The following is a 108,442-nucleotide window of genomic DNA, read 5'->3' as shown; positions in this document are numbered from 1 at the left end:
TGTTGGTTTAGCCTTAGAGACATATCCACAGGTTGGACACACCCTTAGAGAATCTAAACCTTATACATGCAATTTTATTTACTCTGGGACTTTTTTTTTGTTGGCTTGAAGTGTTAAACATAGATCTAAAGAAATCAATATTTTTGATTTGTTGCCTTTTTAAATATGAAGAAGGTGGTGTGTGCTTGAGGTGTATGCATGAATATACTTATAAATGAAAAGATTACCTCAATGAAGAGGGATTACTTTCTTCCTCCCTAGCCATTAAAATAAGGAAACTAAACTAAAAGAACTTGAAAGTAAAGTGCTAGAAGCATAAAAAAAACTTAAAATAAATTGCATTAACATTGAATAATATTAGAATTTATTGGAGACTTAATAGGGGAAGATGACTTCTAAAAGAGAAGACTTACTTTCTTCAACCCTATGCCCTTAAAGGAAAGCAAGAAGAGTACCTTGCAAAGAACTTAAACAAAATAACAAAGAAGGATTATGTGAGAAAGAGAGAAGCAAATGGATTTAGATAGATAAAAAAATTCGGCACTTAGATCTCTCGCCCCACCTTAGTTTCTTATTTCTTTCTAACTTCTTCTTCTTCTTTTAGCTCTAAGGGTTCAAAAGCGGCGAGTAAAATTTGGACAAAATTTTCTTACTCTAAAATTCTCCCTCCTATTTGTCTTGAGAAGCCCTTTATTTATAAGAGATCTTTTGGGGGTAAAAATGTCCAACTCTAAGGAATTTAAGAAATGACTAAAGAAAGGTATCGGAAACCCTTTGAATTTTCTATTTTCTTGAGGGTAAAAAGTGAAATTTGACATAAGACCTCTTAGATAAAATCATTTGACCAAGCCATGTGAACTAGGCCATGTGACACAAATTTGGTGGTTATGGAATGTTAAGTGAAAATCGAATTTGGGAGAACACATGAGGGAAGGTTACGTGGAAAGGTGGGTGATTGGGTTTCATGTAATTATCCTCAAAAGTAAAGACAAAAGGTAAGAGACAAAAATGATTTTGGGGGGATTAATAGGAGACTGTCATGAGTAAAGTTGAACTTAAGGCTTTTTATAAATATCTTATAAAGTAAAGTTAGATTCATATTTTTTAAATGGGTCAATGGGAAAGTTCCATGTATACACTTGAAACTTCTACCTTTTAAGGGTAGAGTTGGAACTTCTACCTTTTGATGGTAGAGTTGGAACTTCTATTAGCTTTAAAGATTTTTACCAAAGATCAAAGCACATTTTTAGTTTGACCTTACTTTTTGAAAGGGTCATTCTTGGGATTTCTTAAAAAAGTTGACTCTCCAATGAGATTGGAGTATTGGCCAACCAGTGAGGATCGTTTTTGGGTATTGGAGTTTATGGGAGACCTCCACGTGTTCTTTTTTGGGGAGAGATGTAAGGCCATGGATTTTAAGTGTTGGCATGGGTCTAACATTGGATTGAGTCATGGGTTTGGGTTATGGGCTTGGATTTTGAAATAGGTTTTGAGGGAGTTTTGGACTTGGGTTTAAGAATTGGACTTGAACTTCTTGTGATTGTTCATTTGGACTGGATTCTTCTTCCAAATGCTTTTTTTATTTCTCGGGTTTGATGAAGGCAAAATGGGGTGTCTACATTTCTTATTCACAATTCACACGTCAAACATTAGTTAATCATCATCATCATTTTTGTAAGTTACGTATTTTTTTATATGTCACTTTATGTTCAAGGTTGGGTTGGGCATGTGTTGGTGTTTGTCAAGTATGGGTTGGGCATGAGTTGAGCCCTAACCCGCTTGAGTTGCAATCCTATATAAACATCCCATCGAGTTATTTTTGTGAGGTCTATTTTATCATCTTTACTCTTCATCTCTTTTAACTTACTATATTTCCTCTTTTACTCCTTTAATCTATTTTATAATTTTTCATATTTTACCCTCTTAACCTCAATTTTTTAATATTACCCTCCAACTTAATTTTTTTCTACTTTTAACCCTTTAACCCCAAAGAGGATACTCATGTCATAGGCACAAGAGAACTCTAGTCTATATAATATAACAAAATGGTGGATCTCACAATTACTACAATTATGGGGGATAAACCACCCCATCCAACTGTAGTTTTTGTGGGGTGCTCACTTTATTACCTTTCCTCTTCAACTTCTCTAACTTTATTATTTTTCATCTCCTCTCCCTCCATTTTTTTTTAAATAATACCATTCCAATTTTATTATTTTTTCTTTTTTAGCTCCTTAACCCTTAAAGAAGATGTATATGCCATTGGCATGGGGGAACTCTAGTATAATAATAATTCAGAACAATAGACATCGACTTTGTACAGCAATCCTAAAGATATATAGTTTTAACTTTTCGCGCCACTGACACATAGGGTTTATTTTATTTTTTATTAGTTTTTTTTTTTTAGTGAATTCAATAACTTAGTATTGACAAGATTTGAACTTAGGTCTCTAGTATCATTACCCAAAGACTTTACCAACTAAACTACTTGACATGTACAACACTTAGGATTTGTTAATGGGATATATTTTCATTTTCTATGTAAGTTGAAATCCATGGGAAAATGAGTAAAGTGGATAGAAGCAAATAAGATATGTTAGTTGATGGAGATGGAAAGGGAAATGGGATGAAGAAGAAGGGTAGGGTGGATTTCACTATCGCATAATGTAAAATAGGAAAATGAAATCCAATCTTGACTGAATTTTTAATTAAGGGTGGAAATTCATTTTCCGGGAAAAACCAATCATACACATGAAAGATTTGATTTTTCATGAAAATGAAATTTTCTATGCACAATAAAAAACAACCAATACTTCTCGTGTTGATCCTTAATACCCAAGAACCACATGGAGAAGCAATCCACTTGCATATCTTAGAACTTTATTGCTTATATTGTTGGGATTAGGCTTTGATGATTATGACGAGCTCCCTCCCTACAACCGATGAGGATCTCTACGAAGTTGGTAATTTTAAAATATGACACATAACAAAATAATATTTGACACAAGTAGGCGTATACTTGTGACTCATTATTGAGGGTGTGTTCGATTTGGATTATACAGCATAATTCTCAAATCTGATTATGGATTATCAAAATCAAGTTGTAGAAATCGATTTTTAGAATCCAAAATCTCATTTGTTTATACTATTTTCAGGAATTGATTTTACAAATCTAAAATCATAATATCAATGTTCCTGAAAACTAATCTTGTTGAAAATTTTATCTAATTAATATTCAAGAAAACTTCACAATCAATAGTTTGTTTACAGATGAATATTATTAGAGAGCTGCTATTGCCACACCAACTTTTGCTAATGCCATCTCAAGATGTGTGGTGGTTTACATATGAATTAGGGTGACATTAACAAAGGTTGGTGTGGCAATAGAATCTCTCAATCATCAAACTTTTGTACACGATGGATACAGCAAACTCCCGCTGCAGGATTCTTTCGGGATAACGAAGGATAAAACTTTCAGAACTCGGAAGATAAAGTTGTTAAACCCAGAGACACAGTGCTCTCGGGCGTCATGGAAGCGATTTCTTACTCGACCGTTACTTGCCGCCATTTCTCTTCTACTTCTCTTTCACCCTCAACAAATAGGAGCTTCTCCAATCCAAGAAAATTGACGAAATTCTGCTCTTCTTTCACTGGTTCGAGCCTCTCGATCGGGCATTCTTCGAGAAATCTTTTCACAGTAAGTTGAAGATTTCACTTCCGTTCTTGATATTTTCAAATTCTTGGAGAGTTTGCTTTTAATCTGAAAATGGTGTTTTTTTTTGTTTGGTTCTTAAAATCAGAGAGAGATATGGGGTTGGGTTAATTCGAAAAGACAGATTATTAGAAGAGAAATGCACGGTGTTGTAAGAGCAGAAATGTTTGGGCAACTGACAAGCGGTCTTGAATCCGCTTGGAACAAACTGAAAGGGGAAGGTTAGCGTTTCTGTTTCTTCTCTTAGATATTTAGATTTGCTTGCTTCATTGTAATTTATTTGAATTAGTTCAAATTTGAACTAAATTTAGTTGGTTAGCTAAGTAAATTATATCAGGGGACATTGAAGGCAATGTAGGCTAGAGTCTTTAAAGCTTTAAGTAGTTCTGGTTTTAGAGATTTGGCAATGAAATTGTTGAAGGGTCTGAAAAATTATTGATTATTTCAATCTATTAACAACTTGATTCTGCTCATACTACTGTCTACTGTATTATAATTTATTTTTTATTTAAATTTAATTGGATGCGTCGATTGCATTACTTGAGAAGAAAACCCTCAATTTAACTATCCAAATCTATTTTATGGGTTAAGCTCTCCATCCTTATGTTTAATAGAACCAACATTATAAAAATGGATGCTTTTGGGTATTTCTTGACTGTCATTTTTTCCTGGACATTACTCTCTATGTGGGTGTCATTACTAAAGTTGCGCTCGACATACTTGATCTTGGTTCTACTTTTATCAAAGCCCTCTTGGACTCTAGAGAAGTATTCTGGAGTTCGTTCTAGTTTTATATAGAGTCCCTCTTCGATCTCATCAACTAACACTATGTCATTTGCAAATAACATAGACCAAGAGACCTGATTTGAGTAGTTACTTTATCTATAATTAGAACAAACAAATACGGAATTAAAACCAATTCTTGATGTAAATCAATTGTAATTGGGGCCACATTTATCTTCTTACTATTGGTTGTGATACTAATTAATTATGTCAATGTATCCATTTGGGACTCCTTTCCAATTATTTAGATACTTCATTATATGCTTTATCTAATTCAACAGAAACATACATGGAGATTCTTCCTCTTTTATCTAAATTACTCCATCATTTGTCTGAGTAAAAAGGAGTGCCTCTATAGCTGAACTACATGGCATAAAATCACTTTTCCCTTAATTTCATAGTTTTGTTCATGAGTTTAATGCCCAAATGGTTAATAGCATTTTGTATGTCTTCTTTCTTCTCATATATAGGTCCTATAATATCTTTTCACTATTCATCTGATATCTTTTAAGTCTTCAAAATATAATTGAACAACTTCATTAGCTAGGACAACCCGATACAATGTTAGACTTGAGCGGAAATTCATGTCTCATCCAATACCGATACATTTGTTATTCAAAAACAACTATGTAAATTGGGTTGTTGAATCAGTAGTTGCACAAACACCTTCAGAAGTTCAAAGAACCCATTTCTTGTATTTGATGATCGAGAAAAATTGAATCCATCAGATCGTCCATCAGTATGCACCATCACATCTTGAAGATAAACAAGTCACTGCATTACCTAATGAACTGGTGAAAGTTTAAAATCTTCATTCGCTAAAGATGGGCTGATACGATTCAAGGAGGATATGATATGACTGAACCCACGATTGATAAAAGGAGACCAGAATAATAACCCAACCATTAATTGATGGTGAAGAGTTCATTGTACGACCTCTACTAAAGCAACGAATCTGAAAGTCTTCCTTGATTACAGATATGTGCCATCAAAAAGCCAATAGCCATCAAGTAGCGTTAGTTAACTCCATAAAAAATCAACATGCATTTTCATGATTTATCAGAGTTTCCAATACACAAGTAAAGTGCTGCATTGGAAAATCACCTTTGGTTACAGATATGTGCCATCAAATTCAATGGCCATCAAGTTGCATTAGTTAACTCCATAACACATTGACATGCCTTTGTATGACGACAAATTCACATTCATGATCTAATTGAAAATCTGAAGATTCTAGCTGTTTAGTTGCGTGATTCAATATGTGGTTGAGCATTCTTTAAACCTGGTCTTAAGAACTGTTTTTTTTTTCCCATTGAATTTGTTTTCTGAGTGCAATTTGCAATATTGGTCTCCTTATTATTATTATTGTGTTATTTTCTTTTTTAATTGTTTTGATGGAAATTCAATGTTGAGTCCATTGAATTAGTTTTCTGATTAGAATTGGAAAAAACATATTTCCAACCTTAAACGAGTGTTTGCAATGTTGAAGCTCTTATTGTTGTGTTCTTTTCCCATTGAATTGTTCTATTGATTGCAACTCACATTGACAAGTTGCTTTTTCATGTAATCTGTTATGTTTTAGAGGTTTTGACCAAGGAGAATATTGTTGAACCTATGCGAGATATTAGGAGAGCTTTGTTAGAAGCAGATGTGAGTGTATTTGTATTGTAATATTTGAATCATACTTAATAATAATTACTACTACCATCAGAAGAAATGTTTGATTCTTATTCTATCGATAGGTAAGCTTGCCTGTTGTGAGAAGGTTTGTCCAGGCTGTAAGTGAACAGGCGGTTGGTGTGGGTTTGATTCGAGGGGTGAAACCAGATCAGCAATTAGTTAAGGTATGTGGACCTATCTACTGGATTTTTATTTTTTTTGCAAGAAAACATACTAATGCCTATATAAAATAAAAAATTCAATTCAACTCAGAGATTAATTAAAGCAGATTGAATTAAGTTATACTTTTCAAGCTTCCTAATAAAACTAGTGCTTGATGGGGATTTGCTTATTTTCCTCGAGGCTTATCTGTGCAACAAAGACATGGACACTTGTGTTGATGTCCACTCATGACTTGTTTCACAGTTTATTCCTTGAGAAATATATTGTCAAAAACTCTCGTTGGCATTAAGTATATGATGAAGAAAATTTTATTTAAATAAACTTTTACTGTTTTACATACACGTACTCTAAAAGAATGTAAAACCAATTTTTAAATAATATTTGGAAATGAAATATTTGAATAAATTTAGGTTTGCTTGAGAAAGTTGTTGGCTTGTGTCCAATACAGAAAATTCTTTGAAAATGAAGTGTTCTTGTTACATAGGAAGTTATGGTTCATTTCTTGAAATAATGGGATCGTGAGATCACTCCTAACTTATGCTACATAAAATAATGATAAATTCTCACTGTTCAGATTAAGTTATGATTTATTTCTTGAAATAATGGGAGTCGCTCCTGACTTACTTGTATAAAATAATGATAAAAGCTTACTATTCAAATGAACTTATTATGTAATTTTTATTCTGATAATTTATGTATAATTTCATTGAAGGAAGTACGTAGGTTTTAAGCATGTTTATTTGGTGATCAATGACAGATTGTACATGAGGAGCTCGTGAAATTGATGGGTGGAGAGGTATCTGAATTGGTTTTTGCAAAATCTGGCCCCACGGTGATATTGTTGGCAGGTCTACAAGGTGTTGGGAAGACAACTGTTTGTGCAAAGTTAGCCTTTTATCTTAAGAAACAGGTCTGAAGTCCCCCCCCCCCCCCCCCACTCACACACACGCACACAAAACTTTATTGAAACTGGTTATGAGGTAAGAGTTGTATGATGTGTCCTTGTTTAACCTTATTGCAACTGATTGCAGGGAAAGAGTTGCATGCTAGTTGCTGCAGATGTGTACCGGCCCGCTGCAATTGATCAACTAGTTATTTTGGGTGAACAGGTGAATCTAACTTTCATTGTAGATGCAGATGATTGATACTCTTAACATTCAAAGCAGCATATCAGTCAATCATATTTGCATTCATGAATCATTTTCCTATTTCTGTCCATCGGATTAATATGTGAAAACAATTATGTGGAGGTGTCGAGGGTAGTGTTTATATTGGCAAAAGGCCAGGGCACCTTTGGGTTTAACGTTTACAAAAGCACAAGATGCTTAAGCTTGACTATACCTAATATGGAAAACAATTGTCATGATTAACTTACCTCATAAGCAACAAAACATCAAACTGATGAACTATATATATGGGTGGCGTTTGTCAGTCAACATTGTCCTATATGGCTTAAAATTTTCGAATTGAGCTGATTTTTTGTGAGGATGATCTCTATGGTCAGGAGGTCATCATCCTCACAAAAAATCAACCTAATCTGTAACTTCTAAGTCTATCAGAAGTGGTTTACAAAATTTCAGTAAAAAATCGACAGTACACAATTTCTAAACCATTTTTGATGGGGTTAGAAGTTTCAGATTGGGCTGATTTTTTGTGAGGATGATCTTCTCACCATAGAAACTTTTAAGCCATATAGGACAAACGTGTTGACTCCATGTTGGCTCCCTAACATTGGCTGCCGAACCTGACCCTATGTAATCATTGATGTTTTGGAATTTTTTCGTTCGTTTTTGCTTTTCTTTGAGGACTACCTCAGCCTTCTCTTCTTGTTTTTTGTTCCTCTCCTTTCTTCAATATATCTTATACTTATCAAAACAAATATATATATGGGGCAGGATCAAGATCCAACGTCTTATCCAACATGTTTTGTAAACTAGGGTTAGAAGTTTCGGAATGGGCTGATTTTTGCTGAGGATGATGTCTACATCATAGAGATCATCCTCTCTAAAAATCAGCCAATTCCAAAGCTTTTAACCCTGGTTTACAAAACACTGGATAAAATGTTGGGTAAAACGTTGGATCATCCAAGACCTCATGAGAACGTTAGCATTCTCCACAACATTCAATTTCCAATGATACCCTTATCAATTTTGTCTTTTAGTGAATAGATAAGGGTATGTTTGTCTTTTACATAATCAATACATTTATTATTTCCTTAATAAATGCATTTGTTATGTTGGGATTGATTGTCGAAGCATTTATTGCAAACAAGGCATTTAAATCCAAAAATCACAATGCCATTAGCATTTATTATGTAAAAGACCAACATATCATTGTCTTTTTTACTAAAAGACAAAATAGGCAGGGGTATTATTGGAAAGTGAATTCATTCCCCATATATATAAGAAGGTTAACATAAGACAAGACAGTATAACCAAGAAATAAATAAGACATTAGGATAACCTAATAGCTATATAGACTTGTATCTTATTACGGAGTGGGTTTAATAATACATGTAAAGAAGACAATTAATTTAGGATGATTGAAAATATTGCTTAGGACATCGTGGAACAAGGTTTACAACAACATAGGAGCACATTTGCGTGCTCTCCTGTCCAGGCAACACTACGAGACTGGTACATGTCCAACTTTGGGTGATTGATCTAATAAACAAACTCTTGGGAATTTTTCCCTTGTAAAATTATTTTTTCATTTTGCTTCAATAAGAACACCTTGATTATTGATAAAATCAACATCAAAGCCTTATCCTAAAGATTTGGGGTTGGCTAAACAAATCATGTTCCTTTATTCAAATCTGTCCAGAGCCATACTCATTAATAAAATAAAACATGTAAATAAATATGCAAATTGGATTGTAGAATAGTGTCTTAAGTTTTATTCAATGAGAGACTGATATACACTTCAAAGCCTAAGCTGATAGTTGAGTCATTCTTAGTTTGGCTCTCAGTTTTTTTACCTTTCAAATGAAAGATTTGGACTCACAATGATTTAATTCTTTCTCATATTCAATTTATAAGCTTGTGACAGGTGGATGTGCCTGTTTATACGGCAGGAACTGAGGTAAAGCCTTCACAAATAGCTAGGCAAGGTCTGGAAGAGGCCAAAAAGAAGAAAACAGATGTGGTCATAGTGGATACTGCTGGAAGACTTCAGGTTCTGTGAGAGATTCATGATAATATTACTGAAATTTCTCATATGATGGCTTTATATTTTTTGATGAAAATATATCTTGAAAGTCTGATGTGAACTGAAATGTCATTCTCTTAATCAGATAGACAAGGCAATGATGGATGAGTTGAAAGAAGTGAAGCGAGCCTTGAGCCCCACCGAAGTTTTGCTTGTGGTGGATGCAATGACTGGCCAAGAAGCTGCAGGTATTTGAACCCATTAACGTTTTTTCTTTTGTAAATAAGTTTATATTTGAAGCAATGAGGAACTTAGAGATAGAGTATATGGTGATGTGGGTTGAAATAGCTAAATATATTAAAAGAGTAGCGAAAGGGGTTCTTGGGGAAGGTAGAGGCAAAAGTCACAACAACAACAAAAAAGAAACTTGGTAGTGGAATGATGAGGTTCAGAAGGTCACAGAAGAAAAAATCTATTACAAATTTGGCAAATGGCTAAAAACGAAGAAAACTTAGAAAAATGTAAACTTGCTAAAGAGGGAGCAAAGAAAGTGGTAAGTGAAGTTAAACACAAAATATACGGCGATATATCTAATAGATTAGAGATGGTTATAAAGATACCTTTAAGCTAGTGGGTTGTACATAGAAATTATTAAATTCGGACTACTCATGAGGCTTTAGACTTAGAAAAGATGCATGGGAGACCAGAGAATGCATATACTTTCGTAAAATTAGATTATCAGAAGAGAAAACTGATCTAGCAAAGATGAAAGCAAACGGGACTTTAGGACCAAAAGTATTCTAACAGAAGTATGGAACTGCATGGGAAGTATTAGATAGTCTTGGTGCCGATCAAAAAAATGTATTGGATTGACTTGGTTAACTAAGTTTAACTATATTTTGAAAACAAAAAGAAGTCAGATGAATGGAAAAATGTTTTGTAGTACCAATGAATAAACATAAAGGAAGTATACAGAGTTGTACCAAGTGTCATCACAATTAACTTGTCATAATATGGAATTTTGGGGAAGAGTTAATATGAAAAACGAAGATATCAGGCAACCAACTTGGTTTTATGTGAGGGAGGTCAACCATTATGGTGATTTTCCTACTAAGATGTATGATAGAGAAGTTTGGAGAGAGAGGATCTCCAAATGGTTTTCATTGGCTTAGAGAAAGCATATGTTCTGCCCCATGAATCAATTTGGTGCGTATTGAGGAAAATGGAGTCTCAATTAGATTTATTTACATAATTAAAGACATGTATGAGGGAGCTATGACTAGTGGAAGAACAAACGGTGATGGGACTAGTGAGTTTCAAGTTTCAGTTGGTTTATATCAGGGACCAACTCTAAGTTCATATATGTTTACACTAGTTATAGATAAAATAAATGCTCATATTGATGCATGGATCCCTGGGTGAGCGCTATTTGCAGGTGACATATTGTTGGTTAATGAGACTAGAGAAGATTCAACGGAAAATGAGAATTTTTTATGGTCGTGTTGGAGTCCAAGGCTATAGAATAAGCAGAATTAAGATAGGCTTTGTAGAGTGCAACTTCAATTAGGAAATATGGGGAGAGGAAAGACCAACATAAATTGATGGCCATGAAATACTCCAACACGGCAAGTTTTGTATTATATTTCTATCTTCCATAATATGGAGAGATATGAGAAGGATGTTTCCTAATGAATTAAAGTTGAATGTTTAAGCTGGAGTTATGTTTTTGGTGTGCAATGTGAGTGACATATCTCAATCAAATTAAAAGAAAAAATTTATAAGATTGCAGTAAGACTGCCTATGTTTCATGGAGCTGAATGTTGAGCAATCAATAAACAACGTGATTATGGATAGAGCATAGTAGAGATAAGGATTTTGAGTTGTATAAGAGGAAAGATGAAGAGATATAAAATTAATAATGGATGTATTTTTGAGAATGTTGGAGTTTCCCTAATAGATGATAAACTCAGGGAAATTCAATTGAGAGAATTTGGTTGTGTGCAACAAAGAAATATGACAGCCTCAATTAGAAGGAACGTGCAAGTTAAAGGTTTTAAAAAAACTAACGGAAGGCCAGAAATGATGTGAGGCGAGCTAGTGAGAGAAGATCTAAAGACACTTAATTTGATTGAAGACATGGATTTAAATAAATTAGATGGATGAAACAGGTTCATTCAACTCCCAGACTTGGGAAAATTACCAAAGCAACATTGCTTTTGTTATTTATTACCTAAAAGATAAAGTTTTTTCAAAAATTACCAAAAGTGATTTAAAACACTGGACTGTCCAACATTTTGACTTCCTACCTTTGTTATTTATTACCTATAGAAATCTTTGGACCGTCCAGTGTTTTTTACGAAATTGCTGGACAGTCAAACCGTTTATGTAGAGAGTTGTAAAAACGGGAAACTAAAATACAGGACAGTCCAGCAACTTCAGAAAACATTGGACAGTCCAGCTTTTTAAATTGCTTTTGGTAATTTTTGAAAACTTGCTATCAGTAAACATTAAAATCAACAATGTTTTGGTAATTTCCCCTTTTTTATGGAAATTCCTATTATTTATCGTTTTTTATAATCCTTATCAAACTAAATTAGTTTCATGTAACTTTATAATTGCCTGCATTCTTAATATTGTTCATAAGATTGTGTTCCAATCTTTTTAGTGTACATGTGTACATATTTATAGTACGTTGAACCTAGCCGCCAGGGCCTGATCTTGCCATTTACTTCCATAAAAATCTATAATGTGGTTATCAGTTTAATCAAAGTTGATACATATCAGGTTTCTCTCTATCTGATAATAAATGAACAAGTACAAGTGTACAACTGCACTAGTAGTACAGTTATATCCGAATCTAAATATATAAAAGAAGAGCTATATCTGATGCTCCTTTAATTAATTCACAATGAGCATCTTGGATTGTGGAAAGTCATAATATTTATGATAAACAAATTACTATGTTTTGCTTATACCTAAGATGGTAGATGAAAGATCGACTTAATCCATCAGTGGGTTCTTTTGTATACCTATTATAGTTATTATCGTCAATTTTTTCATTTTGATAGTTTCTGTGATTACATGGATTATACCTATTTGCACAAATCCCTCGACGATTCCCGATCGTTAATACATAGAGTCCCATAAGCATATCTTGAGTTGGTACGGAAATGGGATCTCCAATAGCTGGAGACAAGAGATTCATATGAGAAAACATAAGTAAACGCGCCTCTGCTTGAGCCTCCAAAGATAAAGGTACATGAACTTGAAATATCATTCAACATGTATCTCTTGTATTATGTATTATGTATTATTATTTCCTTAAAAATAGAAAGAGACATTTTGTCAAATCTGTAACCGAATACCTATCATGTTACAATGTTGGAACCATTTCATAAAACAGTCTTTATACGGACCATTATCTTCTTTGTATACTTTGCATCCATGTCAAATGGTGGTGTACCATAGCAAATTCTTTTGGAAAGTAAGTTGGGATTGTAACTCCTAGCACCATAACTATTGATCCCATGTCATACATCTTGTCCTAGAAGTTGTAGTTTAGAAGAACAAGAAAGAAGAAGATAGGAGAAAATAGATAGAAGAAAATGGGTGAGATTAGGGTTAATCGACCTTTCTCTTTACCTTTTATATTTGATTAATAATAATTACAAATAACCCCCTCAAACATCTAAATATTATGACTTAATCCCTACTACATAAATAACTTATTTATTCCTACACTCCCCCTCAAGTGGGGCATAGATATTAATCATGCCCAACTTGCTTAGAACATCATCTAGTTTCTTCTTGGTAATTCCTTTAGTTAGGATATCAGCTAACTGGTTCTCTAACTCCACCTATGGTAAACACATTACTTGAGATTCAACCTTTTCTCAAATGAAGTGTCTATCTATATCTATGTGCTTAGTCCTGTCATGTTAAACATGATTAAGAGCAATATTAATAACAGCTTTGTTGTTGCAATAGAGTCTCATAGGCTTCTTTGCTATAACACCAAGTTCACCCAATAAGATACCTAGCCAGAGAACATATGTAGCACCACGAGACATTGGTCGATACTCTGCGTCTACACTAAATAGGGCAACAACAGTTTGTTTTTTACTTCTTCATGTAACAAGGTTTCCCCCAACAAACGTGTAGTAACCAGTTGTGGATCTACGATCATCCTTAGCCCCAGCCCAATCTACATCAGTAAAGGCTTCTATCTTAAGATGACCATGATTAACAACTAGAATCCCTTTCCCAGGTGTTGCCTTTAGGTAACACAAAACCCAATCTGCAACTTCACAATGAGGGATTCTAGGAGAATGCATATATTGGCTTATGACACTCACAACATAAGCAATATCAGGTCGAGTTAAGGACAAATATAAGAAACACCCAACAAGTCTCTGAAACTGGCCAACTACGATCAAGTTTATGATTAGGGTCAATAGGAGTGTCTGTCGGCTTGGCTTCAAATTTTCATGTGTCTTGTAATAGATCTAACACATACTTACATTGAGAGTGTGATCAGCATGACATCGAGAGTATCCCACTCGCTTAACTGCTTTGTTGAAACAGTTAAACCATGCTCTGGGAAACTGTTTCAACCCATGTATAGATTTCCTCAATCTACAAACTTTTCCCTCACTCTAAGAAACACATATCCTGGAGGAGGATCCATATACGCTTCCTCTTCTAATTCTCCATTCAAGAAAGCATTCTTTACATCTAATTGATGAAGAGGCTAGGATAGCTTTGCTGCCAATGATAACAAGACTCAAATAGTATTCATCTTGGCAATTGGAACAAATGTTTCAATGTAATTGACACCATGGGTTTGAGTATTTCCCTTTGCTACTAATCTCGCATTGTACCTTTCACTTGTGCCATCAGCTCGGTTTTTTACAGTAAATACCCTTTTACATCCCACTAGTTTTTTTTCTCTTGGCAAAGTCGCCATTTCCCAAGTGTTATTTTTTTCTAGAGCGATTTCCTCTTGAATTGTTGTTTTCCATTCTGGTATCTTCAAGGCTTATGCAACACACTTAGGAATAGGAACAAAAGAAATAAAAGTCACAAATATGATAAATAATTAGAAATAGGATGTGATGTGCAAGTATGTGTTCCTTTGCCTAAGGCAATAAGAACATTAATATCAAATGCATTAGAAACATTAGGAATTGAAACAACACAAGTACCTGGCTCCTCGGATTCCAACTGGTTAGTCTGATCAGCAAGAGCCTCTTGTTGGACTTTCTTCCGTTACCGAGGGTAAATCTTAAGCTCTTTACCTTCATCAATTTCGTCTCCCGATGGAACCAAAGAAGAGGGAGAAGACACAACAGAACTTGGAACAGAAACTGGAATTGGAGACGATAAAGACACAGAAGAAGACCAACTCTCTTCCACATTTTGCTCCCCCTGAAGAGAGGAGGGAGAACTAAAAAAAGGCATATTAAAAAAAAGTAACATCGACCATGACGTATCTTTTTTGGTACAAGGGTCAAGACATCGATACCCTTTTTGTGTTAAGGAGTATCCTAAGAAAACACTCTGAATGGCTTTTGCGTCCAAATTTTTCTATTAGAACCAAGAATATGGATGAAACAAAGACACCCAAAAACACGTAGAGGCAATTGAAATGAAGAATGACCAGGAGCCAACAATTGTAATGGGGACCGAAACTAAACGACTCGTGATGGCATCTGATTAATCAAATGTGGGTGAGAGTAAAACATCAGGAACATATATAGACAACTGCAAGCTACACACTACTTCTAAAAGATGACAACTCTTCCACTCAGCTACTCCATTTTGTTTAGAAGTGTATGCGCACGAACTCTGATGGACAATTCCATATTCTATCAAATATTGTTCTTTTTTCGGATGATGCCTTGCTAAAAAAAAGTAATGAGTCGGCCTCCTTGCTTAAGAACAGCCCTAATACCCTTTCCCGAAGGTGTCACACTCTAGGAAAAATGGAATATTAAAGTCAGGAAGTGTTACTACCAGTGTAGATGCCATTGCTTGCTTAAAGCGAATAAAAGCATTCTCTACGTCATCTGGCCAATTGAATTGATCCTTGCGTAGCATGGCTGTGAGTGGGACAGCAATCTTACCATATTCCTGCACAAAACGGCGGTAATACTCAGTCAACCCAAGAAAACCGTGGAGCCCTTTGATCATGGTCAGTTTAGGCCAATTAATCATGCTTGGATCGGCAGCAACTATTATAAGAAATAAGGTGGCCCAAGTACTCCACCTCTTGCTACCCAAAAATACATTTTGAATGTTTTACAAATAAGTGATGTGCCTGGAGTTCCTCAAAGACCATCCGAAGATGGGATGTGTGTCTCCCACGATGGGCTATATATTAGAATATCGTCAAAAAAACCAAGACGGACCGACGGAGAAATGGACGAAATACATTGTTCATGAGACTTTGAAACGTAGAAGGGGAGTTGGTAAGTCCGAATGGCATTACTAGAAACTCATAATGGCCATCGTGAGTACGAAAAGCCGTTTTAGGAACATCCTCAAATCTGACACATATTTGATGATATCCCGAACACAAATCCAACTTCGAGAAATATTGTGCCCCATGTAGTTCGTCCAATAACTCATCAATCACCAGGATCGGAAACTTATCCTTAACCTTGATTGCATTTAGAGCTCAATAGTCTACGCAAAATCTTCAAGACTAATGTTTGCATTAGTCTATGCTCAACAAAGACCCATCTTTCTTCTTCACAAGTAGAACCGGTGAAGAATAGAGACTAATGTTTGGTTGAATAATTCCAGAGTTAAGCATCTTTTTTACCAAAAGTTTGATTTCATTCTTTGCACGTGCGGATAACGGTATGGTCGCACATTTGTTGGGACAGCTCCTGGAATAATCTCAATCTGATGATCTTGTGAATGGGGAGGAGGTAACCCCTAGGGTTCCTCAAAAAGGGAAGAAAATTCATTAATAATACAAGTAATATCATTATGAATGCCGACTTTCATACCTTCTTCATTGATAGAGAGTTGCATAAGCTTATCACTGACTAGGTACTTCAACCATTTTTCCATGGCGTGCACACTCGCCATTTTAGGTGGTTTCGTTGCATCTCCATCTAAGTGATATCTCTAATTTCCAATATTGAAATCCATAGTGAGTTTAGAGAAATCCCACACAACCAGACCTAATTGTTGAAGCCATTATACCCCAAGAACCATGTTTGATCCTTGAAGGGGTAAAACATAAGAATTATTTTGAATTTGTACCCTTGAATATCCAAATCCAAGTCCTTGCAATATCTCACGCACTCGAACTTGCTTCCATTGGTGACCAACACATCAAAGGCAGGCGAAAGATGAATAGGCACTCACAAGCGCCGTACAAAGTGTTCACTAATAAAGTTGTGGGTGTTCCTGTTATCTATGAGAACAAAGATTTTTTGATGTACCTCGTGACTCACATCATTTGATGAGAAAGTTGACCAGATAAAGCATGAAGAGAGATCTTTGATACATCATCTTCGCAATCAGCGTTCTAATCAACGTCATTATTCACTTCTAAGAGAAATAATTGTTGCCTTTTACACTTGTGTCCAAGTACAAAACGCTCGTCACAGTTGTAACACAGCCCATTATCACGTCGAGCCTACATTTCTGCCCAATTGAAACGCCTCACTAGTGGTCCCCCTTGTGGCTAAAACAATGGTGTTGGTGTGGTTGTCGTAAGAAGACGTGGATTATTTGAAGTCGTAGCCTCCCAGATTGGGAATGGGCGTGAAGGTCGACGCGTCTTCAAGAGGCGATCTTGTGTTCGAGCCAACCTAGTGGCAGCGATCATCGTGGTTGGCCGAAATAGCTTGATCTCATAACATATTTCCTCCTTCAATCTCACAATAAAGCAATTGATTAGTGTTTTCTCATACCAATCCTCCACATAGTTAGCGAGTTTCTCGAACTTGCAGTGGTATTCACGTACAATACCCACTTGACGGAGTCTGGAAAGAGCTTCGTCGAAGGCTTTATAATCAGACGGGCCAAAACGTACTAACAATGCTTATACAAAGGTTGGCCACATCATTCTTTAGGTCACCTTCTCGTACCATTGATTAGCCTCTCCTTCCATATGGATCGATGCAAGGAGAATTATCACCTTCCTATGTATTCTAAAAGTGAAACAATTGTTCAGCACGATGAACCCATTTTGTAGGTTCAAATCCCATAAACCTTGGAAAATCAAGTTGTGCATACCTCCCTTGCACAATTCTACCTCCATTACTTATTTCTAGATCAACATTATCCTTACGATAGTTGCGAACATGGCTTCTGCCCGTATCACCTGATTGGCGACTAGCTTCTTGTTGGGACTTTAGCTCCTCAATCAATTCAAGGGTGGCCGCTTGTTGTTGACGCATCACTTTCGTGGCTTCATTGATTAAGCGAAGGTTATTCTCCAAAAAAGACACACGATCTTCCATTTTGTGTGGAGGTATGGAAGAAGAATCATCACTTTGATATCAGTTGATAAGACTATCTTGATGGATGGCGAGATGGGTGCCCAATTTAGAGGATGGATATGCCTTTCCTACGAATTACACAAGAATTGTGATAATTTCTTCTCCTTTTTAGAAAGAGTTTGAGTCACATATATAACTGTGGCATACCACAATAATAGCAATTTCTACGTCAAAATAACTACTCTAGCTATTTTTTTCTATCAAGGAAACTACTAGCAAACTCTAACTATTTCCTTCTATCGAGGAAACTACTAACAAACAGGAAGTAACAAATAAAAAGCTACTAACAAATAAAACAAAATCCTCAACTTCTTTGGCCACGTCTCCCATTCTTGGAAGCATTCTCCAAGTCATCCCCTATTTGCCACATCAGCCCCTTTAATATCTAAGGATGTATCGTAGATCCCTCAAGCTTAGTAAGAAGCTGGCTGGGACACTCTATTTCCTCATGAGCATTGGATAGCTCAGACGAAGAAGTAAAACCAATGGGTGTGGGAGCTACTTGTGAAGTAGAAACTAGCTGATGCTCAGAGCTAAGAGGCTGATGATGCTCTTGACTGGCTATATGTGCATTGGAGCGATGTTTTCGCTGAGGAGTTTGTTTTCCTTTAGTGAACTAGGCTGGTCTAACAATTAGATCCCAACATTGCTGCCGAGTGTGCCTAGATCTCCCACAATTATTACAATGTAGCTTATTTTAATCATCTCCCCCTTTTACACTCCTTCAAGATCCTCCTTTATTAGATGAAGAAGATATAAAGACAGTAGGAAGGAGGTTACTAGAAGGTTGAATAACGCTCCTTGTACTCTCCTCACCTTGAATAAGAGAATACACATCCTCAATGGGTGGGGTCAAATCTCTCCCTAAGATTTGAACATAGACAAACTGATAAGTAGGACTCAACCCGGCAAGGAATTGAAACACACGATTTTGATTTGTCAATTTTCGGAATTCTTCAGTATCACCATCGTGTTTCCACTTAAACACTTGAGAATGATCCAATTCCTTCCAGAGAGCTTGGAGAATAGAATACTAAGTGGCTAAGCTTTTCTCCCCCTGACGAAGATTAGTAACTTCATGTTGAAGTTGATAAATTTGAGCAATGTTCCTTTTCTAAGAATAGGTCCTCATTACTTTCTTCCAAATCTAGTGAGCAATCTCAAAAAATAGATAATTTCTACTCAATTGAGCTTGTATTGAGTTTAGGAGCCAAGACATCACAGTTAAATTCTCTTGTTCCCACCTCTCATACAAAATATCCTTCTTATCAGGCTTTTTGATTTGACCTGTCAGGTACCCTAACTTCCCTCGTCCTCCGATATACATCTTAATAGACTGAGACCACTCTAGGAAGTTAGTACTATATAATTTTATAATCGTAATTTGAGCCCCAGGGTTATCGCCATAACCCCCTACAACAACCGAAATAGTCTTGGGTACACCGGAATGCAAGCCAATGATACTAGAACCATTATCATTCAACTTAGTGACCTCAACTAATTGAAAAAAAATCTGATTTGAGAGAAGAATAACATATCGGTAAAGAGAAAAGTGGAAAACTAGGGGTGGGCGGCAGATATACAAGAGAGAAATACTCGTTGCACCTTCAATCCTCTTCCAAATCAACCAAACATAGATTTGTTGGTTAGAGAAACTTCACACAAACCAAATCTAACTAAGGAAGTCACCCAAAAAAACCCTCACGCAAGCGCACAAATCATTTTTGCAAAAATGAATATTTTCGGATTTTTCTTGGAGATCAACGAAAAAGACATCAAAGAGAGTTTAAAAATTCAGGTAAAAATCACTAAAAATCAAAACGACTTGAACCATGCCCTTCATGTCTGCAACCTAATGACGTCATCATGCTGAATTCAGCGTCTGTACTGCAGACGTCGGCCCTAACGTGCAGAGAAAATTTTGAAAAAAAGTTGAAAAAAAATGTAAGGATCCCTGATAGATTTAGAGATTTGATACCAAGTTGTAGTTTAGAAGAAGAAGAAGATAGGAGGAGATAGATAGAAGAAAATTGGTGAGAGTAAGGTTAATCGACCCTTCTCACTACAATATTTGATTAATAATAATTACAACTAACCCCCTCAAACATCTAAATATTATAACTTAACCCCTACTACATAAATAACTTATTTATTCCTACACTAGAGAATGGGTTGAGGTTTTTATTTACGAAGCACCTATAGGTACAAGGGTTAAAGACTTGCTATGGTTATATTATCGCTTGTTTGAATGTAAGACAACTGTATGATCTCCACATATCTTGTCGGCCAAAATGAAGGTGAACTAATGAAATACATATTATGACTACCTTCCAAATGATTGCTCATATTCTTTGCAGCCCTGGTCACGACATTCAATCTTGAGATTGGGATTACCGGTGCTATACTGACAAAGCTTGATGGGGATTCTAGAGGTGGAGCAGCTTTGAGTGTTAGAGAGGTTGTCTCCTAACCAGTGTTTCTTGCTTCTTTGTATTATTATAATTGTCTTATTCTTAAAAAAAATGTACTCGTGATGAAACTATGTCTAAGTCGGTCTCTGAATCAATGATTGAATGATGGCAGGTTTCAGGAAAGCCAATCAAGCTAGTAGGACGGGGAGAACGTATGGAAGACCTTGAACCTTTCTACCCAGATCGTATGGCTGGACGCATCTTAGGAATGGGAGATGTTCTTTCATTTGTGGAGAAAGCACAAGAAGTTGTGAGTGCCAATCAATTCTACTTACTTTTCATTAGAATAGAAGTATTGTCAATTGGCTCTGATCTCATTTGCCTAAGTAGATGCGCCAAGAAGATGCTGAGGACTTGCAAAAGAAGATAATGAGTGCAAAATTTGACTTCAATGACTTTCTAAAGCAGACCCGTGCTGTTGCACGGATGGGTTCTATGACCCGTGTTATTGGAATGATCCCAGGCATGGGGAAGGTAGAGTACCTCACTTTCTCATTTTGAATTGAATTTCTTCATTGGTGGATGTTTGCATGTTTATTTGGTCTCCATATTTTTTCACGGGTTTTGTTAACATGTGACCTAAGGGCACACGTACATTTCCAAAGTGTATTTAATGCACCTTGACACATGTTAACAAAACCCTGTTTTCACAAAGAGGTAGAATGATGTGGTAATTCGTTCCATGGATAATTTATTTTATTTATGGGATTCGAGATGGGGCAATACCGAGGAAGTCAGTAGGCTTTTGAATTAGTATTAATTGTGGAATTTTTATGTATGGGATCAGGTGACTCCTGCACAAATTAGGGAAGCAGAGAAAAGTTTAATGATTATGGAAGGAATGATTGAAGCAATGACCCCTGGTATGTCTTTTCTCTCCAATATTTCAAGAAAATTCTTACAATAGAGAAACCTTAGAGTTTCCTCGGTGGGAATTGCTTATTCTATAATAGTTCACCACCCATTGGTCCTGGTCACCAATCTTAGGAACTATCTTCCAAAGGAATTTAGAGAATAAAAATTAGGAACATGGCTCAATGCACATCAATAACACCAATGGAAGATGTACAATGTTAGAATAATCTCTCTCTTTTACATTTTTCTTTTTTCCCATTTGTATGTTTTACCTTCTTTAGCTGAGAAATTTCTTATCCAGCAGTTCAACCTGAACATTTGTATGTCCTTTGTGCTGTTAGTTTTTTTTCTTTCTTTTTCTCCCCAATTTACAATTTGTAATTGGTTGAAAGAGTTTATATCCATGAGATGCCTTCCAATATTGTTATGGTGATACTGCATGATTTACGTTAGAATCTTACCCTACTGATTAGCTTTTGTCTTATATTGGTTAAAAGTGAATGCTCATGGTGCACGACTGCACATGGAACTTGATTTGGATTTTCTTTTGTTCTAATTTAGTGTTATCACGCTTATAAGCTGCAATAGAGAAATCTACACACCTAAAGATATGAAAGACATGTCTCAATCATTCAACAATGAGTCCCTTCCATAAGTTGGAGAGGGAATATCGATGTTCTTTTCTATCCCTAAATGTATCTATCCTGTTGTTGTCATCTTATAAATTGGCAAGTAGGCCTCTGACTCATTCTCATATTTTCTTTCACTTGGACCTTAGATTCATCTCCTTGTCTTCTTGCTTTTTCTCTCCTCCAAAACCCATTTACTTAAATGCTTTGTGTGTCATGGATGAATGAGCGTATTATGCTTGAAACAAGCATGAGTGTTAAGTTCCCTTATGCAAAGGGTAATGCTCAACATAAAAAAATTGTAGTTTCTTCAATGAGGTTATCAATAAGTTTTTTCCATCTGTGTGATCTCTTTGTGGTTGGGCCTTTCTCATTATGTTGTTACTTTGCAGAGGAAAGGGAAAAGCCTGAACTATTGGCTGAATCCCCTACAAGGAGGAAGAGAGTTGCTCAAGATTCCGGTAAAACAGAACAACAAGTATGTATACGTTGTCTCAGTCCTTCCATTAAGCAAGATCAATATAAGTCCAAGATAATGTTATTCTCATCTTAACATGTTATTAAGTTAAAGAATCTTAACCTTTTCAGGTTAACCAACTTGTTGCTCAACTTTTCCAAATGCGCGTTCGTATGAAGAATTTGATGGGGGTCATGGAAGGAGGAGGATCTATTCCTGCATTGAGCAATCTTGAGGAGGCAATAAAAACTGAACAAAAGGTTCCTTTCTTAACTTATGTTGTGTGCATTGTGCAATCCCCATATCCACTCATGTATCTTAATAACCTTCCACTATTGCTTTACCATGTTGGTGCATGTCTACTGCAAAATATTCTGAAATTTAAATTTATCCTTCACGAAAGATTCGATTCTCACACAAACAATTGCATTTTTCTGTCAAATCATTCCTATTATTATCATGCATATGCATATGTTTATTGTCTATATTATATGTAAGAAGTGCTTGTATAAACATGTGAAAAATCAGGAGTTGTACATTTTTTTTTTTTTAAATTTCCTCAAACACTCAAAAAAAAAAAAAAAAAAAAGCTCACTGTTAGAATAGGTGGTTTAACATTCCAAATTTCAGTAGTAAGTTGTGAAATAATAAATAAATAAATAAACATTTTTGTTTGCAACCTCAAATTTTGGACATGGTTTTGATAATACATACTTACATCAGCAATGTTACCGAGGATTCTTTTGCATCATAGTGCGTGATAAAACGTAAACCAGCCCCAATATTTTTCCTCGCTGTTTCCATAATGTTCTCCCAACTATTTCAACTCCTAGTAATGTCTCTTGGGTGTTTTCAGTTAATCCTTGTAATCATGGTTTTATTTGCACAATGTCACTGACTTACTTGCATTATTGTTTTCCTTTCTTTTCTCATTCCATATCAGGCACCTCCTGGTACTGCAAGGAGGAAGAGGAAATCAGAATCTAGGAAACAATTTGCGGATTCGGCAGCATCAAGGCCGAGCCCCCGTGGCTTTGGGACTAAGAGTTGAGAACCAATTATTGTAGGATAGTCATAGAGAATGCTACTGATGGGCCAGCTCTATGTTTATCCTTTATGTTTGTACATTTCTACCATGTATGAACGATGGAGACGCCAAAAAATAATTTCCTAAACGAGAATTTTTCATGCAATATGGAACTCTTGTCAAATATAGATGTTTTTCCTTGATATAAAAGTAAATATAATTTACCGTTCTAAGTACACCTCGACGTTAGTTCAGTGTGAAACTCAGTGTCTTGCACAGTCACTCAATATTATTCAAACATTAAATCAACTTGAACGGTTTACTCATTCAAAATGAGATGTCTCTAGTCAAACCAAGATGACTTGAACAATTAAATTCATTCCCTATGCATCGTGAGGGAGCTTCAATATGCTCTATTTTGGTTGAAAAATATTAAGAAAGAAAAGGGAGCGGTTCCCCTGTAGTTCTTTCTTGAATGACTCAGAGAGTGCCACACTGAAAGAAACATGAGTGATTTACTGGGCAGAACATGCAGTTTTATTAAAAAAACTCCCTTACTTTATCAAGCATGGTTTTTAAACTCAGTATCGCGTCTCGTCTCATTCAGCTCTGATACCGAATCATCTCGAACGAGTTTTCCGATACGTTTGAAACGTCTTGTGAGATAACTCAAAAAATTGTACTTGAGATGTAAAACTCGGTCAAAAAAATGACTTTGTGAGTTGGTTTCGTTCAGCTCCGATACCAAGTTAACTCGAGCGATACGTTTCGGTCTCGGACGAGTTTAAAAACCATGTTATCAAGTCTATTACTCAGCAAACCTTACTTTATAAATCACGATATTATGACTAACTGAAAAAGATTTGAAGCACATGCATGAAACGTTGAATCTAATGCTAATCATTTGAACAAAGGATAGGCACAGGATCATGTGAAATGGGGTTATAAGCATCATTTCATATTTCTATTTATATTATTACATTTCTCTTTTTTGGTTTTTTTTATTTCTTCAAATTTAAAAAAAAAAAAAAAAAAAAATAGAGAAAAGAAACTATTCTTAGGGAAAATTATTAAAAGGACCCTCGTGGAGGAATTTCTTTTTAATTAGTTCATAAATTTTAAGATTTCTCTTAATAGTCCATTTAGTAAAAATTTCTTTCTAATGTGGCATTGTACTCCACTCTCACGATTGAAACGTTGAATCTATCCTAATCATTCAAACTCATCGTTTTTATCTAGAATAAAAAAATTGAATTTTTAACATCCCAATTAATTTTTGGAGACTCCATTCCGAAGGATTTGAGAAAGAAGAAAAAATCATTTTCAAGCATTTTAAAAAGGTATGTAAAAAAATTAGGATTTTTTTAATTTTTTATTTATTTTTAAATGAAAATCGATAAATGATTTTTTTTTTTTTTTTTGAAATCATCTAAACAAGTCGTCATGTCAAGTTTTTAGTCAATCTTGCCATGTATTTAAGTTGGAAAAATTCAAAAAATAAAAATAGGTGGATTTTACCAACGTCAAGTTCACTACTTTTTATTGTCAAGTTCGATATTTTTTAAGAATTATTGAATTCTTAAAAAATATCGAACTTGACAATATAAAAAAAATGGTGAGATTGACAATAATAAGGAACCATTAAGAAATAAAATGTTTACTAAATGCACTATCAAGTTATTGTCCAAAACTTAGGAATTATTTAAAAAGAAATCCCTCCGTCCAGATCTTTAAGTAATTTTCTCTTTATTTTAAAGAGTTGTTTGGAAAAAATTTATAATCTTACATTGATATTAAGAAAAAAAAATTGCACACACAAAAGTCAATCATGGATTTTGCATAATCCCTCAATCGGGGATTTTGCATATTCCTGGATCGACCAATCACATGAACCCGTGTATTGAGGGCATCCTAAATTACAAAAATACCCTCAAATCCCAATTAATCTTAAAATTATTTAACTCCATGCCAAATCAAATAAGTTAATGTCATTTTTATTTTATTTTTATTATTATTATTATTTTGGATTTGTATTGTAGTGCATGATTTTCAAAGGGTCAGGTCTCAGGATCAGATGACTAATTAAAAATGAAATGTTAAACATGAAATTCAATACTTTGTCATAGGCATAGAGGAAACGCACCGATCCATCTCGATCATGGTGGTTCAACTCTGCTGCCATAGCAATACTATAGGGGAGGTCCTACGGAAAAATAACTCGATGACAGGATGATAAAAAATATTTATATGTATCCCAAAAATGCATTTTTTTTTTCTTTTGCTACATACCCAAAGGAATTTATAATAATAATAAAAAGGGGAAAAATAAATTTACTAGTATATGGCATTTGGGGAGAATATCCCCCAAATTACACAACACAGAGCATTGGAAGATTCATCTCATCAGCCACCAAGGAAGTTTTAATATCCCTTAGAAGATCATTCCTCAACATAAAAGACATTCGTGATCAAACCCAACTGTTGGATTTTGTGTTTTAAGTGTTGATATCCTTTGTTTTTTAGTAATGATAATCTGACAACCCCACGTGGCATACTCAAAATACTCTGCTGATATGGGATGTGTTAGAACTATAGATTTTCTTTCACTGGGATACACAAACTGCACAGATTTATGGGGATGTGCAGTTGTGTATCCCAAGGCATAAAATCTATGATTCTAGCACATGCCACATCAGAGAGTATTTTGAGTATGCCGTGTAGTGAAGTCGGGTTATCACGACTCTTTGTTTTTCCATAAATTATGTTCATGAGTCACCCTTTTTTAAATAGCTAAATTACATATTTAAATATGAAATCAAATTCTTGAACCCATTTTTTTAATGGGGATCCAAATTCTAAAGGGGGTGAAAACACTGTTGAATAGATTAAAAATACCTTATCACAGTAGTTGAAGAGTTGAAAATGACTGATTTTTGGGAAGAAAAATACATGGTTTTTTACGAGAACAGTATGAAGACATAAGGGTAATCTCATACTCACCAAAATGTAGAGCTATAATGGACTCGAAAGAAAAATGGAATTAAGACGAAGATAACATAATCCATCATGCTTTAAGGGAAGAGAAGCACATCGAAAAAAGAGAGTAAAGCAGAATGTATAGGTCCTGCACTGCAGATTCAACACTGCAACAAGTTTTCCCCTATTGAACCAAAATACTTGGATGCAACAACACTCACACCTCTCCGAAACTCGAGTCAACACAACCTCAGTCCTGGACTTCTTCTGGCTTCTTTGCACTTGATTTTAGATACCATCCAAGAGCAGCAACTCCAGTTACAACACCCGCAACAACTGCATAGTTTCGGTACTTGTCGGTTGAAACACCTGAAGTTGAGGAGGCTGGCCCACTTGGTTTAGCATCAGTAACCGATCCTCCTCCGCTGCTCACCGCTGGTTGTGCTTCTGGAGTAGGTCCCTGAAAACAAACATTATTATTTGATGTTCATTATATCCCTAAACCAAAAATGTACAAGGATTTATGCTTCTTCAACTTCTTTTTTTCGGTTTCTGAAAAGGAAAATATAACACCATGGATGGGGAGGAGATGCAAAGGAGAGGCGGACATTGGGGTAAACATCATTTTGATGGGTCTCATTGGGAATATCTACAAGGCCTGATTCCCATCCATGCATTACATTGACCTCTTCCATCAACCTTGCTATTATCCGAGTAGTTAAAATCTCGTTTTGAGTCTTACCAAGACTATCTCGACCGAGATAATCCTGAAATATTCAATGTATTGGGATCAATGTTTCATTCCAATCTCAACCAAGGAATTCTAAGACAGTAGTAAGGAACATTAACATTTTTTCAACCTACTTTTGACAACTAACCCTCTCTTCATCGACTTTTATTTTAAGTGTTTCATTTCCTGGGCTGAGAAGAAACGTTGCAAGAATATAAAACATCAAGTGAACGTCCTTTCACTTACTAAGAAATGGTAAGAGCCGAAATTACTTTTACCTTTCTCAAATAACATGGCACTCGTCAAAATACGACAACAGATTAATAATAGATGAAGATTGAAGAGTAATCATACCTTGCGAGCAAGCTTCTCCAACTTCTCCTGCTCAATTTTCTGAAGAACAAGAACAACATTTCATTAGTACAAAGAGAGTGATAAATACCAGGAAAATCCATTGGCAATCATGGCAAGATAGACAGAAAAGATGAGTGTGTATACATATGCAGTGGGTATATTTAGGTTAACACACTTCATCATTCACTTGGGAATGGTTTGCTGTGCTCTGTACATATAAAACACGAAAAGAACATATTCTCCCAATAATTCCGAGAAGAAATTCAAACAGATCACAGTTAAACATACTTTACATAAACTTGTTTTATTATAAGTACTGTACTGTACATAAACTGAAGGGAGATCTTTGAATCCTTGTGGCACAAGCCATGTTGACAGTCTTCCAGAGTTCCAGCAATATGAAAAGAAATTCTCTCGTTCTAATCTAAAACTGACTATAAAAATAGCACAAATGCGTTCTATCTTTAGAATTGGGCAAATAATTCAATGGATGCATATATACTCCTCTAATAAGGATGAAGTGTGTGTATATAGATACAGTAGACAGGTAACTTGAGATTGAATGTATTAAACATGGGAAATTGGCGCACTGTGTACTCAATAGTAAACATTACAAACAAAAAAATATCATAAGAAAGTTAAATTCATACACCTCCTTTCCTTTCTAGGTAGTTATATTTGCACAACCACACTTATGAATGCATTATAGACAGTTACGCCAATGCATTGACAGATGTAACTTAATACAGCGATCATGTCAATGTCAAAGTAAGCCCAAAAAACCTGAGATATGGACAAGTTTATCAATTAAAAGTAAAAGTTCCCAGAAAGAATAAGAAGACACCTGTAAAATACATACCTAGATAGATAAATGTAGATTAAGTTTATATAATTTGTATCTATACTGAAAAATAAAATTTACAATAAAGTTTTCATATTAGACATATTTACAAGTGTCTAATATGGCTACTTGGTATGGTTCTCTTTACGGAAAAAAAAACGAATATTCTTGTTGTATACACACATAAAAAAATGTACTTATCATACACTAAAAATAGATTGACATACATGCACACATATACAAGTGTATATGTATAATTGTTTGCTTATACCATGCAATCCATCAGAGAGATGAAAATTGAAAAGGTATATGACATTCCCATCCTAGAAACATCCACATGAATGCAACTACATCCATGCCTGTACATTCATATCCTAAACGCATAAACCAGTAAGTGAGAATGCAAGAACATACACACAAGGAGCTTAAACCCATAGCTCAGCTAGCATGAAACGTTGCAAAGCTACTTTGAGGTCGTGGGTTCAAGTCCGACTTACCCATCTGAAAAAAAGAACATACACAAGAGTAGACAAATGCATATATGCACACAAATCAACATACAATTACAAATAAACATGATGGCTGTGAGACACACAAAAGCCCAGCCCTAGATATGTACATCCTTATGTCGGTATTCACATGCATACACAAATAAAGACACATATACCTAGGTCTCCTTGAAGTGCCAACTTAGCTTAGTTGGTAAGAGGTGTGAAGTGTTATTCCTACATCCTAGGTACAAATCCCCTTGAACCCAACTTCTCTTGCTAACCCACTAATGATTTATATATACACACACCTAGGTCTCTTGTCCCATCCTAAGGGTCGACTTTAAAGGAAAAGCACATACTTCTGGTAATCATCTTTTTTCTCACCCCAAAATATCGTTCTTTTTTTTTCTTTTCTTTTTTATGGTATCACTGCACAAAAAATTTACCTACTAACCAAGTTGGGGCCTTCCAAATGTTTGTGTTTCCAGCATGAAAGCCTTATTTTTACAAGATTTGTCCTCAGAGGGAAAAACGGATATTGAACCCAAGTATATATATTAATAAACACGTATTTTACCAACTAGGCAAGCTACATTACTTGCACTGATATGATGTCAAATGCAAGGAAAATTGGATGGAATGAATATCATCATCTATGCCTTCTTGAGAGTATTGGGGTCACACATTGAGGCGGCATTTAAAAAATTGCTCATTAAGCTTAAGCCCCACATATTTCGGCTTATTGTTAATATGAAAGGCTGTTGAGTTGGTTTGTCCCACACCTTTAAATCCATCTTCAATTTCATGTTATACTATGCTACAGTGGCAATTAATTCGAATTTCAATTTCTTTGAGATTCATCAAATTCCAATCATGGAACATGAAATCGAATTTTCAGACCCTAATAACCATAAAACACAACTCCTCAACATTGAAATCATGCAAGAACATTCAGATTTTAACATGAAAATAATTAATAAATCTTTATAATTTCTGTAATGTTAAACTAGGACATTAGTATCGATTCGTCCACAAAACCTAAACTTAATACCAAAAATCTGAACAAAACAAAAAAAAAAAAAACCCTAATCCAATAGCCTGGAAAATCAGGTTTACAAAACATAAAAAAAAAAAAAAAAGATAACGAAATTTATGCAGAACCTGAACCATTGGATTCAAAATTCAATAAAATAGAGGAATCAATCGGACTAAATCGAAGAACAAGAAATTTGAAGTCAAAAATCAAAATCGATTAACATGAGAAATGCACCTTGATGTAGACATTTTCTGCAGCTTTTTCTTCTTCACTGAGGATTTTTCCACCACTCGAGAGTCGTCGAGATACGTATCTTGCAGCGATTCTCGTCGCCATAGCTTCTTATGAGTTCTAATCGATTGATTTACTCTGCAAATAGAAATAACTATTTCCTCCCAAAATTTCAGTTCTCTTGGTGGCATAAAATGTTTATACTGCAACGTACATAATGTGCATAAAAGTGAATCTGGACCGTCCAATTTGTTGGCCATTCCAATCGTTGGATCTATTCATCCAATTGCGTGTTTTTATTATGATATGACACGTGTTCAAATTCTGTAAATGTTGAAGGAAGAGATGAGAGATTCTCCAACTTCTCGACCAAGGAAAGAATCTTAGGGCTGTCAATAGATTGGGTCTGGGTCGAATCGAATCGAATCGGTTTGATTTGAAAATTTGGAGATCCATATGTGAGTGATTTTAAATGCTTCTATTGTTTTGCGTTAGGGTTGGCAATGGTTCACGAAATAACTGCAAATTTTATATTTGTTTAAAAAACTCAAAATCGAAAGAATATTATTTTAAAAAAAATTGAGATAAGTGAGAATAAAAGATAAAAATTAATAAATTAAATTAAAAATATATATAATAAAATTAGATGGGATGACGAGTAAAAATAATAAAATTAGATCTTACAACACTGTAACTTGATGGGATGACTCAGCACTATGGCTTAATGACAATAAAGTATACTCAAAAAATTGATTGGCCCCACAAAGTGGGCTCTATGGTTATCGTTTATTATATGGACTGGAGATTGTTTGTGTCATGGGCATCCTCTTTTAGGGTTAAGGGGTAAAAAAAAAATAAATAAATAAAAAAATATATATATATTATTAAAATATATATTTAGATTTGAAAGGTTTAAAAAAAAAAAAATGTAAATTGGGGGTGGGGGAGTTGGGCTTGGGTTTGGGTTGCGCATTTTAAGCCCAAAGTCACGTTGGGTTCGGCCATGTTCCTGCAACAGAGTAAATTAGGTAATTTTTCTTGATTAAATAAATTTGATTTCTACTGCAGGCCCAATACCAAGCCCAAGCCCAACCGGGTTAAGTGATACAATTGCATTGTCATCCACGGCGTATGTTAGACTCTCTCATGTCTCACTTAAAAACCCTAGCTTTCTGAAACCCTATTTGTTTATTTTTTCTATTGAGCTGAGAATACTTCCTTCCCCAAGCCCAAACGGCCGCAACTCCATCTACGCCCAGAGTTCAGACCCCAAACCCTAGAATCGTTCCAGAGAAAAAATGGTAAATCAGATTCTTCTACTATGATCTCTACAACTCGTTTGTTTCATAATCGTTCCTATATTTTTAATCTATCGTTTTTCAAACTTTTTTTTATCACATAGGCACCAAAGAAGGAGAAGGCTCCCCCTCCATCTTCCAAGCCCGCTAAATCTGGCGGAGGGAAACAGAAGAAAAAGGTGAGAAATTAGGGTTTCTATACTGGTCTTTGATTTGAGATTAGGGTTTCCTCTCAGGTGAGAGAATGATTAAAATAAGGTTTTGGTGTTGCTTTCTGGGGTTTTAATTGCGGGAATTTTTAATGTGTGAAATGCTATTGTGAATTTGAGGTTTTTTGTGTTATTCTTTCTGAGGATTTTGGATTTGTTTGCAGAAATGGAGCAAAGGAAAGCAAAAGGAGAAGGTAAATAACATGGTTTTGTTTGATCAAGCGAGTTATGACAAGCTTCTTTCCGAAGTTCCAAAGTACAAGCTCATTACGCCTTCGATTTTGTCTGATCGATTGAGGGTATGAATCTTCTGAAGTTTTTCTCGGTTTTCTACTTTTTTAATTAAATTCTGTTGAGTTTTTGCTTAGAAAATATTTGGGTTGTTTTCTTAATATCAATGAAATTTCAAAGTTTCTGACTTTCTTTTTGTTATTGTTAAGTTTTAAAATTGCTAGAAATTTTGACAAAATGTTCTACAAATTTTACACTTTGGTGATTAGGGGGAATTGATGCTTGAAGCACCCATCCCGCTTCAAAATTTTGGTAGAACCCTCTCTCCTTGGTGTTTTCAAGGAGGTATCCCAAATATTAACGAAAATGTAGGAGCTTGAAGTAAACACAAAAAGCTACGTGTCATGTTACTAAGAGTGTTCCTCCAAAATTTTGAAGTGGTGAGGCCCCTTCAAAGTAGGATTCATCCCTATTTCTCCATGAGTAATCAAATAGAATATCTTGGTTCTTGCTCCCCTAATTTAAGATGAAATGTCGATTAAGCGATTTGGACAATTCTTACTTAATTTATATCCATGTTACTGCACGGGAGTACTTCCATTGAATGAGGATTGACTTTCTTGGGGGCGCTAGTGAGCCTAAACGAGATAGGGGTATTTTGGAGATTATTTTCTTGTTAGAGGTGAATGGTATATATAATAGTATCCTTTGGATTGAGCTTGGCTCCCTTATGGTGGTATATTGTGCTAGGCTAGAAAAAGGTTCTTAGCCCCATACAGCAAGAATATTAGAAGGATGGAAGGCTCCTCACTTTGAATAGTGGTGTACATTGGACCTGATTTTTCTTTTTGTCTTTTAATTTTTCTAAAGCTATAATGAACTAATAGATGGTAGAAGGGGAGTTGGCCTATGTTATTTATTATTGCTCATTTTCTATTTTATCACAGCCCCACAAATACAATGCACTAACGAGGAATTAGATAAAATTATTCTGGTATAAGGAGATTGTTCCTTTGAGGTGGCTTCAAATCAGATTCCCTCACCCTCTTAGGTTTCGTACCATTCACTTGTTGGGTTAACTGCACTAGACTGTCTTTTGATTTTCACATAGAATCATCATTTTTGCTAACATCTTCCTTCCTCGTATAAAAAGGAAACTAGGTTTTCATGTATTATGGATGGCTGAAGTAATTCCTCTACTGATGCTTAGATAGTTGAGTCGCTAATATTGCAGATAGCCATGAAAAATCAAAGTAGTGATGAGTAGGGAGTGAAATCTGGATAGATTGGTGTGCCATCTCAATCTGTGGGGCATAATCTCTCCTCCCCTCTCTTGTATAAACAAAAAATCCAACGGTCGGGAAGGATATCCTGAGATATGTGTTACTAGGATACATATAAATCCCGACAGTTGGATTTTGCGTACGCAAGGTCATGTGTTTTTTCATTAGTCAATCTTTATGAGTCATCGGCACCTGACCTTATATATCCTCAAAGATGCACTGCGATATGTGGGTATAATCTCTCCTATTATGACCCTTGGGTTTAGGTATGTTTATTTGAAATTTGATGTATGTGTCCTAATAAGAAAAAGGTTTTTCCTTTTGACTACATTTTTCATGCTTGAGTAAAGGCACTATCTATATAATAAAACACAACTGTAGGACCCACTTTGCTACAGTTTTGTGGGGTCCACTCTACTCACTTTATTACTTTCCTCTTCTACTTTATTTTCTTTCCTTTCCTCCCCTATCCATTTTTTTTTAATAATATCCCTCTAATTTTATCACCTTTTTTCTTTTACCCTCTTTTCAATAATACCCCCCTAAATTTACTGTGTTTCCTCATCTCCCCCTTTCTTGATAATACCTCTCTAACTTTATTATTTTTCTTCTTGTACCCTATTGACCTCAAAGACTTTTAATAATACCCCTTCAACTGTAGCGTTTTAGTAAAACTGGAAAGCATGCTTATAGAAAAAATTATGGAAGTTTGTGAGGAAATTTGACTGTAATGTATTTCCAGTTCTGAGGAGGTTGGCTCTTTGAATTAGTCTTTTATTAGGATGCGTCGCTCTTCATGAATTGACCATTACTTTATTACCAAGTGCGAGAGATGAACACAATATCCATTTTTTCTGGATAACCTTCCAGTTAGTTGTAAATTCTTCACTTGTGGTCTTTCTTTCTCTCTGTGTTTCTCTCTTAAATTTCTTAACCATCATCTTGTTGGTTGACAATTTCGAGTTATGTTCCCTTTCATGCAAGTATTTTGGCATCATAGATTTTCATTTGTACTTTATTGTTGTCGTAATTGATCCTATTTCTATCAATGTTCTTAAATCTCATTGAAATCATGTTCATGATCAAGATTATGATCAAAGGTTTTTAGATCTTAATCTTGATCAAAATTCCTCCTCTGGTGGAATCTTCGAGTGGCAAGGTACCTTACACTCAATACTCTTTTTATGTTCTTGATCATGATCATGATCTAAATTTGTAAAATCATGATCAAAATCGAGATCGAGATCAAAGGTTTTTAGATCTTGATCAAGATCATGAAAAGAGCACGAGTGTGGTGTACCGTGCCACTCGAAGATTCTGTTGGGAGGAGGTGGAGGAGGAAGGAGGGAAAGAAAGAAGAAGACGACAGAGGAGGGAAAATAGGAAAGGAAGGTGGGAATAAAATATTTCAGCAGTTTGACTGTTGAAATTCTTTTAATATTTTTTTTTAAAGGGAGTTTCAGCACTTGAAGTGCCGATTTGGGTTATTTTTGATAAATTTAAAAAAAAAATCTTTTTTGATAAATATTTTTAGGTTTTTTTTTAAATAATTTTCCCTTTTGTTAAATACACTTGCATGCAAACATTGAATATTTTTTTCATCAACAAATGAAGCTTGATTGTTCAGTCCCTGCCCTGGCCATTTTTAAGTATAATAATACAGTACTAATTATGATGGATATTGTCTGTAAATCATGGATTCTGGTACAGTTGATTGACGAAACTTTGCCCCCTTACTTTTTCTGATTTCTTCAGATTAATGGATCGTTGGCACGAAAGGCAATCAAGGATTTAATGGCGAAAGGCTCCATCAGGATGATATCTTCCCACTCGAGCCAACAAATCTATACTAGAGCCACCAACACATAGAAGAAACCACCTTGGTGCTCACTAGTTTTTGTTCTTAGAATGGATTGATTGATAGCTTGCAAGCATTTACATGTTATGTTGGGAGTCTGGTACTCATCGTTGATGACCAAGTGATTTAGTTTTGTGGTTTTTGCTTAAAATGTACTCTTTTTTCATCGATACTAATTTTTTTGTGGTAGCCTTCTTGAAAATCTTTGCATCTACTAACATGTTTTCAGATGGTTTAGTGTTTATATCCTCCCAAGGTTTATGATAGATCCTCTGGGTGCAAATTACACATATCTTGAAAGAACATGCACTGGTCTGGAACTTGGGACAGGGATAATAATATTGTCTTAAGTAATGGTGAGGAGTGGATAATAAATACTATGTATCCAGAATTATTTTCTTTATACGTATTTTTGTACTGCAATTATAATAATTTATTTTGGTTATATTCTCGAGCACCTGTTTATTTGGCTCTGTATCACCATTATTTTTTTATTTATTTATGGGTAAGCTGGACTTGAACCCTTTACTTCAAGGTTGCTTTGCAATGTGTCAAACCAAATCGAAATATGAGTCTAAGGCAGTGTTTGTTTTCGCTATTTTTCAGCGCTTATTACTGAAAAAAATTAAATTCAGTACTTTTGTCAAAATAGCGCATTTGTTTACTTTATATTTTCAGCGCTTACTACTGAAAATAAGTGAAAAAAATTCAGTAGTATTTTGATGCTGAAAAAAAGTGCTGAAGCGGTAAGCACTTCGTTGTTTTCAACACGGACAAGTATGTCCTTTGTTTTTTTGAGCATGGACAAATATGCCCTTATTCTTAAAAGGATATTACCTCTTATATCCCATGGATAAGTATATAAACACCCCACAAATTAATAAATTCACACCATAGTTAAATTATTTTGTCTTATATGAGTTAAAAGTTTTGGAATGAGTTGATTTTTGGTGAGGATGATCTCTACAATGAGGAGATCATCCTCACAAAAAATCAGCACATTTTGAAACTTCTAACCCTATCAAAACAAGTTCAAGAACCGTAAATCGTCCCTTTTTTAAAAAAAATTATTTTTGACAAGTTAGAAGTTTCAAAATGGATTGATTTTTGGTGAGGATGATCTTTAGACCATATAGACCATCCTCAATAAAAATTTGCTCATTCCAAAAACTTTAACCCATATAAAAAAATAAAAAAAAATGGCTGTAGTTTGGGTTGCCCTTATTAATGCATAGGGTGCTTTTATAATTACACATCCTTCATTTCCATCGAAAATTATTCATCCAAAATTAAGTTCTTTTAAAGTTGATTTTAAATTTTGGTGACTTGAATAACATTATTATTTTTAATTTAAAATTTATGGACTTTTATAAATAGAAATTATTATTTATAAATTGAAGATTTAAGAATTATTTATTATTTAAAAATAAATTATATTTTAATTTATAAGAAATAATATATTTTATTATGTTTGATAATAAATAAACATTTGAAATATGCAAACAATATATAATATGATTGTAAGGGTAACAAAGACAATTTACCAGTTTCAGCAATGTGGAACAAACATGATTCAGCATCTAAACAAACAACTTTTTCAGCATTTAAATTCAGTGCTTATAAGTTTCAACGCTTAATGCTATTCAGCACTTATTTTTTTTAGTTTAACAAACAACACCTAAGCCCTTGTATCACCATTATTATTTCTGTATGGTTGCTATATTTTTTGGGCCGCTCTATTCCGATACACTGAGATTGCTAATTGAACCCACTCTTAAGTGGTTTTTGAAAAATAAAAAACAAGCAAATTATCATCTTTTGTTATTTGTTATTACTTATCATACACACCACTATCCATCGAATGACACCCTCTCTTCTCCCCCCCCCACCCAACAAGATTTCTCTTCATATTTTTCTCCCTCTAAGTTTTGTGAGGTTGAATCAATGGAGAATAGGTTTTAGGTTTTTATTTCTTCTAAATTATCTTTCTGAAATTTTTTTTCCTTTTGCATTTAATCTCAAGGAAGATGGAAAGATCATTGTTAAAATTTCTAAACAATAATTTTGAATCGAAGAATTCAAAGATTTTTTTAACAAATTTGATACGTATTTATTGAATATTATCAGATAAATTTAGTAGGTGTCTATTGAACAAATTTTTTTACCGAGCATTACAAAATCGATTTGATAGGTACTTTACGATCTTACAAAATAGATTTGGTAAGCATCTATCAAACAATATTTTCTCATGTGAACAACTTCGACTCGATTGGAAGTGTTAGGGTAAGAAAAATAAATAATATTTAAAGTTTAAAATTCTCATTGAAATCTTTCAAGATGTAAAGAGAGAAATAAGAAAAGAAAAATGATTACCTTTAAGTGAGTGAAATAAGCAATTTAGATTTAAGTCATTTATTAGGGTGTGCAATCAGGTGGCTTGAGGAGGGTGAAATAAACAATTTAGTTAAAGTCCAGCGTCCATTATTGAGGATCTGCAATTAGGTATTTTTAACATTAAGGTGGGCTACAATCGACTTTTTTTATTTTAGGCTAGGCATTATCAGATAAATTTAGTAGGTGTCTATTGAACAAATTTTTTTTACCGAGCATTACAAAATCGATTTGATAGGTACTTTACGATCTTACAAAATAGATTTGGTAAGTATCTATCAAACAATATTTTCTCATGTGAACAACTTCGACTCGATTGGAAGTGTTAGGATAAGAAAAATAAATAATATATAAAGTTTAAAATTCTCATTGAAATCTTTCAAGATGTAAAGAGAGAAATAAGAAAAGAAAAATGATTACCTTTTAAGTGAGTGAAATAAGCAATTTAGATTTAAGTCATTTATTAGGGGTGTGCAATCAGGTGGCTTGAGGAGGGTGAAATAAACAATTTAGTTAAAGTCCATTTATTGAGGATCGGCAATTAGGTATTTTTAACATTAAGGTGGGCTACAATCGACTTTTTTTTTTAGGCTAGGCAAGCGAGATTAGTTGTCTCTGGCTTTGATTCCAGTTGGCATCCATGTGTGGGAAGAATTTACAGCCCATTTTGGCCGAGGCAGTGCTTAGGGGGATTTGATCATCCCTCCTCCATTTTGAGTTATATAGCATCAAATTTCAATATTCTTAGTTTTGTTCTTCAACAATCCCATGGTCACGCAGTCTCACAGTATCCATAGTTTCAGATACTTCCCATGGATGACAACCGAATATGCAGACAAGATAATCATTGTCCACAAATACATTCTAACAATATATATATATATATTTAAACTGTCTTAAATAAAATTTCAAAATTCAAGTTTAGCAAATTATATCAGAAAGTATCGTTTAATTTTTGTAATAATGATCGTCAAAGCATGGAAAACTAACTCACCATGCTTTCTACCAAAAATTTGGGGAAGATTCAAAAGTTTCAAATTTAAATCAAAAGGGACTCACAGAAACATTTAACTTTGACCTATCCTTCAAATTCTCCCTGGTTTCTTCAGAAACTCAAGTTAAAAGTTTTAGAGGGAAATTTGATTCCACCTGTTATTTCTCACTTTCACTGGCTTCACTTCAAAAATATGCAGAGCCAAATGTACCTGTACTGATTCTAACTCTTTCCGTTCCCAGCAGACTTTTGTCTTCCTACAGATCAGAACCTACACTCGAATGTAAGCCCTACACCTTGGTACAACAAGTGAAGTTTGAAATTGGAGTCAGAGAGGCACACCATTGATTCACTCCATCTGGTCCTGTTTGTATAAAAAATTTCATATTCGAAGGGGCTAGAAAAAAAGCTACAAATGAAACTACTTTTGTGTTTGAAACCCTCTGCCTATTTTTTTTGGGGTTGGACACCCTTGAATAATCATCAATATGGGGAGACTGAAGTAACCTGCTCTTTTAAGTTACCCAGCATTTGAGATCTGGTCTTGAGCTCTTTATTTCATGTATTCCAACACGCCACGAGTGATCTCTTCAAGGAAGGAAACAAAACCCATGGCACTAGTGAGGCCATTTCCATCAACATTTTGTTCTTCAATGAGATAATTCTCAAATGCAGTCGCATCATCTTGCCCTCCCCTGATAAACATGAGCTTTGGCGTGATGCTTCTCTCTTGCTTCATTTTGTTAATTGTAGTCCGCAATAAACCTAAAACAGAAACCATTGGCTTAGCCATAAAAAAAAAAAATCCTTCTTTTAGGTTTCAAAACCCTAATTGGAAATTGAAGGAATGAAAGGATGAAAATGAAGACCACTTACAATCATGAGGAGGAGGAAAGGGAATTGTAAGATCTGCTGTTGAAGAATAATACACGATTAGGGCTGTGAATGCATCAAGGAAGAATATTGGACTTCCACTTGTTATTAGTGCAGCACGACTCAGCGAGTGGCGTGGATATGCTTGCTTGTCCGGTGTAGCATATGATGTTAGTACCGGATATACAGCACGGTGAAGGGAACTAGGATCCAGTGCACTGCAATGGAAATTTCAATAGATCAAATTATTCCAAGTAATTATACATCAAATTTTTTGAAACTCCTTTAGTAGGTAGTTCCATGAGAAAAGAAACAAAACAAGTGTTGATTGGTGAAAGATTGAAATACCTGTAAAGGCATTGCAGGTATATACGGTAGTCAGGATGAACACCTTCTTCATGCAAGCGAAGAAGAGGACTTCGAAGTAAAGCAAATACAAGGCGAGGTAAAGGCTGTAATTGTGGACAATCTGAGAAGGACACGTCAACATGAGAAATCTTTGAATTGCCATTCTCATACCGAACAAGTTTACAGGCATCATTGTATTGAGCCGTGAGGATTACAAGCCAATCTTGGAGTAACATCCTGCCTTCCCGGACTCCTTGCTCCAAAGAGGCTAATATAACCTGAAACAGTGAAAATTAGCAATAATAACAAAAGATAGAGAAGGAAATTTAAATTATGGTGGCAAGGGAAGATAATACGATAGATTTTTCTTTTTCTTTTTCTTTTCTTTTTTAAAAAGCCTAAAAAAGAAATAAAAAATTCAAGAGTAACTTTTCATGATTCAAAAATCTGGTGACCTTCCTTTAGATCATGTTTTCTAATCTCATTTTTCTCAAATGTATTATATAAGTAATTGTAACGAATTACCTTGTGAACAAGGATTGAGAGAACAACTTCAGAATCTACACTCTCATACAGTCTGTTTATATTTTCAGCAGTTCCATACTGCAAAGTTCTTATTCTCAATCGTCGTTGGAGGGAATGCTTGAGTCTACAAAATAATTCATCATATCAAACCTAAATCATTAAAAAATGTGAGAATAATACTGATAATTGAAAGAAAGAAAAAAAAAAGGGGGCCAGCATGAAGGTAAATCCATGTCTTTAATTACTATTGGTTTGGGCAAATCATACCTACTTGCAGAAATTAATTCCGAAGTTTTCTCAGGTGGCACAACAACAGTATATTGAAATGCAATCTGCAGCACAGGAGGTTCTGAGTGTCTGCAAAAGTGCAGAGTCAGGTTTTATCATATTTAATAATCTAAAAGCATTATAAATTTTCCTTAACATTATTTAGTTAAGTTTACTATAAAGACAACCGGTTTGAGTGGATCAGAGAAACTGATAAGCGACCCAATTTGTTAATCCAACTAAAACTTACATTGAAGAAAATCCACATGGCCAAGGATTGGAATTACTAAAATACAAGTTAACTGATGTGACAGTCAATTGAGTTTATTTTTTGCAAATTAACCTAGTTCCTTATTTTTATCAGCTGAAGCAATAGTTCAATGTCATATCTCAAGCTTTCCATGTTCGATCAGGATATTGGACAAAACATCCCATATCGACATTGTAAAACCTTGGTCAAAGATAGTTATTTTTTAATAAATCAAAGGAGGGGTAATGAGAAAACAACTCTCTTGCAAACGAGGGCAACTTGGTGATATTGTATCATGGGGATGATACACCATAGCCTACTTTTTTTATACTTCTAATGAATTCCTTCTCACTACTGATAGATAAAAAAAAATGAGGATAGAAAAAATGCTTGATAAGAAATTGAATATTGATTACATATAGTGAATCCAGCTCCAAACACCATATAGGTAATCACTTACAGAACGGCCAGGTTTGAATTCAGAAGATGTCCTCAACCGAAGTATACAACCAAAAGCATATGGACGACTTAACATTCGATACCTGCGACAAGATTACCCTAAAATCATATCATCTGAATTGGGACAAAACACTAAAATATTACTTAAAATTACATGCAAACTATTTTAAAATGTGAACCTAGTTTCATTTACGAATATGGTAGATAGAATTCTTTCCAGTGCAAAAGCATCATCTAAGAATAATGGAATCAAGTGTTCTGAATGATTAAAACTCACATGTCCTGAGGTAGTGTTGAATCATCTGTACTTGAATATAAAAACAACGATCCTCCACTATCAATGCTAAGAAACTTTAGAGATGCCAAGTCCGTATATTCATTTGTTACAGCAAATATATCTACACAAACACCGGATTGTACAGCAACAGCAGCCTGTTGGAATGTTTATCAGAGTTTTACGTTTACCAAACATGTTCCTCCAAACAACAGTTTAATCTTTCCCCATATAAAACATTACCAGATCTTTGTAGAAAGGTGTCTGCTCAGGAAGCAAAGCACGGTCTGCATCCTCTCCTCTGCTAGCATATTGTTCACCATACCGTCTTGTATCTAATTGCCCAGCTCCATAATCAGGAGGACCAGACAAAAAGGCAAAGACCCTAGCTGTTCATGTTAGACAAAAGAGATCCTTGTTCAATTTACATATCCTATCTTTCAATCTATGTTATAAAAATATATATATATATATATATATAAAGAAAAAGAACTGTTAACCAACCAACCCAAAAGACCGATCTATTGGAGAGGGAGAGAACTATGAATACAAGAGGGTCACAGGGCTTGGCTGGGGTATGACACACTCGAAAATCTTGGAAAATATACATTGGCACTCCCTCCCAACCATAAGGGTGGAAATAATCGAACCCGTGACCTATACGAACCTAGAGCTCTAATACCATGTTAAACAACCAAATACTCCAAAAGATCGATCTTTTGGAGTAATTGGTTGGTTAACAAAATCAAGACGACATTCTTTTAAGCAGGAACTTCTAGTTATGTAAACCCTAAAGCAAGCACATAAATGAAGTATTTTTAGACATTCATACCCAACGCAAATGTACTTCCATATTCTGATCCGAGATAACTGAAAAGGGCCTCCATTGCTACTCCAAAACCTCGCCCACCAAGCAATACACCATCCATTCCTTGTCCTGCAGCTGTAGTTCTTTCCCAGGAAGTTGTTGGCCTTAATGTTTCAAGGGCTGCCGCAATGCGGTCCTTACAAGTTTCCACCTATTTCAGAATCATGGTACCTTAAGAATTATTCCCAGATTTCTTATAAAAAAGAAATCCTTATAAAAGTGAAAATTTCCCAGAGTTTCCAATACACCATAAGTGACTTTTGAGAAACTGAATGATGAGCTCTGGTGATTGATGTAAAGTGAAAATATGCAAAATGAAGTTAATCGTCTAGAAACAAAATGCAAGGATTGATATCCATGAATTACGTACAGGAGCCAAAAAGGATAACAGCGGCATGACATCTTCAAGCTCAATTGGTAGTGTGACATCAGATTCTGGGGAGATGAAAACATTCTTAACAACTGGTATAGGCCCTTGAACATCATATAAACCTATTTTATGGCTAAATGTCGCAAGGCCAAACAATGATCCTGGTGTAAGAGCTGCCATTCGAGAAAAGATGAAGAAAAAGGTCAACATTCCAATAGTTATAGTAAAACCGAAGGAGTTAAAATTTATAAAATCATATTGATCCAAGCAATCACTTACCTTCTAAAGCTGCTAAAAGAGCACTTTTTGTAAGTTCCAAGAACTCTTCGGAGGCTGCGGAGAAGTTTGTTAAAATTAGTCGTCGCTCAGCATATACCAACTAGTGCAAGCTAGATAATAGTCTGATGGGATTAGAATATCTTATAAATGTATATCAAATCCCCTAATTGTACACGTAATTAATTAAATATGATTAGATGGGCATCATGAAAGGGTCCAACTCCATGGATGCTTTCTGGTGTAAAAACTTCAATCGTGTCTTCTTTGAGGATTTCCTAGGTCGTCACTGGGAATGGGTTTGTAATATTAATATGTTAGTTCGTTTTTCTTATTTAGTTGTGATTTATTTGCATCCAGTTTTGGTTGGTCTCCTCGACAGCCTTTGAAATGAAATTTTACTTATTAAAAAAATAAGATACTTGTCTTGTTTGATCAGTGAAGTATTTGATATCTGTGACACCTCCTTTATGAATGAGTTTGTAAGATTGATATGTAGTTCGCTTTTCTTGTTCAGTTGATTTCTTTGTTTCAGGTCTTGGTTGGCCTCCTCAACTCCTTTTGAAATAAAATTTTACATTTTTACTTATTAAGAAAGAAAAAAAAAAAAAAGATACTTCTTTTGTTTCATCCTCAATTTTCAACAGATCAACTCATTATTAGCAAGAAAACGGATTTCAACTTTCAAGTCCTCTTCCCAAATAAAACAACCTATTACATACAACAAACTTAATAGAAAGCACGAACAGGTTAATCGAACTGAATTCCTGCCAGAACGAAATGAAACTTCAAATTTACAACCAAAGAATTTCACCAAAAGAACAAAAAATAAGAAGTGAGAAGCACAATTCAGCCTACATAACCCTCACAAACACAAATAATCCTCCTAACTCATTCAAAACTACAACAAATCGAAAGATAAGCAACCCCATAGCTATCAATCAAACCAAATCACTAATAGAACTAAATGAAACTGACAAAAAAATTTCATAAAATTCACAAAACGATTAGAAGCATAATTCAACTATGCATAACCATCACAAACGATCCTCTAACTCATTCAAAACAACAACAAATCAAAAAATAAGCAACCTCAGAGCTATCAATTGAACCAAATTACTACCAGAACTAAATGAAACTTCAAATTTACAACCAAAGAATTTCATCAAATTCACAAAACGATTAGAAGCATAATTCAACTATACATAACCATCACAATCAATCCTCCTAACTCATTCAAATTTACAATAAATAATAATAATAATAAATAAATAAACAAATTAAGCAATTCTAGAGCTATCAATCGAACCAAATTACTAACAGACCTAAATGAAAACTTCAAATTTACAACCAAATAATTCATCAAAAATCACAAAACGATTAGAAGCATAATTCAACTATGCGTAACCATCACAAACAATCCTCCGAACTCATTCAAAATTGCAAAAAAAAATTAAATAATAATAATAATAAAATAGCAATCATAGAGCTTCCAATCAGAACTTACAAGACAAATCCACCGCCGCGACATAGACCGGACGAGCCTGCGTCACTTCTTCCTCAGATCCATCACCTACAATTACGTATAAAACACAGATCGGATCACAAAAAACCCTAAACAGATACTATAAAACCAAAAATCAAATTACCAGGAATCTCGAGATCGATAAATGAAGACATCATCTCGGGGCACGATTGTGGGAGAGAATAACGAGCGATCGTCTGAGAAGTGAGACCATTTAGAGTTCCACACATGGAGCAATTCCATGCCCACTGTTCCAATTCGCAATAAGTGTTGAAGTAAGCCCAGCAATTCTCGCAACGAGGGAGAAGGTTACCATCAGATCCGTAAACAGGTGGGTTTCCGAGCTCATCTGTGATCGAAAATGGTGCCACTGTGACCCCCCATGGAACTCCTCCTGCCTCTTGAGCATCTGCGTCTGTTGGGAATCGATTAACTGTTGCCCTAACCGCCATTGTTGAGAGCTTTTTTTCTCTGTGTTTCAGAAATCACAGAGAAAGCGAGCTAGAATGTCGAATTGGCAATTCTGTCCTGACCTGTCACCTGTGTGAAGGGTGTACACGAGTGTACTCCCTGCGCATGTTAGCAATAAACGTTTCATTAAGAGAGCTGCTATTGCCGCACCAACTTTTGCCAACGCTATCTAAAGTGTACTAATCCTTTCGTGATTTACGTATGAATTGGTGTGGCAATAGAATCTCTCTCTATGTTGAGAGATTTACTCAGCGGATCTATCAGTAGCATTTTTATTAAAAATACTCCCTTGAAATTGTCAGAACTCCAAGAAACCTCGCTTTATGAAGTTTATTACCCACTAAACCTCACTTTATCAAGTTTGGTACTAAGCAATCCCTGGAGTGGGGATTAAAGTCATAAAATTCAAATTTATGAGGTTAATTTATTACTTAACATACCTTGAAGTGGATTCTAACTATATCAATTTGTGGCATCCAACAAAAAAAAATGATATGAATCTACATGGTTACAAAAGACACAATTTCAAGAACTTTTAAAAATAAAACAGAAAAACAAAAATTATTTTTCACCATTAATTTTTAGTTTTAAAATTTGAGAGTTCAGTCAGTAGCCATCCATTTTCAACACCTATGATCAAATTCAAAAATATTTATTTTTCTGGATTTTTTTCTTTTGAATATGAATTTTTCAATGAAATCTAGAATGTTGTGTTGTTGGATTGCTAATGTGATAATTCATGTGAGTACAAGACCCCTTATTAAGATTTAAAATCTTATTTAGTTAGTGATGGTGGCGTGATTCATAAGGTAAGTTGGGCTTAAAATGGTATGGATTTTATTCGAAATATGAGTGATTCGAATCTGAATTTAACGGATTTGATTTTTATCACGTATATCTGAATTAAAATATAATTCAGATATGGGTTGATGTCCCTTGAGCCGAATTAGATCCAGGTCAGATATAGTTTCATCTCATATCAGTCAAAATCTGACTAAAATATTATTTTGTAAGATGTATTGTTATATTTCTTAAGTCATCTTTCATCAATCAACATCGATTGGGTGTAGTGGTCAAAGCCTCTCTTTAAAATGAAGAAGCTTTGAATTTCAAATACTATTTAGTAGTAATTTTATTTGAAAGAATCTAAAGGGGTTTGACATTATCCAACCCAATCGACCTTGAATCAATTAATTCGATTGAATCAAATCCATATATAAGTTTAATGAAAGTAAAATGATTTGGATATGATCTTAATTGGTATGATCCGAGTCGAATTCAAATTTGGGTAAAAAAAAATCAGACATGATTATGGACATACTTACATCCGACTCGAGCCCGACCCATTTTAAGCCCAAAAGTAAGGTTTGTTCAAGTAACAAACTTGATAAAATAAGGGATTTTTTGTAATAAAATTGCAATAGATATGTCTATCAATAAATCTCTCTTCTTTAAAGGTCATTGGGCCCACATGCATTATCAAATTAGCAATCCAACACCATGACCTTATATGTTTCATTGAAAAACTCATATTTAAAAACTAAAAATAAAATTCAAATTCAAATAAAAAACTTCTTTAAAACTTGATCCAAGTTGTTGAAAATAGATGGATACCGAACTCTCAAATTCATAATTGAAATTCAACTGAGAAAATTAAACTTTTTTTGAAATTTTCTTTTCAAAGTTATTGGAATCATGTCACGTACAACCCTATAACACGGGATCATGTTTTGGAATGCCAACGATCAATCCTTGAAACTTTCCTTAGTAGATGTGGAGACCATTTTTGTCGCCCCACATGATGGAGACAAGTGTCATGAACGAATAAGGCCCAATGAAAAATGATGAGTCAAACCCATGAGTAAAATCTGTGAATAAGAAAAGACTAAGCTTTATGCCTAAATTTGAATATTTAGTAGTAAGAAAAATAATAAAAAGTCACCTTTTCTAACCTATAAATACAAGGAAAATGCTGAAATGACAAAAAGTATTTACTGCGATTCTCACAAATCTAACGTGGGATGTGCACATAACCATAGATGTGTTTCCTCGCAATACGAGTGAAAATCATCTACGATTATGTATGCATGTCCACGTCAGAATTGTGAGGATCACAGTAAATCCTGTGTCACCCCAACATTACTCTAAATACAAAGTCACCTTTGTCTAACCTATAAATATGAAACACGGTATATACCAAACACTTGAGGTAGAGAGTTGCCACTTCATGTGACGACGAGGAAGTTTAGAGGATAAACGCTTTCTATATTGAGTTGATCCACTTAAAAGCATGGATCAATCAACAAACTGATGAGTAGATCAAAGAAAAACATCATTCGGATGGAATGAAGACTATTAGATCTAGGGGTGTCAATGGATATCCGAAATTCGAATTCGAATAATCGGATATTATCCGAAATTTTCAGATATCATATTCGGATCTTATTTTAACATTTGAATCCTCGCAATACGAGTGAAAATCATCTACGATTATGTATGCATGTCCACGTCAAATTGTGAGGATCACAGTAAATCCTGTGTCACCCCCAACATTACTCTAAATACAAAGTCACCTTTGTCTAACCTATAAATATGAAACACGGTATATACCAAACACTTGAGGTAGAGAGTTTGCCACTTCATGTGACGACGAGGAAGTTTAAGAGATAAACGCTTTCTATATTGAGTTGATCCCACTTAAAGCATGGATCAATCAACAAATTGATGAGTAGATCAAAGAAAAACATCATTCGGATGGAATGAAGACTATTAGATCTAGGGGTGTCAATGGATATCCGAAATTCGAATTCGAATAATCGGATATTATCCGAAATTTTCAGATATCAGATTCGGATCTTATTTTAACATTTGAATGAGTCTTGGATACGAATTCGGATGTTGTGAAATCCGATTCGATAATATCCGTTCCGATATATATATGGGAGCGGTTCGGCAACCCTAAAGTTTGCCAAGTTTGGTGCCAAACATTTTTTGTAAATCACATTTGATGGGGTTAGAAATTTTGGAATAGACTGATTTTTTGTGAGGATGATCTCTATGGTGAAGAGATCATCCTCACAAAAAATCAGCTCATTTTGAAACTTCTAACCCTAGTTTACAAGTTGAAGAATCGTGGATCGTCCAATTTTTGTAAATCACATTTGATGGGGTTAGAAGTTTTGGAATAGGCTGATTTTTGGTGAGAATGATCTCCTCATCATAGAGATCATCCTCACAAAAAATCAGCTCATTCCAAAGCTTCTAACTCATGTTTTGAAAAATGTTTGGCACCAAACTTGGCAAACTTTAAAGCTGCTGAACCGCCCCTATCTATATGTATATATATATATGGGTCCTGTTCAGCACCCTAAGCTTTACCACACACTTTAACAAATGTGTTTTGTCTTACATGGGTTTGAAGTTTTGGAATGGGCTGATTTTTGGTGAGGATGATGAGGAGATCATCCTCACAAAAAATCAGCTCATTCCAAAACTTCTAACCCCATCAAAAATGGTTTACAAAAAATGGACGGTCCACGATTTTTCAACGTGTAAACATGAGGCTAAACATTTCGGAATGGGCTGATTTTTGGGGAGGATGATCTTCTAATCATAGAGATCATTCTCACCAAAAATCAGCCCATTCCAAAACTTCTAACCCATGTAAGACAAAAAACGTTTGTTAAAGTGTGTGGTAAAACATAGGGTGCTGAACATTTCCCTATATATATATATAGGGTCGGGTTCCATAGACCCCCATTACAGCCCCCTATGCGACACACAATTTTGTCTTATATGGGCAAAAATGTTTGGAATGGGCTGATTTTTTGTGAGGATGATCTCTATGGTGAGGAGATCATTCTTGCCAAAAATCAGCTCATTATGAAATTTCTAGTCCCATGTTTACAAGTTGAAAAAATTTAGACCGTCCAATTTTTGTAAATCAATTTTGATGGGGTTAGAAGTTTTGGAATGGGATGATTTTTTGCCAGGATGATCCCCTCATCACAGAGATCATCCTCACAAAAAATCAACCTATTCCAAACATTTTTGCCCATATAAGACAAACGATGAGTCGTAAGGGGGTTGTAATAACGCCATCCATATATATATATATATGGATGGCGTTATTACAACCCCCATTACGACACACACCTTTGTCTTATATGGGAAAAAATGTTTGGAATGGGCTGATTTTTTGTGAGGATGATCTCTATGGTGATGAGATCATCCTTGCCAAAAATCAGCTCATTATGAAATTTCTAACCCCATGTTTACAAGTTGAAAAATTTTAGACCGTCCAATTTTTGTAAATCAATTTTGATGGGGTTAGAAGTTTTGGAATGGGATGATTTTTTGCCAGGATGATCCCCTCATCACAGAGATCATCCTCACAAAAAATCAGCCCATTCCAAACATTTTTGCCCATATAAGACAAAATGGTGTGTCGCAAAGGGGGTCGTAATAACGCCACATATATATATATTATTATTCATGTTTTACAGTAACACATGTATATATGGTGCTGTGTATTTCTGTTTTATAACAAAACTTAACTTATAAAATATCATCTTCTGTCAACCTCAATCTGAAACATAGAATTAGTTGAAGACAGTAATGGAGGGTTTGGACTGCACGAGGCTACGAGCTCCATAACCCATCATTTTCTCCGCCGGCGAGTATCCAGGTGCATACATATTCTCTTTCTCTCTCTCGGTAAAACCTATTTTCTCGACTTGTGCGAGCTCCATTACCATCGTCTTCTCCGATCGACGAGAGGATACTTCCTCTCTCTCTCAAACACAGTAAAACCCTATTTTACTTTCACACAAAGAGGAAAATCCCATTTGTAGGATTTTTATCGGATCGGATATTATCGGATATCCGATATACTTTTCAAGTTTGGATTTGAATGTTTGTTAGTGCTATCCGATCGGATTCGAATTCGAATTTGGATATCATTCTTTTTTTTCGAATTCGAATTCGGATATAGCAATATCCGATCAGATACCTATCCGTTGATTCCTTATTAGATCAAGGTCAAGCCTTCAATCAACAAATCTGATTCATCTCGAGGAATGGAAGGTCGAAAAGCTCTCCACGTAACTAAAGTGTTTTACTTTCTAATAACTAAACATTTTTCTCACGCAAGATGAGTTGACTCGGAGGAGTCAACTCAATATGCGTGGAAGGCGAGATGGAATAGATCTGAACGAAACTGCGGGTGTTGGCCTTATAAACTAGAAATGTTTTACCGCCAAAAAAACAAATCGAGCGAAATTTCTTTCCCTCTTTTCATTTTCCCGCCATTTCATAAACATAAGGAAACCCATCTCTCATCTCTTTATAGAAAACCTGACTCTAAAAGCCTCCCATCAAAGGTTTTCTAAGATTAGGGTTTCTGGAATTTCTTTTCTTCAAAGCCCTAATTCCTACTTCTTGTTTTCTTTATCTCTCTGTTATTTCATTTTGATAAATATTTCTTTCGTTTATATATTACAGATTATCTCAAAACAAAATTTTAATTCGGGATTTCTGGCACAGGAGGGATAATCTGAGGTACGTGTTCACTCTTTATGAGCTTTGATTAAATTTCTGCTTTTGAATATTGTTTTTAAACTGGATCTGTGGCATCAACACTTGCAGATTTACCAACTTAGCAATTTGGCATCTTTAATATTATGTCCATTTTTGTAGATTGGTTTCATGTTCCGTAATTATGTCTGTTATTTGATTACATTCATCTTTATAAAAAGAAGTTATTGTGGCCTGTTTTGGTTGAATTTATGTACTTGGATATTTTTTTTTCTAGACAAAGCAAAGTTGGTGTAAGATGGGCTGATTTTGGTTTCATAAACAAGGTTTTTTTTTAAACATGGAAATTTAGAATTAAGCCATCACAACCCCAAGGGGTTGGCTCAATGGCAATTTTGGACCGATAAGAGGTTAATGCCCATGGGTCATGAGTTCGATACCTAATATGAGCATTAATTCCTCAGGGGCCACCCGCGAGGGTGCTCCCTCACTTACCTGGTGCGTGTGATGTGTATGTACCCCGAGACTAGTCCTTGGACAAGACCATGGTTTGGGGCCTGCTGTCTACAGGGATACCCAGTTATCAACAAGAAAAAAAAAAGCAAAATAATTAAGCTGGCACTTTATAGTTTCCGATTAGGTTAGGCTGACAAATTTATTTGACACAATTAATGACAAACTTTCATGAGATGTGTACAGAGAGGACTCAATGGTTGCATTTTGGCCATGATACTCTCACCAACCTTTATGCCTATTTCAAGTGTATTTAAAAGTTAAAAGGATTACAAATTGATTGTCCATTTCACCATTAACTAGAAACTTATCAGTGATAGGTTAGAAGTTTAAAAAAGTGCCAGTTTTATTGGGGATGAACACCATGGAGAGTAACTAGCTAAGGGTTGGTAATCAGGCCAAGACCACGCCTCATGAAGCGGAGGTCTTGAGTTTGAATCACACCCTTAGATGGGTCACTCTGGTGCGTGTAGGGAGGAGATTGCATGCAGTGTTGTCAGACGTTATAACATATGCCATTTCCAAACTTAATTTCGCATATGCTACCATCGCATATATAAAATTATGCGATCTGCACGATATGCGATGACATATTGTCCAACAGTCATATTTGGACACAAATTTTTTCAGCTTAAACTCATTTTCCTCTTATAAATATCTCACTTCTACCCCCCATACTCCTTTTGCAACATTTCTTCTATCTTCTATTCTCTTTCTTACTCTCACAAAGCCTCCAACTCTTAAATTTCATTACATTTTCTAATACATTCTCACATAATTATAAATATTCACTAATCTCTACTCTACAAAATTACTCTCAAAGTTCAAGTCTCAACTCAAGTTACTCTCTCACTCTCAACTCTCAAGACTTAAAAGAAAAAGAAAGTTACTAAAGAATCAAGATTTAAACATTTTTTTCCTCTTTTTTGCTTCTTTTGTGCTGGTGTACATGGTCACATATGCTATTTGACAACATTGATTGCATGTGCCCCAAGGATTAGTCAAATGATCTAAGGGGTCCGGATACCTAGATTTCCAGAAAAAAAAAAAAAAAAAAAAAACCCATGGAGAGATCATTCTTGCCAAAAGCTAGTCTTTGTCTCATCTCCATGTGGGCTAGTTGAGCATGTATCAACCTATCCCAACCCTTATGTTTTTTTCTCAAAATGGCATGCTAGGAGAAAATGTGTATAATTTCCCCTTTTCAAAGTTTTAATTTTAGAGGTTGTTTGAAGGCCTTGCTGTAATATTTTAAATTAACTTACACAAAAGCTTATTTTGGATATACATGGATCCGTTCATGGATTGAAAATTTTCACTGCAGAAGGAAAGGGAATGTAATATAGCACATCATCTGTTGTGTGTGAGTTGTTACAATTATCTTTAACTGAAATATCTAAATGGTCAAGGTTTTTCTATCCTTGTCTAAAATAGCAAGTCTTCACCAATGCAAGATTTTTTTTTTGAAGCTGATCCAAAATACATTATGAAAAATCAGTGGATAGAGTCAGTGATTGGTTGAGTCAGGTTAGTCTTAGGCATATATGGTGTCAAAAGGTCAGGCTAGGATACTGAGACAGTAATGTGCACCCAATGAGTTGGAGGAGCAACTTTCCCATCTTTATTATACGACCTCACTTGATTCGAAGACAAGACATTCTACATATATGGAAAATATAAGGATTATTTCAGTTGGCTTCCCCACACATTTGAATTTTATTATGTGGAGTAACATTTTCCTGATTGACTTACCGAAAACATGTTTTAGTGATTGATGGATCTCTCTTATGTTTAGTTAGTCCCATAAATAGCAGAGTATGAAGATTGTAAATTTAAGATGTAAAGGGAAACCAGTGAAGAACCCAATTTGTCTCAAAGGTGAAATGAGTTAAGTCCTAACTTTCCCTCAAGTAATGGTCTCAACTGAATAACTATCCTTATCAGTGGTTATGCCTTTCTTTTCTTTGCTATTATAATGAGAGAAGGCGGAGTAGAAGTGGTTCAACACCAAGATTTGAAATCCAAAAATGCCCCCACCTTGATATTTAAACTTAATATAATCAGGGTCATTTTGGTCAATAATCAAGAAAAAGTTAAGCGCACGACCCTAAGAATCATGTTGTTAGTTTTCAAAATTACAAAAATGGGTTTTTTTTTTTTACTTTGTAATATTCAAAAACCTTTTCATCAATGTTTTAATTACAGATAAACCCTTTTGATGCATGTGTGTTTGCACATGCCACCTTCTAGTTTACACAAATTAGAAAGCTTGCAACATGTCGAGGTGCAAATGGAATGGCTGATCCTTGGGTGTTACAATTTGTTCTCTTGAGGTGTACAACACAGAGCTACATTGCATATACCTAATAAAACAAGAATTTCTATGAAGGGAGATACTTTATTTGCTGGCACAGCAATACATCCTTGCATATCTCAAATCTCATCATTGATTGAAACACAAGCATTAATGTGCGCATGGTGAGAAAGGTGCTGTACTAGTAGACTCATTGTAGTAGCCAAACCTGTTTGCATCGTGTCTTTCTCCTTAGATCAAAACTGAATCTGAGTAATTGGTAATAGTTCTTGAACCAAGGTCTCATCTTCGAAGTATTATTTATTTATTTATTATATTTTTTATGGGTAAGCTGAACTTTGAACCCACGGCCTCAAAGTTACTTTGCAATGTGTCAAAACAACTGAGATATGGGTCTAAGCCCACTTCAAAGAATTTTGGTTGACTGAATTGAAAGTCGAAGCTTTTGACACCAAAGAGGTTGAAGACAAGACCTTTCAAGTAGCCTTACCTTAGGGCCAATAGTTCAAGTGAATCTTTCTAAAGATGAATATCCTTCCATTGAATTTTGAGTACCCCTGCATCCTTTACTATAAACCAACTCATTTTGATCCCAAGTATGACCTACTTGGCTTCCCCTTAATTGTACTCGAGCCATGTTCGAAGGTCCTTGTTATACTTTTTTAGGGTGAAAAAAAGACTGATTCTTGAAATCACTCTGCAAACCTTCACTGCAAGAGTTTACATTTGGTGGTTGCTGAGGTCTTCCTTTTGGTTCCCTATTGGATTTGATAATTTTTATTATTATTTTTTATGTTGGTATATTTCCTTTTTTTCGTTTCACTAGGTTTGAACTTTGTTTGCAGGATATGGATACATCAAGTCCAGCAGTTTTTGTCAATGCAGAGCTGTTGCCGATGTATGTTGGGCGAAAGGTTCGGGCGGTGGTTCAGGTTGTACGAACCGAAGGAGGAGCTATTGTGGGGAAATCTACAGATGAACGCCAACTGATTGTAAAAGGTTCTTTGCCACCTTACCCCATGACAAATTTTGTTGAGGTGATTGGTATTGCCGACAGCAACCAGTCCATTCGTGCTGAAATATTCACCAACTTTGGTGACACATTTGGTACGATTTTCAACTCTTTATAGTTTTGGCCAAATCCAGTCTTGTTTTGCAGCCCACTGAAGTTTGAACCTTGTGCTTTTTCTTGGTTAAACTGTTTTTTTTCCTCACTGTGTCCATTTTTATTTGTTCCCATTAACCTTGGGCATTATTTATGCTTAACATGTAAAATCAATGGTCTTTGTACTGTGGAGTTCAATAGCTGCACATAAGCTAAAAATCAGGATAGCTGATTGTATATGCGACAATGAATTGTCCCACCTTGGGAACTCCTATTCAAAGTCAATGGGATGATAACCACCATTTGATCTGCCAATTTAAAATTGGATCTCAAGGCATTGTTTAGGTTAGGAGAAAAGTCGAGACTAACTCAATTTAGATTTGACTATGTTCCAAGATCAATTTTTTGGTCTACGTTGAGACATTACAAGACTATATCTGTATGAAACTTTAAACCATTCTGCTTTGGTACATTCTTTGGATCTATGTTACCTGGTTCGCTCGGTTTGAATTCGGTTTCATGGTTCACCACTCTTGAATGAAGCCGGTTCGTAGGGTAGGCAGATATAATTTGTTTATTGGTTCACTTTGGTTCCTTAGATCGGTTTGCTAGCTTGGTTCATTGATGTGTATATATAATTCAAGTATACAAGTTACAAGTACAATTATAATGTTAAAAAATTCTAAGTTAAATAAAAACAAATTAATATAACAATCCAAATTATAAATATAAACAATGAAAAAAGTTTGGCTTTGTTCACCAAACCAATTAAAAAATTGTTGCAAACTGGTAGCTTTGGTTTGTTGAACCCAACCAAAATTCGGTGGGTTTGTGGTTCACTCTATTTTATGAACCCAATCCGAACTGTACAACGAACTGGTTCGTGCTTCAGACTAGTACCGACAAATTGGGTAACGTTGCTTAGGATTGTCAAAAAAAGGGGAAACCAATTAAACAAAAGTCCTCGAGTCTTATGACCATGTAACAGTGAGTTTTGCTTTGGAAGTTGGAACTAGTAGACACCCTTGCTTCTTTTTTCTGATTGATTAGGAGATGATCTTGTTTGGTCCCAATGCCTTGCATGTGTGTGATTTCTACCAAATTTCTGTTTATAAATTTTAAGATACAAGTTGTTTATGTAGTCTTTTATAGCATTTGGTGCTACTGCTTCTGAGTGATCTCTCTCTTGCAGATGCCTTCACATACAATCGACTATGCCAACTCGCGAATGGAGATTATAAGAGTTTGTTCCTCTAGATAGGTTCATGGAAATTAGTATAAGATGGGAATGTATGTAGATAGGCGAGTGAACTAGAATTAAACATACTCAACTTTTAGTTTTTTCCTTAAGCCCAGAATTTGTTAAGCTTTTGTTTTGTGTCTCGCTAATATCATATTAGCAAACATATTGACTTTCTGCAATTTGACAATTCCATCACCTATAAAATATGTTTTGAGTTTGGTTTATCTCTGTTATCATGAAATCATTATCTAAAAAATTTGGGATTAGCCGAAGCAAACTTGTTCGCCCATCAAAAGGGGTGGACTCCTTTTGTTGACATTTAGCTTCGAGAAGGTAGAGCCAGACCAAATATCTTGCTTGAGGCCGTGGGAAGTTAATTATGATGAATATTTGCTCCTTGATTTGATCTAGATGGACTTGTATGCTTGTATGTGATGAATAGTCAGTCTGATTAACTCGAATAACAGGTGGCAGTGATGTTGGATACTGCATCCAACTATGTTTTCAACAAAATCGTAATCATCATTGATGTCTACTATTTTCTGATATGCTCCTATTCCCAAAAATACTTGTGCAGATCTCCTTGAAATCTATGTTCCTCCCATCCTAGCCAAATGTTTGAGGTTAGAAAAATCCTTAAGTAAATAATAATAAATAATCATCAAAAAGTAATAATAATAATCACAAAAAATCAGCTCAATTTAAAACTTCTAACCCTATCAAAAGTGATTTACAAAGTAGAAGAATTGTGAATTGTCGATTTTTATTATTAATTTGTAAATCACTTTTGATGGATTTAGAAGTTTTGGATTGGGCTGATTTTTGGTGAGAATGATTTCTATGGTGTAGAGATCATTCTCATAGAAAATCCGTCCACTTCGAAACTTCTAACCCATGTAAGACAAAAATCATTGTCATAGATTTTGTTACAATCATCATCCCATGAACCGTCTTTATATATATATATATATATATATATAAAATAATAAGCTTTTCTTTAAAAATCATTGTGGCTGATTTATTCTCCATGGTCTGACCTTTTTTAAATCTTGTACCTTTGATAATGGAACTCATTCCCAGGATGATGGGAATTGTTCTCCTTGTCCACTTTATTAAGTATTTCCTATTTATTTATTTATTTTTTAAAAAAAATCTTTACTCCTATTATGAGCAAATAAAAATATTCTTCAAAATTGAAATTACAAAAACTCAATTAAAACCTTCTAAGTATATGATTATTTTATTTTTATGCAAAAGATTTAAATTATTAGAACACATTAAATATTTATTACTAATAAATTATAGTATCAATTACAAATTGTTTGATTGTAATTAGTTAAGAGGCGGTGATATTGACAATGTAACGAAGATGGTGACATTAGAAGGTGCCAACTTAGCTAAGATGGTGAAGAAGTGTGGAGTGTTGATCCTATGACCTAGGTTTAAATCCCGTTAAACCCACCTTGCCCACTGACAATGGGCATGAGATTAGTAAAAGTAAAAATGAGTTAAAGCCATGGTTGTAGCTTTTAATGACAACCAAATTAGTATTTAAATAGGGTTGGGATTTGAGATCCATTCATCAGGAAAAAAACACAAAATCTCGACTATTAAACCATAATATCCAACAATTGGGATTTATCATAGGGATGCATAACATATCTTGATAGTCACTAGGTCATGACCAATTTTAACAAGATACAAGAGAAGTGAACGTGAAAAAAGAAAAAGCAGTTAGGCTAGGTTTGGTATCACTTTTGAAGTTTGAAGTCTGAAAACTAAAATTAGACTTTAGAAATTTGATCCAGCATCTCTCCATTGTTGATTCAAAACTTTTGAATTTCGATTTTGAAGTTTGAAATCTGAAATGAAACAAATAGAAATAAAGTTTTTGAAATCTGAATTTTAAAGATGGACCACTTCCATTTAGATTTCAGAAATATTACCAAACACACACTTAGTGTTGATGTCATGATATGGGTTCCAACACATCTAGACCTGCCAATTATTAACTAATACTGGATTCTAATAACTTGTGTGCCCCAAAGCCCCCTCTTAGATTAACAACTAACTACAACCACAAAATCTTACGGTAGCATAAAAAACAAAACTTCAAAGCCAATTCGAACGATTGACTCGACGAGTTTTAAAAATTCGATTGAATTTTTAATAAATCAGGCCAATTTGAATTGATTCTTGATTCTTGATCGAGTTGGAGAGTCAGTAGAGTCGTTTCATGAGCAATGGGGGTGGGTCTATGCACCTTTATTTGAATTATACATTTAACAAAATCGATTCTTTTTTAAATATCTTTGAATCAAACATTAAATGAAATCGATTCATTTTTAAATGTCCAAATCTAAATCAGATTGGATAGATGGATGATCCGTTTAATATGAATAAATGGATATAGTTATAATACATTGGACTCGCCCGTGTCAACTCAGATTCGGCCAACATTTTAAACCATGCTTGTCACTATTCAAGAATCCATACAACAAAGAAAGCTTATATTAAAACACCAACTTTTACTTGTAATGCACCAATCTATAAGTGGACTACTACCCGTTTGTTCGAAAAGAGTTGGTGTGTAAGTAAAATTTGGTCTATGCCAAGAGAATCTCTCTAATAAAAAATAGCAAAAGATAGCATCTACACGTGATACGATTGAAACCTTTTGTCTTATTTATGTGATTTACTAAAATACCCTTCACTACAGCCCTCAACGAAGCAGCAATGCAACATAGAGACAAAGGAAAAGTGAGGGGGGTAGTTTCGTAATACTGTATTATAAACAAAGGGGCAAATCTTGCCTAAAATCGGAGAAACCCTAGTTCGCAACTTGTTCGATCTTCTACAATAAAAGGGGGGGTCGTGCTTTCGTTTCGCTCGTCAAACAAAAAGCCCTAGAAGAGAGAAGGAGAGCTTTTCTGGTGATTTTTCTCCCCATAATCGCTTGTTTGATTGCTTGATTTGTCCATTCTTGCTTCTTTTCTAGGTTTTTTTTTTTGTTTTTTGGCCGTTTGTTTAACTTGTGATCTCTGTTTATTGTTCTTGGTTTCCTCTCCTGATTTTGAAATATCTGGTTTTTTGTAGTTTTATTTCTAGTGGTTTGTGATTGTTTGATGAAATTTAGGGCGAATTCGAGAACTTTTTGTTCTATTTGGAGTTTGTGGTTGAATTTGTGAGATAAGTAGAGCTTGTGAAAAGAAATTTGTCATATTTTGTTTGAAAAATTTCTGCTTAACACGCATGGGAGCGAAGTAGAGTTATTGATTCCCTTAAAGAAAAAGAGAAGGAAAATAAATTCCAGAATTGAACCTTGTGTTTGTAGGGTATAGTTGAATCAAAGAAAATTATTTTATTGGACGTAAGATGCATTTCATGGAAGAATCTGCTTTCCAAGTTCTATGTGTATGTTTGATTTTTCCCAATTTTTTAATTTGTAATAATTTGCACTTATATAGGACAAATAAATAGAAGAAAAAGTTTAAATTCGAGTTAAAATTTACATATGTTGGATTTTTCAAAATTTGGTCAACCATAGGACTTGTAAGTGAGAAATCTCTTTTACAAAGTATTTGCCATTATCCATGACCATGGTTTTAAAACTCGTTTTGATGCCTCGCCTTGACCATGAACGAGACCAAGTTGTCTCGACAAGATATCCGATTTATTTGAATCGTCTCAGAAGAGATTTAAAAAAATGCCTTAGAATTAGAGTAAATCATGTATTTGAGACAACTTGTCAACTCGTCTCGTTGGTGGACAATACTAAGACAACTCAGACGAGTCATCTCAGCCTTAGATGAGATTTAAAACCATGTCCACGACAAATAAAGCTTGAAGCAAACCTGAAATGCAAATGTGGTTAAGTCACGCAACTCGTGCATCATCATTTGCTTCATCCAAGTGATTATCAAAGATTGCACTATGCAAATTTTCTCTGGTGCCCTAGCTCCTGATCCTAGGAGTTGTCTTCCCTCATTTTTAGTGCCTTAGTAAATTTTTTGAGAAAAGCAATGGGTCAAGCCTGTTCTATTTTTTTGTAGTGGCAAAATGTCTATTAATTGACCACTTTTTTTTTCCCCGATGATGAGAACATCATAACTGTTAAGAGTGTCCCATGGCCAAATTTTAACTTAGAATTTATTTTATGTTTTATTTTGAGGCTTTAGTTAATTTTCTGTATTGGGTCTTAGATTTGGGTTTGCTTTTATGTTTTTTATTCCATGGTTTTAGTATGGTTATTTGGGGGTAGTTTGGCGAGGCGAATTCAGACAGAACAAAAGAAAATAAACCGTACAAAAATGCTCCACATGGGCAATAGACCGAACACAATCACAAGTTGTCAAAACCAATAAACAACCATTTGACATGTGGAAGTGAAGGTCAGCAATGTTTCACTACACCTTGGCCCAAGTATTTGAGAGTCCAATGACCAAAAAACAAAAAAAATATATTCTACATGAAGACGAGTTCAGTATAACCCCATCGACTGTATACACCTTACGTAAAACACTTGCTTAAATGAAAAACTGTATTATATTTTTGCAGTATTATATGTTTACTTTAAATATGTTGAATAGATTAGTGATATATCAAACTAGGTAGAAAGTAGTTGATTGTAGATGAGTGTAATATGCTTAGTATTCATCAAAATAAGATGATATAGATATCTAACTAGTCATAATTTGTTTCTACAAATGAATGAATATTATATGTATTTTTGTTAGTAAATATTATGATTATTTGTCATTTTTCTAAATGTTTTTTTTATTAGTATAAATATCATTGAAAGAAGAGCAAAGACAAAAACAAGTCTTTATGTGTCAACTCGCTGCAAGATGGTCCATAGATTGGTACATTTTAGTTGGAACTGAAATAGCATAGGTTGGATTGGATAGCATCACAGCTTGACAATCAGTTTTTTCTCCTTTCTGTCTCATCTCTTGTTCTGTTATAAATGGTTCTGAATTTTCTCTTTGGGAATTTTTTTGTTATTGTTATGTGGGCTTGGATTATTTTGTAGCATTATACCTATCCCCCTTATTTCTTGATTTTACCATTTTTTATTTGAAATTCTTATTTCTTATGTGCTGCTTCTTTTTCTTTTGCCCTTTTTTTTTGAATGTATTGTGCCGGAGTTTAGATAGTTAAGCAACTTAAACTGGCCAGTATTTTTTGAGCAGCAACCTTGATATCTAATTTCGAACAATTCATTCTTCATATTTTGCACCTGTTGAGCATCATCATCATCCTCTTGATTAGCATTCAAGATTCTCTCTTGCCTGTCTTTTTTAGTTGCTGCTACTACTTTTAGCATCCCTTTTAATAAAAAGTCTTTCACATTGAAACTCCTTGTTTCCACATCTAATGGCATGGATTCGTTCAAATTCTTACTCTACAACTCCTTTTGGCCTTTCATTTTGTTTCCACCATTCCAACATTTGTATACTTCCTCCTACAATTGCTTCTGGCTTCTGTGCTTCCTTCACAGTTGCCTTGCAAGCTTATTTTATTAGATACATAAGATGCCGAGAACAAGGGCGAGCGCCGCATCTACTCGAAAACCAGAACCTGAAAAGCCGACGGAACCTGAAAATCCAGTTGAACCTGAAGAACAGGTGGATCTTGATGGAGACAATGATGCTGAGGAGACAATGGAAGAAGAAGTTGAGTATGAAGAGGTAGAAGAGGAGGAAGAGGAAGAAGAAGAAGAGGAGGAGGTAGAAGAGGAGGAGGAGGAAGAAGAAGAGACTGCCGATGCCGCCGAAACACAGTCAAGCCCTCGAGGTGATGTAGAGATGAAAGCCTCCAAGGAAGAGGATGAGGATGAGAGCAAAGAACATGCTGAACTTCTTGCTCTTCCCCCCCATGGTTCTGAAGTATATGTTGGTGGTATTCCTCATGATGCTTCTGAAGAAGATTTGAGGGGCTTTTGCGAGTCTATAGGCGAGGTGACCGAGGTAAGTTATTTGACTTTCTGATAATACGTTGTTCATGTCTTCTGGGTAAAAACTGATTCTGTTCATATATTTCCAATAATAGGTCAGGATAATGAAAGGCAAAGATTCAGGAGAGAACAAAGGCTATGCATTTGTGACCTTTAGAACTAAAGAATTGGCTGCTAAGGCTATTGAAGATCTGAATAATACTGAATTCAAGGTAAATGCACCTTATGCGTTGTATCTGCGGTTGCATTTTTCATTGTTGCCATTGTCTTGATTTGGGGTATCCGAAATATATTGAAGCAGTTTTTTTAGGTGTTTGAGGTTTATGCGTCAGGGAGGGTTGACTCCCTGAAAATGTTCTATGCCTTAATAAAAATGGGTAAGGCTCACATAGCATACACAACTCATTCATTGAGGCTTTCAAAAATGAGGATGCTTCATATGATTTTTTTTTCTTCTCATCCTTTTTAAGGTCTAGTCTCATAGCTTCAAATTTTATGTTCATATGCTACTAGTGGTGGCTAATTAACCTTTTTCATTACAATAACAATAATGTAACTGTAGATTGTTAACATTGACAAAACACATGTAACCCTCAAGTTTCTCTAGTTCTTGATGTATCCTTGTTTTGGATTTTCTGTTTACACAATTTCTTCCTCAGGGAAGAAAGATAAAGTGTTCAACATCTCAAGCAAAACATCGATTGTTCATTGGTAATGTTCCAAGAAGTTGGGTACTGGAAGATTTGCAGAAGGTTGTGTCAGAGATTGGGCCCGGAGTTGAGGTCGTGGATCTGGTGAAGGTTAGTTTGATTTCTTATGACCAGTGTTAATTTTTCATTCTTAAAAACATGCCATTATTTCTTATCAATGATTGTGGTTCTCGTTGTGTTGGGACTGAGGGTTTGTTAAGCTCCCCATTTGTTTATTTTCTTTGCTATTGCAGGATCCACAGAACTCCAGCCGTAACCGTGGCTTTGCTTTCATCGAGTATTATAACCATGCATGTGCTGAATATTCGAGGCAAAAGATGTCAAACCCTAAATTCAAGCTAGACAATAGTGCTCCAACAGTGAGCTGGGCTGACCCTAAAAATGCAGACTCTGCTCCTACTTCACAGGTTTTTTTTTTTTCTTTCGTTCTTTCTTTCATTGGTTTCTACTGTGCATTGGTCATAAAACAAAGGTTGCTGACCACTTAATGATCCTTCCTCATGGATGTTTTAGACGGTAACTGTTAATGAAAGTGTTTGCTGTTTATCAAACACTGCCATCGAATTATCTTTTCAATTGGACGTCACTCTTGCTTTGGAGACTTGAGTGGGTTTTCCGACTAATTGAAAGTTTTTTTTTTTACTTGAATGATGTGAGATTAAGTTGGTTGACTATTTTGTTTTCTTATACAGGTAAAGGCAGTCTATGTGAAGAATTTACCGGAAAAAATTACTCAGGATAAGTTGAGAGAATTATTTGAACATCATGGAGAGATAACAAAAGTAGTGTTGCCACCTGCAAAGTCTGGACAGGAAAAGAGCAGATTTGGTTTTGTGCACTTTGCCGAGAGGTCTAGTGCCATGAAAGCACTCAAAAACACTGAGAAATATGAAGTAGATGGTGATTATAATTTAATGGATCTTACATTTCTTTTTTTTTTAAATTCTATTTTTTAAGTGACCGGTAGATGAAGTTGGTTGGGTTTTATTCTCATTGACAGGGCAACTTCTCGAGTGTTCTCTTGCAAAGCCACAAGCTGATCGGAAATCTGATGGAGGACTCAATTCGCACAAGTCTTCTTTGCTTCCAAGCTATCCACCTCGAATGGGGTATGGGTTGGCAGGTGGTGCCTATGGTGGCATGGGTGCAGGGTATGGTGGTGCAGGCTTTGCTCAGGTGATTTTTTTTAGCTCATTAACAAAAGTTGTAGCACAGTTCCTGTTTGAATGTAAATAAATAGTTACTTGTGATTCCACTTGGGACACAGCCAAGTGGAGTACTATTATGTGTTTTTTACATTTTTGATCTTGAATTATGTTTATTTTGCAGCCACTGATATATGGCAGGGGGCCCACTCCTGCTGGCATGGCGATGATGCCAATGCTTTTGCCTGATGGACGGATCGGATATGTCCTGTAAGCACATAGATTTTCATTTTATTTTTGCATGTTTATTTATACAATTTATCACATCTTATGCCTTTGCCTCACTCACTCCACGTGGGAGAAAGGCATAGTCAATGTTTCCATGGTCTGATCCAGTGACAGACTAGGTTCAATGTTCTCTGATAAATGTTTCTTACAATCCATAAAATATCTATTATATCCAGTAATGGGTTCCACTTTTTAATATATATATATATATATATTTTCTTCTGTAGTTGAAAAAAAAACCTTTTGTTTTCAGATCAGGATCAGATACTGGAATTTTGTCCCAATTTTATTTAACCCAGAAAAGAAAACTAAGTTTTTCTCCCATATATATTATTGCAGGCAACAACCAGGAGCACACTCTCACATGACCCCACCACCACAAAGAAGTGGTGGTGGTGGTGGTGGCCGGAGTGGGGGAAAACAGAGCAGCGACAGTGGTCGTGGCCGCCGGTATCGCCCATATTGAGACCCACTAGTAGTAGTAGTAGTAGTCTGTGTAATGTTTATTCTCCTATTTGGCAAACCATGGAGCGGATTATTTACATGGTTGGTTTATCGAATTACTTGGAGAAACATATAACAAAATTTTATTGTGATTTCTCGGTTCACACACCTACTTGGTTGTAGTGGATTGATTATGAGAACTTGACTGATCATGATCCATATCCAATGGTGGGGGGGAGAGTAATTAATTGAGTTGCATGTTTCTTTTCTAGTAATATATGCATGCATGGGTTATATTTTAAATGGTGGGAACTCTTTTTTTTTTTTTTTTTTTTAAACCTTACCTGCGAAACATTTGATTTAATTGTCAAGAAGAAGATGAAGATAAAAGACGTTTATGGATATTGAAGATGATGATGGGTGGTTTTAGATTAGAAAACCCAAACGAACTGAATTTTTACACAACACGGAATAACCAACCTTGGTACCCCCCCTATGCATCCAGAGGCATTCCTTCTCATAATTTGTACCATCAATGTTCTTCTAAGCAAACCATGGAATTTTTTCTACTTAATGATTAAGTGGCAAGGTGAAGATTCAATCGGAGAGAGGACAATGGACTAGCAACCACGTTTTCCAATTGACCAACTGGAGTCTACTTGATTGAAATAAAAAACCATGCTAGTTATTACTTTTGACTGGGGAGGGCTGAAAAAAAACTTTGCTATGTCCCTGTCAATCTATAAGTTTACCTGGGCTACGATTCAAAGCCCATTCCAATTCGCCCCATAAAATTGAGAAAATCAAAATTTTATCAGCTTTTGTTTTACTGGGAAAACATGGGCTTAAAGGTCAAGATCATCTAATTAGTAAAGCGGGGGTCAAGAGTTCGAAACCCCACTAAGTGACAAATACCTCAGCTCCCACCGACTTGAACAGTTGCAAGTAGGACTTTTTGAGGGGGCAGTGCATGTAACAGTTAACACCATTTTGACCAGTGGGGGAAAAAAATAAAATGTAAAGGGGGGGTCATGAAAAGAAAGATAGCAACACCATTGATAGCTAATTCTCTCATTCAACAAAAGTTTACTCCTGGGCACAAATGCTGGCTACTAATTAGGACTTGAAATCTCCATGTTTTAATGCAACAACAGCAAACCACTCCTAGTCGAGCACATCACAACTCAAAGTATGACCAAACACTCTTTTAAAGAATGGATGTCCTACAAATGCTGATCCAGTTTAGACTTGAGCAGCGTCATCATCATCTCAAACTGTACAAAGGATGTTGTCTGGTCAGATACAAGTATCAGTCAGAATAAAAAACAAGTCAATTATCATCAGGAGTGTCAACATCTTCATCCCCATTGACTTCCTCAACATCATCGTTGTCTACTCTGTCGCCCTCTCCATCTCCATGTCCATGTCCATTCTGTGCTGTTGCTTCTTCCTCTTTTTTCCTTTTCTTAACTGCTTCCCTTGCCTTGGCTGCGCCTGCCTTCTTTCCAGCATTTTTTAGCCTAAAGTCTGCAAAGACATCAAAGGGAAGGGAGAAAACTATTTAACCCATCACCTTGTCTCTAAAAATTTGTTATTACCAAGTGGCTGCATAAAAATTCTGTTGGGTGGGATAACCACAGAATAGGAAATATGATCCAAATAATCTTTGTGGGATTGGATTTGATTGATAGTGAAAATGCCATAAAACACGATTTAGTATCATGAGAGTAAGGAAGATAAAGACAGATCAATATTCCTTGTATTTGATGATAAATAGAATGGGAGGAGGTGAACAAAAGGGATCCATCCGTCCGTGGTCAAAAACTGCACGGTGAGCATATTTGTAAGAGTAAACAAAATAGGAGCATTGACATGCAATATATACAAAGCATAACATCAATGGGAATCTAGCACAAAAAATTAGTCCAAAGTTTTAAATTTGGAATTTCTTAAGCCTATCCATAAGATAGGCTCCTCATAGTTCTCAAGTTGAAATTTTTTGCAATCCACAGAGCGGGCAAATTACTTCAAGTGCCAAAATGACAGACGTAAGAAAAGGAATTAATGCGCCACATTAGCAGGGTAATCTATCAAAATGCTTTGTGTTATTAAACAGATTATACGTTTCTTGTTGCAGCTCATGTACCTGCTCCTTGCCACTGGTGATTAATAAGATTCACATACTGATCTGGTGTAGCTAAAGGTCACAAAAAGTCTGGATTATGTTCTCTTAAGTAATTTATATAAAAGGTGTGGAGAGGAGAGAATGGCTGGTATTATAAGGAAATTACCAACAAAATCAATTACACGATAGAACATGGCACCTCTGTGATAAAGTCTTTTGTGGTAGTACATACCACAGAACTGGGATCAGGACTCTGTCTTCACTTAAACCAATAAAAATAATAATTACACGGTAATCTAATATGATTTCAGTTACATAGTTCCTGAGTGCCTCTTTTGACTGGTAACTACACAGTTAGAACACCTACGCCAGGTGGAAGCTATCCAGAAAAATCCCACTGTATGAATGATTAGTTAGGATGCAGATACCGCATAAGTTCATAAAGAAGGCAATTCTATTTTTAAAACCAGGGTAATAGCTCACATGTTCTCTCAGACTAGATGTAATTCATACCGTGAACTAGAAACTAAAGCTTACCAACAGAAGCTACTTCATTTTCCGTATAAAAGCTTGTATTCAAAACTCACAAGGCATAGAATGAGACATTCCAATTCATCATTTTAAGCATTGTGTTACATCCATGATGTTGAAAGAAATGAATGGTTTTGCTAAAAAGTGGGTATAAAAATTTATTATCAAAACTCATAAGGGCATGGAATGAGACCTTCTAATTCATCATTTTAATTGTGTTACATCCCTTTCAAAAGAAATTAATGGTTTTGCAAAAATGTGGGAGCCCAAAGTTCAAAAATATCCTAGGATCTTACGTTTAGATGGGCATCAGTTTGTAATGTGACAAGACAAATCTTCAGGGATCATTTTCAGATGTATAGGTAGTTCTTCTGGACCTCCATTTTCTCATAAATCTTACATATATTACATTTTAATAACGCACGGCATCTCACATCCTTTTTGGGATGGAACAATATAGACATATATAATGCATCTCCTTGTTATAAGCCTTCTGACTTATGTCTAACATCAAATTGGACATTGTCATCCTTTGCTCTAAATCTCCGTCAAACCTAGGCTCTCATGCCAAAACAACCAAAATCTGACCAATCTAACTAACCAGTTTTTATTAAACAAATTGTGCCCTTAGAAAAGATGATCCTGACATTAAATCAAAAAGATTTTCGTTACGATCATTTTTTCTCAACATATAAGAACAAGGTTTTCTTTATGTCATTTATCAAGAGAAGAAAGAGTCATCAACTAAGTGGGTTGGACAAAGATCTTCATTTCGGGAAGCAGGCTCCTGCATTTTGGGAGTGAAGCCGTCAATTTAAGGTATCCAAGCGAAAGGATAGGATGTTCTGGTTACTAAGGTCTAGGGCGAGACTCTGGCACTTAGTATTAATAACCCCCATATGAGTACCAATTCAAAGTGGGGATGTGATTCTGGTACGCTACGGAACCACTGCATACCAATCAGACTAAGAGGGAAAGTTATATAAGATCAGCTATGCTTTATAAATCTGAATTTTGGGGAATTCAGAAACATGTACATAAAATGAATAATATAAAAAAATGAGGGTGCTGAGAAAAATGAATGGTCTCAACGTGATAATAGGAAAGATAAAGCTAGAAATAGAACCCCATGACAAGCGTTCTTGGCACATTGAAGGCTCTAACATGAAGTAACTCGACTTTGAATATTAGAATATTGCTAAACAGCTGAACCAAAATAGTTGGGACAAGGTCTAAATAAAGACAATGATCAAACATGCTAAAATAAGTCTCTCATTCTCTCTTCTTCACCTGATCACTGGCAACTGTTCCACTCAAGGGCAGCAGTTGACCAAACCATTTAATATGACCCCCAACCACCAACCATCAGGCATGACCAAGATATTTGAGCTTTGATAGTTAAAATGCATAATGGAAAAAGTTCAACAAATTTGAATTGGCTTTCAGAGGTTTGAACAAAACAATAGAGGTGGGATGTCAATGAAGAGAGAGAGAGACGATTGATGGTGGTGTAAGAAAATAGCATGGTGTTAAGTGGGGTAAATTTGGGTGGAAATACACCCTGTGAAAAGGAATTAATTAGCTGCTAAATTGTTGCTTTCTTAGAGTCTATTTTGAGAGACGTCATACAAACATTAGATAAATTATGCAATTGAACCCTTCTCTTTCTAAATTATCTTTTCCTCACCACCTTGCCCTTGTTTTCCCGTCCTTTGAACATTTGCATGAGAGGTAAGTAAGAAGCTAAATTCTAAAACAAAGAATAGTTGAAACACACACATACAAAACATTACTCTGAACTATTATGCGTCACCTCAAGATGCATGTAGGCAACTTCTATGTAGGGTACAAAATAGAAGTTGACCAGAGGAAACCCGACCGGAACTCAATATGTATACCATGACCACTTAAATGAACTGGAATCAGTGAGGGAAAGAACAAAACCCTGATTTTCTCATACTTATCCACAATGCATCTATTTAATAATAGGAGCTGCTTAGCTTGGGGGCTTAGACATGACTATGGATGGAACTACAACACAAAATGATATAGAAATCAACTAGGAATGAGATTATGTCTGAGAAAGGGATCCAGAGAGCCTTCAAGCACTAATCTAGAGGCAAAATCACCCAAAATTAAGATTCTTGGGCGATCCCAACCACTACACAATCTCGAGACACTAGAAGCTGGAGGGTGGTGCGAACCCCTCATGGGACTCCTAGGTCTGTAATGGACATAGGAAAATCTATAAATAAGGGAGAAACTTCGACGATAAGGCATTAAATCAAACCTATTTTGAGTTGGAATAATTTTCTTAGTTCAAATTTCTGACGTGAAAATCAAATTGTCTTTACAAAGAGCCCTTGATGATCCATACGAAGTTGGTCCGGTTCAAACTAAAAGTCGGTCGAGAAGCCAAGAGTCCTTGGTGCAAGTTTTTGCATCAACAACGATGGTGATGATGATAATAACAATAACAATGATGACGATGACAATGTGTTACTAAGCAGTAATAAAGAGAGCATTAGATCTATTGGGATGAACTTCATATATGAGAGTTTTCTTGTTAGGTTATTAAATAGAAAATTCACAAACCTCATAGAAAATTATGAATAACCAACCACATGAATCAAAATTCAATCAGGATTGTGGGAAATGTGCTAACCATCTAAAGAGGCTTTAAGAGGCCCAATGAACTCAGGGAACTCAATTTCTTCCAGTGCTTTAAGAACATCATCAGCATTGATAGTTTGTCTCTTTGATTCCTTACATATGTCATTTGCCCTGCAAGTTATCATTGCTCTAACAAAGTTAGCATGCCATGAAAATTACAAAGTAATATATTTTGGAGGTCAAGGCATTAGTATTATAAAGTTAGTATCCAATTTGAACGATGATAAAAATTATAAAGAGAAAGATTAGTAATGCAAACGTTTATTATTCAAGTTCAAGACATTAGTATTATAAAGTATAAACTACAACTACTGTATGCAAATAGTATAAGCACACATCTGACATTTATGTTGGGGAAGTGGAGTACAGTTTGATAAGTCTGGTAATCACAACTATCTATACCAGAAATTTTTTTTTTTGGCAACCTTCACTAGATCTTTTTCTTTGTACTGTACAAAATATAGTTATTACATCCATCTGATTCAAATAATTCAGAGGTTGGAGATATCCAAAGTGAAGCTTGTTAAATGGTGGGTTAAATCCTCCCTCATGTACTCCTCCATATGGCCATCGCATTATAAAATGTCATCACTCATACGGACTGCAGATTTTCTAAATCAAAATTTTGAGTGTTGTAAGACCATTCAATCAACAATGAAAGGGGAAAAATCAAATTTATAAGAACATTACAATAATCAAATTTTCAAGTTGTGGCCAGTTTAACAGGTGGTCCAATGATTAGAATAACTTATGTACATATAATTAACATGTAAAAATCCATCTCTTGGGAGGGGAATAGACAGCTGAAAAATGGTTTCTAATAATCTATAGGCTGAGGAGCAAATGGAGGAAACCTCTTTGCGCTCCCAAAATTGATGAACATTATTACCTAGGATCACTGAGTATAAATGACCTCACACCCCAAAATGCCATGTAGCACACTCTTTTGGGTCCTCTTATCCCGTGAATGTGGTCTAGCCCTTAGTGGACCTATCACCAAACATCAGATTCATTGGTGATCTAGTTAATGGTAATGAATCTAAGCAATTTTTATCATGGGTTTCCTATAAAATATTTCTTTTATACACGGGCCTAGATCATTGTCACGGACTTGAATTTTCTTCACTTGATGCTAGTGGGGACTTATAAAAATGCTTTAACTATGCTTGAGTAAGCCTAGGAAAGGGTATTCAGTATTCACTTTTTTTTTTATAGGTGTATTCAGTATTCACTTGAACTCACTAAAACACTCACACTCAAGAGAACACTGATGTAATGAGAATTGAATTTCTTTCAATTGCTTAAGATGGTTATAAATGAGGACCTCTTCCCCACATATAGACTTGGGAGGAAGTTCATGGTTATATAGAATTCTCCAGTTTATCATACACGTTCTTGACTACTCTTAAAACAACTTTAGATACTTCATCTAGTTATGGTACAAAGGAAGAACCTTTTAGACCGGGATCATTTCTCTAGACGAAGACTATGGAAACTAATAAACCTCTCTAGCTTACTCTTAAGGAAGGAAGATAGTTGTGAACCAATGAGTGTTGAGAGCGTAGTGACCAAGACCTTCCTCCAACAAGGGAGAGGACTTGAGCTATGTCACTTGATTCGTGGTCATTCAATTCAAATTCGGGTTCACAGTTCACCACTCAAGAATGAACCCTTGTTCATAGGGGTAGACAGAGATGAGGGGCATTTGAAGGTTGAAGTGATGAGTAGGATAAAAAAGAGATTGAAGATGATAGATTTTGGGAAGAAAAGGTCAAATCTTTTTTTATTTATAAGTTGAAGATGAGGGCATATGTCATTTTCAGTAGTCTATTAAAAAAGACCAAGGTCAAAGGGGCATGCTATTAGCTTGAAATTTTAGGGGGATATCTTAAATATTATCAAACATGTGGAGGGGGATGTAAACAAAAGTAAAATGCAATTTGTTGACAATTAATTTCAACAGATTTACCTTGAGATTCGTGAAATATGATCGCAAATGATTTTATTGATTTTTTATGAAAAGGAGATACAGAACTCAGTGCTTCCTCTGATTAACAGTCAAGTACAAAATAGTGATGACGTATGTAGCTTTTTTTCTCTTCGGGCTTCGCGTTTTATCGATTGAGAAGGTTGTTTGGATGTTGGCTTTGTTGTACTTGATCTTCTGTAAAGGCTTTTGTAGATTTCTCTTCTCGCCGGGCTTCGAACTTTATCAGCTGAGAAAGTTTCCTTGGCTTCTAGAGAAGGGCTTTATGCTTGATCTTCTCTTTAATCGGAGTCCGGATCTTTGAAAAACGTTTGCTTTGTCTCTGGAGAAGGGCCTGAGAGATTCTTCTTCTCTAGAGGGAAAGCTTCTGTCGTCTGAGAGAAAGTGATCCCGATCCCTTCTCAATGAGAGAGGCTCTTGTATTTATAGACTTAAAGATAATTTAGCTTTCCAATTAAACCCCAACTTAAAGAGATTTGATTGGTTTGTTTAAAGGCTAAACTTGTTCAAATCCAATTTTCAAGGATTGTATGGATGACTATTGGGCCAAACTCATTTATTTGGATATAAGACCCAATACTAAATATGTGGATCACTTAGATTTATTATATCATAGGCTTTATCTGAAATACCCAAAACCTAAATTATAACAGGCTCATTCCCAGTCAATTAATAGGCTGTGTGGCCCATTTACAACTTTTAGGGTCTTTCTTGTAATTTGTGAAAGATCGGATCATGATCAAATCTCAATGGTCATAAGGTGACGTAAGTAATGGAGTCGTCAATAATGAGAAGATCATTATTCATTCTCAATGACCTATTGAAGGCATTCGAGTAATTAAACTCTCTTATGTAGAACATTGTGCCATCGTACTTTTGTACAAACAATAGAAACAAGAGGTATTTTCATAAATCATGAGATAGCTTGAATATGGGATTTTCCAATCCAGCTCTCTGAAACAACACATGGCACTTGATTTTCTTTTTCAAATCATTATCTCAAGATGAGTATATTGACAGAGATGTTGATATCGATTGCATGGAAAAGGCCACATGCCTTTGGTTGAACTCAAATATTTGTAGGGATCACATCATAACATTGAGGTGGCAAGAATCAATCCAAAAATCAATGAGGTGGCAAAGGAGCAAAGAATCAGGAAGGGAGTTGATTGATTTTTTTTTTTATAATCAATTTATTAGTTCCTCAGATATTAGGTGTCAAGCCAAAAAGAATAATAACTGTATTTGAAATTTTGACTTTTGGCTAACAACTGCAAGGCCCACAATAGGTCACAAACTTTTTCATTTGGTGATGCCATAACAAAAGCATAAAGGAATTCATGTGGGAATTAAACTCCATGTGAGTATTTGAGGAAAACTAAGCTCACAAGCTAATGTGTTGGAATAACATGTTAGAGTCAGTATGCAAGAGATGTATGGAATCAAATCCATTTGTTTCCCTGTACCACATGTAGCAGATTCAACTCTATTTGAAAGAGAGTTCAACTCGTTTAAAACTTTGTTCTAATGAGATCGCAGTTGAGATTGCAATTGTTTAGGTTGGGAGATTGGGTTTTAGATTTAGGATATTATCTACTTGAAGATATCAAGTTTCCTTTACTTTCAAACGTATCAAGGGATCCATCTTCAATTATATTCTTCCACTTCAACCCGAACGCTAACATAGAGCTGCAGAACTCCACGTATCCCTTCTTTATAATCGATGCAAGATGGCTACAGCCGATTCACCTTTAACGATTCGTTTCCTCCATTTTTTTCAGTAAAACCATTGAGGTTTAACAATTAAAAGTTGGGTGTGTCAATATAAGAAATAACAAAAAAAAATCCAAAACTCTTCCCTTGTTCACTTGTTTTTTCTCACGCTTCACGTCTTTATTATTCTTTTTCTTTACGTTTTTGATGCACTCAGCCACATTCCTATTCCTTCTCCAACTCTTCTCTAAAACTACTTCTTTTTCTCTATTTATTCCTTTCTCTCTGCCCCTTTTCTCTTAAGTGTTTTTTTACACTGCCGTGAGAATAGAAAGACAACGTACACCAGCAGGTAGATTCTTCTCTCTTCTTTCCTTTATTTTTCTCTTCTTGCTTTATTTTCTTCTTCTTATTTATTTGTTTCTAGTTCTGAAAACAGGAAAATCTTTTCCTTTAAAGAACAAAGATCACTGTCTTCCATTGATCTCTTTCTTGCAATCCAAGAGCCAAAATAGGTACACTTTCTCTTTTGATTTCTACACTTTTCTTTTAAAGAAAAAAAATCTTTACCTCTCTTACTTATTCTTCTTTTTGTTTGTCTAGAGATAATAAGTAATTGAAGAACTTTGGGTTTTTTGTTTTCTTGTGGATGCAATTCAAAGCCCAGGTGCATCATCTCCTCCTCATCTTCTTTTTTGTATTTATCTTTCTTCTTTTCTTTTCTTCTGGCTTTTCCGCTTTTACTTGAATTCTTCCACTCTAAATGCTAAACCTTTGAGACCTTTTTAAGAGAGTGACCTTTTTGGAATGAGAATCAAGACCAGCGAAACTGGGCATTTTTTGGAAACTAAGAAAAGCTTTTAAAATACAGACTCACATGGCATAGCCATTGATACAATCAAATTCCTTTCTTTAGCTTTCGTGACTAGAGCAACCCAGTCTAACATTGAAAATTCTTTATGACTTTTCTTTTTCTTACAGATCCGAAACTATCGATAGCATTGATATAAATATTTGATTCTTTTGAATCGATTACAACTTGACTACAACCTCGAAACCACATAAAGGTATGGACCCTAGTCGTTCATCCCATATTTTTTTTTTGAACTTCATCATCGCATATATATATTTTTATGAATTGTAGCAAGAATTACAAATTGGGAATTTGTCAAAAGCGTCATGTGATAGGAAATATGTACGCGTAGAAGAGCCATGCAACGATATTTGTACATGCCGATTAGCCAATCTCTAAACCAATTGTTCATCAGTAGTGCTAATGAATGGACAACGTCAACTGGGTGACAACGTCAATTAGTTAGAAGAATCATTGGACACAAGATTTGTACATATAGAAGAACCATGCGATAAAATATTTGTACAACCAGTTGGCCAATCTCTAAAGCAACTGTTCATCAGTAGTGCTTAGGAGTGGACAATGTCAACTGGCTAGAAGAATCACAGGATGCAAGATTTGTACACCCAAAAGATCCATGCGACAAAATATTTGTACAGCTGGTTGGCCAATCTCTAAAGCAACTATTCATCAATAGTGCTTAGGAGTGGAAAACGTCAACTGGCCAAAAGAATCACGGGACGCAAGATTTGTACATGCAGAAGAACCATGCGACGAAATATTTGTACAACTGGTTGGCCAATCACTAAAGAAATTGTTCATCAATAGTGCTTAGGAGTGGACAGTGTCAATTGCTGACAAACGTCAACTGGTTAGAAGAATCATGGGACACAAGATTTGTACACATAGAAAAATCATGCGACGAAATATTTGTACAGCCAGTTGGCTAATCTCTAAAGCAACTGTTCATCAATAGTGCTCAGGAATAAACAGCGTCAACTGGTTAGAAGAATCACGGGACGTAAGATTTGTACACGTAGAAGAACCATGTGACGAAATATTTGTACAGCCAGTTGACCAATTTCTAAAGCAATTATTCATCAGTAGTGCTTAAGAGTGGACAACGTCAACTGGCTAGAAGAACCATGCGATGAAGTATTTGTTCATGCCTATTGGCCAATCTCTAAAGCAACTGTTCATCAATAGTGCTCAAGAGTGGACAACGTCAACTGGCTAGAAGAACCATGCGACGAAGTATTTATACATGCCAGTTGGACAATCTCTAGCACCAGAGCATTATTGAGCAAGATGACTTTTATTTTTTTCATTCTTATATATCTTTAGTCAATGTGACATTAGTACTTAGTAAGACATGATATTTTTGAATAAGTGTGTTTATTTATTTTTTTAGTTTTTGAATTTCACAGAGAAAGCTAGGGACAATTTTTCCAAAGGTTCAAGGAATAAGAATCGTTCCAAATGGAGCTTACCACGTAAAGGTTAGGTAGATGACCTTGCAGATCCTTCTTCGAAGGAAAAATGACTTTGTTTTCCCCATGTTATGATGGTCATTTAAGAGGAGGAAACATTTCATCTGTGGAGTTGAAGCTTGTCGTGCACACACCGATGACTGGTCCTTTGAAGGCATAGGATACAGAAAGGGACACATTAGTTGATAAAACAATTTTAAGTGAATATCCTCCACAACTGACGTACTCCCTAGAGATGAGATTGATATGGAGCATCAGCCATCTTTATGCCATCCTTCACATCATGATCAAACTCGGAATTGACCACAGGCTGTTTTGGCGCAGAAAATTATGCAACGTTTCACTCGATAGGGTTCGGATATTGAACCTCGAAACGACATTCAATATTTTAGTGGTTTTTGGGATTGGAGCTCGAACGTGAGCTATAAACTGCATAACAAAAAAGTTGACAACTTCCCTTAGTGAACCTATATTTGCAGCTAGTAAGGAGTACAGTCGTCCTAACAGCATGTATCTGGTTTTATGTGAGTTTTGGTGTCATGAGACCAACACTTTTGTGATAGGTCGTGGGGAAGTTGGCATTTCCTTATGTGAAATGCAGAAGATTTCTGGACTTTCTCTCACGGGTAAGTATTATGAAGAAGTGGTGTCCAGTTTCGATGAACTAACAGGTTGCAATGGTATTTTAGGACTTCTTTTTTCTTTCTATTATTTGTTCAAGGCATATGCTTTACTGATTTTTGAAAATAGGAGTAATTGTATTAGCCACAGTGAGTAGCTTGATTTTTGATACACCAAAGCTGAACGGATTTCTAATCCTCATCTGACGGTGGAGTATAAAAAAAAGGGTAAAATCATTCAACTTTGATCGTAATGGCCATCAACATCCTAAAACAAAATTACGAAGACTCTTTTCTTCTCGAGTTACTTTGGCTAAAGGGAGTCGTAAAGAGGGAGAAAATCCATTTATTAGACTCGATTTTCCTGTGAATCAGAATGTTGAAGATGAAGCAATGATAGCTGCATATCTCTCATTGTGGTTGTGTCGTTTTGTTCTCCCTTGCGAGGATGGTGATGTTTTTCGTCCAAGCACTTTCAAAGTAGCAGTGCTGATGGCCCGAGGTACTACATTCAACTTGGTACCTCCACTTTTGTGTTGTTTGTACAAAGGTCTAACTCAGACATATTGGGGTATGAAAATACAGATAATTGTAGGTGCTTCTATGCTTATTGTCCCTTCATTATATGTTTGAGTGGGTTGGACTTCATTTTCCTTTGGGAGTATTTGATGACCTTGATGCGAACTTTGGACCTCCGTATTTAGTTCACACAGCTGGTGTTTTCAACTCATACTTTTGTTGGGAAGATAGTGCTAAGGATGCGAAGGATTTAATCCTCACCATGAGTTCTAGTGATTGTAAGTGGCATCCTGAGTAAATTTGGCAGTCAAAAAGTCATAGAAGGATACAGGCTGATAATGGTGATGACATTTCTAAGATTCAAGCTTTCATGATAAGCTGTCGTTCTGGATTTGTTATGTTTCGATATGGTAATGTTTGCGAGGTGAAAATGTATAGTCCTCACAGGTTTGCTCGTCAACAAGACTTTCATCAACGTATCCCTAGAACTCCAATTCCTTTTATAAGATTCGTGGATGTGATAGAGTTACACAGTTTGTGGCTGTCTTTGACCTAGACCAAAAGCCGGGTCAACTTTTTTATTCCTCCAAAAGTGCAAGACATGAATCTGCAATTTGAGAAAAGTTATAAAGATAGGTGGGTTCAAGACGTAGTGTCTCACTTGGATGCCCTTAATTTCTTTCTTCTTAAAGATAGCGTCTCTATTCCAAACTTTAATTTTGACGAAAGGAAAAGAGTTGAAGATTGTGAGGCGCATCATACTTTGCTTACCACGCAAAAACCTTCTCGAAAAAGAAGAATAGAGAATACACGTATTAATGAAACGCAAAAGGTCATTACGAAGCCTAAATTGAAATTGTGTTTCAAAAAAAACTACGGACTCCAGTAACTACTCAAACGGAGCAGGCCAACATTCTTGGGGTAGATGTAAAGCAGGTTGTTCATAAATCAAGCCCCGCGGATTCTTTGAAGCCTGTTGTTCAGACTGAACCTAACGATACGGGTGTAACTCCGAGTAGGCAAGAAGTTGAAGCTGAGAATGATTTGTTTCCTAGGAGAGGTAATTTTACACATTTTCTCTTTGTTGAAAATTTCACGCTTTTTATGTATATATATATATATATATATATATATATATATATATATATATACACATTTTTTTGTGATTTAATTGTTCTCGCAGGATCATCAACCCATATATACTCCATTGCTAATTTGTTTGACCCAAAAGATTTTGTAAACCTCCCTGCCTTCTCGGGTATGGGAGATGTTTGGAATGTCAGTCATCTTAGTAGAGGGATTTCAAAATTGGTTGGTATTGAAGACCTTTCGAAAAGTGATGGGAACGAGATTTTTTCATGTTTTCGTCAAAGTTCACGTGGTACTCCATCAACTTCAACTACACATACAGATCCTGTCACATCGGCGTTACTTCTAATAAGTTAGTTGATTCATCCGTGATTGCCCCGAAGCTGCGTGGAATGCTTATTGTTTCTACCCAAACTCGACAAGCTTCCTTGCATGATGGTATCATCGACTTATGCGTACAACAAGCATTGCATAGAGCTTGTGATGAATTCCTTCGATTTAAGGTTGAGTTGATGCTCAATATTGGTTTTTCCAACTTTTGAGAATGACAATCTTTTCATATCCTGTCATCGTTTCTTCTCTCAAGGATACTTTCAGAACTGACTCTATTCTTTTTGTAAATTTCTTCGAGTCGCTTATTGTTGGAGTGGAGGTGTATCTTTTTGAAGACGAGAGAGAGTTTTATCATCTTTGTCAACAGATGATAGGGATCTTCAGCTATCCGTCTTAGACCAAGAAGCGCAATTAAAACGTCAATCAATAGATAGTTTACGCACACAACTGACTGAAGTTAATGAAAAAAGAGTTGAACGGATTAAATGAGAAGTTGAGTTAGAAAACGAGTTGACTCAGATTAGAGAACTGCTACCACAAGTCGCTGCTTCTAAAGAGTTACTTAGTACCCAAGTTCGAGAAGAGGGGGAGGTTCTATTTACTGTTGAGACAGACTGCACTCGCCTATCTAATGCTCCATTCATTGATGATGATGAAGTAGCTACTTGCGAAACAAAGAGGGAATCTTTGAAGAAGTTTTGGAACCTTACTTTTTTATATTAAGCTTATTTATTTATTTATTTTTTCATTGTATAAGACTTAGGAAATTATAATATTGTTTATTTCATTTGAAATTAATAAAATTCTCTTCTTTCCTTATACAAGTATATTATTTTTGTTGTTAATGTGGTTGAACTTGAAGTAACTTTATAGGCTGAAAGAGACATCATTCTCAGCTTTAGCTTCTTGCCAGCCCAGAGTCACACCCATATCATTAGGCTCAGTTTGAATAACAGGCTTCAAAGAATCCACAGGGCTTGATTTATAAACAGTCTACTCTACATTTACCCCAAAAATGTTGGCCAGCTCCGTTTGAGTAGTTGCTACTGTTGGTATTTTTTTTTAAATACAATTTAAATCTAGGCTTCGTAATGATCTTTTAAATTTCATCAATATGCGTATGCTCTATTCTTCTTTTTCGAGAAGATTTTTGCGTGGCAAGCAAAGTACGATGCGCCTCACAATCTTCAACTCCTTTCCTTTCGTCAAAATTAAAGTTCGGAACGAAAACGCTATCCTCAAGAAGACATAAATCAAGAACATCCAAGTGAGGCACTACGTCTTGAACCCACCAATCTCTATAACTCTAATCAAATTGCCAACTCATGTCTTGTACTTTTGAAGGAATAAAAAAGTTGACTGGACTCTTGATATGGGTCAAAGACAACCACAAACAGTATAACTCTATCACGTCCACAGATCTTGAAAAGAAATCGAAGTTCCAAGGATACGTTGACGAAAACTTTGTTGATGTGCAAACTTGTGAGGACTATACATTTCCACATCGCAAACATTACCACAACGAAACACGACAACTTATCATAAAAGCTTGAATCTTAGAAATGTCATCACTATTATCAGTCCATATCCTTCTATGACCTTTTAGCGACCAAACCTCCTTAGGATGCTACTTAAAATCACTAAAACTCATTGTGAGGATTAAATCCTTCGCATCCTTAGTACTATATTCCCAACAAAAATATGAGTTGGAAGCACCAGTTGTGCGAACCAAATACAAAGGTCCAAAGTCAGCATCAAAGTCACCAAATACTCATTGAGGAAAATGAAGTCCATTCCACACAAACAAACAATGAAAGGATAATAACTCGTAGAAACACCTACAACTATATGTGTTTTTATACCTAAATAGGTTTGAATTGGACCTTTGTACAAACAACATAGAAATAGAGGTACCAAACTGAATATAATACCTCAGGCCATCAACGTTGTTACCTTGAAAGTGCTTGGACGAAGAGCATCACCATCCTCGCAAGAGAAAACAAAACGACATAACCACACGGAGAAATATGCAGCTATCATGGCTTCATCTTCAATATTCTGATTCATAGGAAAATCGAGTCTGATAAATGAATTTTCTCTCTTTACAACTCCCTTTAACCAAAGTAACTCGAGAAGAAAAAGGTCTTAGTAATTTTGTTCTACGATGCTGACGGCCATTACGATCAAAATAGAATGATTTTGCCTTTTCTTTATACTCCACCGTCAGACGAGGATTAGAAATTAATTCAACTTTGGTGTACCAAAAATCAAATCACTCACTATGGCTAACACAGTTACTCCTATTTTCAAAAATCAGTAAAGCATATGCTTTAAACAGATATTGGCAAGAAAAAAGAAGTCCTAAAATACCATTACAACCCATGAGTTCATCGAAACTGGGCACCACTTCTTCATAATACTCACCCATGATAGAAAGCTCAAAAATCTTTTGCATTTCCCATAAATAAATGCCAACTTCCTCACGATCTGTCACAAAAGTGTTGGTCTCGAGACACCAAAACTCACATAAAACCTGATACATGCTGTTAGGACGACTGTACTCCTTACTAACTACAAATATAACTTCACCAAAGGAAGCTGTCGACTTTTTGTTCAGCAGTTTATGACTCACATCCGAGCTTCAATCCCAAAAACCACTGAGATATCAAATGTCACCTTGAGATTCAATATCCGAACCCCATCGAATGAAACATTGCATGATATTTTACGCCAAAATAGCCTGTGGACAATTACGAGTTTGATCATGATGTGGAAGATGACATAAAGATAGTTGACGCTCTGTATCAAACTCATCTCTAGGGAGTACGTCAGTTGTTGAAGGATATTCACTTAAAGTTGTCATATCAAGTGATGTGTCACTTTCTGTATCCTGTGCCTTCAAAGGACCGGTCATTGGTGTGTGCACGACAAGCTTCAACTCCACAAATGAAATGTTTCCTCCTCTTGAATGACCATCATAACATGGGGAAAACAAAGTCATTTTCCCTTCTGAGAATGATTTGCAGGGTCATCTACCCAACCTTCACGCTATAAGCTCCATTTGAAACGATTCTTATTCCTTAAACCTTTGGAAAGAGTGTCCCTAGCCATCTATGTGGAATTCAAAAAATAAATACACACTTATTCAAAAATATCATGTCTCACTAAATACTAGTGTCACATTGACTAAAAATATATAAGAGTATGAATAAAATAAAAGCCATCATGCTCAATAATGCTCTGGTGTTAAAGATTGGCTAACTAACATGTATAAATACTTCGTCGTATGGTTCTTCTAGCAGTAGACGTCCACTCCTGAGCACTATTGATGAACAGTTACTTTAGAGATTGGCCAACGGGCATGAACAAATACTTCGTCCGCATGGTTCTTCTAGCCAGTTGACGTTGTCCACTCTTGAGCACTACTGATGAACAATTGCTTTAGAGATTGGCCAATTGGTTGTATAAATATTTCATCGCATGGTTTTTTTGCGTGTACAAATCTTGTGACTCGTGATTCTTCTAACCAATTGACGTTTTTCCCGCGATTTTTTTACCTAGTTAACATTTGTTAGTCAGTTGACGTTGTCAACTCCTAAGTACTACTGATGAATAGTTGTTTTAGAGATTGGCCAATCGACTATACAAATATTTCGTCATATGGTTCTTCTGTGTACAAATCTTATGTCCCGTGATTCTTCTAGCCAGTTGACGATGTCCACTCCTAAGTACTACTGATGAACAGTTACTTTAGAGATTGGTCAACTAGTTGTACAAATATTTCATCGCATGGTTCTTCTGCATGTACAAATCTTGCATCTCGTGATTCTTCTAGCCAGTTGACGTTGTCTACTCCTAAGTACTACTGATGAATAGTTACTTTAGAGATTGACCTATCGACTGTACAAATATTTTGTCGCATGGATCTTCTACGTATACAAATTTTGCATCCCATGATTCTTCTAGCCAGTTGAAGTTTGTCAGCCATTGACATTGTTCACTCCTAAGCAATACTAATGAATAGTTGTTTTAGAGATTGGCCAACCGACTATACAAATATTTAGTCGCATGGTTCTTTTGCGTGTACAAATCTTGCGACCTGTGATTCTTCTAGCCAGTTGATATTGTCCACTCCTGAGCACTACTAATGAATATTTACTTTAGAGATTGGCCAACCGGTATGGACAAATATCGTCGCATGGCTCTTCTGCGTATACATATTTCTCATCACACGACGTTTTTGACAAATTCCCAGTTTGTAATTCTTGCTACAATTCATAAAAATATATATATATATATATGCTATGCTATAAAGTTAAAAAAATAAGAGAGGAATGACTAAGGTCCATACTTTTATAATCGGTTCAAAAGAATCAGATCTTTATATCAATGCTATTGATAGTTTTAGATCTGTAAGAAAAAAAAAATCATAAAGAAAGTTCAATGTTAGACTGGGCTGCTCTAGTCACAAATGCTAAAGAAAAGAATTTGATTGTATCAATGGCTATGCCATGTGAGTGTATTTTAAAAGCTTTTCTCAACTTCCAAAAAATGCTCAGCTTTGCCGGTCTTGATTCTCATTCCAAAAAGGTTACTCTCTTAAAAAGATCTCAAAGGTTTAGAGTTTAGAATGGAAGAATTCAAGTAAAAAAGGGAAAACCAAAGAAAAAAAAAGAAAGAGAAGAAGAAAGACAAATACAAGAAAGAAGATGAGGAGGAGAGGACACACCTGGAATTTGAATTGTAACCACAAGGAGACAAAGAATCCAAAGTTCTTCAATTACATATTATCTCTGGACAAACAAAAAGAGAAGAATGAGTAAGAAAGGTAAAGATTTTTTTTTTTTAAGAGAAAAGTGTAGAAATCAAATCAGAAAGTATACCTGTTTTGGTTCTTGGATTACAAGAAAGAAATCAATGGAAGATGGTAATTTTTGTTCTTTAAAGGAAAATATTTTCATGTTTTCAGAACTATAAACAAATGAATAAGAAGAAGAAAATAAAGCAAGAAGAGAGAAATAAAAGAAAGATGAGAGAAGAGTATACCTGCTGGTGTGCGTTGTCTCTCTATTCTCATGATAGTGTAAAAAAAAACTTAAGAGAAAAGGGGCAGAGAGAAAAGAATAAATAGAGAAGTAGTTTTAGAGAAGAGTTGGAGAAGGAATAGGAATGTTGTTGAGCGGAGCAGAAATGTGAGGAAGAAGAAGAATAGAGATGTGAAGCGTGAGGAAGAACAAAAGAACAGGGGAAGAGTTTTAGATTTTCTTTTGTTATTTCTTATATTGACACACTCAACTTTTAATTGTTAAACCTCAATGGTTTTACAGAAAAAAAAGGGGAAGAAATGAATCGTTAAAGGTGAATCGGTTGCAGCCATCTTGCATCGATTATAAAGAAGGGATATGTGGAGTTCTGCAACTCTACGTTAGTGTTCGGGTTGAAGTGGATGAATATAATTGAAGATGGATCCCTTGATACGTTTAAAAGTAAGGGAAACTTAGTATCTTCAAGTAGATAATATCCTAAATCTAAAACCCAATCTCCCAACCTAAACAATTGCAATCTCAACTGTGATCCCATTAGAACAGAGTTTTAAGAGAGTTGAATCTGTTGCATGTGGTACAGGGAAACAAATGGATTTGATTCGATACATCTCTTGCATACCAACTCTAACATGTTATTCCAACACATTAGCTTGTGAGCTTAGTTTTTCTCAAACACTCACATGGAGTTTAATTCCCACACGAATTCCTTTATGCTTGTGTTATAGCATCACCAAAGGAAAAATTTTATGACCTATTGTGGACCTTACATTTGTTAGCCAAAAGTCAAAATTTCAAATACAGTTATTCTTTTTGGCTTGACACTTAATGTCTGAGGAACTACTAAACTGATTTTAAAAAAAATAAAAAAATCAATCAACTCCCTTCTTGGGTCTTTGTTCCTTTGCCACCTCATTTTTTAATTGATTCTTGCCACCTCAATGTTATGATGTCATCTCCTGCAAATATTTGAGTTCAATCAAAGGCATGTGACATTTTCCATGTAATTGATATCAACATCTTTGTCAATAAACTCATCTTGAGATAATGATTTGAAAAAGAAAATCAAGTGCCATGTGTTGTTTCAGAGAGCTAGATTGAAAAATCTCATATCCAAGCTATCTCATGCTTTATGAAAATACCTCTTGTTTGCATTATTTGTACAAAAGTATGATGGCACAATGTTTTACATAAGGGAGTTTAATTACTCGAATGCCTTCAAGAGGTCATTGAGAATGAATAATGATCTTCTCATTATTGACGGCCCCATTACTAACGTCACCTTACGATCATTGAGATTGGATTGTGATCCGATCTTGTAGTCTTTTCTCCCAAGAAAGCTTGTTGCACGATCATGAGTGGAAAACAATTTCTAAAGGACCAAAAAAATATGGTGATGTGAGTAAGTTCTCCAAAAGAAACGTGGCTAGACTCAAGTCTTTCGAAGTCACCAAGTACATCATAAGAAAGTGGTTCATTGAGTACATCCTAAAAAAATGGAGGCTCATAAAAGATTGTTTCAAAATTAAGGTATCGAAGGATAACGTTCATCCACCATCCACATTCCTTACAACATGCTCAAGGAAACATCGTCGTTAGCTATGCATTTGATAACGCATCCTTGAAGGGGCATTTGTAGGCATCAAAATTTTGATAAGATCCCTACATCTTTCACAAATTACAAAAAAGACCTCAAAAGTTATAAATAGGCCACACAGTTCATTAATTGGCTGAGAATGAACCTCTTATAATTTAGGTTTTGGGTATTTCAGATAAAGCCCATGATCTAATAAATCCAAGTGATCCACATATTTAGTATTTGACCTTATACCCAAATAAATGAGTTTGGCCCAATAGTAATTCATAGAACCCTTGAAAATTGGATTTTGACAAGTTTAACCTTTAAACAAACCAATCAAATGTCTTTAAGTTGGGGTATAATTGGAAAGCTAAATTATCCTTAAGTCTATAAATACAAGAGCCTCTCTCATTGAGAGGGAATCATGATCACTTTCTCTCAGAAGACAGAAACTCTCCCTTTAGAGAAAAAAAAGTTCTTAAGCCCTTTTCCAGAGACAAAGCAAACGTTCTTCAAAGATTCAAATTCCGATTAAAGAGAAGATCAAGTATAAAGCCCTTCTCCGGAAGTCAAGGAAACCTTTTCAGCCAATAAAACGCAAAACTCAGAGTGAAGAGAAATCTACAGAAGCCTCTACAGAATATCAAACACAAAAAACCAACGTCAAAACAACCTTTTTAGCCGATAAAACGTAAAGTCCGGAGAGAAAAAAAGTTACATGCATCATCACTATTTTGTACTTAACTGTTAATCAGAGGAAACATTGAGATCTGTAGATCCTTTTCATAAAAAATCAATAAAATTATTTGCGAGCATATTTCACAAATCTCAAGGTAGATTTGTTGAAATTTATTGTCGACAAATTTCTATTTGTAGGCATCATTACTAAATATGTGGATCACTTGGATTTAGTAGATCATGGGCTTTATCTGAAATACCCAAAACCTAAATTATAAAAGGCTCATTCCCAGTCAATTAATGGGTTGTGTGACCCATTTACAACTTTTAGGATTTTTCTTGTAATTTGTAAAAGATGTAGGGATCTTATCAAAATTTTGATGCCTACATAGTTGCTTTCGTTCGTTGCATTTCACGAACCGAACTATGAACTGGTTCGCGGTTTGGTTCCTTAATAATGAATTGGGTAACCCTGGTCTTGAGTTCAAGCCCCTTCGTTGGCCACCCACTAGGATTTATCCCAATTTACCTGATATGTATGGTTTGTAGGGTATTGCATTCATCAGAGGGATTTGGGTGAGATATGGTGCTCTAAGAGGCCAGTTGCCTCACCCTTGCAGTCAAGCCTACAGGTCTGGACACCCTCGTCATAAAAAAAGAAGAAGAGATAAATATTGTGACAATGTGACAAATTGATGTAGGGTAGAACACACAAACTTAGAGTTCATATAAAAATCAGATTCTAAAGTGAAATCTCAAGAACTAGGAGAAACGAAGAATCTCTATATCGAGCAAAATAGATTAGAAACTTCAATCGAAGTCTGAGATTGATGGAAATCATTCTCAAACACTAAAATTAAGAACCAATATCGGGTTTCTTGGGTTCTTATGCTAAAAATAAATAAATAAATGGGAGAAAAATCTCTTTATTTATTTATTATTATTAATAAATCTAAAAAAAAAAACTAACTGTTGAATTTGTTTATTAGAACTCCTTATATAAATAACTCCTTCATGACAACTTAGAAACCTTCTAAAATATTAAAAAGTTAACTTTCTAATCTATCTATAACATATTATAACCTTCTAATCCTATTAGAACTCAACTTGGATACCTAATAACACTTCTAATTATAACCTAAAAAACAAAAAAGGATTTAGAAAAGAATAGAAATATAAAACAAATTAGAAACTAGACAAAATAGAAATTTCATTGAAATAGAAACTAACTAGAACTACTTAAGTAACTTAAAAATAGAAACTCAATAAAAGAAAGGGTCCTAAGAGAAGTTGGACAAGGTATTGTGGACTGGTCAAAGATTGGACCAAGTTGACTTAATTGGTCAAACTGAGTTGACTCGGTTTCGACTGAGTTGACTCAGTCAATTTTGTTGATTTCTTCGACGCATCTAAACTCGATCATAGGCATTGAGATAAGTGCCAGAAAGCCGATGTACATCACGAATAATGCTCAAATTCAACAGTAAGCAAAGGGACTAGACAAACATCCAAGCATCAATGGCCCCAAAAGAGTGCCATGATGAATATCAAGGCTTAGATCATTAGCAAGAGGACTTGAACAAGCCAGTTCAGAACACTGCTTGTTCAAATTAGTCCCATTAAAACCCTAGCTCCACTGTTTTATCAGATCCATGCAACTCAAAATCCTCATGAAGTTTCTATACACAGAATTATCAAGACCATAGTCACAAAATTCTCCGAATTTTTCAAAAATATTATAAATTGCACAAATAGGGGACCAGTCGATTAATTGGCAATTTATTAAATTAATGGCATAAAAGGACAACATTTTTACCATTCAAACTATTATTTTTTTTCTTCTTCAACTATCAAATCTCAAGAAAAGAAAGGGATTTTTATAGAAAATGAAGCTCATGGGTTTTGGGAAGAAACCACAAAACCTCTTTGTATAATCCCCGAAATCGTTATGAAACTTTATTGAGAATTAACCAAACCAAACCCATAACGAATAATTCCCAAATCCAAAATTGGTTATTAAACAGTATATAGTCGCAGATGATTCCTGAAACTTCTTGATCTTCACAATCAAATGACCTAAAACCCTAATTTTAATTGTGTAGTTACGAATTCAAAGTATTTAAGTTCAACTGTTGATTGCAAATCGATTCCTTGAAAAAAAATCTAATTTCTGTTTCTTACGAAAACTAAGAATGTGATACAAAGAGAGAGAGAGAGAGAGAAAGAGAGAGATTTTGTTACGTAGCAGAGATGTAATGGATGAAGATTCTAGCACTCTCAGAGAATGCGAGGAGGGCGTCTTTCTGAAGCGAGATTTCTCCTTCGTTTGATGACTGTGAGAGCTTATCCTTCACTACCCTGCGCACGATAGCCTTAGGCAACTCCTCTATTTCTGCTATAGCTTTAGCCATCTCTTCTCCAAAACCCTAAAAAACCAAAATAAAAAACCCTTTCAAACTCACAAACACTTCTTCCACCTCCACAGCATGGTTTTTAAACTCGTTGGAGACGGAGACGTGTCGCCCGAGTTAACTCGGTATCTGAGCCCAACGAGACCAACTCACCAAGTATTATGAGACGGCCGCGTATCATGAAATAAGCGAGTCGTCTCGGATGATATTTTCGATTATCTCGGACGATATGAATGAGATAACGCAATAATGATTTAACTCGCGAGTTAAACAAGACGTATCGGACGAGATTTTCAAAATCTTGTCTGAGTTAACCGATACAAACGAGTTAAAGTCTCAACCCTTTATTCTTTCACTTTCAAATCGATTTTTTTTTTTTACTTTATACTTTTTTGGGTTCATTTTTTAATAGGAATCATTTCTGAATTTTTTTCAGATTTTTTAAATGGTTAAAAACCATTGTCTCAATATCAAATGAGACAATGCAAATGAGACGAGACGTATCATTCGAGTCAACTCGGTATCAAAGTTGAACGAGACGAGACGTAATACCAAGTTTAAAAACCATGCTACACAAAGCTAAGGCACTTTGTTTCTACTTTGTAATTAAGATTCAAACTCTCTCTTCCCGGCTTTCCCGCTCGGCCAATGTCTTTTTACCAAAATGCCATGCTAGGCATCTTTAAATCGTGATGTGAAGACCGAGTTCACTCATCCCGTCCCAATCATATTCATCTCGTTAAATTTGGTTTCAATTTCTCTCTCTTTTTTATATTTTATGATTTGGACTTACTTAGGGAGGTTTTTAGGCCTTTCCATTCCTCGAGATGTACCTGGATGTGGATGATTTTGATGATCTTGACTAAGGAGTATGTTGAATCTTCTTTGACTCTGGTAGTTTGAAAACAAATAGTAAAAAGGGTCGAGATCCCGGTGTGGTGTTTGTCAATGATCCTCCGATGATTTTGTTAGTATTAAATACAATAAGAAGAAACAAGAAAATCTGAAGAATGAAGAAGAATATAGTTGTAGAAAGTTTTCTTTATCTCTTTTCTTTTTAATTTTCTAACCCTCTCTTCCCACTCATTTTTGTTACTTTATAAATCAAAACCCCTGGACAGGTGTCACCACACGACTTACCCAAATTAGATGGACATTGATTTACTCTTTGAAAGTTGTGCCAATATTTCCATTAATGTTTCCATCAAATTTGATTTGTTGTGTCTTACCCCCTCCATTAATATATAGCAGATGAGATTTCGTTACTTAGTTAGTCAGAGGATGTCTCAATCACTTCAACTTGATAAGTGTTCTTATATCTTGCATTAAATGATAGGATTTTTGTGTGAAAAAGTTCATATCACATTTAATTTTTCATCTTATTAAAGAACAGGTTCGTGCCCTGAACTATCATCTAATTGGTTTGATAGATCTTTAAACTAAAAGAAATTCACTAAGTTCGTATTTATTTCGGTAGACTGAGTTTGTATTTATTTTAGTGGAATAAGCTCAAACCCTACTTGACTTCTTTACCTTCACCAGGATACTTTGTTGTACGTTTACAGTTCACAATTTTCACCTCGGTTCAAATCAAATTTAAATGGATCCGGGTGATATCATTAACATTCCTTAATGCATCATCATTAATTTATTTTCCTTTATCAGAATTGGTGATATTTAACAACTGGACTTATACTTAGTTTATATCGGATCTTATAACCCTAATGTCAAAAAAACGTACCTTTACTCTTCCATATTATATCATGTTCTATCTAAGACATGTGGCTCACCCGTTTTTTAGTGTTGGGTTTTGTCTTGGGAATGGTTATTCCATGACATGTGTTCCCATCGAATGGTTTGATTAAAATAGCCTCCACACTTACTCCTCCGTATTTTGGTAAATATTCAATTTACACTCCTTGACCGCATTTTAGACCTTTAATTGTAATTTCTTTTTTTCTTATTGCCTATAATTGTCCATCGAGTTGTGTGGTAAACGTATGTGTTGACACATACGTGGTTAACGTGGCAAAGGCACATAACCATATATCTTTTTCTTCGAGATACACAAGGTAAAAGATCTATGGATTTGTGCCCTTGCCACATTAGTCGCTTACAGACCGCACATGTGTCACCGTGTCATTTGATCATTAATCTTGTTCATTTGAAGGGAACTTAGTTGTCCTATTTTCTTAATGACTACTGATATACTGACATTCTAAAACGGACACTCTTTTTACGCTCTCTAACATGGCATGTGAACAAAAGCATAGATCTTTTTCTTTGTGTTTCCCGAAGAAAAATATCTATGGTTCTATGCACGGCCATGTCAAAAAGCATACAAATAGCTTCAGTTTATCACAACTCTTTCTTAGTTGAGAGATTTACTAGGCAGACCTATATGTTCCAATTTTATTTCAAAAACTCCCTTACTTTATCAAGTTTGTTCCTGAATCAAACCTTACTATATGAATCAGGCTAGCATGACTACTTAGTATGATTTCAAATCTTACCAAGGGTTATTGGGTCAACATAGATTATTAAATTGGCAACCCAACACTAAAGCCTTTTAGATTTTATTGAAAAACTTAGATTCAAAAGAAAAAAAAATTGAGTTTGATCAAATGTGTTGAAAATGGATGACTACCAAACTCTAAAATTTAAAAGTAGAATTCAACAATTAAAAATAACTTTTTTTTTCAAAATTCTTAGAATTTTGTCCTTTGTAACCTTATGTCATAGATCATGTTTTGGATTCTACAAATTGATGTTGTTAGGATCCAGTACTCCACAATATGTTAAATGGCAAATTAAGCCACCAATTTGAATTTTATGTCGTCTATTTTCAATCAAAGGTTTGCTGTGTGACAAACTTGAAGAAGTAAGGTTAGGCGGGTAACAAACTTCATAAAGTAAGGTTCCCTTGGAGTTGTCAAAACTCCAAGATAATATTTTTTTAATAAAAATGCAATTGTTAGGTTTGTCGAATAAATCTCTCTTCTTAATTTGTAGGACCCTATTTCCTTAATAAATTATCTTTTTTTTTTTTCACCTTCTTAGATTTTTTGAAGAGAAAATATCAAGAACATGTTACTTTCAGGAACAAAAGACTTGACTTTGGACAAAATGAAATGGAGAAACAAAATTCATTTAACTTGAATGTTTGGGTTGAGGTTTCGTTGTTGTTGTTTAAACATTATCGAATGATTGCTAGATGGATTTGTGCCAAAAAAGTTTGGCATACATCCAGACTTCTAAAACAATGCCATTCAATTGATAAGTTAAGATGGGAAGAAGAACACATTTTCCATTTCGGTTAATATAAATTTTCTACGGATCGGTATTACTAGAGAAGCTCTAGGGGATATCCTCCAAAGAGAACACTATGTGAAAAAGGCCCATATTTGACGGTCTTAACCTGTCAAATTTTGTGAAATTTGACGGACCCTCCCATCAAATATGCCCGTCAAATATTCTCTTGTAGAATTTGTTTTTTTGACGGCCCTGGACTATCAAATTATTGGAGAATGGACTTCAAAAAAAACAAAAAAAAAAACCATAGAGTATGACCGTCAAATTTGGAGGTTTAACAAACAATAGCACGGTCCTCTAATTCACTAATCACAATGAACGAAATAATAATAAAAAAAATCAAAAAAACAAAAAAAACAAAAGAAAAATCATAAAACAAGCTTCAAATTAACACTGATAAGAATATCAAAAAGAATATCTAGAGCAAGGTCATAGAATTACAAACAAAATAGTCTATTTAAAACGGAAATTCACATCAACGGTAAACCAAACACCAGGATTATTTATGAAAATATCCAAACCTTAATCTTCATACTTGAAGAACACAGCAGACAGACAGAGACAGACACACACAGGACACCAACCCAAAGGGCTGAAACTTAAAAGCACCACTTACATCTTTACTCATCACCACCGCGCAAACAAAGGACAAGGTGAAGAGTAGACTCTTTCTGAATATTGTAGTCAGCCAGGGTTCGGCCATCCTCAAGTTGCTTCCCAGCAAAGATCAACCTTTGCTGGTCAGGTGGGATACCCTCTTTGTCCTGGATTTTGGCCTTCACATTGTCAATGGTGTCAGAGCTCTCTACTTCAAGAGTAATGGTCTTTCCAGTAAGAGTTTTGACAAAGATCTGCATTCCACCTCTCAAACGGAGAACCAGGTGCAGGGTGGACTCCTTCTGAATATTATAATCAGCCAGGGTGGGGCCATCCTCAAGCTGCTTTCCAGCGAAGATGAGCCTCTGCTGATCAGGTGGGATCCCTTCCTTATCCTGAATCTTGGCCTTGACATTGTCATGTTCTCTGAGAAGTCTAGAGCAACAACAAGGTAAATGGAGAATGCATGAGCCTGTTTATATTCGGGGTCTGTAGATGCTCCAATTTGCATTACGTTATGCATCAAAACCTGTGATCAAGGAAATGCATTATTACACGATATATCAACATACATAATAAAGCAGGATCGCAACGTTTGCAGAAGATTTTATACTTACAGCAGATGCAATAACAGCCGTTTGCCCAGCTTCAAGGCCATTTAGACCAGCATGAATATTGATAGAGTTTGTGCAAAATACTGCCAAAAGGCCCATGTATAATTTATATATCCATCCTGGTCATATGAGTAAGTAATTTAATCATTCATCAAAAAATATCTATAAACATCCAAAAAGATACATAACAATTTAACTTAATAGCCAAAAGGTGAAGAGACAACTACTCATCAAGTAATCTGAAACTAATTTTGTCTCATTTGACACAAAGTTCATGTCCAATTCTCCAGCAAAAAGAGCTAAACACTTTCTAATAGCATGCCAGAAAAACTAGATGGGGAAAAATCAGAATAAGACTACTGACAAGGATAGACAAGAAGCAATTGAGATACAAATGAGCTTGTGTTCCAACTGGAAAGAAACTCGATTGCCAATCCCCGTGGCTTTAATGAACCAATGTCCACAAAAATCCATTTGCAATCAAAGATAAATGATTCTCACCGCTTTTCTTTAGTCTGCAATGCCAAGAGTGCATCTCAAAAGATTGTTCAAGTGCACTAAACATAGACAAACAAATGCCCGATTGCAATGCATTAGCCTATTTATGGCCTTACACTTAAACAACTAAGAATATAAATCATGAGAATCTATATATTAGGTAGAAAAAGAATATCTACTTGTCCCATATAGGACTAAATGATAGAGAGAAAAATATGTCTATCTCACTTTTTAAAATTTCTAAATGATAGGATCTCAAGGATAAGTATGAAATCCACAAGATATTTAAAAAAACAAAGACTACTAGAAGAAATTAGTACTAAAACCTCAGTAATCACCCAAAAGTTCAGGAGATAACAACAACAAAACCATGAAACAGACAAATCCAAGAAACACATATCAACAAATACACTCAAGAAAGAACAGAATATAGTAAAACCGTCACTCATGCAGAATAGATCTCCCCATTAACATCAAACATGCCTTTTATGCATAAAACTCATTGAAATTGAAAACCCATCTCTCTAAAAAAGAACATAAAAGAGATCTATGCATAAAACCATGAAAGCAAAGGAAAAAAAAAAAAAAAAGGAAAATTTGCATGGATGTTGGGTATACCTTTACATCTATGATGACTCAACAACTCTCTCTTGTGTTGTGCTCCGATGCTTCTTGCAAGGTGTAGAGCTTCTTGAGGTCTGCTATTTTTTCCTTTTTGGTACATTCCTGATTTGGAACCATCCTAAATCATACAATACAAATGAAGATTATACCAATACATCACTTTCTTACGCTCAAAAACCAAAAAAATGATGGGTTGTGAGTTTGTCAATTATTCCCCACTTCTATTTCTGGATGAACAATAAATTACCATTGAAACAAAACATCCCCTTTATATGATAACATACCTTCTTACGCGTCTTACATCGATGTGATCCATGTTTGGTCCACATGAAACATGTTATAAACAACAGAGCATACCTTATTGTGGCCACAGAGATCAGTTCATCCCCAGAAGTTCAGCCGATTAAGCTTCGACCTTCAAAGTTCACAGTAATAAGTCAAAATAGACTTATTTACTTCTAAAACAGTCCAACTATTATAGCTAAAGAAGATTATTGCAAGCTAGGGCTTATACCACTCTGCTGATAAAAACCATATGCATATGCAAGCTATGCATGCATGGATACACAAAGATTCCAGGCTTCTCCACAGAGAGCATAACGAATAGTGAATTTGATAATATCGAGGGGAATGTGATCACACTGTAGATCCATATTCCTTGTCTACAACACTTCTATTTCAAGTATTTGCATGTATGTTTTAAACCTGGAAATGATATTCCTTTACCTTCAAAGGGGGGTTCATCTCTTCTAAAACATTAACTAGAAACTTTATACCTTTTGAATCAAACAAAGAATTTATCTTCTGAGTATGTTAAAACACAGAGAGCAGGAATTCTGTTGAACCAAATATGGAAATGGCATGGCATTGTCTCCAAGAGTTTTGCACTATTGTCGATATGGGTAAGTAATTTTTTTTATCTTGGGAGAGCATTTATTGTACCAACCTATACATGTAATCTTTTCATTTGATTTTTTTAATCCTAATCATTGGGTTCCATAGAGCCATTGTACGTATGACTATAGCATAGAGAAGTGGTAACATGATCTACATTAACAATCCCTTCCCACAAAAAACTATACCAAACAAGTACTGAATGATGTTTCACATAATCTTCATAAACAATCAAATGAATGAATTCTAACATTAGTAAAGGTAAAATATGAGAACACCTTGAGTTGTTTAGCCACATCTCTAGCAGACGACCCAGAAACCCCAAATTATGTTTTTGATAACAAAGTACAAGCTTACAGCATAAACAAGAGATAGAACAATGCATGGAACGGATTGGCTACAAAGATTAGAATACTGGAATGAGAGTGCAATTAATTTGCGGTCCTGCCACCAATAATCTCCAAACAAAAAGAGAGTAAGCCAAACACCCGACAAGAACAAACTGACCACCGTAATCAGATACCTGCCACTTACCCAACAAATTCACAAGGAAATTACTTACTGTACCTCTTGTCTAACAACTGCATAGATATAGATGGTTATCACATATTTCAAAAAAATTCAAATGTTAAAACTGTAGTAGAAAACCTGATTTCCAACTAAAGATATAAAACTTTAGTACTTGAGAAATGAAGTAAAGATTGGACACAAGTCCTGATAGTATATACAAAATGAAATTGCAATCATCCCCCGTTCTGTTTCACAAACAACTGTAATGAGTCAGATAACGAAGTTAGATAGGTCCATAGTCAAATTGGCGAATTCAATGTGACTCCAAGCAACTGTAACAGGTCAGTCCACCTAAATATAGTAAGCCCACTTTGCTCTCATTCTTATGATGATGAAAGGTTTCCTCAAGTAATGTATTGAAGATTTAGATGGAGTAGATCAGATTTGCATGCGATAAAGATGAGTTACCTATAGTTCGCCTCTTGCAAGAACTAGTTTCAAGATGTTAGCAACATCAATAGCACCTTCAGCTGCTCCAATTAAAGTGTGGAACTCATCAATAAAGAGTATTAGCTCATCATTTTGTTCAATTTCTTCCATCAGCTTCTTTAACCTTTCCTCAAACTCTCCATGATATTTTGTACCAGAAACAAGTAGGACCCATATCCAGGGTAATGACCTGAGTTTTAAAAACAAAAAAATTCTTTGTGATCAGATAAGAGAAGATTAAGCAAGGCCTTTGTAAGTAAATAAATAAAAGATGATATAATTTAAAAGTTAACAATTTTATGGAACAAAAGGAAGTTTTTCTATGCCTGTCATAAATGGAAAACATACAAAGAGATAGGAACCAGCTACTGATTGGTTCCTGACAAGGAAATACTCTTGGTGAGAATCAACCAAACCATATGATATTGAGATGCCAGTCAGGATTAAAAAAGATCACAAAGGAGGCAACATCAAGGGAGGTCAAGATGACCATCAATGAAAGAAAAATGAATAGGATCCCTGAAAATGGAATTTAGATGTCAACCCAAGTAAACAAAATGTTTTCATTTCAAAATTATAATTTATTCCCTAATGTTTCAGATCAAAATGAAGAATGACGTCAGAGTACTAATAACATGTTCAGTGGCAGACTCCACCCAGATAAGTTAATGGAATCATTTTCTTTTATAAAACAGAAATGAAAAGAAAATGCATATTAGATCTTCTCTTATGACTTTCCCTAGCGAGTGACACTTCCAAGAAAACACTTGATGTCAATGAGTCCGCAACATGATTCAACCCTTAAATATGGGTAGATAATAAGAATATGACGAAGTTTAAAACACAGACCTTTAAGATAGAGCAACCAAGTATCTAAGCACTACCAATAGCAAGATAGAGCTTTAATAGTCTCCACTAAGAATATCGAAGTTTAAAAAACTGACCTTTTATATGGTTTTGCCAGATTATAATAGTATAAGGCCTTATACTTGATTTCGATTTTATAACAGACTGTCACTGGTGATTTGTCAATAGACTGACCATCTTTCGAATGGGATCCTCCAAGAGAAAGTAAATGACTCAAAGTAGCCCTTAATCTCCTTGCTTATCAACTACAGAAGAAGGTGATGAAGTTAAGAAATTTTGACGTGTACACAAGATTAGCAAAGAAAACATGAAAAAATATATATGTATATATATATTGAAGAAATACCGAAGATATACAGTTAGGTCTCCCTAGCAACATTGATGGTCTTTTATTGAAGAAATACCGAAGATATACAGTTAGGATCACATTGACATACTACAATGCATAAAGCTGAAAATGGGACTATGGGAAAATATTTCTCCAATGTCAAACTTTTCGAGTTTTTTTATAAGGATATCCGTGTCACTCAATTGGAACTCATGACCTCATAGAAAGTGATGGTAACAACCATAATCAACATTGAACAAAGTTGAAAAACAAATAGCCAAGATGTGGCAAGTTCAATTCATGGTCAATTTGCCGGATTAAACCAAACTCGTTCAATTCAAGTTTGGGGCCTCCCAAACAGAAAAATTATTAGCAACGACTAAACTAAATCGGCCTAGGGAGCATTGGAAAGAGAGACCTTGTGAATTCAATATAAGGTAAATGTGGAATTACTAAGAAATTAGAATTGAATTTCTAGTACACCAAGTAACATAGATTGAATTATAGTTACCATTTACGTGAGCTAAAAGTACAATTCTGTTCACTACAATAAAATATCAGAACATTTAACTATGAACTTTGAAGAAAGAAAGAATGAATTAGAGTTTAAAAAAATAGTTATCTAAAAATGAGATAAAAAGGAACCAAGTAGAAATATAAAAAAACTATATCAAAAACCAAATCACACGTAAAAGAAGCTAATAACTCAAACAACTTGCATTTCCATCACCAATGGCACATGAGCCACCAATGACAATACAAGATTGGGCTTTGGCACAAATGTAACAAGCATGTTTAATTTCACTATATCCACTTCTCTTTGGCACAACGTTAACAATCAATCCTAACATATTGAGTAGAAAAACCTTGGCCTGACCAAGATTAATTTCACATTTATCAACTTCGTTAACTAACAAGAAACACACATCATGCAACAACGTTACTAAACTTCGTTCCAATTGACCAAAACCAGTAAAAAAAAATGATCCACTCAATCGGGAACACGTTTATCCATGTTGAGGTTATTTCTTCTTAGGTCTTTCCATTGAAGACCAAGGTCAAGGGCATGTCATCTGTTGAAAACAGGTTCAGCATTTCATTTTCTCATAAATGAAAAAAAAAAATCTAAGAGGAAGAAGAACTTATTTTGAACATTGGCAAGAATCTGGCTGAATTCCGGCAAGCAGGGAAAATGAATCTAACTGCATCCTTATAGTAGACTAAGCAGAAAAAATGAATGCTAACTGAAGTTATAAATGAAGAAATAACATAATGTCACCAAAACACAAGTCGAAGTTCAAAATACAACCTAGTCTCATCAATAATCAATTGACTAAAGGATATAAATATATGATTGGAAGATAGCAAGCATGTTAACTGAAGTGATTCAGAGGTCAAATGGGAAAAATAATGGAAAAGAAGTGAACCAAAAACTGTACCCTTATGAGGAGAATAGCAACATCTGCTTGAGAATATCAATGGACTGGCTCCCGCACTCAGTGCAATGCACATTGTGACTAATGTTTCTAGTCAGAGCTTCCACAACTTGTACCCCTTCTTCATTGAGTGGTCGCCATTCTCCATTGTGAAATATTTACACAAGTCCACAAAAGACTACAAACAAAATATAAGAAAAATAGAAAATAGAAAATAGACTAATTTTTTCTTCTATTATGTCGACAGAATATCAGAACCTTAAACAAAGTTTTCTGAGATACAAATTATTGTGATGTTTCAGAATGCAACTGAAATCAGATATATTGATAATAACATCAGTAGGAAAAAAATCAGAACTCAGGTTTTCTACTGGTTAAAATGTTTAGAAGGTAAGAGACACATTTGGAGACACCTTTAAAATTAACCGATTCAAACAACCAAACAAGCCATAAATGTGAAAGGTATGAGACACATTTGCAGAAAAATGAAGTTTTTTAGGATGATCGCCTTGGTTCCAATTTGATTTGGAGAAAAGACGGCAATTGAAAACAAGTGAAGCCAGACAACATGAGATAACAAGGAAAAATCACTCTCTCTCCACTTGATTTACTGGAAATTGAGATAAAAAAGAACAAAATGAGCACACAAAAAAACAAATAAAAAGCGAGGAAATGTCGTCTTCAGGAGTTCAGATCCTTTCAAAAAGAGACAAAACAGTGAAAAATCACTTATCAAGTAACAGATCGTCAAAAATATCACTAAGAACAGCAAGAACAACTCAATGCACAAACAAATTCCAGAAAAAACCAACTAAAACAAAGCAAATTAACAAAATTTCCCTTTTTTCCAACTCGATTCACACAAAAACCAAATAAAAACATCAAATGCAACCAAATCACCAACTTATCTACAGATCGATCAACAAAACTCACCAAACCAAAAGTAAATCGAACGACCTAACGCCTGGTACACGGTCGATTCACACTAGACGCATTAGCAGAAACAACCAGATCAAAATAGACAAATAGATCACAAATGGAGAAATCGAGCGATTGAGCGATGACATCGATCCATACTCCAGAGATGAGATCGATCTAGAGATGAGATCGAGGGAGACAGGGAGAGAAATCGATCGACTGTGAGAAAGTAATGGAGAGGTCGATCGATTGAGTGTGTGTGAGAGAGAGAAAGAGAGAAACAGTGAGAGAGAGAGAGGCAGAGAGTGAGAAGTCGATCGATCGACTGTGAGAGAGAGACGGAGAGAAACAGTAAGAGAAGCAGAGAGAAAGAGAAACAGTGAGAGAGAGAGAGTCAGTGTGATGGACCGAAAACGTGGTCCACAGGCCGCGGAATTTCGGATTTAAAATTCGACGGGCCAGGCCCAACAAATTTTTTTAGAAAAAGTTGGGATTTTCACGTAGTGGAATCCCTATGGATTTGACATGCCTTAGGGATCAATTTAAATTTGAAAACTATTTTATCAAAATAATTGTCAAACGTAAATAATAATTTTATTACTTAGTATCTATTATTTATCATCATCCGAGAAATTTTGATATTAGTTTATACACCCTTATATAAAGTCATTATATTATATGGTTACAATGGCGAACTCGGTCTACATGTAATGTTTTCGAGATGACTGGTCCGGATCAAGGATTTGGGTTCCTATAAGGATCCAATTTGATAATTTATCATATTAGATTGGATTGATATCAATCCGATCCAAACCTGATCCATTGAAAGCCCTAGATTTTGGTATCTAGGTGGCTTTTGGACAAGGTTAGCTGGGTCAATAACTGGGTTGAATGGGCTTTCGGCACCCAGCCTTTCTGGATTTGGGTCGGGTTGACCCCTTAAACCACACAAACGTCATAAATGCCACAAAATTACTAGTAAGGAATTGATGGTGTTTCATCTTGTAGAAGCAAAGTCGCATCATTTCTTGTAAGTTCTATTAATATAAATATTTAGTACGTTACTATCAAATGCGGGGTCCATAGCTCAGTGGTAGAGCATTTGACTGCAGATCAAGAGGTCACCGGTTCGAACCCGGTTGGGCCCTTTTTTATTCAAGATATTGCTATTTTACTAAAAAAAAATGCAATAAATATTAATAAAAAAATAACTAAATGGGTAGTTGAAAATAACTGTATTAGAGCTCTAGAAAAATGTAAACAATAATTGTATATTTAAATAAAATTTAATTTTTTAAGATATTATAATTTATAAATTGGAGTTTTCATATGTAAATAAAATAGGGTAATTCAACAAGCCACTTTACATTTTTAACCTTAAGCCTTCAACCTTGATGTTTTATCTTCTTCAACCCTCAAACCCAATAACAATGGAGGATTTTGGGAGAATTAAGTATAAGGAAGGATTTTCCCCAACCAACCACCATAATTCTTTTTTGGGTTAAATCTTTTACTATCATCATCAACTTGAAAATTTTACCCACTTCAATCTACAAATCGCTGGAAAGAATTAGGAATTTCAGGGAAGTAGAGCAAGATGATTGGTTTGCATAGAAAACTCAAGAGTATAATTTTCTATAAGAGGTAAGATAAGTTTGAAGACGATGGATTAAAGATAAAGATGAGTGAGTTAAAGATAATTCTTCACCGAGGTTGAAGAGTTTGAAGATGATGTATTTTGGATAGAGAAACAAAAAGTCTTTGGCTAATAACTTTGAAGATGAAAGAATATATATATATTTTGGGCAAGAGGGAAACCAAGGGATTTTGACGAGATATTGAAGATGAGGGCATTTCGATCATTTTAGTTAGTATCTTAGATGAATCCTAATAGACCCCAATCCCATGTAAATTTCAAAAAGTGCAAAATAGGATAAATAAGGAGGTCACCCAGTTTCGAACAGATGACCAACAGAGTGAGCATTAATTTTATACTCCTGAACCAACCTCTTGGGTGTTAGGAAAATATTACTAACTGCACTATTTTTATTTCAAATTAACTTACAAAAGATTAGATCTTATGGTATTATGAAAACTTTGAACTAAATAATTAAAAAAAAAAAAAAAAAAAAAGAAGAAGAAGAAGGAAATGAGTGACATATGGTTAGATATGGTTGATTTCAATAAATTAATTTAATGACCACATGTAGCTCACAAGTTGTTGATTGTACCTAACCTAAAATTAAATATTAAGATCCCTATCTCAATCCTACTAGTTGCATCTAAAAGAAGGATGAACTTCATCATTCTTTATTCATATTATCTCAATGTTATTGCCTATTGCAATCACAAACCTTCTCTTGTGTCATTGACATAAATATGAAATACAATAAGAAGAAGATGGTACGCTAATGAAAAAGGAAAAGTAAAGGTGCAATATTTTTTTCCCTTTTTTTTTTTTTTTTCTTGGAGTGATGATTAAAGAGAAGAAAAAGAGTGGCGTCGTAGCCAATCATAGGCTTCAATTGATCAATAAAAAGAAGAAGAATATGATGATGAAGAAAGAACAAAAAAAATTCCAACTTTTATTTATTTTTAAAAATGCAATCATAGGAGAATTTTTATACGTAATGGAGTACTGCAATTGGTTCTAGGTGACCTCCAACTAGTAGATTGCGGCCTCGATAAATTAGGAAACTAACGTAAATAATATATTACCAAGCACATTTATTGCCCTTACTAATAGTATTCAAATTCAATACACTTTTACTACAATTTCTTATAAGCTCTACAATGATACATTGTTTTCATTATAAATTATGATGATGATATCGAGTGACTGCGGTGTCATGTCCTGTCTCACGACCACATATGTAAAAGAAGATTAGCACTTGTGTTGCACATCGTATAGCTCCACTTTTCGATCATTCAATGGCTGTATAGGCCTCGAGTTGTTTTTATATGTTATGCCCAATGGAGCTCTTAGAGTCTCTACTTGCTCCTTAGATATCTCTCTCACCTACGATCGCGTAAGCAAAATAAATATATTAACATTTAAATATACATAGAGAAAGAGAGAGAGATTGGGTTCCATAGACCTAAGGACCATATGGACACATGGCACCAAAAAAATATGACTATGTCCTACATGAATGTAGGGCTTTCAATAGATGCTTATCGGTTCGGATACAACATTATTTGAATCCGAATATGAAATTTTTATCTGATATCCGAATTCGAATTCGAATTTGAGGGATGTTCTAAAACTCTATCCAAATTCGAATCCAATTATCTTATCGGATAATATCATATTAAAATTCAAATAATTTGTATATTAAAAAAAAAACATAATTTTTCCTTATCCAACTGATTTTTCATTATTAAAAAAATAATTTATTATATATTATATTATTTATATAAAAATTAATCAAATAAAATAATATATAGCATATATTGTTTTGAATTGGATATTATCGGATTCAAAATTTTAATATCCGAATCCGTATCCAATAAGGATTCAAATATATATAACTATCCGAATTCAAATCCGATATTAGAAATTTTCGGATAATATCTGGATTTTCGAAATCAAATTCGAATTTTCGACTATCCATTGACACCCCTACGTAGATGTTGAGCTCCACAGAAAAATATTTTTTTTTCAGGAAAATGTTGGAGTGATTTTAAAATTGACACCGTTTCACACTTTGGTGATACGGATGTGTGTATAGAACCCTAGATGCTTTCCATTAAGACACCGAGTGAAAAAAAAAACATCTATGGTTCTATACACACCTCCACATCAGCAAAGTGTGAAATGATGTAAATTTAAAGTCACTCTAACACAACTCATTCTTTTCACCATTGGTCAAGCTGTCTAGGTAATTTAAATAAGAAAATAATAATGCTGAAGTGACCTCAAGCTGGAACCTCATATCGTACTTCTTGACGTGAAAAATGTATGAGAACCGTAATTGCTTTTCATCGAGATACGAGTGAAAAGTATCTATGGTTCCCATCCACTTTCACATTAAGTAGTGTGATATGAGGTTCCAGCTTGAGGTCACTCCAGCATGACCCGAAAAGTATAATGCTGAAGTGACAAACTTCGAAGATTTTGACGAATTAAGTGATTTTTTTATTTTTTATTTTTTATAAAAGAGAGTTGCTAATGCCACACCAATTATGACCAATTCTTCGGTGATTTGGCATTAGTAAAAGTTTGTGTGGCAATAGTAGTGATCTTTTATAAACCATGAAAGCCGAAAAGTACCTTTCCAAGGATATGCCAGATAACATTCTCAGTGCATGGAGGAACAGTAAGAGATCCCAAATATCTGAAATATTTGGTGGTGCCACGCTTCAAATTATTAGTTCCAAGGAATGTGACAGGAACATGAGCTTCTTCATCATCCTTACAAACATCCTCACTCAGCCTATCTAAACTATTCTTCAACTGCATTTCAAAAATTGGTAACAATCTTTCATTTTTAAAGAAATTTATTATGATTACAAATCTTAATTAATATATATTAATTGTATTTACTCGAGATATAAGTGGATCGGGATTGCCATATTGATAGATAATCGACACCATGGACACGCTACCATCATCCGCCACGTGGACCAGATGAAGCTCCAAAGGGTACCTGTAATTGTAAAATGCTTAAGTATATTGTACACATATACTAATGCGAATACGGAGAGCTCTACCATTGTAAATTGTCATTTTATAGCTTAATTTACTCAAATTCGAGGCCCACCACGACTTTATCAATTTTGTCAAATTGATTAAATGAGAATTGTTGTGGGTGTTCTGAATTTGTTATTAATTTCTATATAATCATCATAATCTTTTACATATAATACTAAATATTGGGTATGAATTCTTTTTCGTCGATCATTAATGTGTTTTGATCATCAATCCATATGTTTTTAGCTGACTATTAAAGGGAGAAACTTACCTAACTCCATCAATTGTGTGCTCAGAAGGTGAACGCCAATGCATTTGCTTTAGGGTGTAGTTCTTACCATCTACAATCGCGACTCCAACACCGTCTTTGTATAACAACTGTCAAGAAATAATAATAAATAAAAAAAATCTAATTTGCCTCCAATAATCGAGTTTGTTTGAGATTATTTAACAAAATTACAATTAAGAATATATTTAAATTATGGTAGATAACATAATATTCATCGATTAGCCATAAAAACATCATGTATCATTAATCCCCAATCCAAGTATTGGGTATTGTGCAATCTCTAATATCTTGATTTTTTTTTTTAAAATATCTATATGTTCCGAAAAATCATCGTCAGTTTTTAATGTCATTTTCTCAAATAACATCTTTCAATTATGGTAAACTCCTTTATTTTTACCGACAACACAATGTGAAAAAAGCCCAAATTTGACGGCCTAGGCTGTCAAGAGGTTGATTTGGCGTCGAATTTTTTATTGTCAATTTTTTGTTTTTCAACGGGTCGAAACTGTCAAATTAACGAAGGATGGGAGAAATTTGACAGCTCTAAGCCGTCAAATTTGGGAATATCTAATAGTTGCAATGGACATTAATTGAGGATGAATAATTTAAAAATAGAAAAATTAGGAAAAATCAATCGTTCTCGCTTGACCATTCCTTCCATACTATTAGAGGATTTAGCCAAACAAAGAATTCCAATTAAGCTGAAATCGATCATTTTCTTATGGGCTAGAAGGCTAATTGGGAATTGTTTGATCATCTTTTTTCAAAGAAATGGTGGGACATAATCAACTTGAATTTTGGTAACCTTTCAAAATCTTTATGAACAGCTGATTTGTTTTCTTATAAATGTTTTTCGTGAAAAAAAATTAAAAGACACCAATTTGGAGATCCTCAATCTTTGAATAATATATCTCATTATCATCCTCAAATTCTTATCCCAAACATTTGGGGTGTCAATATGAATAGGTCAAGATTCATTGACTCAAAATGAAAACTCGAAATCTAATGATTTGGAAAAATGTATGTTACATATCCCTAGATAAATGATGAACGTTGGATTTTGTGTTCTAGGGTTTTAGTAATTTTTCTTGAATCAGCGGATCCTAACCCACACACGTGCTAATCATATGGGTCGGTTCCGTTGACTCAAGAAATAACACACGATCCCAACCATGTAAGCCAAAAATTTATTATCTTTGAAATAAGTATCGATAAATATTAATTAATGAAATATGTATAAAATCTTGAGCACAAAAAATTAAAATATATAATCCATTTTTTTGTTTTAAATGGAAGATGAAAGAAGAACAAACCCCGATACCAACGCCGTAGTTGATTAAGGTAGCATTTGTAGGATTATAATCTCTGATTAAACTTTGTAAATTCGGATTATAGACCGCATCGTCCTTCACAATGTCTATAGGTGATTGATGTTTTCCTTTCGAACATGTCTCGAATAATGGGCTCAAGCTTCCCCATTTCTCAGGTCCCTTCTCCCCACTATAAGTAAACTCAATTTCATTTTCTGTAACCAAAAAACAAAAAAACAAAAAAGTAAATAAAATATTTTATATAATTTTTTTTTAAATAAAAAAATGTGAATTTTATAATTTCTTACGCTCCGTAAAAATGGCGGAGAGCAATATCGCGATTCCAATCACGATAATGGCGTTTCGAGTAGCCATTGTTTGCTTCTTCTTCTCCTTCTCTCTATTTCCTTCTATTTGTAACAACAAGAGAGGAAGGTTGATGGTTATGTTTTTGTGATTGAAGTTGTGGTGTTGGTTTCTTTGTCAATCAACTAACTTTCTTCTAAATTTAGAGAAATCTCTCTAAATTTAGTTGTGATTCATCGAAACCTTTGGACCACCTTCATATTTTTTTAGTTTTTATAGTATATATAAACAATTACTATCTTCAAACCACGTTTGAGGCAGGATATCAAACGTAGGGCTGAGATTGGAAGATATTCCCTAGAGTTAATCAAATGAAACAATCCCGAGGAAATATTTGTTAATCCCTAGAAAGTTGGTGTTTTCCCTCTAATCTCAACCCTATGTTGCCATTTGAGGTTAGAAAAGTTCTATATATAACAGTTTGTTCTTCCCATGTTGCTCAATTATCTAATTATTGTCTTAATTTAGATAAAAAGATTAAGAAATTGTTTCTTTGTTTCTTTTGGCTCCTGCGTTCAACGTAGACTCCAAAATTGAGAACTCAGTTGAGTCAACTCAATTTTGAATTTGAGTTTACTATTGACCATAAAGCATGGTTTTAAAACTCGGTTTCACGTCTCGTCTCATCCATGTCAGACATCGAGTTAACTCGAACAATACGTCTTATCTTGTTCGTCATTGAGATAATGGTTTTTGTTAGAAATAAACCTTAGATCCAAAGTATAAATCAACAATAACACAAATAATTTCACAAGACACAAAATATACGTGGTTCGGTCAAAGCATTGACTTACGTCCAAAGGCGAAAACGATGATTTCACTATGATAACTAAAGAAAATCAGGATTACAATTTCTCTGTCTCTCGTATATCTCTCTCTAACCTCATTTAGGATTCCAATTCTTATTCTTTATATACTTAGGGTTACAAAAAGGGTAAATGGGTCTAACAATTAAACAGGTCAGTAGTGGATCATCAAAAGATCAAGGTTGAATTCATGACAACTCTTCATATATCGAGAATAGAAAATATAACCCCAATAGTTTTTAACCATTTAAAAAATTTGAAAGAAATTCATAAATGATTCCTATTATTAAAATTTGAAGCCCAAAAAAACATAGAACTTAAAAAAAAAAAAAAAAAAGAATTCATATTATATCTATCAAAATGAAGAAATTAAATGCTTACATGACTATGCGTGTTTTATTTTTATTGCACAAGTGCACCAGCTTGTTTTTCAAGCATAACATATAAATAACACTAAGTTTATCATATAAAAAAAAAAAAAAAAAAATCAAAGAACTATCATCGAATAATTTATGCTAAAACACCGATTTATTTGAGCTTTCTTAAAATAACATATAGGCACTACCAAACTTTCAAATGAACCATTCCAAAGTTGCATGTAAACTTAAGAATGCATTGAGTTGTTAGCAATCAATCAAAGTACTAATTGCAATTCGATAAAATGTAAGTTCATAATGCAAAAATAAATAAGTTCATTATGCAAAAATAAATAAAATATTAATATAACACTCAGTATGAGTTTAGCCTAATTCGAATCCAAGTCAATATTGGCTAAGAAAGACAGTTGAAATTTAAACCGATAGAGCATGTAACCCACTTACCTACAAAAAAATATTTTGAAAAAAAAAAATATAAATCAGAAAATAATTAATTAGATATATTTGATAAAAAGTAAGAAGATTAATAAGGTTTATCCACTATTATTAAAAAATATAATTTCTTAGTAAAATCAAATTCCCAACTAAAAATGCTATCTCCAATTATAAAATTAAACTACAACTCAATCATACACTTTATATCATGATTTAAAAAAAATACACTAAACCCCAACCCATTTCACAAATCCATCTACTTCACCCATCATCTTTAAATCCATTAAAATAAAACACATTTTTTTATCTTTTAATCATTAGAACACACATCACATATAATATTAAAAAGAAATGAAAAAAATATATATATATAGAGAGAAAGAAAACAAAACTCAAGAGGAAGGAAGATGATGGAGTTTACTTGATTTGGAGGAATATGAAGCAAATCCTCTTCGATTTCGTCTTGAATCGAATGAAGAAGATGAAGTTTTTCACCGAAACCCTTTGATCTATAGTTTTTTTTTTGGTTCACTTGGTTAAGAAGAGGAGCAAAAATCGACTTGGGGTTGAAATTAAGGGGTTTTAATCATGAAAAACAACAAAACTTATTGATCTCGGTTATCTTAGACGAGATTTTACTATATCTTATTCGAGACATCACGTTTGTCTCGCGAGATTCCTCAAACTCAAAAAAGATCATTCGCCCATCTCGTCCATGCCTAATACTGAGTTAACTCGGGCAATATGTCTTGATCTCGGACGAGTTTTAAAACCATGCCATAAAAAGGAATTTACTAACTCATGGATGAGAGATCTCGAGATTATTGCAATACTACATATTCCGAAATGTTTACTAAAGGATAATACTAAACTAACTCAACAAACGACACTCAAATACATTTTAACTAACATGGAATGTGCACAAAACCATAAATTTTCCTTGTCTATCTTGAGGAAAAATCTATGATTCTATGAACATTCCACGTTAGTTTAGTGTCTTTTTTTTTAGTTAGTTTAGTAAGATTCTTTATTAAATATTTTTTTTTACTAATGTAATAAATATTAGAATTTGCCTATGCCTACGGCTTACCGATACAGGCATCTTCTTTGAGGTTAAGGGGTAGTAGATGGAAAGGCAATTAAGTTACAAGGGAATTATTGAACGAAGAAGAGAAGAGGGAAGATGATAAAGTTGGAGGGGTATGAGACTAGAAGAGGAAAGGAAATAAAGTTAGAAAGATATTCTTGAAAATGAGGATAAAAGAAAAGTAAATAAAATTAATAATTATCCTTAAGATTTGTGGGGAGA

General features: G+C 34.9%; 9 protein-coding genes, 1 long non-coding RNA gene and 1 other non-coding gene across 15 annotated transcripts; 5 read left to right on the top strand and 6 right to left on the bottom strand.

Annotated features, from left to right (window-relative positions):
• The first annotated feature begins 3,456 nt into the window (after positions 1 to 3,456).
• CPSRP54 (chloroplast signal recognition particle 54 kDa subunit) lies at positions 3,457 to 23,611 on the top strand. The gene is made up of 15 exons (XM_086445684.1): positions 3,457 to 3,697; positions 3,801 to 3,933; positions 6,078 to 6,145; positions 6,238 to 6,339; positions 7,095 to 7,247; positions 7,369 to 7,446; positions 9,386 to 9,511; positions 9,630 to 9,732; positions 20,364 to 20,464; positions 20,590 to 20,727; positions 20,808 to 20,951; positions 21,265 to 21,340; positions 22,354 to 22,439; positions 22,550 to 22,678; positions 23,362 to 23,611. The coding sequence occupies exons 1-15, from the start codon at positions 3,530 to 3,532 to the stop codon at positions 23,467 to 23,469; spliced, it is 1,713 nt and encodes a 570-aa protein (XP_086301810.1). The 5' UTR covers positions 3,457 to 3,529; the 3' UTR covers positions 23,470 to 23,611.
• Positions 23,612 to 26,463: 2,852 nt separating this feature from the next.
• LOC147400072 (copper ion binding protein) lies at positions 26,464 to 30,304 on the bottom strand. Its single transcript, XM_086445683.1, has 3 exons — positions 30,108 to 30,304; positions 27,506 to 27,544; positions 26,464 to 26,881 (listed from the first exon to the last, which is right to left on the bottom strand). Exons 1-3 carry the CDS (start codon positions 30,207 to 30,209, stop codon positions 26,672 to 26,674), a joined length of 351 nt encoding a protein of 116 aa, XP_086301809.1. The 5' UTR covers positions 30,210 to 30,304; the 3' UTR covers positions 26,464 to 26,671.
• A 946-nt stretch (positions 30,305 to 31,250) lies between these two features.
• Positions 31,251 to 35,172, top strand: LOC147400071 (small ribosomal subunit protein eS25-like). Its single transcript, XM_086445682.1, has 4 exons — positions 31,251 to 31,405; positions 31,507 to 31,581; positions 31,776 to 31,910; positions 34,881 to 35,172. The coding sequence occupies exons 1-4, from the start codon at positions 31,403 to 31,405 to the stop codon at positions 34,992 to 34,994; spliced, it is 327 nt and encodes a 108-aa protein (XP_086301808.1). The 5' UTR covers positions 31,251 to 31,402; the 3' UTR covers positions 34,995 to 35,172.
• Positions 35,173 to 38,703: 3,531 nt separating this feature from the next.
• Positions 38,704 to 44,964, bottom strand: LOC147400070 (sec23/sec24 transport family protein). Its single transcript, XM_086446582.1, has 13 exons — positions 44,528 to 44,964; positions 44,386 to 44,451; positions 42,882 to 42,935; positions 42,603 to 42,775; positions 42,197 to 42,383; positions 41,608 to 41,753; positions 41,368 to 41,522; positions 41,048 to 41,173; positions 40,382 to 40,477; positions 40,115 to 40,238; positions 39,590 to 39,867; positions 39,245 to 39,459; positions 38,704 to 39,133 (listed from the first exon to the last, which is right to left on the bottom strand). The coding sequence occupies exons 1-13, from the start codon at positions 44,853 to 44,855 to the stop codon at positions 38,922 to 38,924; spliced, it is 2,160 nt and encodes a 719-aa protein (XP_086302708.1). The 5' UTR covers positions 44,856 to 44,964; the 3' UTR covers positions 38,704 to 38,921.
• A 5,112-nt stretch (positions 44,965 to 50,076) lies between these two features.
• On the top strand, positions 50,077 to 55,808 carry LOC147400069 (replication protein A 14 kDa subunit B-like). Of its 2 annotated transcripts, none has more exons than XM_086445681.1 (4): positions 50,077 to 50,271; positions 50,377 to 50,433; positions 54,082 to 54,343; positions 55,534 to 55,808. In XM_086445681.1, exons 3-4 carry the CDS (start codon positions 54,085 to 54,087, stop codon positions 55,596 to 55,598), a joined length of 324 nt encoding a protein of 107 aa, XP_086301807.1. In that variant the 5' UTR covers positions 50,077 to 50,271; positions 50,377 to 50,433; positions 54,082 to 54,084; the 3' UTR covers positions 55,599 to 55,808. The 2 variants fall into 2 exon arrangements, with proteins under 2 accessions (XP_086301807.1, XP_086301806.1); XM_086445680.1 differs by having other exon boundaries at positions 50,078 to 50,255.
• A 2,550-nt stretch (positions 55,809 to 58,358) lies between these two features.
• On the top strand, positions 58,359 to 64,291 carry LOC147400068 (heterogeneous nuclear ribonucleoprotein Q-like). Of its 2 annotated transcripts, none has more exons than XM_086445679.1 (9): positions 58,359 to 58,517; positions 61,085 to 61,553; positions 61,636 to 61,752; positions 62,200 to 62,340; positions 62,484 to 62,657; positions 62,943 to 63,150; positions 63,251 to 63,426; positions 63,580 to 63,665; positions 64,023 to 64,291. In XM_086445679.1, exons 2-9 carry the CDS (start codon positions 61,119 to 61,121, stop codon positions 64,147 to 64,149), a joined length of 1,464 nt encoding a protein of 487 aa, XP_086301805.1. In that variant the 5' UTR covers positions 58,359 to 58,517; positions 61,085 to 61,118; the 3' UTR covers positions 64,150 to 64,291. The 2 variants fall into 2 exon arrangements, with proteins under 2 accessions (XP_086301805.1, XP_086301804.1); XM_086445678.1 differs by having other exon boundaries at positions 58,366 to 58,517; positions 60,737 to 61,553.
• Positions 64,292 to 65,182: 891 nt separating this feature from the next.
• Positions 65,183 to 87,831, bottom strand: NF-YB11 (nuclear factor Y, subunit B11). The gene is made up of 3 exons (XM_086445676.1): positions 87,601 to 87,831; positions 69,449 to 69,567; positions 65,183 to 65,654 (listed from the first exon to the last, which is right to left on the bottom strand). The coding sequence occupies exons 1-3, from the start codon at positions 87,768 to 87,770 to the stop codon at positions 65,458 to 65,460; spliced, it is 486 nt and encodes a 161-aa protein (XP_086301802.1). The 5' UTR covers positions 87,771 to 87,831; the 3' UTR covers positions 65,183 to 65,457.
• A 3,733-nt stretch (positions 87,832 to 91,564) lies between these two features.
• LOC147400066 (uncharacterized) lies at positions 91,565 to 92,392 on the bottom strand. The gene is made up of 2 exons (XM_086446581.1): positions 92,252 to 92,392; positions 91,565 to 92,155 (listed from the first exon to the last, which is right to left on the bottom strand). The coding sequence occupies exons 1-2, from the start codon at positions 92,390 to 92,392 to the stop codon at positions 91,703 to 91,705; spliced, it is 594 nt and encodes a 197-aa protein (XP_086302707.1). The 3' UTR covers positions 91,565 to 91,702.
• A 1,162-nt stretch (positions 92,393 to 93,554) lies between these two features.
• On the bottom strand, positions 93,555 to 99,260 carry LOC147400065 (uncharacterized). 3 transcript variants are annotated; one of them, XR_015179175.1, is made up of 5 exons: positions 98,873 to 99,260; positions 97,943 to 98,117; positions 96,253 to 96,420; positions 94,588 to 95,498; positions 93,555 to 93,830 (listed from the first exon to the last, which is right to left on the bottom strand). It is a non-coding gene; the product is annotated as an uncharacterized LOC147400065 (long non-coding RNA). The 3 variants fall into 3 exon arrangements; XR_015179173.1 differs by having other exon boundaries at positions 93,557 to 94,120; positions 95,288 to 95,498; positions 98,873 to 99,252; XR_015179174.1 differs by having other exon boundaries at positions 93,557 to 93,830; positions 95,288 to 95,498; positions 98,873 to 99,248.
• Positions 99,261 to 99,933: 673 nt separating this feature from the next.
• Positions 99,934 to 100,005, top strand: TRNAC-GCA (transfer RNA cysteine (anticodon GCA)). Its single transcript has one exon. It is a non-coding gene; the product is annotated as a tRNA-Cys (tRNA).
• Positions 100,006 to 101,560: 1,555 nt separating this feature from the next.
• Positions 101,561 to 105,614, bottom strand: LOC147400063 (alpha carbonic anhydrase 1, chloroplastic-like). The gene is made up of 6 exons (XM_086446641.1): positions 105,458 to 105,614; positions 105,153 to 105,364; positions 103,822 to 103,928; positions 103,404 to 103,506; positions 103,131 to 103,313; positions 101,561 to 101,876 (listed from the first exon to the last, which is right to left on the bottom strand). The coding sequence occupies exons 1-6, from the start codon at positions 105,522 to 105,524 to the stop codon at positions 101,742 to 101,744; spliced, it is 807 nt and encodes a 268-aa protein (XP_086302767.1). The 5' UTR covers positions 105,525 to 105,614; the 3' UTR covers positions 101,561 to 101,741.
• Between the last annotated feature and the right edge of the window lie 2,828 nt (positions 105,615 to 108,442).

This window comes from Akebia trifoliata, chromosome 6, assembly GCF_017979445.1.
Source record: "Akebia trifoliata isolate Shusen 1 chromosome 6, ASM1797944v1, whole genome shotgun sequence".
Taxonomy (NCBI): domain Eukaryota; kingdom Viridiplantae; phylum Streptophyta; class Magnoliopsida; order Ranunculales; family Lardizabalaceae; genus Akebia; species Akebia trifoliata.
The sequence above is the reverse complement of the archived record's forward strand: the minus strand, read 5'-3'. Positions and strand labels throughout refer to the sequence as shown.

What these genes read in the sequence shown, in the direction of transcription:
- CPSRP54 (XM_086445684.1), top strand. Translation starts at nt 3,530, where the DNA reads ATGGAAGCGATTTCTTACTCGACCGTTACTTGCCGCCATTTCTCTTCT. An exon ending in TAGTTATTTTGGGTGAACAG is followed by an intron (nt 7,447 to 9,385) that starts GTGAATCTAACT and finishes AGCTTGTGACAG; the next exon opens with GTGGATGTGCCTGTTTATAC. An exon ending in TGATCCCAGGCATGGGGAAG is followed by an intron (nt 20,952 to 21,264) that starts GTAGAGTACCTC and finishes GTATGGGATCAG; the next exon opens with GTGACTCCTGCACAAATTAG.
- LOC147400072 (XM_086445683.1), bottom strand. Translation starts at nt 30,209, where the DNA reads ATGGCGACGAGAATCGCTGCAAGATACGTATCTCGACGACTCTCGAGT. An exon ending in CAGAAAATGTCTACATCAAG is followed by an intron (nt 27,545 to 30,107) that starts GTGCATTTCTCA and finishes CTTGTTCTTCAG; the next exon opens with AAAATTGAGCAGGAGAAGTT. An exon ending in TGGAGAAGCTTGCTCGCAAG is followed by an intron (nt 26,882 to 27,505) that starts GTATGATTACTC and finishes GTTTGTTTTCAG; the next exon opens with GGACCTACTCCAGAAGCACA.
- LOC147400071 (XM_086445682.1), top strand. An exon ending in GAGGGAAACAGAAGAAAAAG is followed by an intron (nt 31,582 to 31,775) that starts GTGAGAAATTAG and finishes ATTTGTTTGCAG; the next exon opens with AAATGGAGCAAAGGAAAGCA. An exon ending in TTTTGTCTGATCGATTGAGG is followed by an intron (nt 31,911 to 34,880) that starts GTATGAATCTTC and finishes TGATTTCTTCAG; the next exon opens with ATTAATGGATCGTTGGCACG.
- LOC147400070 (XM_086446582.1), bottom strand. Translation starts at nt 44,855, where the DNA reads ATGGCGGTTAGGGCAACAGTTAATCGATTCCCAACAGACGCAGATGCT. An exon ending in TCTCAATCCTTGTTCACAAG is followed by an intron (nt 39,868 to 40,114) that starts GTAATTCGTTAC and finishes TCACTGTTTCAG; the next exon opens with GTTATATTAGCCTCTTTGGA. An exon ending in CTTTCCTCCTCCTCATGATT is followed by an intron (nt 39,134 to 39,244) that starts GTAAGTGGTCTT and finishes TTTCTGTTTTAG; the next exon opens with GTTTATTGCGGACTACAATT.
- LOC147400069 (XM_086445681.1), top strand. Translation starts at nt 54,085, where the DNA reads ATGGATACATCAAGTCCAGCAGTTTTTGTCAATGCAGAGCTGTTGCCG. An exon ending in CAACTTTGGTGACACATTTG is followed by an intron (nt 54,344 to 55,533) that starts GTACGATTTTCA and finishes TCTCTCTTGCAG; the next exon opens with ATGCCTTCACATACAATCGA.
- LOC147400068 (XM_086445679.1), top strand. Translation starts at nt 61,119, where the DNA reads ATGCCGAGAACAAGGGCGAGCGCCGCATCTACTCGAAAACCAGAACCT. An exon ending in AGGTCGTGGATCTGGTGAAG is followed by an intron (nt 62,341 to 62,483) that starts GTTAGTTTGATT and finishes TTGCTATTGCAG; the next exon opens with GATCCACAGAACTCCAGCCG. An exon ending in GGACGGATCGGATATGTCCT is followed by an intron (nt 63,666 to 64,022) that starts GTAAGCACATAG and finishes ATATTATTGCAG; the next exon opens with GCAACAACCAGGAGCACACT.
- NF-YB11 (XM_086445676.1), bottom strand. Translation starts at nt 87,770, where the DNA reads ATGGCTAAAGCTATAGCAGAAATAGAGGAGTTGCCTAAGGCTATCGTG. An exon ending in ATCCATTACATCTCTGCTAC is followed by an intron (nt 69,568 to 87,600) that starts GTAACAAAATCT and finishes GATAACTTGCAG; the next exon opens with GGCAAATGACATATGTAAGG. An exon ending in TCTTAAAGCCTCTTTAGATG is followed by an intron (nt 65,655 to 69,448) that starts GTTAGCACATTT and finishes ATGTCTTTGCAG; the next exon opens with ACTTTAGGCTAAAAAATGCT.
- LOC147400066 (XM_086446581.1), bottom strand. Translation starts at nt 92,392, where the DNA reads ATGGGCCTTTTGGCAGTATTTTGCACAAACTCTATCAATATTCATGCT. An exon ending in TTGCGATCCTGCTTTATTAT is followed by an intron (nt 92,156 to 92,251) that starts GTATGTTGATAT and finishes CCCCGAATATAA; the next exon opens with ACAGGCTCATGCATTCTCCA.
- LOC147400063 (XM_086446641.1), bottom strand. Translation starts at nt 105,524, where the DNA reads ATGGCTACTCGAAACGCCATTATCGTGATTGGAATCGCGATATTGCTC. An exon ending in CTCCGCCATTTTTACGGAGC is followed by an intron (nt 105,365 to 105,457) that starts GTAAGAAATTAT and finishes TTTTGGTTACAG; the next exon opens with AAAATGAAATTGAGTTTACT. An exon ending in TCTGGCATATCCTTGGAAAG is followed by an intron (nt 101,877 to 103,130) that starts GTACTTTTCGGC and finishes ACGCGATCGTAG; the next exon opens with GTGAGAGAGATATCTAAGGA.